General features: G+C 36.6%; 6 protein-coding genes across 9 annotated transcripts; 4 read left to right on the top strand and 2 right to left on the bottom strand.

The window, feature by feature from the left end:
• Positions 1-3660: 3660 nt before the first annotated feature.
• On the top strand, positions 3661-9657 carry LOC117921433 (RNA pseudouridine synthase 3, mitochondrial). Its single transcript, XM_034839280.1, has 10 exons — positions 3661-3720; positions 3937-4268; positions 4741-4812; positions 5020-5178; positions 5491-5538; positions 5630-5710; positions 7462-7578; positions 7768-7869; positions 7980-8138; positions 9054-9657. Exons 2-10 carry the CDS (start codon positions 3948-3950, stop codon positions 9432-9434), a joined length of 1440 nt encoding a protein of 479 aa, XP_034695171.1. The 5' UTR covers positions 3661-3720; positions 3937-3947; the 3' UTR covers positions 9435-9657.
• A 6331-nt stretch (positions 9658-15988) lies between these two features.
• Positions 15989-74258, top strand: LOC117922615. 3 transcript variants are annotated; one of them, XM_034840778.1, is made up of 22 exons: positions 15989-16228; positions 20143-20527; positions 34588-34704; positions 34806-34885; positions 35149-35295; positions 35383-35531; positions 35610-35740; positions 35871-35993; positions 36132-36205; positions 36797-37387; positions 37565-37676; positions 37830-37967; positions 38685-39014; positions 41354-41627; positions 41745-43048; positions 52379-52781; positions 52873-53798; positions 53883-53948; positions 54031-54156; positions 65883-66127; positions 66219-67450; positions 73760-74258. In XM_034840778.1, exons 1-22 carry the CDS (start codon positions 16092-16094, stop codon positions 73819-73821), a joined length of 7152 nt encoding a protein of 2383 aa, XP_034696669.1. In that variant the 5' UTR covers positions 15989-16091; the 3' UTR covers positions 73822-74258. The 3 variants fall into 3 exon arrangements, with proteins under 3 accessions (XP_034696669.1, XP_034696672.1, XP_034696671.1); XM_034840780.1 differs by having other exon boundaries at positions 16146-16318; XM_034840781.1 differs by lacking the exons at positions 41354-41627; positions 41745-43048.
• A 5596-nt stretch (positions 74259-79854) lies between these two features.
• Positions 79855-80615, top strand: LOC117922651 (auxin-responsive protein SAUR72-like). The gene has a single exon (XM_034840825.1). The coding sequence runs from the start codon at positions 80010-80012 to the stop codon at positions 80541-80543; it is 534 nt and encodes a 177-aa protein (XP_034696716.1). The 5' UTR covers positions 79855-80009; the 3' UTR covers positions 80544-80615.
• A 2275-nt stretch (positions 80616-82890) lies between these two features.
• LOC117921939 (auxin-responsive protein SAUR21) lies at positions 82891-83328 on the bottom strand. The gene has a single exon (XM_034839885.1). It carries the CDS (start codon positions 83326-83328, stop codon positions 82891-82893), a length of 438 nt encoding a protein of 145 aa, XP_034695776.1.
• A 3494-nt stretch (positions 83329-86822) lies between these two features.
• Positions 86823-87335, top strand: LOC117921938 (auxin-responsive protein SAUR50-like). The gene has a single exon (XM_034839884.1). The coding sequence runs from the start codon at positions 86823-86825 to the stop codon at positions 87333-87335; it is 513 nt and encodes a 170-aa protein (XP_034695775.1).
• Positions 87336-90303: 2968 nt separating this feature from the next.
• Positions 90304-101708, bottom strand: LOC117922158. 2 transcript variants are annotated; one of them, XM_034840192.1, is made up of 15 exons: positions 101472-101708; positions 100658-100710; positions 99928-99965; positions 98663-98753; positions 97462-97567; positions 97292-97362; positions 96726-96795; positions 95517-95579; positions 94280-94351; positions 94048-94149; positions 93582-93656; positions 92972-93091; positions 91687-91803; positions 90862-90918; positions 90304-90731 (listed from the first exon to the last, which is right to left on the bottom strand). In XM_034840192.1, the coding sequence occupies exons 1-15, from the start codon at positions 101631-101633 to the stop codon at positions 90672-90674; spliced, it is 1257 nt and encodes a 418-aa protein (XP_034696083.1). In that variant the 5' UTR covers positions 101634-101708; the 3' UTR covers positions 90304-90671. The 2 variants fall into 2 exon arrangements, with proteins under 2 accessions (XP_034696083.1, XP_034696084.1); XM_034840193.1 differs by lacking the exons at positions 97292-97362; positions 97462-97567.
• Between the last annotated feature and the right edge of the window lie 5391 nt (positions 101709-107099).

The raw sequence follows: 107099 nt of genomic DNA, 5'->3' as shown, positions 1-107099 counted from the left end.
AGTGGGAATTATTAAATAAAATTAAAATGTTAAAAATATATTTAAAATTTTAAAAAAAATGAAAAAATAAAAAGCTAAATAATTAATCTCTACTTGGTTGGTAATAATAAATAAAATTATAGAAAATATAATTTTATCCATAATAAAATAAGAAAAAATTAATCTACAATTTAATGCTATTTATATACATAAATTAATTTAGAGAACTCATTATTACCATTTTAATATATTTAAAATTAAAAAAGAGTATGATATCTAGAGAAAATTAACAAAAATATTAATATAAAAAAAAGGAAAAAAAAAATAAAAGCAAATAATAGGAAAGAATGAACCATTTCTTAAACATTATTAGGGAAATGATTCTAAAATAATAATTTCATTAAAATTTGAAAAAAAAAAAAGGAAAATGGAGAAAGAAAGGGAGATAAAAATAAAGAAATGACGAATTTCATTAAATATGACATGGGGTAAAGTAGAATTAATTTTTTTTTTTCATTGAGAAAATATAAGTTATTTAATAAAATATTTACTGTATACAAATTATTTTCTATATTTAACAACATTATATAATTTTTAAATATCTAAATCATAAATATCATAAAAAATAAATAAATAATTAAGATGCTGATTTATTTTATTTTTTAATAAAAAATATTGGGATATACTATAATTTTTATTTTAAACAAAATTTGAATAATTAAATGTATGATATTTTTCATTCTATTCTTTTATTTTTTTTCCTGCAAACCAAACATAAAACACGACATAGCATATCTCATTGGAATATAATATTCAAATACATCAAAAGTATAAATGATATGGAAAAAAATAAATATCTTATTACATTTAATTAGATATATATATATATCTTAAGAGATATGATATGATATCTTAGGATATCATTTATTGTGGATATCATGAGGAACATATTTATATTTTATTTGTAAAATAAATAAAAAATATATTGTATTTTATATATTTCATATTTGTTTTAAATAAAAATTACATTGCATTTTAAGATTTGATATTAAATAAATAAAAATATCTTTTATGTTTAATATTATACCTTATATATTATATAGGGTGTCTTATCTTATCTATGTTATATCCTATCAATTAAACATAACCTAATATAGCATAAAAGAAATTATTGAGATGTTTCTAATACTTTCATCAAACTTTAATGTTGTGTTTGGTTTCCCGAAAATTTGAGGAAAAAAATAGAGAGGAAAAGTATAAAAGATAAAGAAAAATAAAAAATAATTTTAAAATCAATAAACTATTCTTATTTTTTATTTCAAACTCATTCCATTTATTTAGTTTATTAATATAAATATTAAACAATTCCAAAATATATAAGTTTTTAATTAGTTTTAATTATAATTGATTTTTTTTTTTATTTTCCATAATACAACCAACTAAACATTCTTTTATTTCTTTGATATTTCCTTGGAACCAAACATAACTTAAAGAAAAAATTGGTTCATAAACAAATTTTTATGCTAAGTAGAAAAATAGTTAATATTTTATGAAACTTTTATGATACTGAAACAAACGGGTTGTTTTAAATCATAACTTCGATTTCATTCCTAATTTCCAAAGAAATCAAAATTAAAAACCTAGTTTTTGAAATGAGACATAAATTTTATTATGAAAATTAAAAAAGAATGATAATTTAATTAAAGGGTTTGCATCAAGGGATTAGATGAGTCAACCAAAAGTAGGTAAAGAAAAGAGAGAATATTCAAATACAACAAAATTGAAATAGTTCCAAGATACAATAAAAATCTAAAGTCTAGGTGCCTCTTGACCAAAGGCCATGTGAAGAACCTTTTCCATTCCCCCATTTTTCCTTTTTTTTTTAATTTTTTTTTTTTTGGATACTTGTTGATTTGAGGGAGGGACCATTTGGAAGAATCCTTTTTTCTTGAGAAAAAGCCTTGAGAAGTGATAGAGAAGGCTTTCATGCCATGAACCAATACCTATCATCTAAAAAGAGTCACCATGCCACTTGCCCCTATCCAATTTGGCACCATTATTTGGTAGCCACAAAGTCATAGCTATCTGGATTCTTTTTCCATTCCCTTATGAATAGATGTTAGCTCGTGATTGACCCGTTAAAGCACTCGAAAATCACGTGAGAAGACGCGGTCTAAATCATGTCAATGGATTTGATAGTGAAATCTATGAAAGACTAGGTCACATATGGGTTGATCAAATTTTTTGTTGTTGGAATTGGGTTTGGGTGTCTAAACGGTTACCCGACCCGATCCAACAAAAACTGAGAAATGGGTAACAGTTTTTTAGAGTTAAAACTGTCCAAAAACTATCACTATCTAATCATAAAAAATAAATAAATAAATCCTCTCACTCATCTTTTTTTTCTAAAGAAAAGTTTGAAATAATGCATTTTTACAAGATATGTTATGATAGCCCAGTTGGTCAAACTAAATACTAAAAAGTATAATCCCAGTAAATGCCAGATGGTTTTCGGTTTGAATCGTACAATTGATAATACTTTTAATTTACCTAATACTAGTTGTTGTAACACGGTCAACATCCTGATATTTGAGTCCACATTTACAACTTGGTTTGAATCCTACCATTGAACTTTGAATTTACCTAATACTAATTGTTATAGGACGGTCAACATCCTGATATTTGAGTCTATATTTACAACTTAATTTTGAGCAGAAAATTTGTTAGTAAAACAATCAATTGAGATGTTTGACATTTTCAAAAGATGACCTGAAACCTTATTTTCATTATGTGTAATTTATTATAATTAGAAAGAGGTTGAGAGTTCTTGTTTAATATTATAAAAGAATTAACCAAAGTTTTATCAATCAAAGTATAATATTTTGACTAAGGAAATAGAAGTTGCAATTTCATTTCTCCATTCTTTCTAAATTCAATAATTAGGACACTCAATTCAACATGAATATCATTCTAGTTAGAAAATATATTTGGACGATTGTTATTTGACTTAAAGAATGAAATTATAGACCAAATTAGCTCGAATTTGATCTAATTAATTTTGTTTTATTGTGAATAGTAAAGACAGTAATCACTTGCTCAGAATCATTAGAGATATGGAGAAGAATGGATGATAATTTTATTGATCAAAATAAAATATTAGATAAATGAAAATTTTCAAAAGTTTTTATATTCAACTCTATATCCCTCAAGTGAGTAAATAAGAGTGTATTCGGTAGTGTTTCTAATCAAAGTGTTTTATTTGAAAGTGTTTTTGAAATTGTTTTTAGGAAAATCATTTCTTAAGTGTTTCTTTAGAAAATACTATAATTAATTTTTCATCCTTACAAGTGATTTTTCAAATTTTTGCAAGTGTTTCAAAAAATTTATCAATATCCTAATCGTTTTCAGAAAAACTTTTTATATTAAAAACGTTTTCTAAAATCATGGATAGTGCTTTAAATTTATTCATAACTATAACACATCTAAAATTCATCTATGTTCCACAAAGGTAATCATATCATAATTGTGTTGCAAAGAGATGGGCCGGGGCTTTGGGCTCAGAAGGGCCTGGCCCGACCCGAGCTATAATGCCGGACTAGGCCCATAGCCATTTTCACTGCGAAAGCTTCCTGCTTTCTCCCGCAACCAAAACCCTAACCCTAGCAACACCCCCCCCCCCCCCCCCCCCCCCCCCCCCCCCTCTCTCTATCTGCGACGAAGACGAAGCTTCTGGAAGAAAAGGTATTCAACTCCACCCCTTCTCTCTCTCTGTCTCTTTCTTTCTATATCTCTCTTCTTTTTTCTTTGAAAAAAAATTACTATGTCATCTTCACTTGTTTTTATTTATTTTTATTTTGGTTCTTGAAATTAGAAAACTGTTCTTATTTAGGGCTACCAATCGAGCCATTAATAACCATGATGCTCACAACAAGGATGTTCTTTGTCTATTATGTTCAGTATGTGCGATAATGTGGAAGAATGTGCTTCGTGAATGCCAAGGCTTGTTTCTTGTGGTGAGGCACTACTCCAGGATTGCTCCTCCACGCCCTGCCTCAGCTGCACCAGTCATCCGGGTGTCCAACAATGTAGCCCAGTTGGGATCCCCCAAAGAGGGTCCAAAGCCTCGACAGCTACTGTCATTGCCCCCATTCCCTGCTCATCCTTTGCCTGGAAAGAGCTTGGTTAATGTGTCTGGGCTGCCCACTCATGTCACTGCTATCAGTTGGATCAAGTATTACTTTGACGAAATCCCTGGCTCTGTGGTTCAGTCTCATTTCAACAAGGGCCTCGTGAGTATAAGACATTATTTCTTTTTGGATGATGAAATCTCCATATTTTCTTCGGTTTTTTTTTTTTTTTGGTACGAATATACAACATGGTACGACCAATGCCAATTTAGTGCCTTTTGTTGGGCTGACTGCAGTTGTTCTATAAACCATGTTTGCACAATAACTTGAGAGGAATTTTGGATGAAAGCAAATTTGAGCTGTTTCTATGCACATGTACATGTTCTCTTAATAGAAAGTAATGGAGTTATTTATTGTAAGAGGAAATGTTTATTTCCCTGAGAGGTTGACCTTGTAACAATCATAATATGCATGGGTGTTAACCTGTGGTTTATTTGGTCTATTGTGAAGTTTGCTATTATTATCACTGAATGATCTTAGCCATTGAGGTTTCACAGATGAAAAATACTTGAAGTTGTTATTCTGGGGAGTAACTATTGCTTATTGTAAAGTGTACTAACATTTCTTCTTTTAGGTGCATATGGAACGTTCAAACTTGGATGATTCATCTCTAGAAAAAGAAGGACAAATAAAGCCCCTGAGAAAGGTAATGATTCATTTGGTCAATTCATTTATTTAATCAGACACCTCCCTGATACATCATAAAAGGATACCTAAAGTTCTCTCTCTCTCCCCTTCCTGCTTCTTGTGTGTGTCAGTGTGTGCGTATTTGATTCTTCTCTTCATTTTATTTTTCTATTGGAACAATTCAATATAGGTTTAATTATTCTACAATTCTACAGCTTCTGTACAGATTAAGCCTAATGAGGTAATGGAGGCGGGCACAAGAATTTATGTACCAGTATCAGTTGCTGAGGCAAGGATTTCCAAGAGATTTGACACTATCCCAAGTGGAACTCTACATCCAAACGCTGATGAGATAGAGTATTTGCAAAGGCTTGTCACGTACAAGGCATGTAGTCAGCTCAGTCACAAATTGTCTCCTTTCATGTTATTTGGATGTATAAATGAATGGTTCAAATGTTTTTTTGTTATATCCTTATTCTCAATAAATATAAGTGAGTGCATATGGGTTTTGTTTGGTTGGCTGTCTTTATGGTCATTGGCTTTTTGCTGGTTGTTTAGATATGATAGTGTTGCTAGGTAATTCTGTATTCATTTTGATTTTACCTTGGTGAATGCTGTGTGACTCCATTTTTTGATTCATTCTGCAGTCATTTTACTTTATGTTGTTATATATAATCAGTGGTTGTTGAAATTTCAGGACCCTGCTATACTTGTGCTAAATAAGCCTCCCAAAGTGCCACTCAAGGTTAGAATCTCTGCAACCCAATTCTTTTTAGTGCTTCATGTTGGCATATTTTCTTGTCTTTTGATTTCATTGTATACAAAAATGTTAATAGGGGAACCTTCCAGTTCATAACAGTATGGATGCCTTGGCAGCTGCAGCATTGACTTTTGACTATGAGGAAGGTCCTAAGTTGGTAAGCTTCTAGTTTAACATTCATAAAGTAGAAAGCTTTTGTGAGTTTTAAATTTTTGTGCCCTATATTTACTGAGTTGAGCAAAGATTCTGGTGGTGATGTTGTGTGTGGATATTATAATACTTATGTTTTTCATTTGGGGACTAAGCATCCTGGACACTCTCATGGCATGTCAGGGATATGCTATGGCCATTCATGAAGATGTGCTCACTTTATGAAGGATTTTTTAATAGGTTAGCTTTGATAGGAGTGGACATCATTTGGATTTTTAAGTCTGTTAATTAGGATGCTGAGTTATACACCAATAGGAGAGCTCTGATGAGCATAGCCTTTGCAAGTTATCTCTTAGATCCCTGAGAACTGGTTTGTGGGTGGTTTTTATTCTTGAGGAAAGCTTTGTATGGCTATACTCTATTTTTTGAAGGATACATTGCGCTTCTCCTTTTCCTCCTGAAAATGCTTGATTAGTAAATTACCCAAGTTTGATTGACTTATTTAGTAATATTAAAGATGGAAACTGATTGATGGAAAGTCAGCTCATAGATCGATATTAGAAACTCATAACATCAAAGATGAAATATGTTGTAATTTGATTGCTTAATTGGAAACCTGGGATGTGATGCACTAAGTACTTGATTTGGTTTGGGTGTGAGCCAACAGATTATTAGAAGAAAAATAATGTATGATGAGATTTTGGATTTGATATATCTGACTGCAAAATTTTGTTAGGAAATTAGTTCAGTGTGCGAGAAATCTGTTAAATAGTATAAAAAGGAGAAATTTCTATATTTGCTAAATTAGGTGTCAGGGAGTGGTAGTGTTTTATGTTAGAATTCTGTGATTTCATACATGGATAGGTAGGGTACCTGTGTCTTATGTTAAAAATGTTATAAATTCTTTTGTTTTGCTCTTTGGACCTATTATTCATGGTGTTTTGATATTTCCAAAATCTGCCATATTTTCACTAGGTTTCTCACAACCTTTTTCTGTTCTCTGTGACATGGTAATTTTTTGTTTTAGAAGGACCATATTTGCAATACTGTTTGACCTTGTTGGGTGCGAAGGAATGAAGAGTGGGAATGGACATTTCATTCCTTTTCTCATCGATTGTCAAGTTTGGATAACCTAAATGGCAATGAGAAGGAAGCAAAAAATGATTCCAATAGGAATGAAATCCACCTCATAAGTGAGATTCAATTGATCTTGAATAGGAGGTATTTTGATTCTCTTAGTGCAGGGAATGATATAGAACATCTTAAATCACTATTTTACCCCTACATTTCCTTGGGTTTGTACAACTTTTTATTTATTAAGTAATATTATTTTTCTTAACCTTATTATTTAGCAAAAAAAAATCCAAAAGATGTTCCTTCAAAATGAAAATATAAAATTATTTTAAACCATTTGTAAGAGTATTATTGTCAATCTATTTTCTTTTCCCTTAACATTTCCATTGTTACCAAACATTGAAATGGAAACAAATAATCATTCCAACCTTACATTATTAGGTGCATCCAAATATAAGAATTGAAATCACCAAATTCATTCCTACTCAAGGAAAAAGAGGAATGAAAACAAAATATTCATTCTCATTCCCCATTCCCACGTACCAAGCGTGGCCTTCATGTATTCCATTTATCAATGATAGGCACTGCTTAAATACTTGTACTCACTTTATGTGTGTGTACTTGAATTGTTGATTTCTTTTGAAAGCATTTTTGTTTGTTGTTTCTTACAAGTCACTTTATTAGGTGCATCGTCTTGATAGAGAAAGCAGTGGTCTTTTATTAATGGGGAGAACGAAGGAGAGTGTGGCTCATCTTCATTGGTTGTTCAGTGACATAAATAAAGCAAAATCCCCATCTAAGGTACTCCTACCTCTGCTTGATCAATCCATATTATGCAATAAATACTACTCCTGAGCATTTTAGGAATAGAGTTTTTTATCAATAAAAAACATGATAGGAAAATAGTGTTAAATGGTACAATCAGATGCTTTTGTGTGTTTTTTTCTAAAATAATATTAAAATCTGTGTTTTATATATGGGTGATTTTAGGCTTGGGACAATGCATGTGAAGCAACATGTCAAAGGTATTGGGCATTGGTCATAGGCTCTCCCAAGCAAAAGGAAGGTGTAATCCATGCCCCTCTTTCAAAGGTTCTCACTCGTCCTCCTTTTTCTCTCTCTCTGAGAATAAATAATTCTTATAGGATGTTAGCTAGTCCAGAAGAATTAGCAGCTGAATGCATTTGTTGTTGTTGATTTAGGTGCTTCTTGATGATGGGAAGACTGAAAGGGTCATTTTGGCTAATCAGTCAGGTTTAGAAGCTTCCCAAGAGGCTATAACTGAATATCGTGTTATGGGTCCAATGATAAATGGTTGCTCATGGATTGAACTGTGTCCACGCACTAGTCGGAAGCATCAGGTACCATCAAAATAACTACCTCTCTCTCAGCACATGGAGAAATTTGGTTTTCTCATGTACAATTCTTTATGCTTTCATCTCAAATCCCTCGTAATTAATACCATTTGAAATGTGTTAACTCACATGGCTGCATAGTTCATACCAAGAATGGCATTCTCATCAATGAACCGATACTTTCAACTATAATCTGTTTATTCATGTTGGATGTATTTAAACTTATATTTCATTTAACATGTATCCGGTTTTCACAACCCTTGCATGGTTCTATCACAACCATTGTTTTCTTAAATAATATTTACTGGAGTTGAACGAATTTATTCCCCACTCCATAAATCCTTGTCAGACTGTTGGAATTGAATTGCCAGTTCCTTGATATGAATACTAGATGGATACACACACACGAGTTGCCAGGAGGTTAGAAGAGTGAAAATAGACAATAATGGTGATTATCAATAGTGGTTAAGAGCTCTAAATCAAATAGGAGCCTGCTAATTTGTCTATAAAGTTAAATGAAACCCGAATGGAAGACAAGATAGACTGAAGAAATGGGAAGCATAGGATGTTATCAAGCTTAACGATGTATATTGTGCTCTGACACCCTCACCCCCCACATGCAGCCTCATACCAGCCATGGGAGGCACAAGACAGATAAATAGATAGGGAAAGAACTTGAACCCGACGCCTCTAGATAACCAAAGCTCTCATGCCATGTTGTGTTGACATTTTCCCAAAGGATTAAGTTATTAGGATTGGGCTCAGAATCTATATCATGTCCTAACAATATAGATGTTACAACCAACCACATATCTACCTTAAGGCTTGTAAGCCATGCATGAGGTTCAAAGTCGCATTAGGGTTAGGTGTGTATAGTGTGATCTTGAGGCTTATAACACAGTTCTTTTTCTCTTCTTGCAGCTCCGAGTCCATTGTGCTGAAGCTCTTGGCACGCCAATCGTGGGTGACTACAAATACGGGTGGTTTGTTCACCGGAGATGGAAGCAAATGCCCAGAGTCGACCTTGAGCCAACAACCGGGAAACCCTACAAGATGCGCAGGCCGGAAGGCTTGGATGTTCAAAAGGGAAGCGTGTTATCAAAGGTCCCCCTGCTGCATCTGCATTGCAGAGAGCTTATACTTCCCAACATCGCGAAGTTCCGCCCCATTTTGGATCTGAAACCCGAAAACCAAAACCAGTATCCCAAGCTCAGCTCGAAGCCAGATATTCTTCGGTTTGTTGCATCAATGCCGAACCACATGAAAATTAGTTGGAATCTCATGTCCTCCTATCTGGTATGAAGAGAATGCAGGAGAGTTGCGTGTATTTATTTTATGGACTTCAGTTGTGGTTTGTAGGATTGATTGAAAGGTTTATTAGTTTACTTTAGGGATGTCAATGGGATGGGTTCGGTTCGGGTTCGGGTCCTATTTGAATCCGATTATTTAAATGTATTTCTATCAATCCCAAGCCCAAATTAGTAGAGTTTAGGTTGGTTACCTCACCCTTCAGGAAAAGAAAAAAATAATAATAATAATTAAAACAAATATAATGGCGTTTTCATGTGATTGCCCTAGTACTTGTATGATTCACATGAGTTTCATTTCATTTCATTTTATGATTGACCAAGGAATGAGTCTTCTATGAAAAACATCATAAGATAAAATATCATGATTTTTAATGAACTTTTCATGTAGTTAAAGATGTATAGGATAATAATATATGGGGGTATGTAAAATGTAAAATAGGAATATGATGCTTTCAATTAATCACAAAAAGCATTAGTGAAAAGAAAATTTATCTTGAAAAATCAAGTTTTTATATATTAGTTTGATATCAATACGTTACTTTTAATTGAATAGAAAAAGTTAAATGTTTTAGGTCTTGTTTGATAATTGTTTTGAAAAATAGTTTTTGAGAGTAATTTTTTAAAACTATTTTATGATGTTTTGTAGAACAAAAGTTTATTTAGGAACTTGAAATGTTTTTAATATATTTAAATATGTTTTAAAAATAATTTTTATGTTTAAAGCTTTATTTTTAATCATTATATATGTTTGTATAATTATTTTTTAAAACAACTTTAAAAAACAACTAAAAGATGTTTTTTGAAAACATCCTATATTTTATTCTTAAGAACAGAATATAAAAAACAATTTTCTAATTACCAAATGTGTTTTCTAGTTTTTTTTTTTTTTGAAAAATAGAAAATTGTTCTTGAAAACAGTTACAAAAAAAAACTCTTAGTTTCACTAAAAAAAGACAAACACTATCATATTAGTGTTTTTCCATTTTTCTTTTTATTTTTTTCTGATGTCTTTTTTTATGTGCTAAAACGATTTTAAACTGATTTTTTATCTTTATTTTTCTAAATAATATTAGTATTAGTAATTACTAGTAGGCATATGCATTTAAATAAAGGTGAAAATTAATAAATAAATACATAATTATTGTAATAAAATAATGAAATAACAGCAAAATTAAGTGTATAAAATGGTGATAAGATAGAGAGCATCTCATTGCTTTATGACTTTTAGTATGTTACCATTTAATTTTCATGTAATAATCATTTTATATAAAAAGATTTAAAATGGAGATATTTTTGAAAGGAAAGAGTAAATAAATATTATATATTATTAAATGGAATAATAGCAAAACACAATTATTATAATAAAGGGTTATTTGATTTAAAGGGATGAAATCATCCCCAATTTATATAAATAATCCTCCACCTTTCTTCACCCTGAAAAATACTCATTTTGGACAAAAATGCCTTTACTTTTTTGTTGCAAAAACTTTTTTTTTTTTTTAAAACACACAAGTAAATAATCAAAATATTGAAAAATATTAATGTAAAAAATAAGTTACTCTTTAAATTTAAAAATGGAGAAGATTAATCATAAATATATAATCTCGTCCATAAGTTGCTTCATTGTGGTGTTTCTTAACCTTGAAAAAATATTAAGCTTATAATAAAGTTAGTAGTAGTTTTGACCTATGGGTGAGATTGTAAGTTGATTATATATTTTTTATGGATTAAGCCTCTATTGATGGAAGTCAATATCAACAGGAATTCTCAATTTCATGAGATTGCGACAAAGTGTATCCTTAGGTGATCCTAAGGAGGTGTGTTCATATAAACTACGACTATAGTAGTTTTGTTGGGATTGAACCCTAAAAAACATGACATGATGAAATAGATTAAGATTCATTTATAAATTTATTTATTTATGTTTGTTGGTTTCCTTTTATTATTTAATTTGCATTGATTAGTTATTTAAACATACATGACATATCACTTGCATTGTACATAACTTGAGTGCATTAGGAGTTGAACAAAAGATCCAAATCATGAGTTCCTTGTAGAGTGATGAGTTGCTTACAGTTGATTCATGGATTTGGGTTATCCATCTAAGGTTGTAATATACTACATCTTAATTAGACAAATGACTTATCTTGGTTGTTAGGACGATTTTCCCATGATGAGTGCACTAATGCATGTGATGCACATTGGACATGACATATGGTGAATTATGACGTAAGACTATTATGATTTACCAAACTACTATACTGCATGAACTTTTAAGCTTGAGAAGATAATGAGTTTATGCCAAGGTCAACAAGAGACTTTGACTTATGGATGAAACTCTAAAGTAGTGATATATCCTTATATATTGGGTCATTGTTAATAGAGACTAGTGATAATAGGAATTCTCAATAGAGACACCATGATATCTTATGGGATTGAAATAGTGTGTCTCTGGGTGATCCAAAGGACATGCGATATAGAAGATTGGTCATAACATTTCCTTTAGTGGGAAATTGGCATAAGCTCCTTGGAGTTAGAGTAGGTCAATTGATCACATAATAAGTAGGATATGTAATTCAAGGATTGAATAGACAACCTTGATAGGTGATAACACTGCCTTGTTAGAATACAGACACTAGTTCATTGGGAGTTTGCATGCAGTGGATAGTAAGTCTTGGACCCAAGCTATGTCTTATTGTTATTTACATAAGACATTGAAGTCTAGTTGATTATCTTTTGTGAGATGTTGAATCAACTTCAGAATTGGATTATGAAGAAGCCAACATTGCTATAGGTCCTAGTTGACCCTACTCTGAGCTCATATACTATGATGACACGTTTTATTAGGGTTAGATTAGCTCAAGGTTCACATTTGTGCATAAGGGTATTTTGGTAATTATGCAAAGTTGCACAAGAGATAGTGAACAAGTCCTCTATATTGGCCTGATTGATTAATTAGATAACCCTATATGGTTAATTAATCAATCATGACCTTTTTTGAGTTAGATTAAGTGACTCAAGCCTTGGTGAGTTCAAGTCACCTGAGCTTAAGAAGAGAACCTATAAACATCCCCTTAGGGGTTAAGGTGATGGTAAGGGTAGATTAACTAGACAGGTTACCTTTATGACTATTATGAATGTTAAGATGTCAGAAAGAACTTCTGTTAGAGATCATATGATTTATATGATTGAATTCTTTAATGAGATAAAGATCTTTAGAGTTGAGATCAATAAGGGAACATAGGTTGACATGGTTATGAGACCTTGTCAAATTTCTTCAAGTAGTTCAAGCTCAAGTATACTATAAATAAGTTAATGATGAGCTTATCAAAACTAATGAGGGAACTTCAGATGATTGAAGGAATTCTCAGGGACCATAAGGACGTTTATATGGTAGTAAAAGGTTCCTTAGATTCTTCTAGCAAGAAGAAGAAGGGTAGTTTTGAGACCACCAAGAAGAAGGGAAAGTTCAAGGCTAAAAGGAAGAAGAGTAAAAAACAAGGCAAGTGTTTCCTTTATTGAAAGAAAGACCACTAGAAAAAGGAGTGGTCATATTTCTTAAAGAAAAAACAAGGTATGCATTATTCACTTTTTGTTGAATCCGTTTAGTGGTGAATTCTACCAATTCTTGGTGGAGAGAGTCCACAACTATTAATCACATCTATAATTCTTTATAGGGGTTTCACCTAAGAAGAAGATTGAATGATAGGGACATATACTTGGCTCTAACTTTTGAAGTTAGGATTGCTATGCAGGCAATGAGAGATATTACCCTTATCTTAGATGATAGTAGTTTTTTAGAACTCAAAGATTGTCATTATATTCCTAAGCATAGAAAGAATTTGATTTTGGTTTCTAGTCTATGTAAAATAAATTATTCAATGGTTTTTAGTAATAAACAAGTTTTATTAAGATGAATGATTTGTTTATATGCTCAAAATCATTGTTTGATAATCTTTATCATGCATCTCCCTTATTTCTTTTGCCAAGTAATGAAAATAATCATGTCTTACTTCAAAGAAAGGAACTTAGCACTAACTAACTGCAACTTTGGCACTTACACCTAGGTCATATTAATCTCAATAGGATTTAAAGATTGGTTAAGTTTAGAATATTACACTATTTGATTCAAGAGGATTTTCTAGTCTATAAATCTTGTATAGAAGATAAAATGAGTAAGAGACTCTTTAATGCTAAAGGAGATAGAGTTAAGGGGTGTTTGGAGTTAGTGCATATTGACGTGTGTGGACCTTTTAATGAAAACCAATGAGTATTGTAGCTATTGTGATATTAAAAGGTTGAATAATTAAATTGATAAATTATTTAGAAGCATTTTTAGAGTGTTGGAAAATACAAATAGTAAAAAAAGAAGATATTATGAATGCAATAATGAATTAATTAAAGAAGCCTTTTTTTTTTTTTATCCATTTGAGGCATTTCAATATCTATAAAGAAAATCGGAGTTGTGTTATGATAATCAATTTCATAAATATTATTATTTTTGTCTATAAATAAAATGGAAAATAATATACAATTATTTTAGATAATAGAAATCATTGACTACAAAGATGATAAGAAATTAATTTGAGGTTAATTTTTCTCTTATACATAAATGGTAATGGATGAAAAAGGCAATCATCGACTAATAATTCCACTCCTTATATCCATAATACATGAATCCATTAAAACAATGATAAAGAAGGGTGTGTAGGAATACTTTGTTGCACAAGCAAGGAGTTTACTGAGTCATATAACCCAAATACCATCCTCACGATATCTCATTACTTAAGCACTACAACACTTAACGAATTATGACCTATTGAAAAATATATCCAAATAAGCACGTGGAAGCATTAAGTCAACAATTGTAATGTGATCAATCCTTGAAATGGTCAATGGTTCCAAAATAGTGGAGGTATCAATTAGAGTGAAGGTACTTCATTGCATGAAGGAGTAGTACATTGGCATATCTTTCCATGGCACTACTATCAATTAGAGTGAATGCTACAAAACTATATGAGAATAATAATCAAGGGCTCTTAGTTGTAGAGACACTCATTAAATTGGATAGATGACCATGTTGAGATTTAGTGAAGCACTTGAAGCAATAACAAAGAGGGATGTGTAAGGCCAATTCATTGCAAAGCAAGGAGTCTACCAACTCAAATAACTCAAACATTTCTCTCTTGTTATCATGTCACTTGAGTACTACAACACCCAATGGATAATGACCCATTGAAAGATATACCCCAACAAGCATAGAGAAGAATCAAGTGAAATTGTGTAAGCATTGTTAGACTTGATGATAAAACTAACAATTGTTATGCAAACAATCCCTTGGTATGGTTGCTCGCTCCAAAATAATGGACGTATAAATTAGAATGAAGGTACATGATGCTCATTGCATAGGGAAGTAGTATAGTAACATGTTTTTCCATGGAGACAATGCTATACTATAGGTATATGCAAATCCCTCTAGGTGGCAATTTCCATTGGATTGCAAGTATGAATGCAATAAGGCTATTTGTGAATGATCGAGGGCTCTTAATAAAAAGGAATATTTGATTAAAAAAGATGAAACGGACATGATTTTGTAAAAGTACTTCCTCCCATATTTCAACTTGAAAAGTAACTAGTTTTTTTTTTTACATAAATGACCTTCACCATTTGAATTATTTTCATATAAGTTTTGCAATATCATGTTATTTTCACAACGAAAGATGAATGATATATATATTTGTAAATAAGGGTTCATGTTTTAGGTTGAAACATGTGGAGGGTTAGATTTATAAATTTGATATTGTTTCATCTTTTTTAATCAATTAATCATCATATAGAAGAGAATGATTAGAATGAGACAGATATAGTAGTTGGAGGTTGCATATTGGTATGCCATTTTAACGAGCGGTGTTCTAATAAGGACATGTATAATCTTAATGTACAACGACGTTAATAACATTTAATTATGAACTAGTCATTAGAAGATACTCAAGACTTATAAAGTTAGTAGGGATTAATTGGAATGAGGGGGATACGAAGCTCCCTTGCATGAGAAAGTTGCATATCGATATGCTCGTCATGGGCAATGAAGGGAGTGCAACCCCAACATGCAACATGGACACATATTTTGAAGCATAACAAAATATAACCTCGAAAAAAGAGAGAGACCTAATAATGATTTTCAACGATGATTCAACGGTTATCAATATCAATGACACACCAATAACACTCATTTATTATCATTTTACAATGTGAATAAATAAAAATAATTACAAAATAAGGACAACATTATAAAAGAAAAAAATAGTCCTAAAAATTAATCTAAATTTAACATTTTTTATGAACCTATGATACAACTTAAAAGAGCAATTGAATGATTGAATCCACCATTAACATGATTATATTCTCATAAAATAAATTTATTGAAATTTTTTATTTTGTCGAAGAGACAAATCAAAGAGAAAAAAAAAAAAAAAACCAAAGAAATCAAATAATTTTGGTTAAAAGATAAAGACGCTTAGGGCATGATTTCCCCTTGGCGGGAGAAAGGGAGAGAGTTGGGAAAGTCGTTCCACTCAGTCACACGCTCTCTCTCCTTCCTCCCTCTAAAATCATCGTATTTGATCAGGCAAAACGACGCCGTTTTGCAATGGCGAAGAAGGTAGCGACCAGGAGAGAGCTCCTGGTCCGATGGAGAGGCATCGAGGAAGTCATCGGCGATGGCGGCGACGACGTTTTGCCCGACACTCCAAAACGGCGCCGTCTCCAGCGCCTGAAAGAGGACTGGTGAATGCCTCTTTTACTCCCTCACGGCGTTTCCATTGTTTTCGTCTTCACCCTCTGTTTGGTTATCGGGAGAATTGATGAAAGAAAAAAGTGATTTTTTCCTTTCCTTTCCTTGAAAAAATAAAAATAAAATTCTTGTGTTTTGTGTTGTCTTCGGTTTAATTGAGAAGAATTTATCGTTTTCTCGGATCACGAGCGGTGGAAATATTTGGGAAGCTTGAATTTTGAGTTCCTTTGTTTTCCGGTATTATCTTGGCAATGGTTTTGTTGCTTACTGTGCTTTTCTCAGTGATCGGATCGAGTTTTGGTGGTTTCTTGCCTTTTCAATTTGGAGTCCTTTTGGTTACCTGGAAAATGGAGGGAATGACACAAAAGGATACGATTTTGGTTTTTGTGTTTTATGTTGTATCGGGCTTAGTTGAGTGGAGCTTGTTTTGTATCGGGTTATAAGTGTGGAAAATATTTGATTAGTGAATTTTGGATTCTCATATTTTCCTGCATTATTTCTGCAATCAAACGGAGGTTTTATTATTAGCGTCTTCTTGCTTTTTTGCTGTAGAGTCTGTTTAGTTACTGGCAATTTGGTGGAAATGAAGAAAAAAAGATACAATTTTGATTCTTGTGTTTTATGTTGGATCCGGCATAGTTAAGTCGAGTCTGTCTTGTTTCAGAAAACGAGTGTGGAGATTTTTTTGATTAATGAAGTTTGGGTTCCTATATTTTCCTGCATTTTCTCGGCAGCCAAAAGGAGGTCTTGTTGTTTAATGAGTTTTTCTTGGTAATGGAAATGCGGTAGTGTTTTCTTCATCGTCATTATCTTCTTTTTGAATTTTTATATTTTATTCTTGGCCTGAAGTCTGTTCCTTATAGACAAAAAGGTGGAAATGAAAAAAGAGATTTGATTCTTAATTTTTATATTATGCTGTATCGGACTTAGTTGAGTGAAGTTTGTTTTGTATTAGATTATGAGAAGGCAAATTTTTTGATTAGTGAGTTTTAGGTTTTTATATTGTGCTGCATTATCTTGGCAACCAAATGGTGGTTCTATTGTTTAATGTGTTTGTATTGGTAACCGAATTGAGTTTTAGTGGTTTTTTTTTTCTTTTCGATTTGGTTTGGGTTTACTTGAGGGGAGTTTCTTGTTGTTTTGGATCAGGGGTGCTGGAAACTTTTGATTCGAGAATTTTGGTTTAATTTTTTAATTCTTTTCCTGCATTATCCTGGCAACCAAAAGGAGATTTTATTGTTTGGTGTGTTTTGTCAGTGATCAAATTGAGTTTTAGTGTTGGTCTTGCCTTTTCTTTGAGAGCCTATTTAGAGTTTGGTTACCAGAAAATGGAGGAAACAAGGAAAAATAATACAATTTTGATTTTTTGTGTTTATATTGTATTGGGCCTAAATGAATGGAGTTTCTTGTCTCACATAATGGGGGTGGAAATTTTTTGCTGGGTGAATTTTGGGTTCTTTTGTTTTCCTACATTATCTCACCAACCAATGGACTCAGTGGTGAGATTTCATTTTAGTGTGTTTTTATTTCTAAAATTTAAATTTTATTTATTTATTTTTATTTTTGGATTAGAGTCTGTTTGGTTATGGAGAAAATGGTGGAGTTTCTTTTTGTTCCACGTTGACGGGAGAATTTTGAATTGATGAATTTTGGATACTTAAGTTTTCATGCATTATCTCGGTAACCAACCAGAGTTTTTATTGTTTAATGTGTTTTTCTTGGTGACTGACTTGAATTTTAGTGTTCTTTTTTGTTGTTTGTTTAGAATCTGTTCAGTTACCAAGAAAACAGAGGTAACTAAAAGGAAGACAGAATTTTGATGCCTCTGTTTTTATGTTTTTCTTAAGAGTAGAAATTGGCTCACAAAGCCAGATGGCTATGTTTGGGTCAATTGAGCAAAACACCTTTTTTGTTCAGTATTTTTTTTCATGTCCTAAAATTTAATTTACTCTTAATTTCTTTTCTTCCCTGCATTTTCTTGACAAAAAACCGAGGGTTGAACTTTCATTTATGATTATCTCCAGTTGTGTTTCCAAACTTGTGTATTGTAAAATAAAACTATATTTTTTTTTGATAGGCAAATAAGAGATTGTATTAGAAAAGCCTAGAAGAGGCGAAAAGAGTACACACGAAGTATACAAGCAACACCCAAGAAGCTAGGCAAAAGAGAGAAAAAAAACCTTTCTCCTATCTAGACAAAAGCCACTCTATAAAATCAATTAAGGACAAAGAATGATCCTCTAAATACACCCTACCCCAATTCACAAAAGTGTACAAAAAAGAAAGTTTTAAAGCTTGGTCGGAACGTTCAGTGTCATTGAATACTCTTTCATTTCTTTCCTTCCATAAGGTTGTAAAATAAAACTATTGTTTGAATTTTCTTTAATTTTGTTTATAAAAAGTAATGAAAAGTGCTCCTCAACAAAGCCAAATAGTCGTATCAGGTTGGTTGAGTGTAAATTTTAAAGATGTAAGTTGACATTCTATCAGCAATCAAACTTGAGCATTAGTGTGCTTATAGATTGAAATGTTTGTCTATGATTAGAGCTTTCTTTTTTTGATAAGCATTTGTCTTTATTATAGGTGAAGCAAAGCCCCAGTGTGCTTTTATTTTATTTTTATCTCAATTGCTGATGTAGCAAAATGCAAGGCTGTGATTAGGTTTTTTTTTTTCCCCCATAACATGGAATTCACACTGACAGCGAGACGTTTATCTCAACTGCTAGTGGGTGATATGGGCCACCATCCCTCTTCTCTACACCATTTTAAGTATGTCATGATATGATTTTTTTTTTTTTCCTTGATAGTGGGGAATCCATCTTGACTGCTAGACATTTATCTCAGCTACTAGTGGGTGACATAGGCCGCCATCCCTTTTCTCTAGACCACTTAAATACACTGGATTATGTATAGTTTTTTTTTTTCCAATGGCCGGGAATCCACCCAGGCAGGGGGAATATTTATCTCAACTGCAAGGGGGTGATATGGGCTGCCATCCTTCTTCTTTGTACCACATAAATATTAGGGATGCTCGAACTTGGGACCTTTGGTTCATTGCTATTCGCTAGGTGGCACTACTGTGTAGCTACCCTTCAATGGCCGTTTGTCTATGATATTACTTGTGCAGTTATGATTTTATCACATGGTTCTTTATGCAATGCACTGGAACATCAAAGAAAAGTTGGAATTTTATATGCTTTGTATGATTGAGTCTGTTTCAGTTTGAATGATAAAGATGTAGGAAAAGAAAAGAATTTAACATTTTGAATTTTAAAATTTTAATTATTTGGTAAACCAGAAAACAACCTTGTATTACCTTAGTTGTGGTGAATTTTTTATTCTTTGGTAAGATGATGACAAGCCTTTTTCATGTGATGGTGAACACTTAAATTGTGCATTCATCATCAAATATCACATAGTTGGAAATTTCATGGTATCTTTAATTTTGATTACTACTTTTTAGTATGGGGAAATCTTTAGATGGCTTACCCATTGAAAGTATATACCTTTTTAAGAATGTGAAACACTGTATTTTAGAGGTTCAAATTCTTCCATTTCCTTGTTGTTCCTCGCACCTAGTTATACCTTATCCATGCTTGTAGCTTGAAAGTTTGTCATATTCTTTTTTTACTTGTCTTTTGTTTTCATTCTTTTTCCTTCCCCTGTCTCTCTATCCATACCATTGGATCCACAACCAAATTGTGGACTTTCTTATGGAAAAGCATGTTCATGTTAACAATAGTTGTTTGTGTTATTAACTTCATTATTTTACTGTGCTTTAACCCTTTATAAATTTGCCTATAATTTTTTTTTTTTTATTGAAGTCTATTTTAGGTCTCAATCTATTTTTTTTCTTTGCTGTCTCTTACCATCTAACAAGGAATCCTTTTTCATGTTTTGAGTTCAGGTTTTCAGATGCATTTAACTTCTTGATTGATTTACCTTGTGAAGATCATATTTGGTGTGGCTCCTGGGAGTTAATGGGGCCTCTTTTGGAAACTTTCTATAATTACTCAACCGATGAGTCTAATGATTCTCCTCTCAAACTTTTATGGAAGAGGATTTCTGTAGAAATGCGGAAATGCACACTGTGCATCTCTCAGCATCATCAAGCTCAAGATATGTACAGTATGGAGTATGATTCCAGTTCCATTAGTCCCCTTCTTTCAGTGCTTCGAAGCCTTGATGAAGAAAGGGTTGGTCAGCACTTGAAAGAGATCAATGCAAGATTAGCTGGGGGAGAATATATCCCTGAGCGTGACAATGCTGAAGTTGTTAGTGTCATGTTTGAGGTATTTATGTCGTTTTGATCTTTGACTTCTTCCTTGCACTCGTGTTTTAATCCTTAATGCGATGAATATTATATTGACTTATAATGTTGACTTGTTGTGTGTATATCAAAATTTTCAATTATTAATTTACACTTCTATTTTCCCATCATAAATGTTGATTCTTGGTAGCTTCTGTTGCATTTTTTTTTGGTTCAGAATATAGGAAATCTCATTCATCTGAAAAAGGCGTCATGTCTTCTTGGTATACAAGTAACCTGAATACCATCTTCACAAATAAGTTACATCAGATGGAAAATTATAAGACCAAATATCTAAAGATAAGCTTGGTTGGAAATAACATCTACCAACTTATTAGTTATGCAGAAAACACACGAGCAAAATTATTGAACTCAGATAAAGTCTGTTTCACATCCTGAATAAGCATCTGAATGCACAACCTGGTATTCCTGACATTATTATTATTTTTTTTGATAAGCAACAGCAGAAAATATATTAAAGAAGGCTGAAAGGCCGCACCGCATACAGGAGGTATACAAAGCAGCCACAAGGCCAAAAAAACAAAAACAAGAACACCTCACCAGCCCTTAGGGGACCGCAACCCACTCCAAGAAGCCTAGAAGTGAAGAGGAATCCTCTCCCCTATACAACTTAGCCCAACTCCACAGACTACATACAAAAGACTTCTTGAGAGTTTGAATAGCCAAAAGACCCCCTCTAAAAGCTAACCTATTTCTTTCCTTCCACACCGTCCAAAATATACATAACGAAATGGTCTTCCATATCTTCTTCCTTTTTTTACCCACAAAAGGGCCCCGCCAACAGAACAACGCCTCTTTAACCTTCTCTGGAAACACCCACTGAACCCAAAATAAGGCAAAGGCGATATCCCAAAGGGTCCTAACCATTGTACAGTGTAAAAAAATGTGATTTACATTTTCCTCTTCACAACCACACAAAAAACAACAATTTGGAAGCTGCCACCCATGCATTTGCAGCCTATCCAACGTGAGGATTTTTTCCCAAGTAGCCTCCCACGCAAAAAAAGCCACTTTGGTTGGGACCTTATCCACCCAAATATTTTTTCCCGGAAAAACAAAAGGATTAGGGGCTGCCAGCAGATTGTAAGCCACCCGAAATCCGAAAACTGGCAGAATCCCCGCCTTTCCAAAGCACTAAGTCCTTCTCTGGGGTTACTCTGATGTCCCTTAGCAAAAAGAGCAAATCTTCTATTAGCACCAACTCCCAATCATTAGAATCTCTAATCAATCTGAGATTCCACCCTCCTTGGCCAAGCCTTGGATCCCACACATCATTCACCAGTTCATTACTGCACACTGCCAAGGCAAAAATCTGGGGGAACGCTTGGGGCAGTGCTTCGGTGCCGCACCAATGATCAGTCCAGAACATGATCTTAGTCCCCCTCCCCACCTTTTCATGTTATTCCAGCACCAGCTCTTCTCCTTCAAAATCTCCTTCCAAACTCCCACCCCAAAAGGCCCTCGGGCTTCCTTAGATTTCCAACCACAACCCTCCAGCCCATGCTTCACCCCGATTACCTTCTTCCACAAGACATCCTTCTCAACGGCAAATCTTCAAATCCACTTGCCCAATAAGGCCCTGTTCAATAACCCCATCCTCCTAATGCCAAGACCCCCCTTCTTCTTTTGAGTACACACCACCTTCCAATTAATTAAATGGATTTTCCTACCCGAGTTTCCCCCTCCCCAAAGAAAATCTCTTTGTAATTTCTCAAGCCTTTTAGCCACTGACTTAGGCATTCTAAAGATGGACATTTGATAAATAGGAATGCTAGCTAGGGTACTCTTAATCAGGGTGATTCTCCCGCCCTTAGACAAGTATTGTCTTTTCCAACGGGCAAGTCTTCTCCTCATTCTTTCCTCCACCCCATCCAACGTGGACAAGGCCTTGTGTCGGGCCCCAAGGGGCAGCCCCAAGTATTTAACCGGAAAGCTTCCAATTCTGCAGCCTAACTCCACCGCCATTTCCTCAATATTATCAATCTCCCCTACTGGTATCAGCTCACTCTTGTCCAGATTGATCCTAAGCCGCTTCGAACCACGCCAAAATCCATCCAAGATGAGTTAATTGATCCTTGTTGGCCTCGCAGAAGAGAATAGTGTCGTCTGCAAAGAGCAGATGAGACACCATAATCTCCGCATCCCCTCCACCTCTCAGCTTACAACCAGAAATGAAGTTCCCCTGCATTGCCCGCCTTATGAGTGCACTTAGCACTTCCATGCCCAAAATAAAAAGATAGGGAGAAATTGGGTCTCCTTGACGCAGACCCTTAGAGCTGGAGAAGAAGCCTGCTGGAACCCCTTTAATAAGGATAGAAAATTTTGCCGTTGAAAAACACCACCACATCTAATCCATCCAGCGCGACCCAAAGCCCATTTTTTTCAAGACCTTCATAAGGAAGCTCCAACCAATGCTGTCGTAGGCTTTCTCAATATCCAATTTGCACACCATCCTCTTTTCTTTCCTCTTCTGCCAATAGTCAACCACCTCATTAGCTATGAGAGAGGCGTCTAGAATTTGTCTCCCCCTCACAAACGCATTCTGATCAGCCGAGACCACCTTATCTAACACCATTTTCAGCCTATTGGCCAATACCTTGGCCATAAGCTTGTACAGCCCCCCTAGCAGACTGATAGGCCGAAACTCCCCTAGGTCCTCAGCCCCACCTTTTTTTGGAATGATGACCAGAAACGTGGCGTTCAGACTTTTGGCAAATGACTTTTGATTGTGAAATTCCTTGAACAGCTCTACTATCTCCTCCTTAGCGAAGTCCCAACAAGCTTGCCAAAAGGCCACAGTGAACCCATCCGGGCCTGGGGCCTTATCGCCGTTCATATCCATCAGAGCAGAGAATATTTCTTCTTCAGTAAAGGGGACCTCCAAAGCTTCAGCTTCACTACGATCAAGACTTTTAAGAGGTAGCCCCTCTAAGTCGGCTCTCCACCCTGGTTCTTCCCTTAGCTGGTGCTGAAAGGCCTTGACAATCCCCTCCCTCACCTCCTACTCCTCCACCAATTCCACCCCATTTATTTTAATTCTGTCCAAAAAGTTATTTCTCCAATGGGCACTAGCCATCTTGTGGAAGAACCCAGTATTCTTATCCCATTCTCTAAGCCACAGCTCCCTAGACACTTGTCTCCAATGGGCTTCCTCCAAAAGAACCCACTTCTTGAAGTTCTCCTTAGCTTCATTTTTCAAGTCCGTTTCCCTTTCTGAGAGGTCCCTACCACTTTCCACCCTGTCCCAAAACTCAATTTGCCGAAGGGCTGAACTTTTATTCACTTCCACTCTACCAAAAACATCCCTGTTCCACACTTTAATTTTCTCCTTCATCTCCTTCATTTTAGCAGCCATTCTAAAACTAGCCCTTCCTACTCTTTCCCCTCCTTGCCACCATTCCCGAAGAAGCTCCTTAAACCCGTCCACCTTGAGCCACATATTTTCAAACCTGAACGGGGAGGGTCCCCGGCTCATCCCGCCCCCCTTCAACAAAATAGGGAAGTGATCAGAGGTAGGCCTAGGGAGCCTACACTGAACAACCCCCCTGAAGATATCTAGCCAACTCTGGGATACCAGGAATCGATCCAGTCTCGCCCAAGTCTGGTTGCTCCTACCCCCACTCCAAGAGTACACACCCCCTGCAAGGGGAGGTCAATGAGGGCAAGGTCATCCACCACCTGAGCAAACCTACGCATTGCTCCGTTAAGGCTCCCCTGCCTGCTCCTATCCCTTTGAGATAAAATAACATTAAAGTCCCCTCCTAAGCACCAAGGGTCTTCCCAAATTCCCCTTATTGCTCCTAACTCCTCCCACAACTCCTCCCTCTCCTTCCTGTTACACGGCCCATAAACTCCAGTAAAAATCCAAACCCCTCCGTCTTCAACATTCTTCAGCCTACATGATATAGAAAAATTGCCCACCTCCATCTCCAACAGCTCTAAGGATCTCTTATCCCAGCAAACCAAAATACCACCGGTTGAGCCTTGGGCTCCCATGGCCCCCCAATCGAGGAACCTCCCAGAGCCCAGACTCCTCACCACCCCCTCAGTCATAGTCTGAATTTTCGTCTCCTGAATGCAAACTAAGTCCACCCTTTGACTCCTAATCAAAGCCTTGATCACTTTCCTTTTGGAGCTATCATTAGCTCCCCGAACATTCCAACTTACCAACCTTAACTTCATAAGACAGCTGGAGACTGGCCCCCTCTTCCTTGCACAATGCCTTTCTGCTTCCTTCCCCCATCATAATTGATGGAACATTCAAGTCTCTTCAATTCCCTCTCAAATTTCGAGTTTTCTAAGAGAGACTTGCTGTGCACTTTTTCCCTTCTTTTTCTGATTTTGACCATAAAATCCATAATGTCCTTCTCTAAACCCACTGTTGAAAACCCCAAGAACTGACTGAACCTTGCCAGCTCACTCTCCTCCCAGTTGGCCTCCCTCCAATCCCTAATTTCTGGAACCGTCTTACCAACAAGACAGAGGTCCTTTCCACTGGATCCCATCACGCCGTTATTATCTTCCAAAATCTCCCAGCACTCCACATTCTTCAATACTGCAGGCATCCTTCCAATCATCCTCCGGTTCATAGATTCCCACTGGGAAGCGTCCAGAGCCACCCCAGAACGGTCGTAATACTCCCCCAGTGGAGTCTGACCAGAAAAAGAAAAAGGGGGAGAAGGAGAAACACATACCAACGGCCCAAAGAAATTAGAGGCATTCCCATACCTCAAAGCTTCTTCCAGTAGAGCGTCATCTGTCTTCGAGTTCTCCAATCTATGCTCCTCAGCCACAGGCCTCCACAGTCCATCCGTCACTAGCGACCATGACTAGTCAAGGCCCCCCGCAGAGCTTGGGCCTGCCCCATTAAAGGGACGAACCCCCCTCAAATGGGCTTCATCCGCGTTAGAAGCCAAAGGCGAGTCCGGGCCTCGAACCCCCAGTCCAGCCCTTCCGATCAGATTCTTCGAGGCCCGCCCAGCGTCAAGAGATAGCCCAAGAAGGGACGGCCCAGGCTCGCAAGGATAGGCCGTGGGCGGGGAGGGCCCAGAGGCGTCAGAAGGCCCAAGGGCCCACTACGTCGCCAACCCACACGCTTCATGGGGCCCATCCGCCACCAAGCCCGAATCCGGAACCGCAACCGAACCCGACCCCGAGGACTGCCCCCTCGTCCCATCATCAGTCTGCAGCCTGACCTCGAGACTTGGGCCTCCTACCAACCCCCTCACGCGCCCCCCCGCGCGTGCAGGGACTTCACCCCCAACCTCGCCTTCTGAAACAAGAATGTTTTTGCCCTTTCTCTCCCTTGCCATTCTTGCAGCGGGTCTGATTTCCCACCAAAGTGTGAGGTCATAGCAAACCTCCTCGGTCCGAACTTCCACGACGTTGGGGGGCCTCTCCTTATTGAGCTTCACCAAGATCCTTGCCCACTGCAAGTCTTCCAGCATCTCCGTCTGAGAGTCGATATCGAGGAAACCCCCACAGGCGTCCCCTATTCTCCTCAGAGTATCCCGCTCCCATAGCGAGACTGGCAGTCCCAGGATACGCACCCAAGCCTCACGCCTCTTTTCCCCTTCCGGCGTACACCCACTCTTAGGCCTCCATTTTTCCAGACTGAGAGGGGACCCCGCGCACGAGAAACCCCCAATTCTTAGGGCTTTCTCTGCTTCAGCCAGAACCTCAAATTCTAAGAGGGCTTTGCCCCTTTCCAATTTCGCGATTCCTAAATTACCCTTCAAACTCCAAAATTTCGCCAATTTAATCCCCCAACCTCTCAGGTCGTCCTCTTTCCCGGAGCTAGGGTCCCAGCTCCCTACCAGGCAGTGAACCAATTTCCCCATATTCCGGCTCAATTCCCTCTTGCATAGCTCCACCCTCACCACTGCGGTCTCTATCTCCTTTGATTGCACCACAGCTTCCGCATAGGTTTTCCCCATTGATGACCTCAGAAGCGTCGCGCCCTTTTTTTGTAGACTCTCGTCTCTGACGTAACACCCCAGACGGCGAAGCATCTCCGCCATTAACACCCAACCACCCTTATCTCCATTGCTCTTCGGGATATAAATGCTAAACCTTTTATTTTCCAAATCTGTAACCCTTAACCGAATGAACAGCCCCCCCTTATTTAGGTCTCGCACCATAAGAAAGGACCTCCCACTGTCCTTCCACTTCCTTTCCCAAAATCTGATTCCTGCGTTCTCAATACAGGCCTCCAGACCATCGATAAAGCACCCAATACTATTCGGTCCCAACCTGATCCACGAGGAGACTCCCCCTTTCCTTTCTACAATCAGGGCTTGCACCTTGCCTTTCTGCTCCCTTACCTCTACATCAAACCATTTCGACTCCACTCCAAAACTTCCCTTCTTGGCCCTACTCCTAACCCCCATGAAGTCGTCACCTTCTGCATCAACCCTTGTGTCTCCCTCTAGCCCTTCTGGACCTCGCCGCTCGCCTCGCTCCCTTCCATCACTTTCACCCTCTCTCACACTAACCCTCTCTCGCGCTCTCTCGCTCATCAGGCAATTAAGAAGAGAATTGCTCATTTTAGCATTATGGAACATCAGTTCTAAGAGATTGTTCAAAAACTCACTCTATTGTATATGGTATTCCTGACATTATTCACAAGGTTAATTACAGTTTGGGGATTTTCTATATTGTCCATTAGCCTTGGGGCTTTGGCATAAGCTCTTCAGTTTAGCCCATATGGATTGGGTGCCACCTAGAAGTATCGGAGACATGTTGATTATCTCTTTTAGAGGATTGGGGAATTCATTGAGAGGCAAGACTCTTTGACAAATCGCTTGCCTCACTATTATTTGGATTGTGTGGCACGAGAGAAATGTTAGGACTTTTGAGGAAGCCTCTTGCTCTGTTGCTTTTAAGGAAGTTCCACTTAATTTTTTCGATTAAGTTGGCTTTCGGTTTGTAATTCTTAGAGGGTGGATAACATTATGCGAAGTTGTACTTGGTTTTATGTTATTTTGTGTTGTTCTCATTGTATGGTGGAGTATACTCTATTTTTGATTTGGTGTTGTATGTTTGTGAGAAGGACCCCTCATCCTTCTCTCTTTCTTATGTCAATAAAATTTATCTTCATTTGTGATAAAAAAAAAAAAAATTGCAATTTGGAGATGTTCTTCAATCTCATTTTTCCTGAAAAGATGCAATCTTCAAGCTCAAATATCAATTGCAGAAGTTGTACTAGAATGAGGTTTAGCAATACAATGAAAAAAAAAAAAGGAAGAAAAAATTAGCAACATTGCCAAAATATTTCATAGTAGCAAACTTGATAACCCCATATTTATAACATAATATCAACTTGAAGCATTACTAAAAGAGTGAAGGCTCCTCTTTAGTTGTTGCTTTCCATTATGAAGGATTTTTTGACTAATTGCATGGGGATTCAATACAATCCTCTTGAGATTCTTCAAAATAAGGGCAATGTGTCACCATTCACTGCTGTAGACTGTACGATTAGCAGTTTCTGTTTGTGGTCATGGAGAGCCTATTAGTTATTTGGACCTCCTTCTTGGGATGATCTAATAACACTTGATTTTTAGGATCCAACAACTTTGGATTGCCAACAATCATATAATCTACCTAGTATTTTCATGTAGATCTCTTAGATAGGATAATTTATTTATGGTTCTTATCTTTTACTTGCAAGCTGTGACTACCAGATATAAGGTGATTATGGAGGCTTGACTACTCTTATTCAATATTGTCCCTAATGTATCTATTACCCTTTGAGTTATGGCTTTTCTAGAGCTGGAAGCCTCTGCAATATTTTTTATATTTTTGTAGTTTCTCTCTTCAAGATTTACTTATATAAAAAAAAAAATTTTTTTTCCATAACATCTACCTATTTAACCTATGTTTAGTTTTGGTGAATTCATGTTCAAATTTGTGTCAAGTGTTTTTTCTAGGACTAAGTTATTTTTTCGCTTTTCTTTTCCTTTTTTCTTCTTTGATAAGTAGGACTAAGTTCTTCTTGTGTGTATTTTTGCTACTATCTATATATTTCTTGGTTTTGCTCTATGATATCCTGACCCTTCAATTTTCCCAAGGTTCTTGTGTCAATGCAACATTATAATGGGTGCAGGTATGGCATCCTTGTCAGATATGTGTCTTTTAGTTCTGACACCGTTGATTGATTTCTAAGTAATTTGTTTTTTCTTTTTTTTGTGTAATGATGAAAAACCTTGTAGATTTTGTATCTTAGGCGTTTGAGAGAAAATGCGTTTTCATGGGGAAGTGAAGTCAGAAGTATAGGTCAATTTTTAAGTCCATTAGCAAACTTTGTTAATTTTAAAATGATATAGAGATGTCACTATCTTATTTATTTATTTTTTATCAGAAACAAACAGATTTTCATTAAAATGAAGGAGAAGGATGAGAAATCCTTCCCTACTTTACAAAACCTGATCAAAACAATAGAAAAGAAATAACTCCCCAGTATACATCAAACAACTCGATATTGCTATTTTAACCCTTTGGATCTAGATGTCGACATCCAATCAAGTTGAATTATGTTGAGAGGAATGCCCTAGAAAGCTATAGTAGAGGCCCAAAAAGATGAAAAGAAGTAAACTAGATCCCATATTGTTTCAGTAGACCTTCACTTGTCCTAAAAAATCCTTGTATTTATTTCCTATATACTATTTAAATCAATGAAGACAAACGATTTGCCGTTGAACTTTGTGTTTAGAAATGTTCCAAAAACCATAAAAGAAATGGTGAACATGTCACTAACACTTCTAGGAGGTATCTAAGCCAAATTGGCTGAACTAAATAGTTTGTGCCATAACTCTAAAGTCATCGTGTAATGTAAAAAGAGGTGATCTATCAATTCTCCACTGCCCGTACATAGAGTGCAAACATTTGGACTAAGGGCCTTGAAAGGCCTTCCTCACTTGAAGCAAGTTGTTATTAACCTTTTTATTGGCTACTAATTAAACAAATGCCTTGACCTTTGATGAAGCTTTTGATTTCCATATGAAATTTGGAAGGGAGAAGATGACTTGATTTGATTGATTAGATAAGTCTAAGAAGAAAGCTTTGATCAAAGATAAACTGAAAGATGATAAAGACTAGGTTCTCACATATGGGAAAGACAGTGGTAAGTTAACATGATTGAGAATAGTCAAATAAAGCCTTCATCAACAGAGCACCTAACAAAAAGGGTGCAAGCTAGTACACATGGAGTATATACAAGGCACACCACTTGAGAAAACAAGAAAACCTAGACCAACCCAAGGCTAAACTATCCTCAAAATCCATCCAAGAATTTACATTAACTACCTTCAAGTCTCTATCCCATAAGAACAATTTGAAGAAAGAATCCTTCTCCATTGAGTTTGAATCTTTACCCCTTCAAAATTTCTTCTATTTCTTTCTTTTCATGTTGTCCAACATAAACAAAGAGGTGCCAAATTTCACACTTCCTTGTGACTCTTGGCCACAAGACCACCATTCTGCACTCAATATATAAACTAGATCAATACTTTGACTAAATTGAAATAGTGACTGATTAAGTGGTTAAAGATGTAAATAATAAAATAAAATCAGTTATGGAGATAAGTATGCAGGTTGTATTTCAAGTAGTTTCATTTTATCCACATACAAGTACAAAACTTCTTGTAAAAAAGATAAATATTGTTTTAGTTTGATGAAAACATTTTAATTTAAAATTTAAAGTTGCACTACTTGTACTAACAAATTGTTATTTAAGACTTATTGATGGGAGAAAGCCTTTTTAAAGTATGTTCAAGAAAGGGAAGAAAAAGAATAAATAAACTTTAAGTGACTTGGTATTAATTGGAATTAAATTAAGATTAGTATTTTTTGTATTTCAATTAGCTAATTATTAGAATTATAGTAGGAGTATTAGAATTAGAGCCGTGCGTAGGAGGGGATTTTAATGTGATCAGGAGGTTATCTGAGAAGATGGGTGACTCTAGGTTAACAGCCAACATGAGGTGTTTTGACGAGTTTATAAGGGAAAGTGGTTTGTTGGATCCCCCTCTTAGGAATGCGGCTTTTACATGGTCAAACATGCAAGCCGATCCTATTTGCAAGAGGTTAGATAGGTTTTTGTTCTCTTCTGAGTGGGATTCTTTTTTCTCTCAAAGTATTCAAGAGGCCCTTCCTAGATGGACCTCTGACCATAGCCCAATTTGTTTGGAAACTAATCCTTTAAAATGGGGGCCGACTCCTTTTAGGTTTGAGAATATGTGGTTGCTCCATCCTGAGTTTAAAGAGAAGTTTAGAGATTGGTGGCAAGAGTGTACAGTTGAAGGTTGGGAAGGTTACAAGTTTATGAGGAAATTAAAGTTTATTAAATCAAAGTTGAAAGAGTGGAATGTAGTGGTCTTTGGAGATTTAAGAGAGAGGAAAAAGCTCATTCTTACGGACTTAGGCAGAATTGATCGAATCGAACAAGAAGGGAATTTAAATCTTGATCTGGTTTCGGAAAGGACCTTAAGAAGGAAGGAGTTAGAGGAATTGTTATTGAAGGAAGAGGTACAATGGAGACAAAAATCTAGGGTTAAGTGGATTAAAGAAGGGGACTGCAACTCTAAGTTTTTTCACAGAGTGGCCACTGGAAGAAGAAGCAGGAAGTTCATAAAGTCTCTGATTTCTGAGAGGGGGGAGACTTTAAATAACATTGAGTTTATTTCTGAGGAGATTGTAAATTTCTTTGGGAATCTCTACTCCAAACCCGAAGGTGAATCTTGGAAGATTGAAGGGATTGATTGGGCCCCTATTTCTGAAGAGAGTGCAATTTGGTTGGATAGACCGTTTTCTGAAGAGGAGGTTCGAATGGCAGTTTTCCAATTGAATAAGGAAAAGGCCCCTGGCCCTGATGGCTTTACTATAGCAGTTTATCAAGAGTGTTGGGATGTGATAAAAGAGGATCTTATGAGAGTGTTTCTTGAGTTCCACACTAAGGGGGTAATAAATCAAAGTACAAATGCGACATTCATTGCTATGGTGCCAAAGAGAAGCCAAACTTTTAAAATCTCAGATTATAGACCTATTAGTTTGGTTACAAGTTTATATAAGATAATTGCTAAGGTCTTATCAGGGCGTTTACGCAAAGTTCTTCATGAAACAATTTTTGGCTCTCAAGGAGCCTTTGTGGAAGGGAGACAAATTTTGGATGCTGTATTGATAGCCAATGAAGTGGTGGATGAGAAAAGAAGGTCAGGGGAGGAAGGGGTTGTCTTCAAAATTGATTTTGAGAAGGCCTATGATCATGTGGATTGGGGCTTTTTAGATCATGTGCTTCAAAGGAAGGGGTTCAGCCAGAAATGGAGATTTTGGATGAGGGGCTGTTTATCTTCTTCTAGTTTTGCTATCCTAGTTAATGGGAATGCAAAGGGTTGGGTTAAGGCCTCTAGAGGTTTGAGACAGGGAGATCCTCTTTCTCCTTTCCTTTTTACTCTAGTAGCAGATGTTCTAAGTAGGTTGATGATTAGAGCTGAGGAAACTGGGTTAACTAAGGGGTTCTTAGTGGGGAGGGATAGGACTAGAGTGTCCTTGTTACAGTTTGCTGATGATACCATATTTTTCTCTAAAGCCTCTTTGGACCTTCTTCAAAACCTTAAGATTATCCTTTTGGTTTTTGGGCAAGTATCTGGTTTAAAAATCAACTTAGAGAAAAGCTCCATTTCAGGTATTAACACTAGGCAGGAGGTGTTGTCTAGTTTGGCTTTGGTTTTGGAGTGCAGAGTATCAGAGTGGCCTTTGTCTTATTTAGGCCTCCCTTTGGGAGGGAACCCAAAGACAATAGGCTTTTGGGATCCAGTGATTGAGAGAATTTCGAGGAGGCTGGATGGGTGGAAAAAGGCCTATTTGTCTTTGGGAGGGAGGATTACTTTAATTCAGTCTTGTCTGTCTCACATCCCTAGCTACTTCCTCTCCTTTTTTAAAATCCCTGTATCTATAGCTTCAAAGATTGAGAAGATGCAAAGGGATTTTCTTTGGTCTGGTGCCGGGGAAGGGAAGAAAGATCACCTAATCAGATGGGAGGTTGTTAGTAGACCAAAGGAGATGGGAGGTTTGGGCTTTGGGAAGACTTCTATGAGAAATATTGCCCTCTTAGGGAAATGGCTTTGGAGGTTCCCTAGAGAAAGGAGCGGTCTTTGGCATAAGGTTATTGCGAGTATATATGGGACACATCCTAATGGATGGGACGCCAACATGGTGGTTAGATGGTCTCACAGATGTCCTTGGAAGGCTATTGCTCAAGTTTTCCAGGAGTTCTCCCCTTTTGTCCGCCTAGTGGTGGGCAATGGGGAGAGAATTCGGTTTTGGGAAGATCTTTGGTGGGGAAACCAAACTTTGTGTTCTCAATTTGTTGATCTCTATAGAGTTATTTCTGTGAAAAACCTCACTATTTCAAATGTTCTTGGCAATTCCTTACCATTGTCTTGGAATTTTAACTTTCGCCGCAATCTAACGGATTCAGAAATTGATCTCCTTCAGAGATTAATGTCCTCCCTAAATTCTGTGCTTCTTTCCCCTTCTTCATCAGACTCAAAAGCGTGGTCTTTGTCTTCGTCAGGCTCGTTTTCAGTGAAATCTTTTTTCTATGCCTTGTCAAGAGTTTCAAGTCCTTTAATGTTCCTTCCGGCCAAGTTTTTATGGAGCTCAAAAGTCCCTTCAAAGGTTAAGGCTCTCGCTTGGTTAGTAGCTCATGGGAAGGTAAACACTAATGACAAGTTGCAATTGAGAAGACCCTACAAAGCCCTTTGTCCTCAATGGTGCATTCTTTGCAAAGGAAATGGAGAGTCGGTTGATCACCTTTTCCTTCATTGTCCCATTACCATTGGACTTTGGCACAGGTTGTTCAATCTAGTAGGTATGATTTGGGTCCCTCCAAGGAGCCTTGAAGACATGTTGGTTATTTCTTTTAAAGGCTTGGGGAAATCATTAAGAGGCAAGACACTTTGGCAGATTGCTTGCCTTACTTTGATTTGGATGGTGTGGCAAGAAAGAAACAACAGGATCTTTGAGGATAAAGGGAGAACGGAAGAGACGATTTGGGATTTGATCCGGTTTTATTCTTCTCTTTGGGCTTCTTGTACTGAAGCCTTTAGAGGAGTTCCTCTAAGCATTCTACAACTTAATTGGATTGGGGTTTGCGTTTCAAGAGTTTGAAGTTTGTTGGGGTTTCTTTTGTTTTTAGGTTTCTATTGTTGGGTATTTTCTTTGGTATTTGTGTAGGAAGGACCTCTCATCCTTCCCTTGGTTTTTTTCTTTCTTTTGTCTCTTTTTCCCTCATGTATTTGTTCTTTTTTTAATATAATCTTCTTTGTTTCTGATCAAAAAAAAAAAAAAAAAAGTTATTAGAATCTTAGTAAATTTGAATTTCTTAGAGGGCTTATAAATAAGGCTAATTGATTTAAATCAAGATAGAGTGATTAAATAATATTTGTTCCTTTTGCATGTGTTGCATTGTTCAATAGTGAGACTCCATTGATTTTTTTCCCCTTCTCCTAGGTGAGACTCCTAGAAGGCCTTAGTAAGACTCTAAGACAACCCTTTTAGGATTGTCTTACATCACGTATACGATTCCAATAGATCTTAATAGAAGTTTGAAATTTCAAAAAATAAAAATTTGACCAAAAAATGACATCTTTTTGTTAATCTCCTCTATGCCTTAAAATTATATGATTTTGCATTAATCGCAATTGATAGGATAGATACAGTAAAGAACAAAGTAGATATATTTCTCAATCACATAAATATTTAGTTTTTTTAGCCATATCTAATTTCACATACCTGTTATAGAGATCATTTTTAGCCAAGTCTCCATATCTTAAAACTTGGGAACTAGAAGAGTGGATAAGCATAATTTCGCAACTGAACTTTTGTAATATGGGTTTTGCCTTGCTTTTGTTCTAAAGAACATAAATTTTATGCGTTTTTTTTTCTTTTTTTAATTCTAGTGTCTGATATTTTTTGCACATGTAAGGAATTGGATCTTGGTAATTGTGGTTGTGTTTCCAACAGGTTTTGACATTCCCCTGCCTGTTCGATGACCAGTCCTTGGTCACTGAGTTTCAAATATTTATTGAAACAATCGATGATAAGCATGAACTGACTTTGGAAGGACATCAACAATACCCTGTACGGATTTTTGTTTTTGGATGATTTGTTTGTGCATTCTATTCATTGGCTTTCAATTCATTTCATATATTTACCTTGTCAATCAAACTGATTTACTGCAGGGTGTTTATGCATTATTTTTCTTTAAAAGAAGAGTACGTACCATTGGTCATCGCTTGGCTGGATATCTTGGAAAATTAAGGTATAGCTGACTAATGCTAACTGTGATAATGCTGTTGGTTATTTGTTTAATTGCTGTGGATTCATTGAGGTCTGTTGCTAAACAGAGAACATCTAAGGACACTCGCTTCTAGCTTGAAACATGTGCTCTCAAAATTCCAAGTGCTTGTTAATTGTCTTATTTAGTAGGGTACTTTAAGATAAGATTCTGTTTGAAACTTTACTTTTGCTTCATGGCCATGTATATCCCGGTTCTAATTTATACATTAATCTAATTGTGTGTAGGGAAGCAACAGAATTGGAACCCTTGCAGCCGTTTCTCAAGAAATGCATTGGCCTTTTGGAGACAGATGTTTTACCATCAACTTTTGAGACCTCAAGACCAAGAGTGCAGCTGGAGCGTATATCTGTATGGCTTGGAATCAAAGCATTGTAAGTGGTTTTGATACTGTTTTTTAGCATCTCTTTCCTTTTGTCCTTGCTTTTCTGCTGACAGTTCCCTTTTTCTGTAACTTGAAGGCTTGGGTTCTTAGAGCCTCCAGCATTAGAAGAAGGCATATTGGAACGCTATCCAATATTCTTTAGTATTGTACTCAATCATATCAGTGATGATTCACTAGAATTTTCTCATGCGGTTGTTTGTTTGAGACTGCTTTTTGAAATGCTTGGTAGGTTCAACCATTTTATTTGCCAAAATTTTTTTTCAAGACATTTTAGTGACAATTTCTTCTTTGGCTTGCTTTAAGGATATAAGCTTTGGTTGAGGTCTACATTATCTCCAACTGTGATGCGCAACACATTACTGAGTCAGTGTTTTCATACCCAAAATGAGAAGAGCCATAAAGAAATTTTTGATCTTTTTCAGCCTTTTCTGCAGGCATGCCAGTCAATCATTCTACCATCTTTTGAATAATTTTTCATTTTTACATGTATCTTCAAAGAGCCAGTGTACATTGTGCAAGCAATTTTTTACTGACATTGCTGATATTACAATCAAATCTATTCAGTCTCTTGAAACTTTGCAAGATGGGGAACATGAACAACAACGAAGGCATTTTATTTACTTTCTTATTCATCAAGTAAATGTGAGCAGGAACTTCAGTTCTCTAATGAGAAAAAAGGCTTGCCAGGTTCTTAATTCTTCCTCAATATTGTTAAAAGAATAGCCATGTTTAGTATATGTCCCTGTAATATTTTCAATTGCTCTTAGATATTTTTTCACTTTTGGATCATTAGTCTTGCTGTTTAATGCACGTTTGTATTTTCAGATAGCTCTTCTTATTATACTCCGAGGTTATAAAATGAATCCTCCGTCTCCACCCTTTGAATGTGCACATATGTGGTATGTCATTTTTGTAGTATGTGCTTGATTACAATTTGTATGTGGATGATTTTTTGCTGGTCATATGCTTTATGTATCTGCCTTGTTTGGAAAAAAAACAGAACTAGCTTTTCTTGAATACGTCTTTGGAACTTTTTCTTCAGATTAATACTTAAAGATTGAAGTTGGAACTGGGAATTTGGAGAAAAAGAAGAAATTATTTAAGTTTCACTCTCTCCTTTGGTTCAGGCAGATGTGTTATTGCAGATTGGATGGGAAAGCAGGGTCTTCCACAGAATAAATCTGTCTTAAAGGTGGAGAAAATTGGAATAAGATGAAATTTATAGAAGTTGGATAATTTTGTACTTCACCATTCTACTTCTCTTTCTCGTAAAACAGGGATAGAAACTCTCAACAAGCATATTTTGCCCTGCAGGGCCTTTTTGATTTCCTTCCTGAAAAGAAAAAGGGGGATATTTTCTTTTCGTTTCTTTCCCACTGTTTTGTTTCTTTTTCTCCAAATCCCAGTTGCACAAGGAGTTTATTGGACAAGGATTGTGTGCAAAAACAAACTTATATATGGCTAATTTTTTATGTGATCTTATTGGACAGGGGCCCTTCTCTTGTTTCATCTCTGAAAGATTCTTCACTTGAGAATTCTCTGCGACGGCCTGCCTTTGATCTTATTGAAACTCTTATTGTGTCTGATGCTGCTGCCTTGGTAACCTCAATGCTGAATTGCTGCAAGCATCCCAGTATTGACCAAAGCATGATTATTGAGTTGGATGACGAGGAAGATGATGATGAGCTTCCTTTTGTCCTTGATGTTGAAGAGAAACATTCTAGTTCTTGGAGTGAATACAGTGAACAGAGTAAAATCACCTCTCAAGACTGTAGAAGGTGGAGGTGCATTCCGATGTTATGGCTTGATGTTTTAGTTGAAATCAATCCCTCGGTCCTCCCAATATCAGTCTCTAAGGCTGTTTTCTGGGCTCGTTCTCGTTTTGCTCTAGTAGAACCTGAAAAGAATGCAGAAATGGAAGTTCCTGTTAAGAATTGGCTGTCTTTCTCTGCAAAAGAAATCTCATCTTCATTTGGATGGAAGGTTCCAACTGGTTCTGATGATGGTGGGGATGGGAAGGAGTCCCAAAACTCGATGAAAGTGTCAACAATGTGTATCCCTTTAATAAGAACATTTAAGAGGTTTCTAACATTTTATTTCAAAATCGTTAGCCATATCTTTATTACACTGTTGTTCCCCATATCATTACAATTTGATTTCTGTGATATATAGCCTCCATTTTTGTGTATTTTTTTGGATTAGTAAGCTAGTGGTAGCTGCATGATCTTATGAGTACTCATTCTGGAGGTGTACTACAGGTTGACTGCACATTATATAGTTCAAATGGAGCAAGAAGAGCTTCGGAAACAGTGGATTTGGGAACCAAGGATGGGGGAGAGCTTGATCCTTTTGCTTCTGGAACCCAATGATGTACTTATTACTTATCTACATTTTGTACATCATGTAGTTTGTCCTTTATGACTGAAGTGATGTAGTAATGAATTCCTTCCTTCCTACTCCCCCTCCTCTGCATGATTGAGCTTTCACCAAGAGTCAAACATAATATTTTTCTATTTGATGCAGAATGTGAGACAAGTTGGCAAGTGTCTCTTGGAACAAGTTTCAAACATGCGTGGCCTTGCCCACTGTTTGCAGTTCCTTTGCTCCTGCACGCTGTCTATGTCAGCCACTTATAATGGCCTGAGACATGCTTTGAGACTGGTAACTCTTATTCTTGGTCTGCATTTTAGGTTGGCTTCTTGTTTTATATGACCTGACCTAAGTATATTTGTTAAACCTAGGGCTTAAATTATATTTTCTTTGTAATCTTTGGGCGTGGTCTAAGTTGTTTACAGCTTCTATTCCTTCTTCCACTGTAGATTTTGTGGACTGGTTGGGCTTTAGGTGAGGGAGACCTGTTTTTTGTTGTCCCTCTCTGTTTTCTGGTGGCGCTTTTAGGCATTCTTTGTATACTTCCTGTATACTTTGGGACATTCGTTTGGTGTTTCTCTCTATAAAATTCTCCTTTTTATCCATAAAAAACAGTATATTAGTTAAACCTGAAATCAACTAGATGGCTTTCATGCAGACCTTCTTGGATGGTCGTATGCACTCCTGTCTTTTCTTGAAGTTGCGCTCTATGCTAGTCTTTGTTTTTTTTTTAATTGGTTAAGAAAACCCTCTTTTTTTCCATCACCTGTATTTGGAGAATAGATTGTTATCCTCTAAATCAAGCACTGTGGGATGTCAGATCATACTTGTCCTATTGCAGAAGCACAAATCACAACATGATTGACAAGGGCTGATATTTTCTTGCAATAAGAGGATGCCCCTTAGCAAATAGGGGTGCCATGTGGTAGGTCTTAAAAAATGATAAGACCTTCTCGACAAGTTCTTCCTTGTTTCCCTTACAACGCTTTCTTGTTTGTGCTTTTCCAGGTCCAAGTGGATTCAGTCCTATTAAATTTTGAGACTTTACACCATTTCTTCTTTGTTTTATGCAAACTACTCAAAGAAGGGGTTATATGTACCTCAGATCCACAAAGGCATTCATCTGGTATAAAAAATATTTCAAAGTTCTCCTCACAAGGAGGATTCTTGAGGCAGCCAGCATTTGATTCTTTTCCTGAAAATGTTAATGGACATTCATCAGTGGATGACTCAAAATCTCGGGAGAAGTTCAGTTGCTTATTATCAGAAATTACATGGCCCTTTATACGCAAGTGCTTGGTTGAAGGAAAGGCATTTGTTGATTATAAAATCTCTCAGGTATTATCTCAAGCTTCTAGTTGAGTATAATTGTCTGCCTTTACATTTTATTTCCTTAGTTAACTCTTGGTTATTTGTTTGAAAATCATGCATTATTATCAAAAAGAACAAAAGCATCAGTACGGAGTAACTGCGTGTGGAGGAAAGAGGGGGGGAGTAATGTGTGCATGCGTGTGTGTGGCTTGCATGCTCATTTTGTTGAAAAAAAATGATTATTAGCAACAAAAAAAGAATTCTCTTTACTTATCAAAAAAGAAAAAAGAAAAAAAAAAGAGAATATATGAAAGTGACAATCATGTATTTCGCTCTAAGTTGACCTAAGTTCATGGATAAACTGCATCTACATTCTCTAAGGTAGAAATAATATAGGATACATAATATAATGCCTTTTTGGCAACTCCCTGTCTATACACCTCCTCAAAAGCATTTGTGGCCAACAGAGCCAAAAGTTCCCGAAATACCCCTCTAGATTGCATGAATATAATACAAATTCTCCAGGCTAAGAGTTGAGCCTGGTACCATCAGGCCTCACATAACAATGTGATTGTGTGTAAGCCCCGAAGCGTTCATTTGGAATGGTATTTAATGACTCTAGGTGTCATTTTGGGTGATCCTTTACACGGTAAATCCTAAATATTTGGTCAACATCTAGATGGGTAGGCCTAACAATTGTGGATCAGTTTTGATGGATTGCAGTCTTTTCTCTTAAAGACATCTCCTATAGATTGGTGTTACCACGCTTCATATTTTACCAAATTCGATGGGGGCTCAGATTAAGCTTTTGTTGGGTAGGGTATTATTAGATTGATGCACCAATACCAATGCCCAACATAAGTGAGTAAATAATTAAACATGCACTTAGCAGTATTTAATGTGGTTTGTTAAGTCATCCCTACATCCAGAGGTGAGATGGGACAATCTACTATAAGCCATTGAGAAATCACAAAGGATAGGTAATTGATCTTCAACTAAAATCATAATAGTTCTTTCACTCTCTTGTGTATTCAACAACTCAACACCTCAACACCTCAACACCTTAGATAGAACTTGTGCTCTAATGCTACTTGTTGGGGCCCTGAAAGTTTTGATATTCATTTGTTGGGTAGGGTGTGGTTAGATACTTAGACGGCGTGTGATAAAATTTAATACTTGTTACTTAATGAATCAAGTTGACTTTAAGTTAAATTATTTTTAAGTTGTTGACTTAAATCGTATTACTTTATTTTTACTTTAGGTATTAATGTTGTTTGATAAAATGAATTTAATTTTTTGAAATGGTCAAAATTACATACTTAGCCTTATTAATTTTAATTAATTTTTACCCTCATTAATTTTAACTAACTTTTATCTTCATTAATCTTAAGCAATAAATTTGTTTGTTATCCATATTACAAATATTGTAGATATGCAAAATATACAATATTTACTGTAACAAATGAGTCATAGATGTGGAATCATGATTGTAAAAGAAACTCTCATTGGATATGGACAAATGGGGCAAAGGAGATTTGTGATTTAGAATAAGTTAATTATTTTGACTTAATACTTAAAGTTATTTTTAACTTTAAATTTTGGCATTAAGTTATTTTATCAAACATGCTTAATCCACTTAATGACTTAAATTAAGTTGTTAAGTCATTAAGGTGGTGTTTGTTTTTTGGTTGAAAAGAAAAAGCTAAAATATTTGGCTTTTTTTATTCAGCTAAAAGTAATTTGTTGACATCATCCAACATAACTAAAGTGAACTCGTTATCAATAGATTCAATTTAATTATGTTAGATGATGTCAATAGGTTACTTTTAGCTGAATAGAAAAAGCCAAATATTTTGGCTTTTTCTATTCAACCAAAAAACAAACACCACCATTACTTACCAAGCATCTTAGATTGAGGTACAAATGCCAAGATCCAACATGTCACAATAAACAAGAGAGAAATCTTAGAGGATAGAGAAAATTGATGCAAGTCTAAGCCCTAAACCAAATCGAATTACCATGCTCCTAGTATCTATGCCCTACCCCAGCCTTGAAATAAGCCCATGTTTCCCTGCTTTAGCATGTATGTAACTGCTTTCCCTTATGTCTCTACTTCCCATCTCTTTCTCACGGGACCCTCCTTTACAAGAGCATTTTTACAAAGGGATTCAGATAAGATAGGAATTGAGACAAAATAAGTATCTGAGACCATTTCTAACATTAGGCCATGTCTTAGGTAAGGAATTGTTTTCTCATTCTTTGTAGTTTCTCATTCTTGGTGGAGTTTAATGCCTTATTTTATCTCAAGATGTATTTTAGTTTGGCTTCATTGATAGGCATTGTTTTCTCATTCTTTGTGGTTTCAGCTCACTTGTGCCCGCTTACTTGAGATCCTCCCTGTTGTTTTTGAAAAACTTCAACTATCATTTCATAACCTGAATGGAAGTTCTGGGATGATGGTAGAAAATGTAGTTGACTTTAAATGGCTTCTGGATTTGATGGACTGGGGAAAGTCGAGAGTTCCAGTGATAGCCAGATATTGGAGACAAACTATGATTTCATTGCTACATTTACTTAAAGGGTCATGCAGCGATAAGTCCGCATCGTTTATTAGGGCCATTGAAAATCTTATTTCATGTGGTGAGCTTATCCTTTATTTTGAAGTTTTTTTATTGGTTTTTCATCACCACAGAATCACAGTCCTCATCATTATTTTATTTTCTACTTTACCTTATGTATTTTTTCTTTTTGATTTAGATAGCCTTATGATGGATGAATTGACGGAACAAGTAGCTCACCTTTCCGTTTCATTATCGAATGAAGCTTCTTGTATTGTTGGAAAGACAGACTTGAAGTCAAAAGCTTTTTTCTCTGAGGATTCATCCTTTGAGAGACAGCACTCAGCTTCAGATTTGCAACCTTTTGCCTCAGACGACATGGATGTGCAGATTCTGGATTCAGTAACTGTATCTAACAAAATGGATAACAACAGTGTAATTATTCTTTCAGATGATGAAACAGAAAAACAAATTTCTTCCAATAAGGTCATCCTATCTGACAATGAGTTAAGTCACTGCATGGTGCATGGCAAGCCTGTGGCGCCTGGTGCTGATAAAGAAGCATCACAAGATGACCTTGCAAGGAAGAGTATTTCTGAATATGACACCTCAAAGCAATTTTTGGAGGCTTTCCAGCAAAGAGATGATTCAGATACTTCTGGTCTTGCTTCTCAGAAGCAGGAATTGGATACAACAAAGGACAGACAAATATCTGCCTCTCATCCCAAACCAAAAAGTGTAGATAGTAGGAGAAAGGAAATAAACTCCAAATTCAAAGTGAAAGACTCCTTCCCATCCCAGTTTAAAGGTAATTTGGTGAGCACATCTGATAAAACTGCCAATCTCAAAATTATGGATCAAGCACTCAACAGAGTGGCTTTAAAAACTGGTGAAACAGCCATAAAGGAGTCAGTACGTGATATTGCTGATGATCCTTGGGAGCTAGCCGTCAAATCTTTGAAACCTCATCAGTCATGTCTGACTAAACCAAGTGCCTCTATTCCAAAACGGCAAGTCATTCAACTTCAATTACCTGGAGAAAATAGATCTGGCTATCTGCGTAAGCTGGATGCTGGAGTCAAAAGGTTCAAGCCTCCAAAGCTTGATGACTGGTATAGACCCATTTTGGAGATAGATTACTTTGTCACAGTAGGGTTAGCATCTGCAAGCAAAGATGAGAGTCAAACTGTTAATAAATTAAAGGAGGTTCCCATGTGTTTTGAATCACCTGACCAATATGTTGACATTTTCCGGCCATTGGTTTTGGAAGAATTTAAAGCACAGTTACATAGTTCCTTTCTAGAAATGTCTTCATCTGAAGGCATGTGTTGTGGCAGTGCATCTGTTTTGTCAGTTGAGAGGATTGATGACTTTCATCTTGTTCGCTGTGTTCATGACGGCAGTGATTCTGCAGCCTATAGAACCTTTTCAGAAAATGACCTTGTTTTGCTAACCAGACAGCCCCTGCAAAATTCTTCCCATGAAGTTCATATGGTTGGAAAGGTATTCCATTATATAGTTTTATGAAAACTTAAGAAAGAGTTGAGCAAGTCTTTTACAGTTGCAAAAAGTTACATTTCTGTTATCTACTCTGACTGCATTGGTCTATCCTTAGTTCTTCAAATTGATGACATTTCTTTTACAATTGTCATGAATTAGATGTTTTTATCCTTCTGATTGATGATCTTTATGTTGTTCATTGTACATATGATCATAAACTCTGCTTAAAATTTTTCTAACTTCTAGGAGGTTTTTTTTTGAAGGAAACTGAAATTGAATTCGACAAACTTCTAGGAGGTTTTTTTTTGGAAGGAAACTGAAATTTAATTCGACAAAGTGTGAAAGCATATATTTGATATTTTGTTTATAGCTTCATTAAGAGAGAGCAAATGATCCTTCATTACTAAGTTCTAGAGGGGTCCAAGAGCAAGCTTAGAGTCCAGCCTAATGCCGTGCTTTAGTGGGTATAGGAGTTACTATTCCTTATTCTAATAGGATTTGTTTTTGGGTTTTAGATGGAGTGTTAGGTTTTCCTTATTCTACTAGGATTCATTTTTAAGTTTTAGTAGGAAGTGCTAGTTTGTTTATTTGTTTATTTTTATTTTTATTTATTTATTTATTTTTATTATTGTTTTTCTGTTTCTATTTCGTTCTTGTTATCATACTAGGATTGTGAAGTTGGTGATCTATATACAGAGCTTGTACCCCATTAGTATGATTTTTCTGGAAGGGAGGGAGCTTGTGGTGACTTTGGGAGTGAGGTGATCAGGACTTAGTGGGTGCCCCTCCTCTACGCTGACCTAAGCTTAATTTTGATGGTTGTTCATTACAATATAGGACAAATGGGGATTGGTGGAGTATTTAGAAATCTTGGAGGCAATATGGTTAGAGCTTTCCCTAAGCAAACAGGGTTGAGCCTGGTTACCGATAGGGGAGCTCCTAGATTTATTGGAGGAATTGATAAAAGCAACCTTGCAGGCTTTTAGTTGCCTTCTGGTAGAGGGGATTCAACTATTGTCATTTCCTAGGCGTTTCAAGTTAGAAAAGGATCTTCAAGATATGATCCTGCCATGTACAGTACAGTGGATTTCTCTAGAGGCCTGGGCTATTCCTTTCTTTGGAAGCTTAGATCAACCAAGTAGATGCATGTCATTTGGAAAAGCTAGGAGCCAACATTGGAGGTGTTTATTGGGATTCAATACCTTTTTGAAGTCCCTAGATTTGGATTGGTATTTTACTGGCTTCTATTGAGTGTAAATAGATTTAGATTTTGAGATATGCTCGGTGATATTTAAGTGGCAGTTGGTATTGTTGCCTTTGGTTTGTCTTGATGGATATCTCATCCTTCCTTATATCATGCTCGCTCTATTTGATAATTTGAACGTGTTGTTTCTTTTAGGGGATTGAACATAACAACATTTTCAGGAGGTTTGAAGATCTTAAGGTTGTGTGATGTAATGCTAACCCTATTGTGATACTGATATATCCTAGCGTCAGTTCGTAGACCCTCTCAGTGTGGTGCTAGTCTTTCTCTTTCTTCTCAGTTTTTTATTTTTTTTCCTTGCAATGCCTCTTCTTTAGACCTTTTCTATTGATACCATTTAAATCCTTAATTATTACTCGCATGGCGTAGAAACCCTAGACCAACTGCTGTATAGTCCTATTTATGTACTAATTCATTCCAAACAATTCTTGTATAAACCCTAATGAAACCCCAATACTCAGATTCCCTAATTTTCTCCATGACAGCACTTGATTCCAACTGCTTGATACTTCATCCTTCCTATATTGTTAACCTTTCTTAATCTTTGACCAGTTAATTCCACTTATGGAGTAACAACATTTTATCCAATTTGTAGGTTTATATGTTTATTTTTATTTTTTACTCTACTATCCTTCACAGTTTGAAGTAAATTCATTTGTTAAGGTAATCATGTCTGGTAAAGTGTGGCTTGAGGTGAAATCTGACTCTTTTAAAATCTGTGTGGGAGAGACTAGTAAGGGTAGAAAGTAGATTGTTGTTAGAGGTGGTGATTTTTCCAGGTGGATCAAGTTTTGGGAGAAGAGCCTGTCTTGGCTTCTTGAAGGAGTGGAACCATGTTGTAAAGGAGAAGTTGTCCCCCCTTTGCAGTGTTTGGAAGGAATGGGGGAGGGTTTTTTGCTCAAATTGCAGAGCAATAGTGTGGATATTTAGTGCTCTGTTTGAATTGGTGAGGGAAAGAAATTCATGTTAGTTTTTCCAGAAGGTTAAGGCCTTCTAGGAGGTTAGGTTGCTTTAGCCAAGAAGCTCCACTTCCTAGGGGTTGGTGGCCTTAACAATAAGAGCACTCTAGCTGTTTTTAATGCTGTGAGGAGGGCTAAGCTAGTGATAGGTGATGAGATATGGATCCAACTAGGTGAAATGGAGGTAAAAAATTGGAGGATTTCTTGTGGAACTGCTTAGTGGGGAGATGGGGGAACTTTGATGATCTGGAGCCAGTGTTGTCCAAGCTGAGAAGTTGTGGGCCATTCATAGCTGGCAACTGAAAGGGGATGTGCACTTTTCTTTCTTTGGGGGAGCCCTCATCTCATTGGAGTTTTGAATAACCCTCAATGCAGAGTTGGTGTTGAGTATAGTATCTAGATTGTTTAAGGATAAACCTTTGCATTTGGATAGGTGGGCTCCGTTAGTTGGGTGTCATTAGCTTGGAGCCCAGACTAAAGAAGCTTGGGTTAGGCTGCCTTTGCGCTTGTGGGGCAGAGAGTTGTTTACGAAAGTTGGAATTCTTGTGGGATTTTGTGGTAGTGGATGAAGACATTGCATGGAGGTAAAATTTATAGTGGGATGGGATTTTGGTGAAGATGGATGGTTGGAAGGCCCCAAGTTCGGTGTAGGTAGTGGTGGGTTCCTGTTGTTATGCTATCTAAATGTGGTGGGCACTCTCACCATGGTTTTCCATGGTCACTCCTAGAGAAGGTAGTAGGGGTGGGGCAGTAGGGGAAGAGGTGGGGGATGGATTGTGCACTAGAGTGAGTGTAGGGGAGTGGATATGGGCAATGAAAAGTAAGAAGGAGAATATGTCATGGTCTCAGCATGAGGGGCTTGTTTATGTGCAGAAAGTGGCTATGAATGTTACTGTGATGGAGAAAGGTGGGTCTGCCAATGTTAAGGCTCTTTGGAGAGGGTGGTAGGTATGGAAGGGAGGAGTCTTCAAGTGGGGCTGCGAGGGATCTTCGTGTTGTTAAGCATGGAGCCCAATGCAGTAGGGGAGAGAGTGAATTTAGGTTGAGCTAGTCATGGCTCATTAATTTGTTATAAAAGAAGAAGCTTGATTGCAAAAGGGAAAACCCATGGGGATGTGGGCTTGGACTCCAAGCTTGGAGTTTGTAAGGCTGCTAGCCTAAGTGGGTTTGAGGTAGTTGATGTGGGTGTAGGAATAAGGAAGATGTTTTGGGCTACTGTGGGTCGGTTAGGCTCACAAATTTTAGATCCAGTTGTGGCTATTGGTTCAAAGAGGGCCTGAAGCTCTATTAGAGGAGTAAACAACCCACGTTATGGGAAGTCTTGTGCAGCAAGAAGGGGCGATGCCTCTAGGATCGATGAGAAGGGCATGTAGGAACCATGGATGAAAATGTCAGAAACAGTTGCTGAAATATCAAGCTTCAGTGGCTGGTGACTTGATAATGCAGATGGAAATCTTGAACGATGGAGATTTCGGGAAAATTTGTTAAAACTTGGTGAAATCTAGGTCAAATCAATAAAACCACCAAAGCGGGTGAAAACCGCCCCTCGTGTCAAATAATTGATGATCTTTTTATCAATATTTGGACGATTTTTTTTTTTTTTCTATAGAGATAGGAGAAAGATGCGACAACGAGATTTGTGAAGGAAGGTGGAAGGTGGCGTTGGATACTTAAATTGTGGTAATGTTTGTCGAATGGCATTGATGACAAGAGACCTTCGACTGTGGCAAGGGCAAAGATGGGAGTATGGAGTCTAGATAGTGGTGTCAGAGAGAGAAATGAGAGGGAGAGATGAGAGGAGAGTGAGAAAATGAAAGGAAACGGGAGAAAAAAAAGAAAGAGAGGGAGACAAAAATAGAAGAAGAAAATGAAAAATGGGAGTGTTTGGGATATAGAAAAGTGAGAGAAAATGAAGAGAGAAGGGGGGGGGGGGGGGGGGGGGGTTGGAATTATGGCAGTGGTGGAGAAAAGATGAGAAGAAAGCCAACCCTAACCCTAAAAACCCCCTTTTATATGGATCCTCTACAAACCCTAAAAATGAAATGGTTTAGGCTAAAAATATATATATATTTTATAAATCTATTATTATATTATAATTATCTTTTATATATCTTATATGTTTTATATATTATATATTATAAATATCTTTTATGTATCTTATGAATATCGTTTGTATGTTATATATTATAAATTAATTAAAATAAAATTATTATAAATATGTTAATTTTAATTATGTTATTATGTCATTTTTATAATAATTAAATATAAGACAAATATAACTCTATAAATAAAATCATCAACATTTTTAAATAAATAAATACTTATATATATATATCATTATTTTCTTATATCCTTTAATATGTCCAAACTAAATACATTATCATTTAGTATTAATGTGTTTTGAAATTTGATGTATGTTGTCTAATGTTACAAATTTATTTTGTATATATCAATTTCTTCGTTAAAACAAGTTTAATATATGTATTATTCCTTTTTTTTTTTTTTTTTTTTTTTTTTTTTTGAGTTTTCTCAATATTTTCATGAGTTTTAATCAATTTTTGTTTTATCAATTTTTTTTTGGTCAAAATTTCCATCAATATTTCTCGATACATTCCGATATCTCCATAAAATCCAATTATCAATATATCCACAAAAACCGATTTTTTCATCCTTGATAGGAACAACCGGTCCTAAGGGCGACTCCCTCGCAAAGTGTTGTTCCAACCTTCATCATTGTCTCCTTCATCAGGGCTGATGCTGTGATCATCTAAGAGTGGTCATGGCCTAGATGGGCTTCTTTGTCTCAATTCTTCTTTGGGGTATGGGCCTTACTCTTCTTTTACTTGCTTAGAGGGTGGGGTAGCTGTTTTGGAATGGGTAAAGGGTCTTTCATGCAGGAGGGATACCAAAGGGTATTTGGGAGAGAGCTAGGGGAGAAGTCTTTGACAAGGGGGAGGGGTGGTGTGAGGTGAGTTTTGTCCCTTCGAGCAATGGTCTTATGTCAAGATGGTTAAGTTTAGCATATATCCAAGGATGTCCATTGAGGGGTTCAAGGAGGAAATATTAACTCTATTAAGAAAACTAGAGGCAAGAAAAGGGAAAAAGACGAAGAAAATATGGAAAATTTTAAAAACCGAGAGGGAGCTGTGGAATTAGTGAACTATAAACAAGCAAAAAGGAAGGAAGATGCTATTGGTAAGGGTGGTTGGGGCCTAGTTGTAGGGAAGTAATGAAAGTGAGAATTCTCTCTTAGAATGTAAGGAGGATCAATTACAAGGAAAAAAGAAGGATTTTTATGTCTTTGATTAGATCTGAGAGAGTAGATGTGGTTTGTATGTAGGAGACAAAGATCAATGGCATATTAATGGGGTTGGTAAGGAATCTAGAGGGTGGAAGATGTGTAGATTAGGGTGCAATAGAGGCTTAGGGAGCTACTGACAGAATCTTGGTAGCAGGGGATGGAGTGCTTGAATTGGTTGTCTTGGAAGTGGGGATGTTTTCAATTTCATGTTGATTCAAATGTTATGAGGATGCTTTGTTTATGTATTCATGGGAGTTTATGATCCTTCCTATAGTAGGGGAAAGGAAGACTTTTCGGTTGAATTGGTGGATATTAGAGGTTTGTGGGATGATCCATGGTGCGTTGACAGGGGTTTTAACATGGTCAGACTTTTGGGGGAAGGAAAAAACAAAAATGGCCTAACAACTTCCATGAGATGTTTTTCAGAGATTATTGAGGACTTGAACTGCAGGATATTTTGTTGAATGGGGGTTCATTCACTTGGTGTGGGTGTGAGAACGATCAATCACATTCGAGACTAGACTAATTCTTAGTGCTAGATGAGTGGGAAAACCATTTCAAAGGCCTTTTGAAATGTGTTTTGCCAAAACTAGGGTTAGATCACTCTCTTATTTTACTTAGGGGCAAAATAAGGAGGGGAAAAACTCCCTTCAAATTTGAAAGAAAGTGGTTAAAAGTGGATGGGTTCAGAGACTTACTAAGGGGCTGGTGGGTGGGATACAGGTTTAGTGGGTCTTATGGTTTATTCTGGCTTCTAAGTTGAAGGTTTTGAAGACAGATTTGAAGGTGTGGAACCATGAGTTGTTTGACCATGTCTCATTTAGAAAGGAGATGGCCTTAAGAAAGGTGAACTTTTGGGATGCAAAGGAAAGAGGAAATATGCTTAATGCTGAAAAAGCTAAAGCTAGTAGGGGTAGACAAGGAGGAGTGCCTTCAATGGGCCTTATTGGTAGAGGCCTTGTGGAAGTAGAAATCTAGGTAAATTTGGTTGAGGGAAGGGGACAGAAACACCAAATTATTTCTCAAAAAGGCTGAACGCCTATACAAAGAGGAGTTTCTTATCTACGATTAAAGTGAATGGTGGTTGCCTATTTGAAGAGGAGAAAAAGGAACAGGTAACTCATTCCTTTATCTAGTACAAGTGATTAAAGACCAAGAATCAACGGGATGATGTTGGACACTTTGTGTAGGCATGATATTGAGGCACGATATTGAGGCACTTCCTTTCACACAGGAGGTTGTCTCAACTTTGAATTCAATAGATGGGGATAAAGCTCTAGGTTTAAAAGGTTTCATGGTGGTGTTTTGGCAAACTTGGTTGGGATTTGTGAAGCTTTAGGTGATGAGCTTCTTCAAGGAGTTCTATGAGTTCAGTTCTCTTGAAAGAAGCTTAGATGCCACCTTCTTGGTAATGATCCCTAAGAAGGGAAGGGCAAAGGAGTTGAAGGATTTTTTGGCCTATTAGCTCGGTGAGTGGTTTATATAAGTTGCTTGTTAAGGTTTTAGCAACTATCTTGAACAAGGTGGTGGGGTCAATTACTTATAATTCTTAGAATGCTTTTGTGGAGGAAGGCAACACTTAGATGTGGTTCTAAGTGCCAATGTTACAATTGACTCAAGGCTGAAGAATGGTTTAAATGGTTCGATATGCAAGCTTGACATAGAAAAGACTTATAATCATGTTAGTTAGGCTTATTTGCTAGATATTTTTGACAAATTAGGGTTTGGTCAGAAATGGATTAATTAGATCAAATGTTGCATCTCTACAACTAGATTTTCAGTGCTAGTAAATGGATCCCCTAGTGGCTCCTTTCAAAGCTCTTTGAGGATTAAGGCAAGGGGATCACCTCGCCCCATATTTGTTTGTATTAGCTATGGAGGCACTAACTTGTTTATTGAAGAAGGCGAGGGAAGGAGGATTTATCTTGGGGTTTAAGCCTTGTGGAAAGGGTGGTGATGGTGTGGAGGTGTCCCATCTTTTATTTGTTGATGTCTAACTAAGACCAAATTCTTTATCTAAGTTAGATCTTCATGTGGCTTGAAGTCATCTAAGGTTTGAGGATCAATTTGGGGAAAAGTGAGTTAATTCCGATGGGCAATGTTCCTTATATGAAGGAATTGGTGGTTGAGTTGGGGTGTAGGAAGGGTGAACTCCTAGCTATGTATTTGGGTCTTCTTTTAGGTGCATGCTTTAAATCGAGGGCTGGTTGGCATTCTGTGGTAGAGAGAGTTCATAAGAGGTTGACTATTGGAAAAGGCAATATCTTTCCAAGGGAGGGGACGGGGCTTACTTTTATCAAGAGCACTTTGTCAAACTTGCCCACTTATCACATGACTCTATTTGTTATTTGCAAGAAGGTGAGTTCTAGGATTGAGAAGATTCAAAGGGGCTTTTTTGTGAGGAGGGGGTTCTTTATTAAAAAAAACCTCACTTGGTGCGATGGGAGATTGCTTGCAGAGAGAAATGTAAAGTGGATTTGGATGTATGCCTCAAAGAATGAGTCCCTATGGAGGCAGGTTATTGTTGAAAAATATAGGGAGGAGAAGAGAGGTTGGTGCTCCTGAGAAAGTAAGGATGGTTTTGGTATAGGTTTGTGGAAGGCCATTGGGAGAGATTGGGAGAATTTTAATAGCTTAACCTCTTTCAAACTAGGTAATGAGAGAAGGGTGAAGTTTTGAAAGGACAAATGGTGTGGTGATTATACTCTAAGAGAGTCTTGCCCCTTGTTATATTCCATAACTTTGACAAAGGATGTTTAGGTGGCGGATATATTGGATCATCAAGGCGAGGGAGGGTATTGGAATCCTCACTTTTCTGAAAGGGTTGAGGCTTTCTTTTTTAGGCTTTAGGGTAAGGATGTTAGAAGGGATGAGGAATCCAAATGGAATGGATGGATGTAAAAAAGGGAAAATTTTTAGTCAAATCACTCTACTTTTTTTAGGGTAGGAAAGAGCAGAAGTTTTCCCTATGAGGACTATTAAGAATTCTATGGTTTTGACTAAAGTTAGTTTTTTTTGCTTGGAAGCATCTTGGCGCAAGGTTTTGACACTAGATCAATTACAAAGGAGAGAGTGGTCTCTAGTGAATTGATGTTTTCCATCTATGAAGAATCGATAAATCACATCCTTCTGCATTGTGCAAAGACGGGGTGTTATGGAATTTGGTGTTTTCCTTATTTGGAATCGTGTGGGTGATGCCAAGTTTAGTAAGACAAACCCTCTTAGGATGGCATGGTGCTTTTGTAGGCAACTAATAAAAAAAGGTCTGGAGGGTTGCTCTATTGTGCACTTTGGACTTTATGGAAGGAGAGGAACTAGAGATATTTTAAAAGCAAAGAGATGCCTGATCAAGTGTTTAAACTCACTTTTCTTTGTAACCTTTTGATGTGGGTTAAATTGTATATTGATTTTTTATTTTTGTGTGTGTGGGGTGGGGGGAAGGGTGGGAGAGGTGGGTGGGGGTGGTTCCCTATCTATGATAAATTTTATAAATTCAGTAGGGTCCCATGAAGGGACTTTTATTTTTGTTGCCCTATCTTTTGTATTTTGGGCTTTTTGTCCTCTGTATATCACCTGTGTATTTGGGCGGCTTTGTTTGGTGTTGTTAATATAATTTCTTTATTTGCCTTTCAAAAAAAAAAAAAAATACTAAATAATTCCTAAATGATATATCATCAAATAAGAAGCTGTGTAAATACATGGGTGGCTCTCCATATATTAGAATTTAATGTATATTCGGTGAATTCCAATATTTTACTTGATATATTCTATTGTTTCTGCTACTCTTACACAACCCATCTGTGTCTCAGGTGGAGAGACGTGAGAAAGACAGTAAAAGCAGATCAAATGTTCTAGTCATCAGGTTCTATCTTCAAAATGGTTCTTCACGTTTGAATCGAGCTAGAAAGCTTCTTATTGAGCGGAGCAAGTGGTATCTAAGTCGTGTCATGAGCATTACATCTCAACTCCGAGAATTCCATGCACTGTCATCAATAAATGATATCCCCATACTACCAATGATCTTGAAACCTTTCAATGGTTCTCTTGGTCGCAGTGAGTCTAGAAAACTAGATCCAAGTAAATTGTCCCAGCCCTTGCAGCGAATACTTGAATCATCATATAACAGCAGTCAACTTCAAGCTATCAGTGTTGCTATTGCCTCTCCTGATTCAAAGAAAAATTTTGACTTATCCCTTATCCAGGGTCCACCAGGTATGTATGATTTTACACTGCAATAATTATCAGAATCTGCATTTTACACTCTATAATGTGCTAATGCGTTTTGAACTACATTCATGTTTAGGTACTGGGAAGACCAGGACTATTGTGGCCATCGTCAGTGGTCTGCTCGCTTCCCCTTTAAAAGGGGTTAATATGAAAAATTCTCTAGATGGAAGTGTGAAACAAAGTAGCATAGTATTCACCAATTCAAGGCCGAAGATGAGCCAGTCTGCTGCAGTTGCAAGGGCATGGCAGGATGCAGCCTTGGCTAGGCAATTGAATGAGGATGTAGAACAGAGTTTAAAACCAATGGGAACTTCTGTGAGACAAAGGGTGCTCATTTGTGCTCAATCTAATGCTGCGGTTGATGAGTTGGTATCAAGAATATCTAGTGAAGGCCTTTACAGTAGCGATGGGAATATGTACAAGCCATATCTTGTGAGGGTTGGAAATGTAAAAACTGTACATCAAAATTCACTTCCATTCTTTATTGATACACTTGTTGATCAGCGTTTGGTGGGAGAGAGGATGGATCTTACTGATCCAAAGAATGATTTGAGTGGGGATACTTCAGCACTCCGGGCTAGTCTTGAAAAGTTAGTAGAACGAATTAGGTTGTATGAAGCCAAGCGTGCTAACTTACGGGGTAAAAACTCAGAATTGAAGAGTTCTTTGGATGATGAGACTCCCAGGGTGGATGACATAAAGGAAACATCTGATGCAGAAATTGAGGTGAAGCTACGAAGACTGTATGAGCAAAAGAAGGAAATCTGTAGAGACCTTGCCACTGCTCAAGCACAAGAGAGGAAAGCTAATGAAGAAAGCAAAGCTCTCAAGCATAAATTGCGGAAGTCCATATTAAGGGAAGCTGAAATAGTGGTAGCTACATTGAGTGGCTGTGGTGGAGATCTATATGGAGTCTGCTCTGAATCTATATCAACTCACAAATTTGGCAGATCCTCTGAAAATCATCTGTTTGATGCTGTTGTGATTGATGAAGCTGCTCAGGTATGCTTTTCTTTGCTTTTCATTTTATTGAACTGGTCTATCTTTCTCTTTCTACCCTTTTGAGTTTTTCTCTTTGTCGTCCAGGCTCTGGAACCAGCTACTTTGATTCCTCTTCAGCTTCTAAAGTCGAGTGGGACTAGATGTATTATGGTAAAGAGAACTACCTCCTCTATGATAACTATTCTGATTTAAAAATCAATATTCAAGCTGTCCTTGAAATTTCTAATTGAAGGTTGGTGATCCAAAGCAACTTCCTGCAACAGTTCTCTCTAGCGTTGCCAGTAAATTTCGGTATCAATGCAGCATGTTTGAGCGTCTGCAAAGGGCTGGATATCCTGTTACTATGCTGACCAAACAGGTGAAATGAACTGCTATGATTTTGAGAAGTTTTTGGCTTCTTATGGTCATATTTGGGTTATAGTCAACAGTAGGCTTATGAGCATTGATATTACTGACTCAGATATCTCTGTTGAGAATTTACAATTTTGAACCTTCAATTCGAATAGCCAAAGGTGTTGATAGGCTCCCAAGCCCACACCACTCACCCCAAAATGCCACACCAACAAAAGATTATGCTACTTAAAAAATTGGCTCTAAAATGGTTAAATGTATTCTCATTGTAACCTCAGTTCCTTTATTTACTCAATTGGGAGCAAATAAATATCTATCAGATATTTACTTTTGGCTGTTTTAGTAATTCTGTAAATTTAATTCAGAATTTGGATGCAAATTTAAAAATTTTGTCAAACTTTGGCTAAATGGTCAGAAGAAATTTAAAGAAACGGTTTGTCCATGTTGGCAATGCATTCAGTGATGTAGATGAGTGCAAATTACAAAAAAACTTTCCCTTGATAGTTTGTACAATTCCATGTTCCCAAAATGTTTTAATTGGTGAACTTTTTTTTTTTGATAGGTAAAGATGGGTATGTATAAATTAGTAATAGAAAAATGTACACTAGAGTACACAGGATGTATACAAGGAGTACCTAAAGGAAGTCCTTGAAAGATAGTACAGAAAAAACACCCTGACACGCAACAAGACCCCACCCACTCTACAAAATCAAACAAAGGCATTAAGCCTTTGCTTATGTACATGCTAACCCAAGCTGAAAGATTACAAAGGAACAAGAGTTTTATCCTTTGGTCATTCTATTCCTTATAGTCAAAAGCTCTTTGATTATGTTCCCACCAAATTGTCCAAAAAGTTCGAAGGGGGGTAGCTTTCCACAGCTCTTTCCTTTTCTTCCCTACAAGGAGCCATGCCAACTTAAAATGGTATCTTTTATTGAAGAAGGGATCACCTAATCTACACTATATAAGGAAAACATTAGGTGCCATAGAATCCTAGCTTTGGAGCGGTGAAGAAGAATGTGATCAATAGATTCTCCCTCCCTCCCCCCACCCCAGTTTACAAAGATAACATCTATTCACTAGTGGTCACCCTCTCTTTAAGAGATTATCTAAAGTCAAAACTTTTCCTCAATTGGCTTTCCATGAAAAAAAGCTCACTTGGATGGGACCCATGGGTCAAGATAATGTTTGTTGGAAGATGGACCACCCTCCCCACCTCCAAGGCTGCATAGAAAGATGTTAGTTGTTGTCCAGTTCTTGCCTTTCATTATTTCACTCATTTTTGGGTTTAGTGTGCATTAAAGATGCTTTAGGTATCGTTCATTTATTAAATTAATGGTCCTCTTCATTAGCTTATGGTGTATGTTCAACTATGTAGCCTGAACACTTCAGAAGGATAGTTGTGACTCCTTGTATGCCTAAATTATTTTAGATTAATTTTTTCCATTTATGGACGCGCTAGAATATGATTTTTTTACTTTACTAAAGAAAAGAGTGTAGTTAAAAAAAAACTATGTAAAACTGTTTCATTGTTCAAAGGTGTGCATTTCTTAATTTGATGGACCTTTTTGTTAACATATGGTGTTTCTGAATGTTTTCCTCTATACCATGAACTTTTGAAGGGGAATTGTGACTTCTTACACAACTGTATATGTGAAGAATTTTTGCATTAATGCACATGACTACACAAATGAAACACTGTCCAGACATGCTTGAATATGATTATTTTTTTCAATAAAAAAAATAATGTAGCTTTAACACAAAACTGTCATAATAGAAAGTAGTTTGAGTAGGACATGATATAATTGTGCACAGTGTTTCTTCCTCTCCAAGCTATGTAATTTTAGTATATTTATCGACCTGATTAGTTAAATGTATGTACTTGTTATATATAGTTTCATATAAACTTCTAATTACTTATTGTCAATGTTTTAAATGGCCAAAGGCGGTCTTGAGGTGAGGTATAACCATTGAGGCAAAACAATGCATAAGTCTCAATTTAAACAAATAAATAACGAAAAAATTATTAAATAATTAGAAAAAATACTCATAAAGTCTCAAGAAAATTCAATAGTAATAAAGGCATAAACTTCATTATGATAAAACTAATTATTTGTCATTGTTAATAGTTTCTTGAATGGGGAGCAGTGAATTCAAGGGAGGCAGCAGGGGAAATTGTGGGTTTTTGGGATAATAGAGCTCTTGAGCTGGTGGGAATGGAGGTTGGGGTTACTTGATTTCATGCTGGTTCAAGAACTATGAAGATGGCTTTGTGTGGATTTTCTCTAAGGTGTATGGCCCTACCTGTGGGGTTGTTAGAGAAGATTTTTGGGCGGAGTTGGGGGCAATAAGGGATTTGTGGAATGACCCTTGGTGCATTGGGGGTGACTTTAATGTTGTAAGATTTCCAGAGGAGCGATTGGGTGTTAACATTAGACTGTTTACGACAATGAGAAGATTTTATGGGGTTATTGAAGACTTGTAGTTGAGAGACCTTCCGTTGCTAGGGCATTCCTTTACTTGGAGGGGGGATTGAATATTCAGACCCAGGCGAGGTTAGATATATTTCTGGTGTCAGATGGGTGGGAAGGTCTTTTCAGTGGTGTGATATAGTGTCTACTGACCAGACCAGTATCAGACCATTCACCGATTCTGTTGGATGGGAGGGAGAGTGCGAAGATGACCATCCCCTTGAAAATATGTGGCTCAAGGATGAGGGATTCAAAGATTTAGTGAAGTCTTGGTGGATGGGCTTCAGTTTCAGGGGGTCCCCTAGCTTCATTTTGGCAGAAAAGTTGAAAAGCCTAAAAAGCTTTTTGAAGAGGTGGGACATTGATATCGGCAATGTGGTAGTTAAGAAAAGATTGGCCTTATCACAGTTGGATTTTTGGGATTCAAAAGAACTTAAGGGGTAATTATATTTTGAGGAGGGGTTTGCTAGGGAGGCTTCAAGGGCAGAATACCATAAATGGGGTCTTATGGAGGAAACAAGCTAGAGACAAAATCTAGGGAGGTTTGGTTGAAGGAGGGTGACGGAAATACTAGCTTTTTCCAAAATGGCAAATGCACATAGAATGAGGAATACTATGGCAAAGGTGAAGATTAATGTGGTTACCCTCATTGAGGAGATTGATATTAAGTTAAGGGTTGCTCAGGCTTTCCATTCTCTATTGACGGAACCATCTAGGGAGTGTTTCGATGGTTGACAGTCATGATGCAACAAAGTTGGAGGAATCATTTCGAGAAGGGGAGGCGTTCAATGCTTTGTCAGAATTTAAGGGGGATAAAGTGCCGGGGTCGGGATTCACTATGGTCTTCTGGCAATGTTGCTGGGAGTTTGTAAAGGAAGAGGTTTTGGTTTCTTTATGGAATTTCATGCATAGGGTTGTTTTGTGAAGAGCCTTAATGCTATGTTTATGGTGTTGGTGCCAAATAAAGGAGGAGCTGAAGATTTGAAGGACTATAGACCGTTAAGTATTGTGGGTAGCCTCTACTAACTAAAGTGTTGGCCAATTGGTTAAAAAAAATGGTGAGCAAAGTGGTCTTCAAATTCTAGAATGCGTTTGTGGAAAGTAGACAAATTCTTGATGTGGTGCTTGTAGCAAATGAAGCTATTGACTTGATGATGGGAAGTAATAGTTCGGGGGTGTTGTGCAAGCTTGATATTGAGAAGGCATATGACCATATCAGTTGGAATTTTTTACTTAAGGTGTTAGAAAAAATGGGCTTTGGGCGAAGGTGGATTAGTTGGTGTATCTCAAGACCAAGGTTGTCAGTGTTAGTGAATGGCACTCCGTCGGGGTTTTTCAGAGCTCTAGGGTTCTAAGGCAAGGGGATCCGTTCTCTCCATATTTGTTTGTTCTAGCCATGGAGGTGCTCAGTTGCCTTCTTAGAAGGGCAAAGGAAGGGGGTTATTTGTCAGGTTTCAAAGTGCTTGGTAGAAATGAAGAGGGTTTGGAGCTTTCCCAACTTTTGTTCGTTGACAATACTTTGGTTTTTTGTGAGGCCTCTTCTAACCAAATGACTTACTTGAGTTGGTTGCTGATGTGGTTTGAGACTATTTTGGGTTTGAAAATTAACTTAGCAAAAAGTGAGCTCATTCCAGTTGGAAGAGTGTTGAATGTGGAGGAGTTGACTTTTGAAGTTGGTTGCAAAGTGGGTGCTCTCTTAACCACTTATTGGGGGCTCCCATTAAGAGCCACTCATAATTCTGTGGTAGTCTGGGAAGAGGTTGAAGAAAGGTTTCGAAAGAGATTGACAATGTAGAAAAGACAATATATTTCCAAAAGGGGAAGGTTAACGTTGGTGAAGAGTATGCTAGTTAGCTTGCCAATCTACTTTCTGTCTTTACTCTGGATGCCAAGGAGAGTTTGTTTAAGATTAGAGAAAATTCAAAGGGATTTCCTTTGTGGGGGGGGGGTCTTTAGAGAGTAAGCCTCATTTAGTAAAGTGGACTATTGTGTGTTCAGACAAGATGAATGAGGGTCTTGGAGTTAGATGCTTTTATTATCTAAATAAAGCCCTCCTTTGCAAGTGGAATTGGCACTTTGCCACCGAAAGGGATGTCTTTTGGAGAGATTATTTGTGACAAGCATGGGGAAATGGAAGGGGGTTGGTGCTTTAAGGAAGTGAAGAGTAGCCACGGTGTTGGGTTTTTGGAGACTATAAGGAACTTGTGGGAGTTAGTTTCTAGTCGGATTTCTTTCTCGGTGGGCAATGGGAGAAGGATTAAGTTATGGAAAGACAAATGGTGTGGAGTGAGCCTTTGTGTGATTCGTTCCTCTCCTTATTTGCCTTATCTAATTGCAAAGAGGCTTAGGTGGCGGACTTGTGGATGCACTCTAATGAAAAGGGCTCTTGGTTTCTTATTTTTCTCTAGATCCCTCAATGACTAGGAGGTTGAGACTGTGGAGTGCTTTTTGTCAAGCCTTCTGTTGAATATAATGTATTTATAGTGTATAACCTTTCCTTGTTAATATAGGACACATATATGGTAGGACACATGTATAGTAGTTAGGACTCTTAGCCTTGTATATATATATATTTCTCAATTGTAAGTAGATCATTACATTAATGAGAATCAAGGTCTTTCTTCTTTCTCTCTCTCTCAACATGGTATCAGAGCCAAGGAAGAAAACCTAATTCTTTCCTGTTTCCCGTGTCATCAACTCCGGGAAACCTTCCGGTGACCGTGTTTCATTCCGGTCACCTTCCCCATCTCCCAATACTTTTCGGTCATTCGAATCGTCGACAGAAACCACTCACCGTCGGCGAACTTTTCCGACGACATATTTTTCCGACACCGACCATACCAGAAGGAGCGCCTGGAGGAGATCTCCAACTTTTGTGAAGGCACTGGCACCAAAAGAGCCTCCACGCACCGTCCACGCGCAATTTTTCGGCCGGCGGCTGCATCTCACGCGCCGGCGCGTGAGGGCGCGTGAGGCCTTTTCCGGCGACGCGCCTCCTCCTCCAGCTTCGCCTGACGCTGACCAGCCTCCCTACCTCCCTGGTTCTCCCATCCGAGCCCTGCACATACCTCTTTTGGGGATTTTTGTCTCCGTCGGCCCTCCAAACAGTCTTTCCGGCGAAGCTCCGACTACTTTTTCTCCACTCCAATCCCTGCACGTGCCTTGGGAAGTGTTCTTCTACCTTTCTAGTGGTACCACGCAGCGATCTGAGGCCGTCTCCCTTTTTCGGTGGTGCCACGCCGCAATCTGAAGCCGTATTAGGGCTCTCTTCGATCCAAACATACTTCATTCTCCAGATAAGTAGATATGACTACTAAAAATTCCATTTTTTCCGCTGTTATATCTGGATCTCCTATGATTACTTCGGAGAAATTGGTTGGCAGTGACAATTATCTTTCCTGGTCTGCCTCTGTTGAACTTTGGTTTATGGGTCAAGGATATGAGGATCACTTGATTACACAGGAGACAGATATCCCTGAGGTTGACCGCGTACAGTGGAGGAAGATAGATGCACAGTTATGTAGTGTATTATGGCAATCGGTTGATCCCAAGATTCTTCTTCATCTTCGGGCCTACAAAACTTGTTTTAAATTTTGGACTCAGGCCAAAGGATTATATACGAATGATATCCAACGTCTTTATAAGGTGGCTTCTGCTATTGTCCATCTCAGCCAACAGGACTTGGATCTATCTACTTATATTGGCCAGATTGCCTCTCTTAAGGAGGAGTTCTTGACTGTGATGCCTCTTACTCCTGATGTTGGGGCTCAACAAACACAGCTTGACCAGTTCTTCATGGTTCTTACTCTTATTGGCCTCCGTCCGGATCTTGAGCCTGTCCGCGATCAGATTCTTGGTAGTTCATTAGTTCCGTCCTTGGATGATGTGTTTGCTCACCTCCTCCGTATCTCCTCCACTCAGACTTTGCCATCTGATAGCACTTCAGATTCTTCTGTGTTAGTTTCTCAAACTAGCTCTCGAGGAGGCCGCAGTGGTACCCGAGGTAGAGGTCAACGTCCTCATTGCACCTATTGCAATAAACTTGGCCACACTCGCGATCGTTGCTATCAGTTACATGGACGACCTCCTCGCACTGCCCATGTGGCCCAGTCCTCTGATTCTCCGCTGCCTCAGTCTCCGAGCTCTTTCGCATCTCAGGCTTCTGCTGCCTCTGTTGCCCAGCCTGGTAATGCCTCTGCCTGCCTTACCCACACATCTTCTCTTGGACCCTGGATTCTAGATTCTGGAGCTTCTGATCACTTATCTGGTAATAAGGATCTTTTCTCCTCTATTACTACTACCTCTGCTTTACCTACTGTTACCTTAGCTAATGGTTCTCAAACTGTGGCTAAAGGTATTGGTTTGGCCCTTCCTCTACCTTCTCTACCTCTCACTTCTGTCCTTTATACTCCTGAATGTCCTTTTAATCTTATTTCCACCAGCAAAATCACTCGTACTCTTAATTGCTCTATTACCTTTTCTGATAAATTTGTGACCTTGCAGGACCGGAGTACGGGGAAGACGATTGGCATAGGACGTGAGTCTCAAGGCCTCTATCACCTCACCTCGGATTCATCTCCTGCAGTTTGCATTTCCACTGATGCTCCTCTTCTCATTCACAATCGTCTGGGCCACCCTAGTCTCTCCAAGTTCCAGAAGATGGTCCCTCGTTTTTCCACTTTATCGTCACTTCCGTGTGAGTCATGTCAGCTTGGGAAACATACTCGTGTCTCGTTCCCAAAGCGTTTGAATAATCGGGCAAAGTCTCCTTTTGAGCTTGTCCACACTGATGTTTGGGGTCCTTGTCGGACTGCGTCTACTTTAGGATTTCAGTATTTTGTCACTTTCATTGATGACTATTCTCGATGTACTTGGTTATTTTTAATGAAAAATCGAGCTGAGTTATTCTCTATTTTCCAGAAATTTTATGCTGAAATCCAAACCCAGTTCAATATTTCTATTCGTGTGTTACGCAGTGACAATGCCAGGGAATATTTTTCAGCACCATTTACTTCGTTTATGTCCCATCATGGGATTCTTCATCAGTCTTCTTATGCTCATACTCCTCAACAAAATGGGGTAGCTGAACGCAAGAATCGACATCTTGTTGAGACAGCTCGTACTCTCCTCCTCCACAGTAATGTTCCTTTTCGTTTTTGGGGGGACGCTGTTCTTACCGCTTGTTATTTGATTAATCGTATGCCCTCCTCTGTCTTACATGATCAGATTCCTCACTCCCTTCTCTTCCCTGACCAACCACTTTATTTCCTTCCTCCTCGTGTCTTTGGTTGTACTTGCTTTGTTCATATTCTCACTCCTGGACAGGACAAGCTTTCCGCCAAAGCCATGAAGTGTCTCTTCTTGGGATACTCCAGACTTCAGAAGGGTTATCGTTGTTATTCCCTTGAGACTCATCGATACTTTATCTCCGCTGATGTCACCTTCTTTGAGGACTCACCATTCTTTTCCACCACTTCTGAGTCTCTTCCTGTTTCTGAAGTTTTGCCTATTCCCATTGTCTCCCCACCTGATGCTATGCCTCCTCGACCACTTCAGGTTTATCATCGTCGCCCTCGTGTCGTTGCTCCTCTCCCTTTTGCTGAGGCACCTGCTGACTCACTTCCTATCCCTTCGGCTTCACCTACCCCGGCTCTGCCTTCTCCTAATGACTTACCCATTGCTGTTCGGAAAGGTACTCGCTCTACTCGTAATCCTCATCCTATTTACAATTTTTTGAGTTATCATCGATTATCTTCACCCTATTCTGCTTTTGTTTCTGCTATATCCTCTGTTTCTCTTCCAAAGAGCACCCATGAAGCTCTTTCCCATCCAGGCTGGCGACAGGCAATGGTGGATGAAATGGTTGCTCTGCACTCTAATGGCACTTGGGATCTTGTTGTTTTACCCTCGGGTAAATCTACCGTTGGCTGTCGTTGGGTCTACGCAGTTAAGGTTGGTCCTGATGGTCAGGTTGATCGCCTTAAGGCCCGCTTAGTTGCTAAAGGCTATACTCAAGTTTATGGTTCTGATTATGGTGACACATTCTCTCCTGCTGCCAAGATTGCTTCTGTCCGTCTGCTTCTCTCCATGGCTGCCATGTGTTCTTGGCCTCTTTATCAATTGGATATTAAAAATGCCTTCCTTCATGGTGATCTTGCCGAGGAGGTTTATATGGAGCAACCTCCTGGTTTTGTTGCTCAGGGGGAGTCTGGTTTAGTATGCAGGTTACGCCGTTCTCTATATGGCTTGAAACAATCTCCTCGAGCATGGTTTGGCCGTTTTAGTTCTGTTGTTCAAGAGTTTGGCATGCTTCGCAGTACAGCAGACCATTCAGTTTTCTATCATCATAACTCTTTGGGGCAGTGTATTTATCTGGTTGTTTATGTGGACGACATCGTCATTACAGGCAGTGATCAGGATGGTATTCAGAAACTAAAGCAACACCTTTTTACCCACTTTCAGACCAAAGACTTGGGGAAACTCAAGTATTTCTTGGGAATTGAGATAGTTCAATCCAGTTCTGCTGTGGTCCTTTCCCAAAGGAAGTATGCTTTAGACATCCTGGAAGAAACCGGTATGTTAGACTGTAAACCGGTAGACACACCTATGGATCCGAATGTCAAACTTGTACCAGGATAGGGGGAGCCTTTAGGAGACCCCGGGAGATATCGACGGCTTGTAGGTAAATTGAACTATCTCACCATTACTCGTCCAGACATTTCTTTTCCTGTGAGTGTTGTTAGTCAATTCCTACAGTCACCATGTGATAGCCATTGGGATGCTGTAATCCGCATTCTTCGATATATCAAAAGTACACCAGGCCAAGGTGTGTTGTACGAGAACAGAGGTCATAATCAGGTTGTTGGTTACACAGATGCAGATTGGGCTGGCTCACCCACAGATAGACGTTCTACTTCAGGGTACTGTGTTTTTATTGGAGGTAATCTAATATCTTGGAAGAGTAAGAAACAAGATGTAGTGGCCAGATCTAGCGCTGAAGCCGAGTATCGAGCTATGGCTTTGGCAACATGTGAACTCATATGGTTGAGACATCTTTTTCGAGAGTTGAGATTTGGAAAGGATGAACAGATGAAACTCATATGTGATAACCAGGCCGCATTACATATTGCATCCAATCCAGTCTTTCATGAAAGGACCAAACATATTGAAGTTGACTGTCATTTCATTAGAGAGAAGATCGCATCAGGATGTGTTGCTACAAGTTTTGTTAATTCAAATGATCAACTAGCTGACATCTTCACTAAATATCTCAGAGGTCCTAGGATTAAATATATTTGTAACAAGCTTGGTGCATATGACGTATATGCTCCAGCTTGAGGGGGAGTGTTGAATATAATGTATTTATAGTGTATAACCTTTCCTTGTTAATATAGGACACATATATGGTAGGACACATGTATGGTAGTTAGGACTCTTAGCCTTGTAGGACTCTTAGCCTTGTATATATATATATTTCTCAATTGTAAGTAGATCATTACATTAATGAGAATCAAGGTCTTTCTTCTTTCTCTCTCTCTCTCAACACCTTCAATATAAGGCAATGGTTGTAGAAAGTGAGGACAAGTTGTAGGTAGCAACAAAGGGTGGATCCTTCTCTGCTAAGTCCCTCTATTCTATTCTTGAGGCAGGAAAGGTAGAACATTTCCCTTCTAATTTCGTATGGAATGTGTGGGTTCCTCCTAAGGTAAGCTTCTTTACGTCGAAGGCATTGTGGGGGAAAGTTTTGACTTTAGACCAACTGCAAAGGAGGGGATGAGTTTTAGCCAATAGATGTTCCCTTTGTAATGCTCATGAGGAGTCGATTGATTATATCCTCTTGCATTGTGGGAAGGCGAGGGTGTTGTGGGAGATGTTGTTCTCTCTTTTTGAGGTGCATTAGTTGATCTATGCTATAGTTAGAGAGACCCTTTTAGGGTGACATGACTCCTTTGTTGGTAGAAAGTGGAAAAAAGTTTGGAGAGCAGTGCCTTTATGCCTTTTCTGGACATTATGGAAAGAGAGAAATAGAAGATATTTCGAAAATATGGAGCTTTCAGTTCAAAGGCTGAAATTCTTGTTTTTGTGTAACTTATTATCTGGGTTTAATTTATTTATAGAAAATTCAACTATGTCTTTAGTCAATTTTATTGATTGGTTGGGGTCAGATTGAGGGAGGGAGTATTTTTGTTTTCCCTATGCTTTTTGGCACTGTTTGGCGGCTATTGTATACACCGTGTGTACCATGGTGCGCCCCTTTTAGCACTTTCATTAATGCTATAACCATTTACCTATAAAAAAAAAAAATTCCTTTTTCTTTCTTCTAAAATTTAACTCTCACGGTTTTGTCAAATAATTTTCAATATTACTATCACTATTACAGTAGGATCCTCCTAGGAATATAGTCATATCCAATGGCTATATTATCCTCCCCATTAGTCTTAATATCCACTCATTCTTCTTCTTCTTTGTCCGTTAATTGCAGTGATATTTTGCTTATCTATCAATAATAAGATAATGATTATATATGAGATTAGCCATTAAGATAGTCAACAATTCCCCCATTCTTTCTTCTCAATCTCTTTTTTTCCCTTCCATTTAAAAGGTTAATTGAAAGCACCGAGTCCTTATTTCATAAGAAGTTAACCAAGTCAGGACCCAACACAATACTCATGAATTCTATGTCAAAAGCTCACAAAAGCATAGATGATAATAAAAGCCATTAAAATTCACTCAATATTGTGACTAAAGCCTCTTATAAAATATATTCCAAAAGCCCACAAAGGATGAAAACCCTTTGGATATTTGAGGCTTAGGCCTCAATAGCCTTGAGGCTATAGTGTGAAAGCTATAAGCCTTGACAGGGTGAGATGTAAGCCTCAATTACACTACCTAAGGCTATAGCCTCAATTACCCTACCTAAGGCTATAGCCTCAAGGCTAATTCACAGAGTCTTGCCTTAAGGCATAAGCCTCAATAGCCTTTAAAATAATACAGATTTTTGTGTTTTTTCTATAGCAGTGTTCTACATAATCTGGATTTTTTGTGTTGGTGTTTTTGTGTCTGTTCGGTCTTGTCATATGCGTTTCCTGTGTCTGTTTTTCTGTTAGATGTCATTTGCTCAGTTTGTGTTCACCTTATGTTTTACCCCATTTTATGTTGCTTTATTCCTTTTAAATTTTTGTAGAGGCTATTCTCTGGAAGTTCTACTTCACTCCAGATGCTTTAATACTTACAACTTACAGGTTGTTTTACCATTTGGCAGTATAGGATGCACCCGGAGATATGCCGTTTTCCTTCTTTGCATTTTTATGATAGCAAGTTGCTAAATGGGGAAAATATGTCTAGCAAATTAGCACCTTTTCATGAGACTGAGGGCCTTGGACCCTATGTATTCTTTGATGTTGTTGATGGCCAGGAGTCTCATGGTAAGAACTCTGGTACATTCTCCCTCTGTAATGAGCGTGAGGCTGATGCTGCGGTTGAAGTACTAAGGCTTTTCAGGAAGAGGTATACCTTCTCTTTCTTCCTTTCCCCCCTCAATTATCGTGATTTATCTGGTTTATTGCTTTTAATTTTGGATTTTATATTCTTTGTATAGGCATCCATCTGAATTTGTTGGTGGGAGAATTGGCATCATAACTCCATATAAGTGTCAACTTTCGCTTTTACGTTCACGGTTTTCAAGTGCTTTTGGATCTTCCATTACATCCGATATGGAATTCAATACTGTGGATGGTTTTCAAGGTCGGGAGGTCGATATTCTAGTGCTTTCTACAGTTAGAGCAGCAGGTCCATGCTCTGCAGCATCTGGGATCAACTCTAGCAGCATAGGGTTTGTTGCTGATGTAAGGCGGATGAATGTTGCTTTGACAAGGGCCAAGCTCTCCCTGTGGATTTTGGGTAATGCAAGAACATTACAGACAAACTGCAACTGGGCTGCTCTCGTTAAGGATGCTAAAGAAAGAAATTTGGTTATATCAGCTAAAATGCCTTACCAGTCCATGTTTAAGAAAGCTTTAAAAAACCCTATTTCAGAAAATTCTGATTATAGTTCAAGACAATCAAGGCATGGTAAAACTGACATCACTAGCAAGCGTGCCAAACAAAATGAGAAAAATTCTAAGGAAGTCTGTGAAAGGAAAGAGAATTCTGTCAGCAGTCAATCACAAATTAACAAGAGAAAAGCTGGAGATGAACATGACCTTTCAGCAAGGAAGGAAGATGTCCAAAGTAACAAGAGAAGAGCCAGTGAACAATGTGTTTTTTCAGCAAAGAAGAAATTTCCATCTTCAGTTGTTGCACAACAGGATAGTAGTACCTCCAAGGATGTGAAATCTTCAACCATGGGAAACAGTACTGATGGGGATGGTAGAAGTAAAGAAAGTAGGGAAAGGCAGCTTCACTTGAGGAGTACTCATTTAGGCAAGGGGAAATGTACACATGAAATTTCACAAACTAATGCAGATCGGTCTGAACAAGAAATGGGTGATGGCAATAAAATTTTGAAACCACAAGTGTTGAAAGGAACTTCAGAATCTTTAGATCATGGGGGAAATCAGAAGAGTATGGAAGCATCAACATGCTCTGCTGGTAGTATCCTTGAAGAAAAAGATGCGAGTGATAGACGTAGGGCACTTAAGGAAGTTGACACTGCCAAAGATGTGATTTCAAAAAGGAAACAACAACGTGAGGCTGTTGATGCTCTTCTTTCTTCTGCTCTTATACCTTCAAAGAAGTCTGCAGCCTCATTGAAGGCAGCTCCTGCTAAAAGGTCTCTTTCCCCTGCACTAAATGCAGGTTGTGACATCAACCTGCCTAAGCCAAGAAAAGGTGAGCTCCTTTCTTGGTTGTTGTCGTTGACTATTGAAAAACCTTTTTCTAGTGAGGAAAATACAATGCTTTGCAAAGTGGTCTTCTTATTACTGTGGTTAAATGTTTTAGTTGGCAGTAGCATGGTTATTTTGCAGACTGGATTTGTTTATGGAATCATTTATTTGGTTCTTGGGGCTTTTTATGTTCAGGTGTTAAATTTGATTGCCTTGTTTAGAAGTAGCTTTTTCCTGCCTTAGTTTTTGATAATTATATCCTATTTGTTGATAAGTAGTCAAATTTTATGGAACTTAAACAAAAATATTGAATTTTAAAATTTGATTTCTTAATGCAATTTCCATAAGAGGTGCTCATTCAGTAGGTTCATTTGTGCATTGTAGAACTCATCCCTCTCAATTGTGTAGTCTGAAATCATTCTGCAGTATTGAGGTAAATATTTGCATTTTAGAATTTATACAAGGCTTCTCTTCAAACAGATCAACATTGAAAGCAATTCACATACCGGCTCTGATTGATGGTATCCACAGTTAAAACCTGAACATTTCAAGCACCATTCTGGTTTGAATTAGAAGAGAATTGGAGGCAATTCCATAAATTAGAAACAAATTGGGGGCAATCATTTTAAAGAACAAGGTTGGCTTTTAGGGAGGGAGGGAGGTAAAGAAAAATTGTAGTTGTCTTCTTTTCTGGTGCTGAGGGACTACCTTGGTTTTCTATACTGCAGTATCTTCCTAATAATTTGCTGCATATTATGATGAGAGCCTGGTTGAAGATTCTGGGAATGTTTCCTTCTCTCCAAATAAAGAATCTAATACTGGATAGTAAATGCTACATGTTAGGCAGTTGAGCTTAAGGACTAAACTTTGAAGCAGTTCCTAGGAAAGCACTACTAGAAGAGGCAGTGAAGTGTAAAATTTCCCCTTTTATTTGGTCATGTTGGATAGTTATGAGGATGTGTCCTGTTTTCTCCTTAGATTCATTATTTGGCAGGTGATAGAACAAAAATTCGTTTTTGGGAGGAAGCGTAGTGGGATAATCAACCTCGTTGGTTTTTATTCCCAACCTTCTTTTTGATTTTCAGGTTTACAAATTCTCCCATATCTCTGATGCTAGAGCCTTATTCCCTGCCAGTCTTCTGGAATTTCATCTTTCTTCTTATTTTAAGAGATGTGGAGATTATGAGCTCTCTATGCTCAAGTCTTCCTTACTTCCTGTGCTCTTATCTTCATCTTTCACTGACAAGAAGGTGTGGTCTTTGATGTCCTAGGGCCTATTTTATTTGCAATGTGATTCCATTTTTAGTGTATGAAAAACTGGAGTACATTGGATCCTAATCATTCCTCTGATTTTACTTCTTGACTGCAGCACAGCATGGGGATGCTTTAATCCTCTATCTCTTAGGACATTGTGCTGTCTGCTTTCAAGCAGGCCATTGATTTTAAAGGGTATCATATATATATAAGAAAATAGAATGAACATGGAGATTACAATGGCTATATTAATCTAACTAGAGCAAAGTTTCCTACCCTTGGTGACAGGGCCAAAATGCACACACACACACACACGCACTTGCATCTTTCAAACCCAACCATCTTCCTGAAAAGAAACTTCTTGAAATATTAATCATGTTATAACTAGGGTGAAACTGTGAAATACATCATTTGATTACATATTCCTTATCTTAGTTTCCTGTACTCTACACCTCAGTTCAGTTGGTTAACTGGATTTCCATCCGCTCACTGAAAGCTAAAGGTGAGGTGCAGTGCAAAAATCTCTCAGCTTAATAAAAGTCTTGTTTGGAAAATGGTATTGGAGGTTTTCTGTGGAGCAGAACAACCTTTGTCATGAGAAAGTTCAGAGAGGTGGAGGGGGTTTGCTGCTCTAGGATGGGGAGGAGATCTATGATACTGGTCTTTGGAAAGCCATTAGCTGGATATGGGATGATTTTCTTGCTAGAACTAGCCTTAAGTTATGCAATGGGAGCAGCACCATACTTTAGCATGATATGTTGTGTGTGGAAGTAGTGTTGAAGGGTCATTTCCTAATCTTTATGTTTTACCTGTGCACAAAGATGCATGGGTTGCAGATTTGTTGGTGAAAGGAAGGGGAAACCCTGGTAATTGGTTGAGTAGATTTAGAAGGAGCTTTCAGGATTGGGGGCTGACCTTTATAGGTTTTGCTTTTTATTTTTTTGCAGCTTCTCCACCCTTGTACTACTAGGTAGAATTGTGATTAGTTGGTGTGAGCAGCAGCCAAGAGGGGTCTTTCCTCTTGTAAGTCTTCTTATCTTTTGTTATGTTCAGGGAATCCCATCTCTTTCCCACTAAGGAATTTAGGCTTCAGTTGCTCCTTCTAAAGTGTGCTTCTTTATGTAAGAGGCTGCAGAATGGGAGATCTTATTTCGATCAGCAAATGACTAGAAGGAGGTCACTAGTGAACAGATGTTGCTGTGCAAACAGAAGGAAACTGCTTATCTCATCCTCATTCTTTGTGAGTAGGCAAGTACACAGATATTTATTATTCTTTCCTTTTGGTATGATGTGGCTTCTTCCTTCATGGTTGAGCTCTTGCCTGGTTGACATGGTAGTTTTGTAGGAAAGAAACACAAAACAGTTGTGGAGGACGTCTCCCTTGTACCTTTTTTTTTTATAGGTAAATGGAAATTGTATTAAAAAAGTATACACAATGTATACAAAGCAACAAAAACCATAAGGGGCGAATACACAAAAAACAACCGCACCCTACGGGGAACCTAGCCAATCCACAAATTCTAATAATGATATAGTCCCATCCCCAATGTACAATCTAATCCAATCCAAAAATAGATAAAAAAAAAGGAACTTTTAAATGCCTCATCCAAACTTTCACAATTTTCAAAGGCTCTCTTATTCCTCTCCCTCCAAATGGACCAAAAAAGGCATACAGGAGCAACTTTCCAAGCCTTTGTCCTTTTTTTTTCTGACTAAGGACCCACTCCAACTCAATAGCACCCCTCTCACTGAAGAGTGCATCATCCACTGTACATTAAAAACAGAAAAAACCTGCTGCCACAACATGCGAGATTTCGGATAGTGCAAGAGAATATGATCACCCGTCTCTTCTTCTGCTTTGCGCATGTAGCATCTGTTAGGCATCCTCCATCCCCTCTTCTTGAGTCAATATCTTAGTCCAAGTTGCTTCCCAAGCAAAGAAACTAGTTCTTATAGGTGCCAAAGAGATCCAAACTATGCTATGAGGGAAAAACTCTGCTCTCCTACTTGCCAAGGAGTAAGAGGACTTAACTAAAAAAACCCCATTTTTTTGTCTCCAACCAAAAAAATATGCTATGACGTCTCCCTTGTACTTCTTTTGGTGCTTATGGAAAGTGATTAACTTAAAGACTTAGGAAGGCCTAGAGTAGTTAGAGTTCAAGCATTCAAAGACCACTTGAAGCCCTTTTCTTTTGGTCAAAAGGAGATGCTATGAAGGGGTCTTACTCTTCTTTTCAGAATTCATTGATTTTCTGGGTATATGGGGTAGGCTGTGTTCTAACCAGAGCAAAGTTTCCTACCCCTGGTGACAGTGCAAACATGTGCACACACACACACATGCACTCGCATCTTTCAAACCCAACTATCTTCCTGAAAAGAAACTTCTTGAAATATTAATCATGTTAAAACCAGGGTGAAACTGTGAAATCATCATTAGATTACATTTTCCTTATCTTAGTTTCCTGTACTCCATACCTTAGTTCAGTTGGTGAACTGGACTTCCATCTGCTCACTGAAAGATAATCTCTAGCTTAATAAAAGTCTTGTTTGGTATATGGCGTTGGAAGTTTTCTGTGGAGCAGAATAACCTTCACAGTAGAGTTGTCATGAGAAAGTCCAGGGAGATGGAGGGGGTTTGGTGCTGTAGGATGGGGAGGAGATCCATGATACTGTTGTTTGGAAAGCCATTAGCTGGATATGGGATGATTTCCTTGCTAGAACTAGCCTTAAGGCATGCAATGGGAGGAGCACAAACTTTTGCATGATGTGTTGTGTGTGAGAGTAGTGTTGAAGGACCATTTCTATGTTTTACCCATGTACAAGATGCATGGGTTGCTGATTTGTGGGTGAAAAGAAGAGGAAACCCTGGTAATTGTTTGAGTAGGTTTAGAAGGAGCTTTCAGGATTGGGGGCTGACCTTTATAGGTTTTGCTTTGTATTTTTTTGCAGCTTATCCACCCTTGTACTAGTAGGTAGAATTGTGATTAGTTGGTGTGAGCAGCAGCCAAGAGGGGTCTTTCCTCTCGTAAGTCTTCTTATCTTTTGTTATGTTCAGGATCATCTCTTTACCCTCCAAGGAATTTAGGCTTCAGTTGCTCCTTCTAACCTGTGCTTCTTTCTGTAAGAGGCTGCATAATGGAGATCTTATTCTCAATCAGCTTATGACTAGAAGGAGGTCACTAGTGAACAGATGTTGCTGTGCAAACACAAGGAAACAGCTTATTTCATCCTCATTCTTTGTGAGTAGGTGAGTAAACTGATATTTATTATTCTTTCTTTTTGGTATGATGTGGGTTCTTCCTTTGTGGTTAAGCTCTTGCCTGGTTGACATGGTAGCTTTGTAGGAAAGAAACAAAAAACAGTTGTGGAAGACAGCTCCCTTATACTACTTTTGGTGCTCATGGAAAGTGATAACTTGAAGGCTTTGGAAGGTCTTGAGTAGTTAGAGTTCATTCATTCAAAGATCACTTCCTTGAAACCTTTTTCTTTTGGTCAAGAGGAGATGGTATGAAGGGGAATTGCTCTTCTTTTCGGAATTCATTTATTTTTTGGGTATGGGGTAGGCTGTGTTCTCACCTTCTGTAATTTTCCTCTCTTTTATGTTGTCTTGTGCTGTATTTTGTACGCTTCCTGGTGTATGCATGTGCGGCCCCTTTCTGGTTAGCGGTTATTTATACTATCAAATGACTGGTGTACTCCTGTAAGGAATGGCACATGCATAAAAAGTGCAAACAGTCCTTGCATAGTAATTTGTTTGTGCTGTGTTCCCATTTCTTCTGGATGTTTCATCCATGCATTTGTTTCTTTTGAGTCTGCAATCTTGTTAATCTAACTGGTGGCAACAAGAGCTGTCAATCTTGCTATGCTTGTGCTGATCTTAAATATCAGAAAGGAAAAGCTTCACACCCTCTTTTGACTCTGCAAACTTGTTAATCTAACTGGTGGCAGCAGCAGCTGTCAGTCTTGCTTTGCGTGTGCTGATCTTGAATATCAGAAAAGAAAAGCTTCACACACATCCATATTGAACTGATATCATAAATTTGAACTATATATGATTTTTTTTATTTTTTATTTTATAGGTAAGAACCTGGTATCTCTCACAATTCCGCCCAACTCGTTACCCCTTGAGCCAGGCCCTCAAGGGCATTTGAAATAAATGACTTAGATCCAACATCCATGGTAGGGGTGCAAGTGAAAACCAAAAAACTGACACAATCGTTTCAACCCAAACAAAACTGACCAAATTGGTTTTATTTTCAATGACCATGAAGCTTAGTTTGGTTTGAGAATTGTGGAAACTGACTTAGTTCAGTTTTCGATTTCTTTGTCTTCTAACCGATAAAATTTGAACCAAACCAACATTCTAAGACCTATATCTCTTGTAATATATAATTATTTGATGTTAAATGGGGTTTTTGTATTCATTCTTTGTGGACCTTATTAAGTAATTTGTTTTTGTTAGATTATGGTCAAATTAATTTTAAATGCATCCATTATATTTTGGGTTAGAAATTTTAGTGGGATGTTTGGTTCTTAGAAAATAGTACAAAAAGGAAAAAAAAAAGTACAATAGGAAAATCATTTTACTATGTTTGGATGATATGGAAATGAGGTTGGAAAAAAGTAGGAGGGGAAGTCTTAAGGAAAATGTTAAAATACTTTTTGGTATTTTCCTTTGAAAGAGGTTAAGAAAGTTTGGGGAAAGTAGATTCCTCAACAATTTATTTATTTTTCCTTCAAATTTTCTATGGTTGACCAAACAAGAGAATCTCCTTTTTCTTTCATTTTATTTCTTCTCTCTAAGTTCTTTTCCTCAAACTTTTTGTGAATCAAACATAGTTTAAATGTATTTTAGACTTCAAACCTAAATTGGTTTTAAATAACTTTTAATAATCAATTGGGCTTAAGGTCTGAACAGGCTTGCATCAAACAGAACCAACATCAATCGATATGTTAATTGTTTGTAGTCTTGTGTCGCTTTGTTTCCAAGTTGAATCTGCATTTTCTTGTGGATGTTCCACACATCTAATGTTCTTATTTCACTTCTTTATACCTCCAGCAAAGCAGGGCCAAATTCGTCAACACCGTGACAAGAAGCACAGAACTGGGGATGAAGCATGAAATTGTTTAAAATTTTGATTCAAGATTCATCAACACCGTGACAATGAGCACAGAACTGGGGATGAAGCATGAAATTGTTTAAAATTTTGATTCAAGATCCAGATGAAGCCGCATGAGGATCTTATAACTTTCAATGAACTGCAAAGAGAAAGTGTTGTCGACTTTCCTGCAGGCCACATGGTAACTTACTGCTACCCTTTTATGGTCATATACTACTCCCATAAACCATAGTTGAGATTAAACCATCTGGATCACTATCTTTTTGTGAATTAGGATATTTCCATTTTGGTGTCTTCTACAGTAGTTTCTAGCCCTTGGGAATTACCCTTTGATCAATCTCAATTTTGCCTCTAAATTTGAGTAAAAAAAACTCTGTACATTAATACTATTGATGTAAATATGCACATTTTATAGATGAATTTTTACTCCTTTTCTTCTCTTTTGTTTTTCTTTGTTTTTGTTGTTGATTTCGTAGAGGGAAGGATAGTCAACGGTAGGCTTTAAGCTGGGAACAGGACCAAGTAGGTAGAGATTAAGAGAGGGATTAATTCTGAAAATAATTTAGTGGCTTGTTGATATTGCCCGGATTTGGAAAAAACAACCAAATCCCCTCACCTGTTTTCTGCTTAGTTGCTTGAATATTTTTGTAATGCTATATTTATTGTTGTCTTGGTTCTCCATCTCCATTCTCTTTTAACCCTTGTTGTCCTCCCTAGGCCTTCTATGTATCTCTTTTACTTCAGCCTTATAATATGCACTACAAGAATTGCCTGAATTTAGTTGATTTTTGCTGGTTGTCCTCAAATGGAGCTACTTTGATGATGTAATGTAATCTCAATTGATTTGTGGCATCTTCTTGCAAACTAGTGCTATCTTCAAATTCTTGTGTTATAAAATATCAATTTAGTACATCCTGAAAAGTGGGACTAATCAGATTGTGTCATATATACATTTTAGGTCTCATTGCTTTGATCTCATTCTTTTGTAGCTTATGTCATTTGTCTGTACCTTGATTCCATATATTTGTACCCTTATCAAACAATCTAGATTTCATAATACATTTCCAATAGTTCGGACTGCATATTCAATAGGTATCGATTCAATATTCTAGAATTTTCCCACCTTTTAATCTTTTCACTGATACATTTTTATATCCTTATTGTATATATACAAGGTACAAATTGTCTATTGATAGGGCAGGGTTGCAACATGGGCAGGTTAAAGGTAATCCCTGTGTTAAACCTGCCTATCAATATGTCCAACCCGCATCAAATCCAGTTTGACCTAGTTGGAAATTTCTAATCCACATCAAACTTATGGGCAATTTAGGTTTCTAATATTTTAATAATTAAAAAAGTAATAAGCTCGTAGTCTAATATAATTAAAAATTAAGAAAAGTTAGTTCTTTCTTATTATTTCTATGTTTTTTATATTTTAATAAAACAAAATAATATAATTTAAAATAAATAAATAATGTGCGGGTTTGAGTTTCGATGAGTTGCCTAGACCTTCAATTGGCATTAATCCTAACATTTTTAAGTTGATAAGCTTGATCCTAACCTATTCAAATCTTGTCCAGTCTGACCTGAATTGCAGCCTTCTTTGTTGAGATGCTGATCATCTTCAAAGAGATGAAACAATTCTAGCCCTTTTTATAGGCCAAAAGATGTACAAAAACTCAACATTTATGCCATGCCTTGAATCCCAGGAACCCACTCCCTCAAACCCAATATAGGCGGGTGGTTTGGAACCACATCCAACGAGCCCCACACCATCCCAATCTCCGATACCAAATTTTCAGATACAAAAGCAACATTAAAGTATAGCTGACGAGCGTGATCTTTCTCATTCTATTCTTTAATGAAGTTGGTGAGGTGTTGTAGCTTTAGATAGGCATTGATGGAAGAGAGAGCTATGTATTATTATTATGAGATATGTAGGGCTTGAGTTCGCCTATATCATGACCACATATTCTTCGTAACGGCATTTTCTTACAACTTTATTATCTTATCACATACAATGCATCTAAATAGGGTTATCTATAGTACTGATTTGATATATATTGAAAAACAGGACTACTCGGGTTGTGTTACGTATATACTTTAGATATTATTGTTTTGTACCCAAGTTCGATTCCATTATTTTGTACTTTAATCTCATATATTTATACCTTCATTCAGAGTCTATATTTTACCGTATGCTTGTAACGGATGAAGTATACTATCATTTCTAGATACCATCTCTAGAAATTTCCCCTCTTAGATTGAATTATTGAACCCCACCTCGATCCTTTGGTGATCGGCACCTGGGGTATGAGAGGATTCGTGAAAATTTTGTCAAATTTGATATTTTTCCAATCATATAGTCTCGCTCTATGACTGGAAAGGAGCCGTAGAGATAGAGGTTTAGGCGTTTTGGGAGTTACAAAGGGAGTTATGGCATTGAGTCAGAACCGCCCTAACTTCATTATTCTGTTGCAGTTGAAACCATCTATATTCACTTCACTTGCTTCTTGATACCAAAACCAAACACTACACAACACTGCACTCTACACTGCTTTTTCAGCTTCATCTTCCATTTTTGTAGCAGCATTCAAGGAACCTAACCCCACCACCGCCCACCGCCCACCTCCCTCAATTCTTTTGCTCTATATAGAGGTTGTTTATTATATGGTTTATCTCTTTGTAGATGCCATAATATCGTAATATGAAAATGACATGATGCTGCTAGCTTGCGAATTGATTGCAGTTGTGATGCTTGTGTTGTTTTATTTGATGATCCTGGATTCTCTTGGAGTTTTCTCCGTTGTATTTGTCTGAAAAAGTCTTTTTATCTAGGGTTAGGGTTTAGGATTGACTTTTTCAACTAGGGTTAGGGTTTACGATTTAGGATTTAGGAAATCTTAGTCGGTTGAGTATCGATATTCAGACTTTATCATAGTTTAATTGTTCTTTCAAAAGGAACAAAAAATTATTTTGATGAATAAAAATTATTTTTAAGAATAATTTTTTTACTATTTGCACTCAAAACTATGGTAAAATTGTTATTTTTGATTAAATATTTATCAATTAAAAATAAAAATAAAATGAAATTTATATTCTTATTATTCATTCTAGTATTCCAAATATGTCCTTTTAGATGTAACCTGAGCTTTGTTGTAAGTCACGTGCCCATGGGAATAACTACATCTATTATTTGTTGTCCGAAGACATGTGAATGAGAGAGGGGTTACTTCTTTTTAATTTTTTAAATTATATTTTATTTTATTTTATTTATATTCCTATATATAGTAAGAGATCATATGAATTACCCAAAAAAAGCAAATGAAGATAAATAATTAGAATAAATTCCCACAACACATGATAATAGAGGAGATGGGCTTAGCAATCAACTAACTATTAAATAAGTAATTATTAAAAATTAGTTAAATCAAATTGTACTATTGTCCATTTTCTTTTGACCTTTGACCAAACAATGGGGGTTCCATTATTATCCAATATTTTAATTCAAATGGGCAACTGATCATCATTTTAATTCCATATTTGGTACATCCACTTTATTTATTGATTTGTTTTAAGAGTCCATTTCAACTTCCAAGATGTGAATCCAACACATGGTTTTCTCTTGGGAGGACCAAAAACCACCATTAGTCAAATTACATTGAAATATGCAACATTTATGTGTACTACAAGTATTAAAAGCCCAACATATGATGGATTCAATTCAAAGAAATATCTTCTTTTTCTTAGTAATATTAAATTTTTTATTTAAATTATAACCCTATTTTGGATAGGTTATATTCAGAATTTTAATATTTTTAAAAATTTTATACAAACTTTCTTAAAAGTACTTATTAAAGAGAATTTTATGAATAATCTTCTTAGACTTTATTAGGGATTTTTTTAATCTTGAATTGACAAAAAAATAATGTCATGATTTCAAAATGATAATATTAATATTTAAAAATCTTTATAAATAGAAAATAACTTTTCCATAAGATAAAAAATGGTTTCCATAAAAAAAAATGTAATATTTATGAAACTACCAATTTTTCTAAAAACTTAAACTAGTATTTTTTAACATCCTTCATCAGCGGTTCGAGATGCCATAAAATTATAAATTATTGTAAATTGATACCAAAAAATTATAAATAGAGAAGGGGAGAGAAATAAATGGAGGAAACAAATATGTAAATTACACATTGAATATGTTGAATTATTAATTTTCTTAAACACTTAAAATTTCTATGATTTTAATTTAATATGCATATCATGTTAATAATATTTACATTATAGAGTTTTTTTAAAATCAAGATCATTTAAATAATATATGATGTGAATGGAATGAATATCCAAAGCAGAACTGAGTGATAACTAATCATTCCAGAGTTGGTCAAATAATAAAAGAAAGAGAAGTTAGTTATTAAAAAAGAGAAAGGGCCATTGATGTGTTGTTTCAGTGTGCTAATCTGTCAACTCGTGACTTGTGAGCTCATTGTTTTTTATTTTTTTTTTATTTCTCTCCATAAAGAAATGGGCATTTGCACATGGAAATTTGTGGGCTTCTTCCCATCTTCCACGATCTTCTAAGCACCTCAAATCCAATAAACAAAACTAGTGGAAAACATATATATATAAATTAAAGACATGAAGATGCAGATACCAAGGCAAAGCTATCTAGGGTTTGCCTTCTGGGTTTTGACTGTTGAGGCAGTTGCACCTGATATTCATTAAATATCATCATGACACTCCATTCTATTTTTTAAATTTAAAAATATTTGTAGCTTATACTTAAGTGGAGTATATTATATATAGCATTATTCACTCAATCATAAGTTAACAATTAATAATCAATTTATCAAAAAGTTAAAACCTAATAAGGACCATGATATCCAAATAACCCAAATCCGACGAGGTTAAACTTCTGGAAAAATTGGTATTTCACCATGGTATCAGAACTTGATTTGACAAAAGTTATGTGTTCGAACCACCTTTTCGTAATTTATATATTTGTTTCTATTATGTTCCTTTGCAATTCTTTGATGTTTCTCTTTACTAATTTGTAATTCTCTGATATTTTTTCACATATGAATATGAGGTTACACGTGAGGGAAAGTGTTAAGAAATATGTTATGCATATTGAACCCAATTCCTGTAAACTTAAACTTTTATAAAAAAATGGTTTGAAGCCTTTAAGAAAATTGATAATTAAACATATAACATTATTTAATTTTGTAATGTCAGAAAAATTTCCAATCTTATATCATTGCATCTTGTATCATGGCCATAAATAATATTTTTAGATTTTGTGCATATATAAAATAAACTAAAAAACAAAAGAAAATATCATGTTAAATTATTAGTCCAACCAAAAGGTTTAACCATCAATTTATTAATTAATTGATGATGATTGATAGAAAATAATTTCTTCCCCTTTCGACAAGGGCCTTCTCTATTTCATACATAATTGAGACAAATGTTTATAGGATTGATCTAAGAGCTTCACACTATTTCATACATTGAGACTACTGTTTATCTGATTGATTTAAGTTATAGTCTTAATACTTCATACTTACAATAAAAGGTATTTCGTTTTATATATGTATACATGTCTTTAAACTATCTACAAAGATTTTAGGTAATCTAGCAAAAATTCAGGCTTAAACTGTTAGATACAAACTTTACTTCACAGAGAATTTAATTTAATTTATTTTTTTGCCATAAACAAGCCAAAGTAAGAGGAGTCCAAAAACCAATGGTGGGAACTTGCATTAGAAGCCAGTGCAATAAATAAGGTTATGAGAGATCATGTTCAGAGAGAGAGATCAGTGCAGCAGTAGAATTAAGGAATACAGATACCAAGAGAGATGGAAGCAAACTTCAAAAAGAAATCTGGAAACTACCCTTCCCCAGTCCTCAATTCTTATATATGTAGACAAAACCCTTGATGGGTTTTGATTCTTGAGGCAGTTGCACCACCAACCGACTGTAAGTAATATTTCATATTATAATCTTCCATAACAGAAGAAAATGAATAAAAAAATCAGAATCCAAAGCACCCCACAACTTTAAAATCTCTGCTCCCTCACCCCATTTGGGATTCACACACCCACACCCACAGAGCCAGAAGACAAAGAAATATTTTTTTCTTTTTAGTTTAGTTTACTTGGTGATCAGAAGCCCTACTTCATGGATTCAAAGAAGTCTAACAAGATCAGTGAGATTGTTAGGCTTCAGCAGATCCTCAAGAAGTGGAAAAAGCTTGCAAATGCACCAAAAAACAGCAACAAAAATGGCAGCCACGGCTCTACTTCCTCCTCCTCCAACAATGGCAGCAAGAGCATCAAGTTCCTCAAGAAGACTCTCTCCTTCACAGACACTAGTTCAATGCTTTCTACCGAGGTCGTCCCAAAAGGGTTTCTGGCCGTGTGCGTGGGGAAGGAGCTGAAGAGGTTCATCATCCCAACCGAGTACCTGGGTCACCAAGCATTTGGGGTTCTGCTGAGGGAAGCCGAAGAAGAATTCGGGTTTCAGCAGGAGGGTGTGCTCAAGATCCCATGTGAAGTGGCTGTGTTTGAGAGGATCTTGAAGGTGGTGGAAGAGAAGAGAGACGTGTTCTTCCTGCATGAGTTTGGATTGAATGCAGAGAAGGAGATGATTGGTTGTTGCTCATCCTCAGATTGTGAGCTCACACCTTCTCACCATCCTCAAATGTGTAGGTGATCAGAAGATGAGAAGATCAGATCAGATCAGATTTCACATATAATATTTTCATATATATATCTTTTTTTTTTCCTTTCTTTTTTGCTTGATTTTGTGAAGGCAGTGTACGAGGGAGAGAGAACAGAGCCACAGAGTAATACTAAAGTTTGAATAAAGTAGGGTACTTCACTTTAGAGTGATCAGTTCAAATCAATGAACCATATATGACACAAGTATTTGATGTATCTTCCATCTCTATGGAATGGAATGGATTAATTCTCATTCACATTAATCTCTATTCCAACCTTTCAAATGCACCCGAGGACATGATTTGTCCTCGAGAACTCTATCTAATCATTGTATATTAAGAGTGAGTTTGACAATAATTTTTCGAAACATTTTTTTTAATATTTTAAAAATAAAAAGTTTTAGTGTTAAAATTTTAAAAAAAAAACTCTCTAAAAATTACTATCAAACAGACTTTAATTGAATACTTAATGCATTAATGAAATCATCATATCCGGATCTGAAAAATGTGATTCATAATATTTTTCTTTTCATTATGTGGTCACATGCCCCCTAAGATAGTGCTGCATCAGCTTGGAATCCTTTTGTCTTCCTGCAAATCTCCATTATTGCCTTTCCCCACCATTGTTTTAGTCACAGCTATTAATAAGCAGCCATTTATAGATTATGATAAAGTACTGAAGTACTTAACATTAGTACTTAGTATTTTTAATCAACTACATATGGTTGATTGTCCTACCCAATTAGTAATTTAAATTTCAATTTGTAATAATAAATTGGCCAAGAAGAAATACATCTACAACTTTGGTACATAAGAACATTGTTATATTAGGAAAAACACATGCAGAGACTGGTTTTCATCAAATTTGAAACACAAATTTCTGAGCCCATTATCTTTCTTATGCTTAGATTCTTTCTTGCTAATTTTAGATTATGGATTGATAAGGAAGTACTGCAAGTGGGCAACTATGATCTTGTCACATTATGCACTTAATAATACTTTGCTCTATATATCTTTGCTTCTTTGGTAAAACTTATTAGGGTTTAAATGAAATGTAATAACCTAAAGCCAAGACATTCTACGTGTCTACATAATTAAAAGGGACCTAGTTAATACGAGAGAATTTTTTCCCTAGACGATGTGAGTTCATAGTTTTTGTCTAATATCAAAAGTCATGTGTCATCTAATTGTATTTTTTCACCTAGTCGATATAGGATTTCATTATCGCTTTCTCAAATAGGACTAGTTAGAATGCCCGTTTGTATTAAGGATTAACTTTAAACTAAGAAGCTCACAAACTTAAAACGCATGCATCTATACATTTAAAAGAAGTCGATCCACGTACTCTATCGAAAACTTTTTCTTCTAATTGACATGGGATCTCACAATTTATGAAGGCTATAGTTAGTAATTAATCTCCATGAAGGTTATTAGATTATTTATTTTCATGAATCTACCTATGTTTTTGAACATGGGGCTTGCTTACAGGAAAGGCAAGTAACAACGTATTATAATGCAGCCTCATTAATTTTTCTTTAAGATCAAGCAAATCCTTGTGATCCTGCACCACCAATGAAGCTAAAATATACAAGTTAGTTTAATTTCAAGCTTACACTCACATGCAACTCCATGTTTAAATCATATTAAAAATGAAACTAATCCCGATTAATATAAATATCTAAAACATGCAGTAGTTAATTAGATCAACTGTCACGTAGCCGTATGGCTTTGTGTACCCTCTTTCAATTGTCCCAAGTCAAATACTTCGATTGAAGCTCCATGTGGGTGATTATCATCTCCTCCTCCCTCCATTAATTTGTTGTCTAGGTCTTGTTTACAAGTGACAAACTGAGAGAAATGTATTGACCAAAACCCTTGAAACTGATTGAAAATTATTCACAGAACCCCAAAAATGTTTAAATACCTAGCTAGCTAGGTATGAACCAACACAAAAAACAAATTTAACTATTGGGAATTTTTCCTACAAACCACCCAATACAGAAAGGAGGAATATTCAAGTGAAAGAAAAGATTGAATATAATAACACAAAACTTGCTTTGGAATTTGGATTGCATTAGGGTTCATAAATTTTCCTTTTGTACATGTATATATTTAATTATGAACAGTTATATATTCAAACCCGATCTTATAGTTATTATTCAAATTAAGCAAAATACTTACATAATTCTGGGATTTTTCAGCAAATCCTCAGTCTAAACAGTCAGCAAATAGTTCTTATTGCAGCCAATCTAAGGAGAGACGAATCTCATCTCCTTGAGAAAGGAGAACGCCATTACACTAAAGGTTATATATATATACTTACAAATATATATGAGTGAACTATTGATAATGGGTGATCTTCTCCATCATCCAATTTTGTACTACTCCTTTATGTTTCTTCATTTTATGCCTTGTCAGACACTTCCCCAGTATCTCCTCAAAATCTTCCTCCTCACAAGGAATTTGCAGTCCACCTTCTTGCTCGAACCCGAATTCATCTGCCATTCGCTCCATCAAAGCCCTAAAGTCAGGCATGGACAAGTAGCTGGTAGGGATTACAAACCGCCTTAGCTCCGGCCCGACGTACACGGCCAAGAACCCTCTGGGGACCTCCTTTAGATTCCATTGACACAAGTACTGGCTGGCCAGCAATGACCCCCTCAAGGTCTCGGTCGAATGAACTTGAAAACCCTCCTTGTTCAATGGTAATGCCGGAGGCCTACGCTGCTGCTGTGGCGCCCACCATAGCCATAGCCGGAGAATCTTCTTTGACCTCATAATCATGGCAGAGTTTCAAAAACTATCTATCTGTATATATGTATATGGAAATATTGATGTCGTTGGAGACCTCTGCATGCAATTATACAACATGCACAAGGTTCATCTAAAACCCTAAAAGAATGAGAAATTGCACTTAGAAACCATTGATTTCAAGCAAACCCCATATAACAAATGAAAAAAAACCAAGGCTATAATCATGATAATGAATGCATTTTTCTTCTAAACTCTCGAAACCCGAAATAAACGATGAACTCAAGTACTTCGACTGCATCATGTAATGCACAAAGAACAGGGTTTAAGAATTTTTTTTTCTCTCTTCTTTCTCTACCAAAGAAGAATGAATGTCGTGAAGAGCATGGCAGTTATCTTTGTGGGTTTTAACTTGTATAGAATAATATATATAGGAAATTAAACTACAAAGATGTTGTCTTGTCCACCTAATTTTGGCTTCTGATGCCCTAAATGTTGCCGCAGTTGCACAAAAAAAATGGCCAGTTTTGTTGTGTAATAATGCTTCTAATGGAGTTCCATAAATCCCACCGATGATTTGATCATTTTTTTATGGAATTTGGATTAGATTAAAGCCAGTTAGAACCAATTTTTCTAGGGAGTCTTATCAGTTTGCGCAAGGGGTGTAATCTTAGTTAAGGGTTTTCAACATTTGTTTTTTCTTTTAGTTTGTAGTTTTTCGTTGTGTAGAGATTATAAAACTGGCTAAAGATGATTACTAAAGAGGCTAATTGGGTGGATTTGAGGTATAGGAGATGATTACTATGGTGTGGTCACACAATAACTAATCTATGTTTTTCCATCATCTTTGAAGATATCAAATTCGATACAATTGAAACCCAGCCTGTGGCCAGCCTAGTTTTCATTGGCTAGTGTCTTTTGGATCGATTATCAACTACACGATAAAACTTAAAATAGTGATATATATATAAAATCAATTTAGAACAAATCATTTAAGATTTATTAGAATGTGCTTAACTTTTATGTTTAATGATAGAACAAAATAGATTGAATTTTCTATTTGAGAATAGTAATTTTATAATATGTTTAATGATAAATCATGTTAAAAAATGTGGGGCCATTATTAATAGTTCTCGAATGCCCTTAAAAATTGTTTTTAAAGTGTGTTGAATAATGTTTTTATTGTTTTTATTTGAAGTATTTTTAGTAAAAGTATTTTTCTCTAAAATCGTTTTTAGAAGAATCACTATTAGATATTTCTTCATAAAAATACTACAAGTAAATTCTCAACACTATAAGTGATTTATCATATTTTTAAAAGTGTTTTCTAAAATTTTTCGAACACCTAAGAGTGTGTGACAGTAATTCTTAGAAACATTTCTGGTATTTTTAACACTTGAAATTTTTTACATTTTAAGTATTAAAAATAATTTTTAAAATCACTATCAAATATACTCTTAGGTTTTTTACAAAAATACTTTTTGGACTAAAAATACTTTTTAAAATCACTATCAAAAGGACTCTTACTTTTAAATAATGTATTGAAAAGTTTATACTTTATATACATAGATAAAACCAAAGGTTCAACTTTGTTAATGGGCCATTTGGGCCACATAAATTTCAGAGCATGATGAAAACTTGGGCTTAGAATTGGGCCAAGTCCTTTTCCAAGTGGATATTAGGATCAGAGCCACACAATAATACAAAAGAAGTGACAACATTATCTGATGTCATATGGATATTTGAAACTTGTAGATTCCAATAATACAAAGTTGCCTTCCAAAATACTTGGACCAAGATAGCTCATAAAAACATATGGTTATCATGTGTTGATGAACCTTCATAGACTTCAACGTCCATGAATTTATTTATTTATTTTTTCAAAAAAAAAGTTCCATATGAGGTTATTATTTTTTTCTTTCCAAAATAATAATAATAATAATAATTTAATGAATTGCTGACTCTGCACAAAATATCTAAGAAATTGAGACAGAGAAGCCAAATTGAGAACGAAAATAAATTCTTTACAAGATGTTTAATTTTTACTTTTAGTAGTGTAAAAATTATAGGTAAATATTTTTATATATTTTTATTAAAAAAAAAATGAATCTTTGGAACATTTAATAAATAAAATTATGTTTTCTTAGACTTTTACCTTTTACTTTTAGTAGGAGAAAGTAGAAAAAATGAATTTTATTGTATATTTTTATTAAAATAAGAATAATTATTGGATATTTTTAATCTAAAAAGCATTTTTAAAGAAAAATGAGGTGTTTGATAAAATTTAATAAGTATTTTTAAAATCATTTATATTATTGAAAAATCATTTATTGAGAGAAACACTTTATATGTGATTTTGTTAAAAATACTTTAAAATAAAAAATTTTTATTAAGAATACTTTGAATAAAAACAATGTCAAATGCAATCACTCATAAGCATCCCATATCCGTTTGTAAAGAATATATGGATGATAAAAACATGAGACTTCAAATTAACCAAAGTTATGCTACAATTTGACTTAAAAATAAATAAAATTTAAAATGATTAAGTAAAGCGACCATGATGATTAAGATGAATTTTACACCGTTCGATTTCTATTTCCATGGCGTGACCAAAAGATAATGATGACATGTTTGATTAATCAGATTTGTGGTAAAGCAATGTTGCCCTTAAATCATGCTTTAATCTATCATTTCTTTAATTTGAATCAATAAGATTGACAACTTTGTCAAAAAGTACACAATCATGCAATGCAAAAGTGAAGAAAGATCGCCTTTAATCAAGGATACCACTTGGCCAATAGAATCCAATCTTACATTCCACCCTCTATTAATTATTTTTTTTTTCTTTGGCCCCAAACACTTGGTCCTTCGGACATTGTACTTTTGTCCCAAACTGTGTACAGAACTGCAGTGTAGGGAACCTCGAATTTTTCAGTACTCTTCTTCATGTTTTGTCCCTTGAATGTTTTATCTTGAGAATTTTAAAAAAGAAAAAAGAAAATTCATGAACATGGAGAAGAACAATTACAGAGAGCAAAGAGACAAACAACAAAAGATTGTAGGCCTACATGAATGAATGATGAAAGTGACTTCTCACTCAAAGCTTGAAAACCCAGTCATGGTGTCCCTTTCCTCTATAGATTAGTTTAATTTTACCTTCATGCCATGAATCTATTATAATCCTATTTGGGATACCATTTGATTTTTATTAAAAACAAAAATAATTTTGATAATTTTAAGATTTTAATTTAATTAATAAAAATCAACTTTTTGTGTCGTCTTTTAATGGCAGAAAGGGTTTCCTTGTTCACGAGGAAATGATTAAATTTCGTTGAAAAGTATGAGACCATGTTTGAAATGTTTATTGAAAAATCCTTAGATTACAAGTAAAATTGGATTGGTTGCTTTTAGTGGTTGCACTCCAATTTGGAGAATCTTCCTATTTATATATAGATATCTTCTTTTTCTTTCTTCAACCTTTAGTGAACCCAACAACCTTTTTTCTCTCTGCAACTTTCATGGCAACCTCCCTGAAGATCAATCAAATTGTGAGGCTGAAACAGGTGATGAAGAAGTGGAAGGCAATGAGCATGAAGCTCAGACATGCACCCTCTCCAGATGCCACTGACACTGATACTGACAGTGAGATCGACACCGATAGGGGGGCTTCTATGCCTCGCACTCCCTCTGGCTTCCTTGCCGTCTATGTTGCATCCGAGAGGGAGAGGTTCTTGGTCCCCACTAGGTATGTGAATCTTCCAGTGTTTGTGACCCTTTTGAAGAGAGCTGAGGAGGAGCATGGATTCAAGTTCAGTGGAGGGATAGTGGTGCCTTGTGAAGTAGGGTTCTTCAGGAAAGTGCTGGAGTTCCTTGAGAAAGATGAGAAGAAGTTTGGGAGCTTGGAGCTGGATGAGTTCTTGAAGATGTTTTCCGAAGTGGGTTTTGATTCTTCATGCAAGACAAGTAGCTACGCCTACAACATTAATACTTGTCATGACCAGTTCACACATCTGATGCACAAGGCCAGCTAGGGTTTGATGTATGGTTTGTAATTCTCTAGGGTTGCTTTGATTCATGCATGGTGGTCAGCTAGGGTCTTCTTCCATTTTCATCAGTTGTAGAATTAGGGTTTGTAACTTAGAGGATTTTCTTTTCTTTTCTTTTCTTTTCTTTTCCTCCAAACTTGGAGGCTATTAGCTAGTGTAGGGAGGTGGATGTAAGATTATGGGTGGTCAGGAGAAAAATGATTGTGTTTAAAGAATGTTAGTGACCATGACCATGAAATTATTTGAAAAAAAGTAAGAGATTGATGATGGGGTTAAAAGCATGATTATAATTTTATTTTTTTTTATGAAGTTAGGTGGAAAAGTGTGAAAATTTTCAACCTAAGCTTTCTCTTTAATGATTTTGTCCATCTCAAAGTATGATAAAAATTAACTAAATAATAATATTATTATCCTCATAATCTATATTTTTATGTTTTTGAGGATGTGGGCATGCTCAAACATAATGATTGGTTGAAATAATGTCCACCTTGAATGCCAACCATACATTTCATTGAAACCATTCTCTCCTTTGAATTCTTTAGGTTCTTAATTTCTAGGGTTTATCTTCACTAATTAGAATCCAATTTTAAAACAAGAATAATGCTAGGTTTTCCCAAAAAAAATCAAATCAAATCAAATTAAAGGGAGTCTTTGAAATGATTAAATATTGCACACTTTCATGAAAAGTAGATAGGAGTACTTAGATAGGTTTAATGATTAGAAGAGATGATAATTATGTTTATTGCTTGTAAAAAAATTATCAAGCATGTTTAGGCTTTAAGAAATTGAGTAGAGATTGGTGGTAGAACGATGTTCTATCGAAATTTACGAAGTTTCTAAACATAGTTTGTTTTTCATTACAATTTGAGCCAAAACCTCGTACAAGCCTATCGCTTAAGCAAAACCTCGAAGGTTTGAGTTATTTTAATAGAAACATTTCTAACTTTAACAAGAGTTCAACATAAAGTTTTTCGTGCAAACCCTATTTCAGCTTAGGTGAAAAATTATTTTATATATTTAATTAAACTTTTATATATTAAAATTGTCGCTATTTGTAAATTATTAGGGAGCATGAGTTGATCATATATCGATACATATTTAGAGATGCAAATGGATTAACTAATTCCATCACTATCATAATCATAATATTGATTGCGAAAGTATTTGGATTAATTTTTTACAAGCAAAGATGCCAAGATGCATCAAAACCCACAAAATTAATATTAATTAATGATAAATCTTGTTCAAAAGAAAGATAATTAAAAAAAGGCAGCCACCTGAAAAGTACAGGACTCTACCAATCCATTTGTTGTCTATTAAACAATGTAGACAAAAACTAGTTGTTAGTGATATCTAGAAGGAGGTTTAACTCAATTTGTATTTACCACATTAATATACTATTATGCAATAATATCCTATTAGAATATGAGAAATTCTACACATCAATATCAATGTGCTTCAAGCTTGGAAATTAGAGATTCTAATATAGTTATAAAAGTCATCGTAAGTAGACATATGAGTAATGCATCATTAATTGTCACAAAATGTATGATTTTAAGATATGACATATTAGCTGCTAAAAATAATAGATTCTTAAAATTTGAGATTGAATTTGATTCAAAAATAGTGATGAATTGCTATAATGTTCATAATTCTATTAAGTTAATAATGGAAGATATTTAAAAATTAGCTTAGGGAACCCAAATAGAAGAACATATGGTTTACTTAAGAAAGGTATTTAGGACGTGGAGTTTATAATTTGGATGTCAAATTTTTCTAAATATGTTATAAAAATTTGAATATGAAGATTATTGTGAACATCTTTTAATAAAATTTGTAGATGCCCTATGTCAGTCTTTTTTTTTTCTACCAATGTATATATACAATTTGTGTCCTAGTCATTTTTTTGGTATGTTAATCACATTCTAAATACTCCTAATTACTCTTATTTTACTTATATACAAATAGGAATGGCTAAAGGCATTAGATGTGGCAACAAAATATTTTCCAATATTGGTATTAGAGTCTATTTGGAAATGATTCTTGGAAGGTTAGAAATGTTTCCTGATGCTTAAAAATATTTTCTTAAGCATTTGACCAAATTTGAAAATATCCAAAAATTGAATTGAAGAATCCGTTTGACAATGGTTTTAGGAAGTATTTTTAAGCTTTTCAATACTCGAAATTTTTTATTAAAAGAGTTATTTTCAAGTGCTAGAAATGTTAAAAGTACATTTGATAGTAATTCTAAAAAGCATTTCTAGTTTTTCTAATATTTGAAAAATAAAAATTTTCAAGTATTAAAAAAACTAAAAATACTTCCTAAAATCATTATCAAATATATTCTAAAAATATTTATTAAAATTACTGTTTTTATTAAAATTACTGTCAAATAGGCTTGAAGTAATTTTTGAACTAACATTTAGTAAGTTGCGCCAAAAATTACCTTTGTATCATATTGATATATCCTATTACCAAAAACACTTACAAAATTGTTTAATAGTTTCTAATAGAAGTGTTTTTCTAGAAGCATACCAATAAATACTAAGAATCAACTCCCAACCGGCCCCCTACCCCTCAACTGCAGAATATTCATGAAACTTGCTGCCTCCATTGTACTTTGCTTTGGATGTAGTTTTCTGATATTTGTTGGCTTGTGACCAAAGCTTAGTCCAAGCTACTATTAGGAATTTTATGGTATCTCTGGCTACCCTTTGCAGCCAAGTGGCATTCTATACATAGCTTGGACTTTAGCTTTTGTCCCTACTCCAAACAAATTGTAGCTTCAACCATATATTTATGTACTCCAACTGGTGTTCTCAATCTAGGGGAGTGTATATATATATATATATATATATATATATAAAGAGAGAGAGCGAGAGAGAGAGAGAGAGATCGTTGTTCAACTTTGATATATATATATATATATATATACTCAAACTGTGGATGGATAGAATCCCAAATTGAGTCTAATAATTAAGAGAAGGGATGGTTCTTCAATATCAAATATGATAGCAAAAGGATGTTCCAAGATTTCACACTTATTTTTTGTACGGGTTAGTCTAATTTAATCTGGGAAAGCTCGAGTTGAATCAAATATGCAAGAAAGAAAATCAGTCATCTGACTTACTAGGTAACGGTTTAAACTCCAGTGTGGCCTTCCTTTGAAGCTGTTTTTCTAATTCCATCACCCTCCACACCATTGTAATGTGAATCCCTTGATATTGTACAGGCCATGGACTGTTCTGCTAAACCAGGAGGGGGCTTTGAAAGGGTATGAAGTTGCCCATCTTAGGATAGAGAAGCCATGTGAATCAGTGATCATTTCCTTGAGTAACGGTCCACAAATGACTTGGCTTTCTCTGGTGCAAAGAACCGTGCCTGCATGCGACAACAAGAAGAAGAAATCATAACTAGTCTTGTTTCATATGTGGATAAATGTTATGAACTGTGGGTATATCTTTGTGCATGAGCATGGGGCCATGTGGATGAAAGACATTTATATACTCACCTGTATGAACATCCTCTCTGCATCTCCAATGTTGCCATTTTCTTTCAAAATAATTCCCTGCAGAAGCATCAGAGAAATAAAACTTGAGCTTTTAGGTTATGGTGGGCCGATAACGTATATCAACTATCAAGCTAATTTGGATCAAAGCTTAGGCAGCTTGCCTTAGGCTTGCATGTGGGCTCAATATATGGAAAAAATAAACATCAGTGAGGATCAAACTCTCAACCTAAAACCCGTAATCCAAGCCTTTGATGCCATGTTAAGTTACAAATTCAACCTAAAAGTTTAACCTATTTAGTATTGGTAAGCCAACAATATATCAAGCTAATTAGGTCTAAAGCCCTACTTATGCAAAAATCTTCACGTATTTAACATGACTGGATTTTTTTATTACTTAGGTCACTTAAATCCTTGTTTCATACTACAGATAACATGGTTCTCCCTTCTAGCTAGTGCAACTTCAATCATTTCATTCTCTCATTGAAACCAAAATCAGCCCACAAGTAATCAACTAACCAACTTGCATGTAACATATATATCTTCTGCACTTTCAGTTGATTAAAAACCATTCCTTTTCCAGTCAATAAACAATAGACAGTATTATCATAATGCCTAGTTTTAAACACAAATGGTTGTGATGCAGGAGACTAGGACAAGGGTTTGGAGTATCCGGCTCCAAGTTATGCTTTTTAGTAGAATTTAAATATTATAGCAGGCACTAGTCTAAATTAGTAATACATGCGGATTTCGCTTTGGATTGCCTTTCACCTTAAATTTGAAGGGACAGAATTTCATCTAAATTATTCAGAAAGTCATGAAGAGCACCTTTGCTAAGTAACCGCGGAAGTCCTCAGGGTGACTGGAGATGAGTTGATCATAAACGGATACAGCATCACTAATATGGCCCCAATCTGAGTAAGCTTTTCCAAGAAGTAATTCAACCTGAAAATAACATCTCATATGAGGAAAACTAGATAGTGAAGGGCTGAAAAAAGAATAGTCTTATGTGCCAAGAAGCAACTCAACCTGAACATGTCATCTCATATTAAGGGAACTTCTACTTTTCCTTTTCTTGTCCTTATTTCCCATTTTGCTTTCAAGAAACTTACATGCACCTAATACATTTTCTCCGACAGGTATGCCTTTTTTACTTTTAAAAACAAAAAAACATGTCTTAAAAAGTGAATTCAAAGGGCCCTGAAGCAATTTGCAAGTGGAGATGCTTTTACAAATCTTTGTCCTTTGTTTTCCACCTAGTGGTTACCAACTAGATGACATGACAATTGTGATAGAATAAAGAATATGCATGTCATTCATGTCAAGAAGATAAAACTACCTGATACAAATGTTACATCATAAGCAGGAGGGTAAAAGTAAGTTCCATTCTTAAATTTCCTCTATGTTAAAGGTAAAAAAAAGTACACATTTAATGAAGTTCAAAGTAAATCTATCAGAATAAACTTTTCATCCTTTTCGTTTTTTCCCTTTCCCTTCCCCCCATACCTAAATGACCTAGACTACTAGTATCATGAACTAAATGTTGGACACAGAATCTAAAATCTGCATACACACTGTGGTGTCACATTTTTCAGAGTAGCCATGTATAAGTCCCCTTGGTGTGCCCTTGACTGACTCGCAGACAAATACTATGAAATGGATAACTAGATAAACAGTCAGAGACTGAGAAAATGAGGCTCCTTTCTGGATATTTTCAACAGTCTGGCTCCCCTGAATTAGAGGGATGTTCATAAGTATTTTTGTTCTCTTCTGTTCATCTTTTGGGATGTAATATTTAATTTCGCCTTTGATGTTCACTTAATCTAGATTTTTGTTGATTGTTGCCTACTAAATCAACTTTGTGCCGAAAGATTATGAAATGTAATAAACTAATGGTAAAAAACAAAAGAACCAAAAAAAAAAAAAAATTGGGGTAATGAACAAAAATTTAGGTCTTGTTATAGTGATAAAATAACAAATCAGGATATGAGTGTCCAAACAGCGTAGGGTGATAAATGCCTCATTATTATGGCAATGATGTTATGCCATTATTCATCTATGTCTTACTTCATGATGCTTTCATCCATCTCATTACGAAGATATTACAACTCACTTGAACAGGGTCCACCTCCAGTGATTCAGTCTCCTTCGTACCACTGTCAGACTTGATATTGAGATTGCTGGATTTTTCTTTATTCAGACGTTCACGGGAAGCCAGTAAGACTTGAACTGCCTGCATTGAGAGGAAAGAAAAAGGAAAGATTTAATTAATTCCAAAGATGCTAAATTTGCAGGCTGTAAAATTTGAACCATGAATAAGTTTAGAAACAACATCAAAGATACGAATTTATTGTTAAACTGTTAATTTCTTAAAAATGAGCATAGAAAAGCATGATACATGCAGACTCACTTAATCAGTACCAGTTTTAAAACAAATAATATTGTAAATCTTTACAAATAAATAATTTGATACTATACCACTTGAATCATACGCCTGGAGAAATATCTCACAAATGAAAGCAAAAAAAACATGGTAAAGTCCAAAACCAAGAGAAGGTAGATAACTTAGAATTCGATTAACTTAAAAAAACTCTATATTAGTCACAATATTGTAGCATCTAGAACCGAAGGACAGTAACAAGTACTTCAATTAAGAAAGATTTTGATTACTGATTAGTTGAGCAGATTCATACAAAATTTTATCCACTAGTCTGATTACAAACCTCATCTGGTTTCTTAGCAGCAAGCAATGCATTGGTATGACCACGCAGAACTTCGAAATCAACAGTTTCAGACACCTGTAGAAATAAAAGGACAGTAGATGACAGCATCAGTGAACCACAGAGCTTCAAAATCAATTTCAGACACCTGTAGGTAATAAAAGGATGGTAGATGACAGCACCAGTGACACACTCTCTCTCTCTCTCTCTCTCTCTCTCTCCTGTTTTGTAACCATTGAACACTTTCCTGTAATCTCTAAGCAAATGCGTTTCGAATGACTGTCAATGTCATATGTTCTCTTCTATATAGACTAATGAGAATAAAAATAATAAAAAAATAAAAAATCAGAAGCAAATACAATTAGACACACTTATAGGTGTGTCCAAACCATAAACAAGCATGATATGGACTATGGTTCAAAACAGCGCAATTGTTAACAGGTAAGTGGTAACATGTACGAAGACAGACCTTAGCATAACTCCTATATGCGGCAGCACTGCCTTCATAATCCTTTAGTGCAAATTTTACTTCTCCAAGCAGACGGAAAGCTTCAGGATCATTTGGCTTCTCCTGTAGGATTGTTATACATCAATCAAATAAAAATTGACTCAAGAAATTCCTGAACATCTTGATATAAGCAGCATATGGTACATGGAGTTCATCAGATATCTAATGCATGCTAAATCAGCGAAGGACAAACCTTTACAAAGTCCTCAAGCAGTGAGGCAGCCCGGGTATACTCTCCTAATTCTACTAAGGTTACTGCAGCTGCCTGTCAAACCTCAGGTAGAAAGTCAAATTAGTTGGCACAGCAGAGTAGATGGTAAAGAAGACACAAAACATCCACAGCGCAAAATAAAAAATGCTTACATTTTCTGAAGCAGTATATATTATATAATCAGGGGCAATTGACACAACTCAACATAAGAAATAAGATTTTCCTCTACAAATACTCTAAAATTCAATCACTAGTCTCAAGAGGTGCAGCTAAATATGAGCAGAGAATGATCAAAAAGAGAAAAACCTAAAAAGAGCAACATAATAACCATATCCATACCAAAATAATACTTCAATCTTTACCTATTTGTTCCTTTTTTTTTTCTCAAATAGAAATTGTTATTGATCTTTACAGATGATGCTTAACTGCAACGGTTAGGATTGAAAATAAAAAATTAAGCAAACCATGATAAGGTTAGGATGCAGAATGTGCAATTTCTAGCAATGATTAGTTCTATCCTAGCTTATTAGTTCCTTTTCATCGTTGCAGTTAACTACAATTAGAAGCAGAGTGCCAAAATCCAACTCAAATCAACCATCTGAACCCAGAATATTGTTTCAGTCAAAATGGTCAATTTTAGATAATGCTAATCCCAAATCCAACCAAAAAGATAGTACTTGGTTATGAGTTTAGTTGTGTGAATGTAAATCTAATAAGGCCCGGTTTAGGATAGTATTTTTGTTTTTGGCTTTAGCTAGAAGTTGAAGTCAATTCCAAAGCCATAATTTTTACATGGCAAAATTGGTATAATAAAAGTTTCATTCAACATAAAATAGCTTATTGCATAAGCCAAAATAGAACTTCTACGAAAAGTAATATTTTTCAAGCTTTGATATTAAACTCCTTTTTAAGTCACAAACTCTTTTAACAAAATTATCCAAACAGGTACATAAGCTCTAGCTAAGCTTGAAAAAGAGTTCTTGGCTTCTCAGAAGTCAATCCAAGTAGGGCCTCGGTTACAGCTTGAAACAATTTTTTGTAGTTATTGAAAATGATCCCCCATTTACTAGGTTCTAAGAACATGAAGCCTTCATATTTGATATATATATACCTTCAAATATCGCACCAATAAGGAAATGCTATAACTAAAAAACAAACTTCAATAAATAGATGTCAAATTCAGGTTGTAAAAAGTGTATACTAACACGTCATGACTCACTTCAAGAGCAGTTTGATCTTTTGGGGAGCTGCTAAGTGTTGCCTCGTATTGTTGCAGCCTAGCCTGCCACAAATTATGAATTAAGAGTGTAAAAATGATATTCCATTATTCCCCCAAGACACGAAAAGAAGAAAACTGATCATCACTAAAGGAGTCAAAATGTAACATGATGTGACAAAAATACATAACATGGAAGTAGTAGTTAAACACAAACATGAGCAGATATCCACTTGAGCATAGTCTGCACTAAGCAAAGGCATGGACAAAGACACAGCTCACATACATTTCTTTAAGTATCAGTAATTTCTATATGAACCAGAGAACCTACAAGCCATCATTAAAATTTTGTTACTTTCCTCTTAGAAAATTTACAAGGACAAACTGTAGAAAGTGATAAAGTTGCCAATTCAAAATTTTCCACAAATTCACAAAAAGTTTCCTTACTTGTTGGTTGTGTACTTCTTAAATTTGTTCCAATAAAAATAAATGATTATTTTTCACAACTGTTATTTTTTTAGCCACAAAAATTAAACTATCCACAGTCCATCCTACCTATCTCTTCCAAAAAGCTGTCGTGCCACATACATAACAAAGAAGCTCTTAAATTCTTTGTAGGCCTTCTTAAAATCCAACTTGCCAACCATTCCATTAATACCCAGGCAATCTCCTTGGGTCAATGCAGTCGTTTGCAATCAAAACAACATCTGATAGAAAAAAAAAAAAAAAAAAATCCTCCAATAAAAGTTTTAACTTATGACCTGTCCATGTGACATCCACACAGCACCCACCATTTGGATTGTTTAAGTTTAGCCATGCCAGCCCTTCACCTTGCATAAAACCTTCTGTCCTTTTTTGGTTGTTTTCTTGGGCCATTTTCCTATGTGTGACTCTATCAGGAATCTGGAGCTTTCTTTTTTAGTAAGTGTATATGTATTTCACCTATCCTCAATGAATAAGGCAACCTTTGTCCACTGACCTATTTGACCTAAAAGGAAAACATCTCTTCTTTTTAGAAAATTGTTGATTCTGAGTTTGCTTCATACAGAAAGAGACAAGGCTAAGGGACGGGAATAGAAAAGGAACTACAAAACTGCTCAGGAATGATAGGAGTAACACTCCATAACATACTGAAAGCTTGATAGTTATAAATGCTGAGAATTTTAAACCTAAAAAGGAAAACACTTCATAGGTTGTTTCCAACAGTGTTACCTGAAGAGTTGCTTTTTCTTCTTCTGACAGTTTCTTACTGACCACAGTAGCTTCCTCACTAGGACTATCACTGTAAAAAGAAGGCCAAATCAAAGATCAACAAATCATAAATTTTTTTTCCTTTGAAAAAGTAAAAAAGCATATATATATATATATATATATATATATATATAACAACTTACAAATCCAGTGCATCAAAGGGTGGCTCCTGATCTAAAATAAGCACGCTACATAGCATCTTAGGTATCTAGACAGTACAAGAATGTTCTTTAGCTCATGAAAATTGATAGTGGGAGGGTAATGGAATTATATCTATATATTGGACTGAAATTTTTTTCCCATTTTTTGGTATTTTGCCTTTAATGTTAATAGGGCAGAAAGCTTTTGCAACAGACGGGGTTGAATCATTACAGCTTGCTCATCAGTGACTGCTATTCATATAACCATGTGAGGGACAGAGGAGCACAATTCGTTTTTTGTTTGTGGTTTCTCACTTCTCACTAAAAGAATGCAATACTGATCTTACAGATGGGACAAGAGGGAAAACCTTTTATGTACAGCCATACCTTCCAGAGGGAAGAAAGTCTCCAAGAGCAAAAACTAATCCAAATACCACAACAGCTACTCCAACTCCAATCTGTTTCATTCCAAAGTTTCAATTAGTAATCTTTGTATAAATGGATCATAGACATGCATTTGGGTCAGAATATGCATCAGACAACTGCAGAATTTCCACCTTTGTACCAAGTCCAATTGTTTTTTCTTCTGATTCAACTGGTGTGTCATAATCAATTGCTCCATATTCTTTCTTTTCATCTGCTTTTTTCTGCTCAAGCGCAGTCCTGAGAAGCAAATAGAAGGATTAAGAGTCATGGTGATGGATCCACCCTCTTAGTCTGCTTTTCAAATCACTTGATGAACCTGAAAAGCTTCTTCTTGGAATAACATTAGGCCTCCCTTAGCCATGTGAACCCAACTAAGCACTTAGGATGCACAACAAACTATTATAATGATGAGAAATGCATACTTCAACTGACTCCAGAATCTACCAACTGAAAGGTCAAATTTCTCAAGAAGCAAATTATGGCTTTGAGATAACATTCTAATTGATGAAAGTAACCTTTACAAATGACCAGATTTCTTGCATCTCTGGAGTGCAGGTGGAGCATACGACTGAAAAAGATTTACATGCATAATCGAAGTATCATCATAGATGTATACGTGCATTATGACTACCAACCAATTTTAGTTTATTGAATATGACATTGATTAGTTCTCAAACTGTTTAAAACAACTTACAAATCTCTACTTCCAAAGATTCATTTCACCTGAAAGAAGTCTAATGATATAAAACCCAGCAATGACAAAACACTCCCATTTTTCGTCTTCAAAAGAAATTCATAAATCAACAATATTACACAATTCTTATATCAATTTTTAATTTTATTTCAATAAACTTGAAATGATCAGACATAAAGCATGTAAAATATGTACATATTAACTTACAAAATGCATGTGGTAGCCAGTCGGGCCAATCTTAATAGAAATTGGTAACAAACAGCCCTAAATTTACAAAAGACACACCCTATAGCAGTGCTAGTATATAGTCAACATGGTAACTAAAGTATTACCAAAAAAGCTAGGAAAGAAAAGGGCCACTTATTTGACCCACTTATTCATGCACCAATCATACATAAATATGCAAATACATGCATAAGTACATAAAAATATATGCCTGTTTATGTGCAGGTATGCGTGAACAATGCTAAGGACAGACTAGTAAGATGAGAAGAACACCTTACAACACAATATAGTAAAAAACTCAACAAAACAACATATAGAGCAGCTATATGGAAATTGGTAGTGATTTACATAATATTGCATAGAATTGTTTTCTAACATGCATTTCCTCTATTGAAAGAATCTGAGCCATGCACCTTCTAACTGCTTCCAGCCGTTCTTCAAACTCAAGATCTATGGCAGCATCATTAGATTTTCCACCAGATCGAGAACTTAGACCAGGTGCCTCTACAAGAAAAATGACATGTTAGAGATTTTGCAAGAGAAACATACAAAAGAATACAAAAGGCAGCTCCTAGAAGATCAAATAAAAAATGGTTGTGGAAATAGGTCAAACAGGACATGGTAACATGCTTATTTATGGAAAACACGTGGCAGTGGACTGTACTAGGCCGTGAAATTCCACAGTATAGCACCATAGGGGCTAGAAACTAATTCAAGATGATGGCCAGTTTCATATCAAGTGTATGCTACACATCAGCCTTAGAAGCCTATGATTGCTAAGAAAGCTTTGAACAGCTACAGGATAATTCCCATAGATCCATTCATTCAGGCAAATAACTGAAGTTATTAAATTTAGGTTAAGCATCATCTATCTCAGACATCTGAAACAGGACAGATTGCAGTATGAAATCCTAGTTTGGGCAAGGCCAAGTAACCAACAAACTGACCTGCAGAAAATCAGAACAAACCTTCCCCCCACCCCACATGGGAAAAGAAAAGGACACACACATACAGAGAATGAAAACCCAATGCTAAACTAATCCACCTGTTGATCAGAATCAGCAGTTCATGAAGAGGACAGGAATCCCATCATTGACACGAGATGGTTCCAGAAGCAGGTACACTGGATGATTCATCTTTCCCTTACTCATATAGACAGTTATTATTGTTTGGATATCTGTACAGCTTGATGGGGAAGAACTTTTGAGAATGTAATCAATTAGGAAGAAATAACAACTGCCCAGATTTACAGTATGAATTAGGATAACAGTAGGCAGACATCCAAACTGAGAGCTACATAAAACACACCTTTACCAGACTGAGCATGATTAATATTTAAACACAATCCTTAGGCAACAGCATTTTTATAAATTCCAAATGTCTATGTTGGGACATCTAAGCACATTGGTAGTAAGGAGCACAACTAAAAGATGATACATAAACTTAACCATTTGTATGCAATCCAAAACAACTACTTAAACCAAGTTTTGGCTAATTTTTCGATACAGTACACACTTAAAGTCCAGCTGAACCATATAGCGGTATAGGGGTACATTTCATAACTCACCAGTCTATTCCATCTAAGGAGAGATGAATCAGTGTATTTAGCTTGCAAAAAATAAATAAGGAAAAAAAATGACCTATCACAAAATTAGAAGTCAAAAACTAATCCACTTACGAGTCGGTACAGAGCCAGATTGTTTAGATGTAGATTTCCTGCATCGATTGACATCAATGATTGAAAGTACTACAATCACAATAAAAGAATTACATCATAAAAGTGCAAGTGACCTTTTAGAACACCCAACTAAGCAAATTTATCAAGAAAGAAAAGGAAAAAGGAAAAGGAAAAGGAAAATCCTTCTGCAACATGAGTAGAACTTAACAACAAGATACAATAAAGCCTTGCTAGTTATTTAGGATTTCAATGCCCAAAGGACAGCTCTTTTTGTCCATTTTTTGGCCTCCAAAGAAGGAAATAAACCACAAAATAATTTACAGCAAGTAAAAATCGACAAAGGACTTCTTGTTAATATGATGTCTCATTAGCACTCCCGATGTCACATATCAAATATATTTTCACGGGCTATTTTCATCAAATTTTCATTAAGCTTGAACATCAGTTGTCTTGCTTTAGTTTTGGACATTAGTTTGCTTTCTTTATTTTGTTCTCTAGATACATTGCTCAACAAGTGTCGCACATGTTGATGCAAAATTTTCTGAAAAACCACATCTTGGTAAATACTAGATGGTGAACCAAAAAAAGAATCAATCTTCAGGTCAATTATTCAAACAAGAGATCATGAAAATATGCAGAAATTTTCAAACATACATACATATAAATGCAAAAGGGCCAAAAAAAAATAAAAATCAGCAAGAGAATAAACTTAAGTTCCCATTTTGGATACCTTTGTTGCAACACCCCACCCTTGCCCTCCTTTGAAGTGGTGGATTTGCTCATCTGGGCGTTCAAAAAAATCAAGAAATGAATTCAAAACAACACCACAGCCAAAAATAATTACATTACTCAACAGAATTTGGACAATTGGTATAATTGAGCTCTGTTTGGTTGGTGAGAAAATGCAAGAAAGATAAAATCAAATGGAAAACTTCTCCTGCTTAAAAGTGGTGACTTTGCCCATATGGGAATTCAAATAATAAAAAAAATAGATTTAAAACAACTCCAAATCCACTACTAATGACATCATTCAAACAGAATTTGGACGATTAGGAGAGTTGGCCTCTATTTGGTTGATGAGAGAATGCAAGAAAAGATAAAAGGAAATCGAGAACTTCTCCTTTGGAGCAGTGACTTTGCTTATCCGGGAATTCAATAAATCAAGAAATGAATTCAAAAAAATACACAATCACAACTAGCTACCTCATCCAATAGAATTCAGACCATGAATAAAGTTGGGCTTTGTTTGGTCGGTGAGAAAATGTAACCAAAATTAAAAGGAAAGAAAAACTTCTCCTCCTTTCAAGTATCGCTTATCTGGATATTCCAAAAAAATCAAGAAACGAACTCAAACCCACAACTAACTAGACCACCCAACATACTTTGAACGATTAATAGAGTTGGGCAGGCTCTGTTTGGTTGACGAGAAAATGCAGGAAGAAGACAAAGGAAATGAACAAAAAGATTGAATCTCTGGCAATCATTGCTTCACTTTTCCTTTGTGGGCAAACATTGATTAAAGAATAATAATAACAAACCGGTACCTTGTTGTCCCGTTCAGGAGGCTGAGGGCCAAAGCCACGGGTGGGCTTGGAATCAGAAGAGCAGTGAATTCGAAAGGTGAGGAGAGAAGGGGGCTTGCGATTAAGGCCACAACCATAGCCATAGACGGCTATGTGTTGCATTCCACTTCCTACAACCGCCATATTTCTCCCTCTTCTGCCAATTCCTGCAGTGCTTTCTCAGTCTGCAATCTCCACCCTCTTATCCTCCTTCCATTCCACGCGCGCACAAAAAGGCAACAAGGTTTGTGTCCAAGTGCTTGTAAGTAAATTATTATTATTATTATTATTATTATTAGAAAATGGTTTTAAATTTTATTTAGTAAAAAATAATTTGTGAGAATATACTTTAAATATATATAATTTTAAAAGATAAATTTAAGATATTTTAATTATTTTTATAAAATATTTTTAATAATAATTAAAATATTATAATATATAAGTATGGGGTGATATTTTAAGTCCATAATATTAAAAGACGAGTAGTTTTAATTTTCAAAGATAATTTTTTTATTCTTAATTCCAAATTATTAATATAGATTTGATGTCTTGTATTTTTTAATTATATAATCAATAATCTTTGAATGACTTGATTTATAATGTAATAATTTATATGAATCCATAAATTTGTGGAAATTCGTGAAGGATTTAAAATACATGAAACAACCAAATACCTTAAGGATTTAAAACATATTTAGTAAATAATTCCTTGAAGAATTAAAAATTCTTGTAGTAAATAATTCATTTAAAGTGTTTGAAGCAAATAATTCCTTGAACGGTTTAAATTACTTGAAAAAAAAATGTAGTAACAAATTCTTTAGCAGCACTTGCAACTTTAGCTGTAACAACAAGATGGCAACTAGAAGATAATTGCATTTAAGACGGGGAGGTCTGCAAATATCTTGCTAATGAATTCCTTTAACCATAAATCTAGAGGAGGAAGAAGAGGGTTTACTGTGGAGTCCAAAGCTTTTGAACTTGTGATTGATGAAGTTGGAGGTAAGTTGAGAGGATGCATATGAGAGAGATGCAAAGGGATAACATCTTGGATCAGATTTGGGGATGCAAGTCTCAGCAACTTGTTGGCTGGAGTTGAATCCTGCTATAGAGATAAAGATGATAGAAAGTTGGTCCCTCATTTGGGAGGAGGAGGGAAGGAAGTATAGAATGGAGCGTCGTTCAAATGAGGAGAGAAGATTTCTTCTTTGCTTTGTTCGTGATTTAGAGGCAAAAAGATTTTGCTTAATTTTTCCAGAAGGGAAGGGGTTATCTGGAGGGTGGAATATCTTGGCAGAGAAGCTGAGAGAGGTTGGGATAGCTCCCTTTGGAGGATTAAAGGACCCTTTTTCACTTGAGGTGCTGAAGAAGGAAAGGGAGCTTGAACCAAGGACTTTTGCGGATGTAGCAAAATTGAAAATGGGTTGACTTGGGGATAAGGTCTGGTTGGAAGTGGGAATGAGGGTGAAGCCTGGTAGATTAGAGCAGTTGGGTCGCTGCTTAGTGGGTAGATGGGAAAAGGTGGAGAACCATCCCCCTGAGTTGAAATATCTGAAAAACTGGGTTATTCACGTTTGACTCCTTAAAGGCAAGTTGGACATAGCTGTAATGGGAGGTGGGCTAATACTCTTTGAGTTTGAATTGGTTAGTGAGGTCGAGCGTGTTCTTGCTAGAGGGAAGAGAAAGGTTTTAGGTAGTGTGTTATTGCTGGAAAGATGGCACCCAGAGGTGGGGTGTTTTAGCAATGGAGCCTTTGCTAACGAGGCATGGGTGAGAGTGGTGGGTCTTCCCCTTCACTTATGGAACCGCGAGGTGTTTAAGTTGATAGGAGATGGTTGTGGTGGGCTCATTGCTGTAGACAACAAGACGGTTTCAATAGCAGAGTTGCAATGGGCTAGACTGCTGGTGAAGATGGTGGGCAGGGACACACCTTCTTCCGTCTAGATTGTGGATGAGTCGGGGTGCTTCTCAGTCCAACTATGGTGGGAATCCCCGCCTTGGTCCTCTTAGGTGGTGCCGGCGGGAAGTTGTCTCGGGAAAGGGGCTACAGTGGACGAAGCAGAAACAGGGAGCGGGTCACGTGCTGAGTGCAGAGGAGGCGTGTTGGTGAATGATGGACAACCAAAGGAGCAGGTGGGAGTAGTTGAGCTACCCTGTGGTAGCTCTTCAAAAGGGGCTATAGGCTTTCCATCTAAGTCGATTGAAAAGGGGCTTGGTGCGGAGGTGACTGATGGAGAAGATAGCCTTGGGATTAGAAGCCAAGGTGCAGGAACAGTAGCCAGATTGGGAGGCCTTGAATCCGGGTCAGCAGCTTTTGATTTTGGGTCTGATTGGGAGGCCCAGTTCGGTAGTGGGCTTGGGAAGGCTAGTCTCAAGCCAGCCTCTGAGGGTGCTCAGAAGTATGGGTCGGATTGTGAGTCGAGGCCCATCACGATAAAATGGTGGGTAATAGGCTATGAGGATAGGCCTTTTTTTATTAAGGGCTCGATTGTGGGCTACGATGGGAGGGCCGACATGGGTTTTGAGCTTGGGCTTGGGGGGATAAAAGGAGTTAGGGCTTTTCCTCATGCCGAGGTCAGGGAGATGGAAGTTAGGGCTACAAAGGAAGCTTCGTGTGTTCAAGATAAGGAAGATGGGGGAGTCGCCTTTCTCAGAGGAGATTGGAGGGATTCAAAGTCTCTCGGTGAAAGCGAGAGTGCGAATGACTGAAGAAGCTCTGACAGCCGAGGCATCCAGGTACGAGTCCATTCCCGCTGTCTTTGGGGGGGATCGGGTCCTCTTCTCTTCTTATCCTCTCTTTGGGTGTGATCGGGCTTTGGTGGTGGGGGGTGTTTTGGGAATGAAAGAAATTGATGAAGAAGTTGGGTATCAGGCTCCCTTGCACATCGTGCTGACTGACGATAGTCCATGGGAGATGGGTATAGAGGGGGAAAAGAATATGGGTAACAGGGCGCAGGAGAGTGAGGATCTGGAGAAAAGAGAGGACCCGTGCAGCAGTTGGGATGAAAGTAGCTTTGCTAAGTTCAGTAAGACTCTGGGGTTCACGACAGAAGGTGTTGAAGGGGAAATTCTTAAATTACTTTTAAGGTTGAAAACCAGAAGGGATCAAGGTAAGAAGAATGGAATTTCAGGAATGTCTAGGTTTGATCGGGAAGTGAAAAAACTGGAATGTTCAATTAATTATGATGGAGAGAGCAAAAAGAAAGGTTCAAATAGAAGAAATGGGGATAGAGCTTTGTGTTTTTAAATGAAGATTAAAATTTTATCTTGGAATGTCCGAGAGGTAAATGACAGAAATAAGAGGAGATTAATTAAGGCCTTAATCAGTTCCCAAAAAGTGGACTTGGTCTGCCTGCAGGAGACTAAAATGTCAGAGATGTCTATGAGGGTGGTGAGAAGTCTTGGAGTGGGGAGATTTTTAGAATGGGGAGTCCTGAATGCGAGGGGTGTAGCTGGAGGGGTGCTGGTTTTTTAGGATAATAGAGTGTTGGAGCTGGTAAGGATGGAGGTGGATCTTTTCTCCATTTCTTGTCGGTTCAAGAATTGCGAAGATGGCTTTAGTTGGTTTTTCTTAGGAATGTATGGCCCTACCTTGAAAAAATATAGAGAACTGTTTTGGGAAGAGTTAGGGGTCATCCGTGGGCTTTGGAGTGATCCTTGGTGTATTGGCGGAGACTTCGATATGATTAGATTTCCGAATGAGAGTAGAAAATGAGGGAGGTTGTCTTCTTCAATGAGAAGATTTTCGGAAGTAATTGATGACCTGGACTTGAGGGATCTCCCTCTTCAGGGGGGTCCATTCACCTGGAGCGGAGGGTTGAACAATCAAGCTATGTCCAGGCTAGATCGTTTCTTGGTGTCGGAGGACTGGGAGGGCCACTTTAAGGGGGTAGTGCAGAGTACTCTTCCTAGGCCAGTGTCCCATCACTTTCCTATCCTATTGGATGGGGAGGGGTTAGAAGAGGGCATGTCCCTCTCCGGTTTGAAAACATGTGGCTAAAGGAGGAGGGTTTTAAGGACCTGTTGAAGGGTGGTGGCAAAGTCTAAGATTCAATGGATCCTTTAGTTTCATCCTTACAGAGAAGTTGAAGGCTTTGAAGCCTATCTTAAAGTCTTGGAACAAGGATGTTTTTGGGAAGGTGGGAGTCAATAAGAAATTGGCCTTGGACAAGGTGGATTTCTGGGATGGTCAGGAGAAGCTGCGTCCATTATCAATGGAGAAACTGGAAGCTAGAAAGGAAGCAAAGGGGGGTTTCGAAAAATGGGCTCCAATGGAGGAGGTTTCTTGAAGACAAAAATCAAGAGAAGTGTGGCTGAGGGAGGGTGATAGAAACACAGACTTTTTTCATAAGATGACTAATTCCCATAGAAGGAGAAACTGTCTGTCCAAGATTAAAATAGACGGAACCTGGTTAACTGAGGAGCAGGAGATTAAAGGGGGAGTGGTTGGAGCTTTTAAGGACTTTCTGACTGATCCGGGGGGTTGACACCCATCTATGGAAGGATTGAACTTTAATAGGATTGGAGATGAGGAAGCAGCTAGACTGGAGGAGGTATTTTCAGAGGATGAGGTCTTCTTGGCTCTCTCAGATCTGAACGGGGACAAGGCTCCGAGTCCAGATGGTTTCCCCCTTAGTTTCTGGCAATTTTGTTGGGATTTTGTCAAAGAAGAGGTTATGGGTTTTTTGAAAGAATTTCACGAGCATGGCAGATTTGTTAAGAGCCTGAATTCAACCTTCTTGGTCTTAATCCCAAAAAATGCAGGCACCGAGGACCTTAGAGACTTCAAACCAGTCAGTTTGGTGGGAGGATTGTATAAACTGTTGGCAAAAGTGTTAGCTAACAGGCTTAAGAAGGTAGTGGGCAAAGTGGTGTCTTCAGCTCAAAACGCCTTTGTTGAAGGAAGACAGATTCTCGATGCCGCCCTTATTGCCAATGAGGCAATAGACTCCTTATTGAAACGAAATGAGAGTGGGGTGTTATGTAAATTGGACTTAGAGAAGGCATACGATCACATAAACTAGAATTTTTTGCTATTTGTAATGCAAAGCATGAGTTTTGGGGAGAAGTGGACTGGGTGGATCTCTTAGTGCATCTCTACAACATCGTTTTCAGTCTTGGTCAATGGCACTCCAGAAGGCTACTTCAACAGTTCAAGGGGACTGCGTTAGGGGGACCCCCTTTCCCCCTATCTTTTTGTGATAGGAATGGAGGCTCTTAGTAGGCTCATCCTTAGAAGAGTGGGGGGAGGGTTCCTTTCAGGCTGTAGAGTAAATGGAAGGGGTAGGGATGGGGCCTTGGTCTCTCATTTGTTGTTTGCCGACGACACCTTAGTGTTTTGTGAAGCTTTCGAAGATCAGATGGTTTACTTAAGCTGGTTGTTGATGTGGTTTGAAGCCATATTAGGTATGAGAATCAATTTGGACAAAAGAGAAATTTTGCCGATTGGAAGAGTGGAGAATTTGGAGGCTTTGGCTCTCGAGGCTGGTTGCAAAGTGGGAAGGCTGCCTTCTTCTTACTTGGGGATCCCTTTGGGGGCGAACCACAAGTCTGTAGCTGTTTGGGATGGGGTGGAAGAGAGATTTCGGAAAAGGCTTGCCTTGTCGAAAAGGC

The sequence above is a fragment of the Vitis riparia genome, chromosome 9, assembly GCF_004353265.1.
Source record: "Vitis riparia cultivar Riparia Gloire de Montpellier isolate 1030 chromosome 9, EGFV_Vit.rip_1.0, whole genome shotgun sequence".
Taxonomy (NCBI): Eukaryota; Viridiplantae; Streptophyta; class Magnoliopsida; order Vitales; family Vitaceae; genus Vitis; species Vitis riparia.
The sequence above is the reverse complement of the archived record's forward strand: the minus strand, read 5'-3'. Positions and strand labels throughout refer to the sequence as shown.

Coding starts and splice junctions, on each gene's coding strand:
- LOC117922158 (XM_034840192.1), bottom strand. CDS start 101,633: ATGGCGGTTGTAGGAAGTGGAATGCAACACATAGCCGTCTATGGCTAT. Junction 97,568..98,662: donor CGGCTGGAAGCAGTTAGAAG/GTGCATGGCTCA, acceptor TTTGCTTCTCAG/GACTGCGCTTGAGCAGAAAA. Junction 94,150..94,279: donor TGCTTGAGGACTTTGTAAAG/GTTTGTCCTTCG, acceptor ACAATCCTACAG/GAGAAGCCAAATGATCCTGA.
- LOC117922651 (XM_034840825.1), top strand. CDS start 80,010: ATGGATTCAAAGAAGTCTAACAAGATCAGTGAGATTGTTAGGCTTCAG.
- LOC117922615 (XM_034840778.1), top strand. CDS start 16,092: ATGGCGAAGAAGGTAGCGACCAGGAGAGAGCTCCTGGTCCGATGGAGA. Junction 35,296..35,382: donor TGGCTTGGAATCAAAGCATT/GTAAGTGGTTTT, acceptor TGTAACTTGAAG/GCTTGGGTTCTTAGAGCCTC. Junction 35,532..35,609: donor ACTGCTTTTTGAAATGCTTG/GTAGGTTCAACC, acceptor GCTTGCTTTAAG/GATATAAGCTTTGGTTGAGG.
- LOC117921433 (XM_034839280.1), top strand. CDS start 3,948: ATGTGGAAGAATGTGCTTCGTGAATGCCAAGGCTTGTTTCTTGTGGTG. Junction 4,813..5,019: donor AAATAAAGCCCCTGAGAAAG/GTAATGATTCAT, acceptor GCTTCTGTACAG/ATTAAGCCTAATGAGGTAAT. Junction 5,539..5,629: donor CTCCCAAAGTGCCACTCAAG/GTTAGAATCTCT, acceptor AAATGTTAATAG/GGGAACCTTCCAGTTCATAA.
- LOC117921938 (XM_034839884.1), top strand. CDS start 86,823: ATGGCAACCTCCCTGAAGATCAATCAAATTGTGAGGCTGAAACAGGTG.
- LOC117921939 (XM_034839885.1), bottom strand. CDS start 83,328: ATGAGGTCAAAGAAGATTCTCCGGCTATGGCTATGGTGGGCGCCACAG.